Source organism: Antechinus flavipes, chromosome 5, assembly GCF_016432865.1.
Source record: "Antechinus flavipes isolate AdamAnt ecotype Samford, QLD, Australia chromosome 5, AdamAnt_v2, whole genome shotgun sequence".
NCBI lineage: Eukaryota > Metazoa > Chordata > Mammalia > Dasyuromorphia > Dasyuridae > Antechinus > Antechinus flavipes.
Window position 1 is genome coordinate 254,109,066 of NC_067402.1, and position 144,179 is coordinate 254,253,244.

Here is a 144,179-nt window from a genome sequence, read left to right on the forward strand (position 1 = left end):
CTTAGGTTGGTTTGTTTGTTTGTTTGTGTTCCAGACATGTCCAACAGAGGGTGAGTCAATGTCAAGGTAAAAAGAAGGCACATCAATATGACACTCCAGGACACATAATCAATAATTAAGCTTTTGACATTTGTCTTGAGTATCTCCAACAAGTCTCATGCATGGGGAGTTTCTAAAGGTTGGCCCTGAGTTATCGGTAAACAGTGGAAATGACAGAAATCCATTGTTAAATATTTTCAAGGGCATAGGCCACAGAATAGTTGATAAATTACAGAATTCTGTAAGCTTGCAGAAAAATAAAAAATATATATACATATACACAATACATATGTATATATATATATGCATGTGTGTATGTACACATACATACACACCTGCACACACACACACACACACACACACAATCTGTCAGAAATACTTTCCCTCTGTATAATTTCAAAGAGGCCTAAATGAAATAATGGAACTCTAGGAGGATCAGGATCTTTCTCTCTCTCTCTCTCTCTCTCTCTCTCTCTCTCTCTCTCTCTCTCTCTCTTTCTCTCTTTTTTTCTTTATGCATCTCTTCACTTAAAAAAAATATATGGAGCCTTCCAGCAGTTTTTGATGTCACAGGGAAACTGAAAATGACATTTAACTTCCCCCAATTGTGCCCCTATTCGTGGAAAAAAAAAAAAAGTAAAAGAGATGACCCATTACTGTTGAAAGAGAGCCATCATGAACCTAGGTTTTTATCCCAATATTTCCACTTGCTATCTGGGTGACTTTGGACAAATCCTTTAATCTCTTTGTCTCATTTTCTCATCTGTAAAATGAAGGGGTTGGGCCATATGACCTCTATGTTTCCTTCCAAGTCTAAGCCTATGAGCTTATGAAATAACCAGCTGTGTTGGGTGGTTCATTTGAGTTATTCAAATTAGTGATCAAGCTCACAGGCCTCTTATTATTTTAATTTATGTAGAAGCACCTTTGTTGATATATTTATAAAGTTTTCATCCAGTTGCTTGTGTTGGTCCCATCACTTTTATTTTAAATCTTTTTAGCTAATTTTGTATCCAAAACACTCTAGTATTTGAATAAAATTATATAACACTGTTAGTAAATAATAGGTTCTTACTTTTTCCCCTGACTTTCATTAGCAAAATTCTGGCTAGCTTTTGCTTACAGGATTGTTTAAAAAAAAAAAAAAAAAAGATTCTTTCATTTTGATTTCTGAAAGCACTTGATTGTCTCTCATTTAACACTACTGCATTATTGATGACATATAGATTCTTCAAAGTGGATGATTCCCTCCAAGCAAAGCCTAATTTCATCCAGAACTAGCAGTAATAATGATCAGAATAATAGCTAGAATTTACACGCCTTGTTAACAATTGCAAAGCACTTTACATATGTTCTCTCCTTTGATCATTTCACATTTGCAAAGCAGGTGATATTATTATCTCAATTTTTAAAATGAGGAAACTGAGTTTAAGTGACTTTCCCATTGTCACAAAGCTAGTAAATGTCTTAGTCATTTTATTCAGGTCTATCTCATTTCAGGTGCATAGTACTATAACCATGTCATCCAACTTCTACTGGCAAACCAAACTCCTTACAGACACTCTCATTTCATTATATGAGCCAACTTGGTATAATTGAAAGAGTAGTGGACCTGATTTGGAATCTTATTAATATTTACTAGCTGTATCACTGTGGGCAAATTATTTCACCTCCCTAGATCTCAGTTCCCTCATCTGTAAAATGTAAAAAAAAAAAAAATCTGTAAAAATCTCTCTCTTATATGTGTGCATCACATATAGATATAAATGAAATTATGTTATATTAAATATTTAATTAGTTAAGAGTATATAAATATTATTTGTGTAAATTTAAATGTCATTATGAGTCACCCAAAAACTGCTGGAAGTTTCCATAATCTTTTTGGCCAAGGAACACTTTTTTTTAGCAAAGAGATGCATGAAAGAAAAGAGGAAAAAATGTATAAAGATACTTACTTCCCCATCCATCCACAGGTCCATTGCCTCATTTAGGCTTCTTTGGAACTATGAATGGGATAAGTTCTTCTGTCAGGTTTTGTGTGTGTGTGTGTGTGTGTGTGTGTGTGTGTGTGTGTGTGTGTGTGTATTTATCATCTACACAGATGATAAATAGATATGAGAAAGGGAGAGACAGGAAAACATATACACACAGAGAGAGATGATTAGCAAATCTTTATCTGTCCAATTTATCTATCTTTCATGTACCCATTTATATAGTTTATCCCATTGATCACATCCATTGTCATGTTGGTTCTCCCAATATCAGCTAACCAATGAACATCAATTAACTTGAACAAAGTGATATTGAAAACACATACATATAAAAGAGACATATATACATATGGCTCTATGCAAAAACACACATGCATATATATGTGTATAAAGTCTGGAGTTCCCCAATCAAAGGAATTCTGAGCCCTCCATCCCCAATGAAAGAATAAGCTTGACACTGAAGAAAGAGGCAAGAAGCTCCATTATGATTTATAGATATCTATACATAAGGCAGCTAGGTGACACACTGGAGAGAGTTCAAATTCAGCCAGACAAGTCACTTAACTCTACCTTTGTACCTCATTTGTAAAATTAGAGAAAAAAATGGCAAATCACTTTAATATCCTTTTCAAGAAAATTCCAAATGGCATCATGACTGAAATGACTGAACAATGTACATGCTTGAGTGTGTATCTATAAACATGTATGTGTATACAATACATACAGCTGTGCGTATATGTGTATGTGTCTATGCACATGTATGTGCACACACGTGTGTGTATGTGCTTGTATACACAGAAAGAGAGAGAAAGACAGAGAGGCAGAGAGAGAGTAGAAACAGTCCCTCAACTGGAGGGAGAGAGAGGACTGAAATTTTATGCAACTGCTATCATGCATCCACCCTACTAAATTTCCTTATTGATATAGCATTGCTATGAACTGAATTTATTTCCTGCTTTCAGGACATAGTGACTTAGTTTCTAGGTCACTTCTCTGCTGGGCTGGGTCAAGTTCATCAATTTTCAGAGCTACAAGTTCTGATGAGTTTTTCTACTCTTTGAAGCTTACAAGGTTATTTTACGAGGAGACTAATATTTCTTAACCTGAAGCAATAAAAAATAAACACTACAACAGAAGTAACAAGAAGTCCATTTTTTTCATGAGCCACTTGGTGAGTTGGATACCCAATTGGGGAGAATACCAGGGTCTTACACCCAAGAGGCCCATAGCAGTTGTTGCTTCAATTTGTATCAAGTCAGAGATGGTTCAAATTGTCCTATTAGTGTTTTTGATATCCATACTCAGTTCTGACTCAGAAACCAATGAAAATGCTTTTTAAAAATCATCCTGTGGGAAATAGAAAGAAACAAAGCCACAGAACAGCTGAGTAATAAGAAGAATAAAAAAATCAATAAAAATAACTAATACTTATATAGTACCTATATGAGCTAGATTCTATACTAAGGTCTCACATATATTTCATTTGAGCATATTTTAAAATAGAAGGTGAAACCCCTAATTCCTTATCATACAGAAGTAGATATAAAATATCCTGGGGATCCTTTCTCTATAGTCACTGTTTCCAGGGATAGACTCTCTTTGGTAATCCTCATAGTACATATATACAAAGCACTTTACTAATGTCAAAGTAAAAGGAAGGAAGAAAGCCAGAGGTCGTCAATCTTGAAACAGTACTAAAATAGGACATAGAACAAAACTGTTTATTGTTATTGTATTTTTAGTTCTTTTTTTAATCTCTGAACATATTTTATATCTTTTTTTTTAACATTACATTCATTTTGAAATGTGTCCCTCCTCCTCTCCTATAAAGTGACACATACTTGTAACAAAGATTTTAAAAAGGGGAAAAAAGCATTGGGGAGGTGTTTGATCAAAATTAACCAATATATTCACCAATAAATGTGTGAATTTGCCTCCTTTTAAATAATTAATCATGTCTGAGTTATGACTACATTTGAGGCTTTCTTGGCAAAGGTAGTATAGTAATTTGCCTTTTCCTTCTCCAGCTCATTTTACAGAGGAAGAAAGTGAGGCAAATGTAAAGTGACTTGCTCAGAGTCACACAGATATTAAGAGTCTGAGGCCAGATTTGAACTCAGAAAGAAGAGGTCAGAAACTCTATTGCACCACTTATCAGCCCTATCATATAATGAGATAACATAGAAATTGTTTTGTAAAATTTAAAGTTCTATGTAAAGACTATTATCATTAATATTTCTAATGATTGCTCAAAGTTTTTTATCCCAATCTCTTATCCATCTACTGAATTTTTTTTTCTTTTTTAAACCCCTCTCTCCCTCCCCAGGAAGGATTCTGCTAACTGCAAATTGACTCAACTATCTTTTTGATCATTTTTCACTGTGACTGAGCTGTTAGTATTAGTTTATTATATGTGTTATCAAATGTCATACAGGGGTTTATAATCCTACTCCTAAATTTAAAGATTTGAACATTTTTCTCCCAAATCCCCTTTTCTCTATAATAATATGTGACATCCCGTCCCCCCCACCCCGCTTTATTTTGAATATCAAAGGCCAATTTTTAACTATTTTGTGAAACTCCACCAAGATGTTGAGTATAAATACTTTGCCATTTAAATAATGACTTCAAAAGAAAATCACACATTACTCCTTTCTGGGAGGTATAGGAAGGAAACCTGAATACTACAAATCATAGAACCACGATCCCACATATTTAGAGTAGAAAGATGCAAGGCCAAAGTTACCTTAAAGGGAAACATACTAGCTTGTAGATGGTAAAACAGTGACAGAATGCCCTCAAGCTTCCATTCTTTTGTTACTGGCCTTGTTAGCTACCAACTTTCCACTGCTACCCAAGATCTCAGAAGACTTCATGGAAAAATATGAGAGATTAAATCATAGAAAGCTGTGTTATTGGATAAATCATTTCCGTCTTCAGGAGATAGCAAGGAAAACAGAGCAATTCCAAAAACATTTTCCCCTTTCAGGTATACATGGAAGAAAAAGAGAAACTACTTTGAATAATTAGTGCATTGCCCTTTTCTGAATGGGGAAATGTATTCAAGTGGCATAATTAAATGTTTACTGTAAAAGAGCCTAAAGTATCACCTCATTAAACTTCAGTTAGGCAACTGTTATGTTCCATTTTTCAGTTGTCTTAATAATCTGGTAAATTTTTGCAGATGTGTACAGCCTAGAGTCTAATTATATACTTTAATTAAAACCTAGCTCAAACCATGAATTACCTAGTGTTGACATTCCTTAATACCCAAAGGAAATAAAAGGAATGAGAGTAACAAAAAAAGTCTTCTTGGAATCTTTCTACCCATCTCATCTTTATCCTTCCATGACCTCCAATCTAGTTATTACGATAATTCAAGTCCATTATAATCACCTGATGGACAGTTTACTCTAGGTTTCCATTGATCTTTTTAACTGTTTTTTTCCCCCACTTAATACTAATTCTGTTTAGTGCTTTAACTATGCAAAGTGCTAGATATACATTTTGTACACCTGTAATACAACAATTCATACAATTTCCTTCTTCCTCTTCTCCTCTTCCTTTTCCCCTCCCTTGTAATCCTACTCCTATCCTACACAGAAAGACCTTCACCCTGTAGTATTCTCTGATTAATGCCTGACAACATAGACCGTTTTTTTTCAGTAAAGATCCTACTTATGCTTCACTCTTCTCTGGACTCCACTCTGTGGATTTATTTTCTCCTCCTCCTTGGTAGCCACTTTGCCTCTTCCTCTTCTTTCTAATACCTCCTTACATATTGTCTTCCCTATTAGATTGTTAATTCCTTGATGAATAAAACACTGGTTTTGTTGCCAGGAGGGCCAGAGTTCAAATCCGAACTCAAATGTTTATTATATGATATTAGGCAACTTGGTTAACCCCTATTCACTTCAATTTCCTAAACTGTAAAATGGGGATAATAATAGTACCTACCTTATTTAGAATTGAAGAAAGAATGAAATAAAATGATATTTGTAAAATTCTTAGCACAGTACCTGGCACACAGTAGGAGCTTATAAATACTATAATTATCCTCTTTATCATTGTTGTTATTATCTTACTAGTTTGTTTTTGTATCCTCATCACTTAACATAATGCTTGATACATATTAAGCATTTATTAAATGTTTTTGTAGCTAAGATACTGTCTATCCATTTGAGTCTCACAAATGAGTTACTTTGATTATTATTATTTATATTCATCATTCATCATATAAATGAGGAAATTGAGGCTTACAAAAGTTAAGGTCTTACCCAATGTCACTTTAATTTTGTAAATAGGATTCAAATTCAGATCTCTCAGGATTTTTGAGTATGACACTACATAACCTACCCTATTTCTATTTTATTTAAATGAAGTAATTATATACATATATATACATATATATACATATATATACATATATATATACACACACACATATACATATATATATTATCCACATTTCCAATTTCATTTTAGGATATATTGAACTATCTGACAATATGGCCTTGGATTCAAAAAGCTTGGGTATAAATCATGTGTTTACCACTATTGCAATCACTTTGACCATATATTTGAATCCTTTCAGCTTCTGTTTCACTAATAACACTGGGAAAATAGAGCCATAGAATGTTTGAATCAGAAGAGCTTTCTTTTAATAGCTCAATCAATTTACAAGCTTTTATAAATAGTTGCTATGTGCCAGACAATGTACATTATAATCACTACTTTCACGGATCTCACATTTTTTTTTCTGTGATGACAGCATGTACGTATGTATACGTGTATATATGAAATATATGTAAAGAAAGTGAGAAGTAATTTGTTGAGAGGGCATTAGTTTTGGAGTAAATTAGGAGCAACCTCATGTGGGTGACATTTTGATTTGAGCTTTGAAAGGATCTTCGAATTCTAAGAGGTGAAAGTGAGGAAGAAAGAGTGGACATGATATGTAAGTATCCCTAGAGGACCAGCTTGGCTGGAATAAGCAGTATATGGATTGTGTATGATCACAATGGGGAGGGAGGGACTAGGGGGGTGGGGGGAGGAACAGTCAGATTGTGAAATAGGACTTTGCATTTAATCCTGGAGGCAACTGGGAGCCATCCGAATTTTTGTGGAGATGAGAAGTGACATATTATGAATCTCTCATTTTGACAGCTGACAATAGTGAATCCAAAAAGTAAAAGTGTCTTGACCAAAATCAAACCATCAATTAACCTAAAAATAATCCCTATTTTGGTAGTACTTAAGGATTACAAAGTATTTTCCTCAAAGCCTTGAGAAAAAGGCAGTACAAATATTTCTACTCTATCTTATGGATGGGGAAACTGAAATATTTTAAAGCAGAGAATCACTTATACTATGTTAAATGTAAGTTTCTTGAGGGCAAGAATATTTTTGCCTTTATTTGTACAATATACTCAGTGTATATCACAATGCCTGTCCACAACTAAGCACTTAATTAATATTTGTTGATTGATAAATTGGCTAATTAACTAATATAGCAACATGGCAAGTTTGAAATGAAAATAACTTTATGTAAATTAGACAATTAGGGACTAGAAATACACCAAAGAAGAATAAGAGAACAGGTTGAGAACTAGAAAATAGATCATGTGATTTCTAATCAAGTATTCTTTGTCAGGATTCTATATTATCCCATTAATCTTTATACTAGCTCTCTCACAGAGTAAACAATCAGATAAGAGAGCTTTGTATTCATAAAACACCCTATAAATAAGTTATTATCTTCACTATTATTACTAAGACTAAATATAATAACCCAGAATGGCAGCTTGATTGCTAGGGGGGTGGGGAAAGAGAATGGATTTGGACTTATAAAATCTGAGTTCAAATAGTAGAACCATTGTTTCAGAAACAGAAGAGGCAGGATTCCAAACTAAACCCCTATTTTAACAGTTTCCTCATTAAAGAAACTGATGTTTAAAGACTTGCCCAAGATCTCAGGGGTAGTTTTAGGTATTTAAGAAGAACTAGGATTTGAATACATGTCTTTGACTCCAAATTCAGCACTTTTTCTGCTTCCTCATCTGGAAACCAACTGGAGTAGGACATTTTTGTTAGAGATTTACCCAGGCTATTATCTAATCAGGTGGTAAAAGTAATTCTAATTTTGGGCTAATAGGTATATTTTTGCTCTTTATGTTTGTTCAGATGGGTCTGTGAAAATATTGATTCTATTAGTAATTGTATATCAATGGAAACTGTTGTTTATTTGATAAAGATTTTTTTGACCTAAGTCACCTTATCCCAAGGTGCTTATCAAGTAGTCAACTACTTGATTGAACACCCATTGGTAACACCTACTCTTCAAAAACTATGAGCCCACCATCATGAGGTTTCTTTAGTGTAGTAGTGAAATGACCATAATTTTATTTTAAATTATCTTATTAACAAAATGATCAAATTAACCCCAAAATAATGCTTATTGAATCTTTTTTTAAAATCATTAAGTGGGGAATAACTCATATTTTTTATAAATCTAAGTTTTATATTTAGGATATATTTGAAAAATTGGGCTATACATGTACAAATACACATATACTTAGTGTTCCAAAAATTCTTAATGCAATTTTAGGGTATTAAAGCTTAAAAAGTTAGAAAATATACATATCTTTCCATGTCCATATGGGTGCACATATGTATTTATGAATGCCAGGTAAGAACCATTGCTCTGTAAGTTGAAGAATCGAAGTTGACCTGTGTTAGTAGAATGAGTTTCCTCTTCTGGGAGTTCTCTATGCCAAAGCAATCATAGGTTCACTGGCTATCATTATTTTGTATGTGCTTGTCTTTCTACAACTTTTAGGAAGGCCTGAGCTCAAATCCTTCCACAGACATTTTGTAGCTGTGTAACCCCTAGTTACACTTAACCTCTAATCACTTAACCTCTGTCTCAATTTGTTCATCTGTAAATGGGGTTAATGATAGCATTCATTTCACAAGGTTGTTGGGAGGCTCAAGTGAGTTATCACATGTAAAATGATTTGCAAACTTTAAAGTATTATATAATGCTAGCTAGCATTATTTTCATGTACAAATGTATATGTGCATATCCATATATAAGCACACACACATATACATACATGTATAAATATGCCCAAATATACACATACATGCACATCTAAATATGCCCATATGTACTTATATGCCCACACATGTATTATATAGTGTCTATGCATATAAGCACGTATGTATATACATGGCCATATACATGCCTACACATGTATGCACATGTGTGTTCATAAACATATTTTACATATTGTATTCATATATAAACATACATTCATTGAATCTCCTTGGTAAAATGTTAAGTTCTGAGGATAAAAGTTATTTTATTTCAGTCTTTCATCCTCAGCATTTAGTACAGAATAGAAGACCTACTAGCCAATGATTTACCTATGTTTATCACTTAGAGGCAGCTAGGGAATTCAGAGAATAGGGGGCTAGATCTGGAGTCAGTAAGATACTCTCAAGCTATGTAACTCCAGGTAAATCACTTAACCTCTGTCTGCCTCAATTTCTTCATCTGTAAAATAGAGACATTTAATTAGCCCCTGTTTTCCGGAGTTGTTATACAGGATAAAAATAGGTATTTGTAAAACACTTTGAAAATTCTTAAAGCACTGTATAAATGCTATTATTAGTTCTTATGTCAAATGTGGGTTTCCTGAGAGTTTAATTCCTGTAAATAAGCCCCTCCTCTTGGATGAAATGTGGTGACCTGTGGGAATAGATTGCTGCATGTAATTTGTTTTTATGTATAATTAGAAAATTAACAAAAATATATTTTCCCCTTCCTTCTCTCTTTTTTTCCTTTCTTTTTTTCTTCTTTCTTCTCTTTATTTCATATTCTTTGCTTTTGTTCCCTTCATTCAGTCCCATGTAGTCTGGTGAATAAATCAATAACAGAGAATCTGGGAGTCTCAATTGTGAGCCCAACTCTGGCAGAAATGCAATTTGCCACTCAGTAAATCATTTCACTTCTCTATATGTACCTTACTCTCCCTCTCGCTATAATGGAGATAATAATGTTTGACTTACCTATCCTGTAGCAAGATTACCAAAATTATATATATGTGTGTGTGTGTGTGTGTGTGTGTGTGTGTGTGTGTGTGTACACTAAGCCTTAGCAGTAATATAATACAGGTGTTATTAAGTACAACATAGGGTACTCACTTTTGGGCTCCTGGTAAATATTGTGTAGGCATGATGCTTCTGAGATTTAAAACATGCAAAGTAAGCTTCTAATTCTTGCTTATTAGTCTTGTCTCCATGTGCAGAATTCATATGGTCCATATCATTTAAGAGTGATATCATCCATTATGGCCAGCTTATCTAAAATTCAGGAGTGATGAATCATGAACTGACTTCCCCACCTCTCCCCAAGGTTGTATACATTGTCTCAAGATTCTTGTTCAAGATTCCTTTATTATAATTAATGTACTGTCAACTTGCAATTATTTGTGATGATAGGTTTCAGTGTTAATATAGATGAATTCAAAGACAGTATTAGGACAGTTCTCACTTCTAAGAATTTCCATCCCATCATTTAGGACGGAAGTGATAGATGAGGTTTGCAGGAGGCTGCCAGGCTGACTTGGTATAATGAAACCATGTCAAAATGTTAGTATATTTGTTCATGTAAGTGTATCTTCTGTCCTACTTATGTGTCAATATTGCATTCTTAAAAGCAAAATAATTTGTAATAGACAACTTCCAAACAGTTTAGATTATAATTCAGAAAAGTGAAATGATTTACCTGAGATTATGTAGCTGTTAACAGAAAAATAGATTTGAATTAAGGTATACTCCCTCCAATTCTAGAAGAAGTAAATGAATGAATGAATAAAAACAAATATATAAATAAATGGATAGCTAGATATGTGAATGGATAGACAGATGTCTAGCTGTTAATGGATAATTAGTTCCATGTCAAGTACAAGACATTCTGGGTGACTATTCACTGCAATATTCACAAAACTTCCTAGATCTAAGTGATATGCTTAAAAATATTTCAAACATATTTTAAAGGATAATATGGAGATTATAAAGGAGATTTTAATAAAGGAGAAACTTTTACCACGATACTGGCAAGAGTGGGTTGAAGCTTCTGGGCGAGAAATGCTAGCCTGAATATAATATCAACAGAAATGGAGAGGCAAGAGGTTCTGAGAGTTCCTTTATCAAGTGGAAGAGTTTCTAAAACAAGCAGGGACAATGAAATGAAGATCCAGCTTGGGGAGGCATCATGGTCCAGTGGAAAGGATATTATTTCTTCCTGTGTGTTTTGTCTATCTGTCTGTCTATCTCCCCTTTCTCTCTTTGTTTCTATCTCTCTGTCTCTCTTTGTGTCTCTCTCTCTGTCTCTTTCTCTCATCTCTGTCTTCTGTCTGTCTCTTTCTCCCTCTCTCGTTTACATTAGAGTTATACATCCTTTAAGCAACGAATGCTTATTCACTCCCCACAAACAGCCCTCTATCCACTAAATCTTGGAGCTTGTTCACAGGCAATTCTCTTTACAACCATCCCAAATTCATTGTGTGTTTATCCCTTAGGCTTCCCTAATGTGCCTCCTTCTTTCTCTAAGTTTCTGTAAAGGGAGTTCCTTACTTTGACTAAAGCACAGATATGGATCACCACCATCAACAATAACAACAATAGCTGAGCCTTTCTGAGAAAATGCTCTGGAGAAAGAATGTACACAGGCTGCATATATAATATTAAGTCTAACGCAAAATGACTTTTAAATAAAACATACCAAGGGAATTACTTGGGGATGTGATTCATTATTTCTGAGAATAACAATAACTAACATTTATTTAATGTTTACTATGTATCAAGAACTGTGCTAAGAGTTTTATAAGCATTATCTGATTATTGATTACAAATCTTCAAAACAAGCCTGGGAAGTAGATGATTTATTATCTCATTTTATAGTTGTGGAAACCAAGGCAAACCAAGGTTAAAGTGAATTGTTTATATGCTAGAAGGTATCTGAAATGGGATTTGAACTTAGATCTTCCTGATTCCAGACTTATTACATTATCCAGTAAGCCATTTAGCTGCCCCCTAGTTTACTATTTCAAATACTGATACAAAATCCTCAGATACATTCTAGAATTTTCTTTAAGGAAATGCCTGCAGAGCCAATTTAGCATTCATATGAACAAGTTCTATCTAATTATTTTAGATACCACATAGGTGTCTTGGCTGAGAGGCAATCCCTCAAAGCAATTTTATAAAATTGAGTTAACCTTTTAGCTCAGTAGAAAAAAATCATGGAACCAGGATTTCAGAGACTCCCTCATCAAATTCCAGCTCTGTTGCCCACCACTGGGATATCTATTGATAAAGTTCTCTGAGACTTAGTTTCATAATATATAAAATGAAAAAGTTGAACAGGATGATCCCTATAGTTTCTTCTAGTTCCATGATCCTTTTTTCTTTGAAAGTAAAATTTATAAACTGCCTAATGAAGCTGATATTGAGATCCTATCATTTTTCATCCATGCCCATCTAACTAGAGAGATATCAGAAATCACAAAAATGCAAAAGCAGCAGGCAGAAAGGAGAGGAAGCAAAATAAATTTAAGGGCATAAATGATTGAGAGCAGCTTGTTTATAAAAACTACACTCCTTCTTGCTCTGATTTTTTAAGAGGCTTTTATATTCTTGTAATTTAGCATTTAAATTGATCAGTGATCTTATCATGTTGATACTCTCTCCTATATACAGTGTGTATTAATGAAGTAAGTACTCATCCTATGTCATGTTTACTTAAGAAGCTTCTTTTTATTTAATGCTATGCTCTGATTTTTTACAAAGTCAGCATGAGGTTTATTTAAGGATATCTTTGGATATTAGATTTATTCCATCATATATACATGCAAAAATACTGAATTTACAGTCCCCTATTATTTACAATTTAGGACTACACAGTGATCGTTTTTAATAGAATGGTTTCATCAAATGGAGTGGGATATATTGATTTCTATTATGTTTTCAATTTAGTTAACATTTTTTTTAAATCCTTATTTTTCATCAGTCACTTACAGTCTACCTGAAAACTATTCCAGGTTCATTTTTGCCCTATAAATTCATTTGGAAGAAAGTGGTCAAGGGATTATAAATAGTTTTTAATGGATACTTAGAGATCATAGAATCATAGTTTTGGAGCTGAAAGAAACCTTAATGTCCATAGAGTTAATCTTCATACACAAAGGGATACAATGATTTGATCAGTATCACACAATATCTGAGACAGGATTAGAATTTAGGGCTTCCTAAGTCCAAGTTAGCTGACTGACTTTACTACCCCAGACTCTGATCATCTAGCCTATAACTCTTATTTTATAGAAGACCAAAGCCAAAGGCCTAAGGGATACAGTCATGATTACATAGGTAGTAAGTGTCCAAACCAAGATTAAGAATCTCTACCTTTAATCCTAATACTTTTTCCATTTCAGCAATTTCTGTCTCTTCCATGATGGGTAATATGTAGATAGCTCTTTGATCTCTATCTCCAACAAATTTTATTGAGGGCCAATGACTGACTAAGATTACTGCTACTCAGTCCTTTATACCCCACTCACCAGTTTCAGAATAGTAATTAATGTCCTGTGTAGTATTAATTATTCCTCACCAATACAAATTGAATGAGGCTCAAAGGGAACCTGTGTACCCTGTATTTTTACCCTAGTCATAATTACATATTACCTAGATTGAGTCAGCTGTTTCAACAGCTGCCAATTTGGTTTAAACTCTGAAAAGCCACAACACCTGTGGAAGCATGATAGCAGGGCAGAAATATCCTGGAAATGAGGTAAAGCTGGCTGAGTTCCTTACATATGGGAATGGGATGGGTGTTGACTAAAATTAAAGCACTAACGGCCCTTCCTTTTCTCCTCTTGTTTATTTCTCTGATATGCCAATTGGCTTTATTCCTATTCCCTGTTTAGGGGAGTTGCCATATATTCAAAGCAGAATGAAGTGGAAGGTTTTAATATGTCAGGGTAGCATTTTTAAGCTTTACTTTTTAGCATTTATTGAGTAAAGAAGGAAGTGTGGCATAGTGGAAAGTCTTCAAATTCTGCAACCAGACTAGTTAGAGGATTTAATTTCAACTCCTGCCTTTGAAGGATACCAATGTAATCTTTGATAAGTCCCTTAATAATAGTCTGCCTTAGTTTTTTTTGTAAAATTGGTGTGTTGTGTTATATCACTTCCATCATACTTTTCAATTTTAGATCTGTACAATGTAAGAAATAATCTTTTGACTAAGTTCCAATTCTAATTCTGACATTTATGGGATATGTGACATTGGACAGATCACTACATCAAACCAATAAGCATTTATTAAGCACCCACTGTTTGCCAGCCAATGTATTTTGTATTGGGGATACAATTATTCTTCCCTGATTTGCGGAGGGCTTCCAGAGCTTCCTCAAGGAGCTCCATCTTTTTGAAACTGTTTCTTCTTTATGATAGGAAGGACAATATTCATACAGTGTATCCCAAGATTTCAGTGCAGCTTTCATCCATTAAAACTTTCAAGATATCCTAGTATGTACTTCATTGTGTCTGGGGATTTAATGAGATGTCTTCAAGGTGCTTTGTAAATGTGAAACTGTTAGATCAATACCAGTTATGACCATCACTGTCACCATCAACTCATTCCTATCATTTGTTCAACAGAATTCTTCTTTCATTTTTTACAGACTTCTGCCTTGGTGGATAATGTGACTTTTTTGGTAAATGAGATATAAGCTCATTTTCTGTAGATTCATTTTATGTATCTCAAGGACAACTTAATATTATCACTGCATGGGTACTTATTCTGAAGTCTTGAGGTTTTATCAATCATCCTATTCATGACATTTTGAAAGACAGCTTGATGTGTTAAATAGAAGTAGTCTCTGAATTAGGAAAAACTGGGATGTAGTCTGAAATTTATTAGCACTATTACCCGGAACAAGTCTCTTAACCTCTGAGTAGTCTAGACAACTTTGTCAGGCTATAAGTATCAGAGAAGGAAATCTCATGTTTTATGTGCACACACACATTATATATAAATATATTTGTGTGTTTCTATGTATCTACCATCTAACTATCTTTATATCTAGTTCTCTATCTATTTATATATAATATGTATAAATTTCCACACCTAGAGATATGGAAATCTGTAAATATAGAAAGATCGATCTTTATAGATAATTAGGCATAGATTTACACACATAGGTATTTATAGATATAAAATATATCTATATGCTATTTATTTATTGATTTTTCATTTTCAAAGAAGACCAATGACATCATGATGTTTGTATAAAATAGTGGATCATTGATGATGTCTTGAATTGAATAGAATTGGATTTAAATGAGGCAGAGTTGCATAAATCCATTAGCTTCACTCTCTCTTCCCAAGTTATTGAAATTCAATGGCAGACGAAAGTCAAAATGGCCAGAGATGGTCTGGGATTCAGTGTATGACCTTGTCATCTTTGATGTCTGACTATAGGGATAATAATATAATAATAACCTGCCTCTCAGAGTTGTTGGAAGCATTAAATGAGAATAACTGTAAAACATTTAGCACAGTGCCTTTCAAGTAGTAAGTGCTATATAAATGATAGCTATTGTGATTATTATTATTGATCTGATTTGATGAAAGGGAGTTCTACACTAGGATTCTTCTACATTAATTAAATATTTATGTCTAACCTGTAGATATCAATTTTCTTTTCCCTTCACTTGAATAAATCAGAAATTTTAATTTAGGAAAATATTTACTAAATCTCTGTAATTCCAATTTAGAACTATAGGGGGAAATGGGAAGATTTTGAGATACTGGAAAGTACTTCCTTTGTTTTTTCCCTCACTAGATTCACAAGTTAAGAACAATCAATACTTTCAGTAGATGTTTAGCAAGAATTAGACTTCTCAGGATACTCTCCTCCCCATTCCCCTTCTTCATCTTCCCCCCCTCCAAAAAACCCAAACTAGTACATCACCATCTACATGAAAACTTTCCTGATCCCCCAGGCTGCTATTAACAAACACCAAAACAAACTTACACTTATTTAAAATATGTGTACTTATTCCTCCTGATAGAATATAAGCTTCTTGAGGGCAAGGCTTATTTATTTTTCATATTTGTACTTCTTTGTACCATCTTTTACAGAGTACAATTTGAATGATTGTCCTTGAAAGAATAAAAAAAGACTTGTAGCTTAAAATGACATAGAAATTCATTTCAGAATGTGAAGGAAATTTGGTAGATCATGGTAAAGGAGTTCTACCCATATTAGAATTCTTTATTCATTCATTCCTTCTTTTAACATGTATTTATTAAGTGATAGCTTTTTCTTGGTGATACTTTAAAGGAAAATTTTCTAAATTCTAATAATGAAAAATTATTTCTACTTATTTTTGCTTGATATATTTTTATAAAGGCATGTAATGCATATAATGTAATATATATTATTTATATCAGCAGGAAGAATATTCAGAAAGTTAATGAATATTAAAAATAATTTGTTTGACAGCACAGAAATGATATGTCAACTAAAATAAACTGGTCCAAATGTAGTTACATATGATATACAAAAACCACAGTCAAAGAAAATAGAATTAGTTCTTTAATATTACATATCAATTATAATTTGAGGAAATCATAGATGGTTAAAATTTGTCCCATTGAGTTAATTAATTGGCAGGAGAAAAAAGAAATATATTCCCTTTGTCTGAAATACGTATACACACATACATATAATGTAAAAATAAAATAAGATCTGTAAATTATAGAAAAGAAAGTGTTTATTCTGTATAGAATGTTTTCCAACTCTAATAACCACTGAAAATATTTTTCATTTAAATAGCAGAGATATTATTTATATAATTATAAATATATGTGTTGTTTTGTTTTGGGAGGGCAGGATTAAATTTCTTTGATTGTATTCTTGCTTTGGAATTGAAGAATTGATAATCAAGGCATTGCCCTGTGCTTTAAAAAAAAAAAAAAAAAGGACAGAAATATTGGATACTCTTCTTTAAAGAAATGTCCAATTAATTTTTAAAATGTCTTTCCTGGCAATCTGGAATTATGCCCAAAAAGTTGTCAAACTAAGCAACCCTTTGATTCAGCAGTGCTACTACTGGGCTTATATCCCAAAGAGATACTAAAGAAGGGGAAGGGACCTGTATGTGCCAAAATGTTTGTGGTGGCCCTGTCTGTAGTGGCTAGAAACTAGAAAATGAATGGATGCCCATCAATTGGAGAATGGTTGGGTAAATTGTGGTATATGAATGTTATGGAATATTATTGTTCTGTAAGAAATGACCAGCAGGATGAATAGAGAGAGGCTTGGAGAGACTTACATGAACTGATGCTAAGTAAAATGAGCAGAACCAGGAGATCATTATATATTTCAACAACGATACTATATGAGGATGTATTCTGATGGAAGTGGATTTCTTTGACAAAGAGAAGATCTAACTCAGTTTCAATTGATCAGTGATGGACAGAAGCAACTACACCCAAAGAAACAACACTGGGAAATGAATGTAAACTATTTGCATTTTTGTTTTTCTTCCCAGGTTATTTTTACCTTCTGAATCCAATTCTTCCTGTGCAACAAGCGAACTGTTCATTTCTGCACACATATGTTGTATCTAGGATATACTATGACATATTTAACATGTATAGGACTGCTTGCCATCTGGGGTGGGCATGGAGGGAGGAAGGGGAAAAGTCAGAACAGAAGTGAGTGCAAGGGATAATGTTGTAAAAAAAAAAATTACCCAGGCATGGGTTCTGTCATAAAAAGTTATAATTATTTTTAAAAAATGTCTTTCCTGACTGAGCAATCTGTAATGAAAAGACACATTCATACCTACTCTATAATAGATTACATCCTAATGTAACTTTGTTGGTGATTGTCTTTTTTCATCAATCACAGTGAAATTTGATGAAAGGAAGAAATTATGCTCAAATATATTTTTGGAAGCACTATGACATAACATGGTACTTTTTACTTATCTCACATATTTATCATAAGATTTTCACCTGCCAATGGCTGCTGGAGGTCTAACTCAGACCTGTGGAATGGATCTCTTCATGTGAGACGAGGAGGAGAAGGAGGAGGAGGAGAAAGACGAGGAAGAGGAAGAAGAGGAAGAGGAAGAGGAGGAGGAGGAAGAGGAGGATGATGATACAAGGAGACTGAGAGGCAGTTGCTTTATCTGATCTCTTCCCTCTTGCCTCCAATTTATTTCATTCCCAATCCACAAGGAACATCTGCGAAGGCTGCTTTGCAACTCCTTCAAATGTTATGATTCACAGCTGTGGAGGTTCTAGTAGAATTGACCTGCACCTTCACCTAGGTTTGGTCCTTAACATTTACATATTATAGCTATCCTTTATCTATTTATATGATAGCGTTTTTGTATATTAGTATTATTCTTCCTACTATTCTATATATCCATGAGGACAAGGATCATGTCTTTTCTTAAATGTGTTATTTCTTCTTCCCCCAGTTTGTACACAATAAGCACTTCATAAGTTTTTGTTGAATTAATAGAGACCTTACTAAACAAGTAGAAGACTTGGTTCCTACAAGTGCTTTCCTTTCAACCATTTTTGTTGTTATTCTTTAGTCATTTTTTAATTGTCTCCAACTCTTCATGACCCCATTTGGGTTTTTCTTAGCAAAGATACTGAAGTGGTTTTCCATTTCCTTCTCCAACTTATTTTACAGATAAGGAAACTGAAGCAAAAAGGTATGAGTGATTTGTCCTGGACCACACAGCTACTTAGTGTCTAAGGCCAGATTTGAACTCATAAACATGAGTGTTCTATTCAACCTGTCACTTAGCTGTCCTATCAGATGTAAACAAATAGTTTAAAGGGTTACTAGACTATTATGAAGTCTAGTAGGATTTCAGATTTTATATATAAGTATAAGGAATGTTCCTTTATAAATTTATAAGATACAGATATCTTGAATCAGAGGTATGGAGCACAAGATAGAGCCCCCTAAAAAATATAATAAATTACACAATTGTAGGTTTTTCTTCTTAAATGTTGAGGCATTTAAAAACCCCACAGTTAACTTTACTGCATTAATTAAGGGTATTATAAAATGTATCATTAACATGTTTTTAGACCAAATTTTCATTCAACATATAACTTCACTAGTGTGAAGTTATCATCTTCTATTTTGTTCAAAAAATGCAAATTCATGAATCTTTTGCATGTATGTCATAATATCTAACACATGAACTATATTTAATTTACCAGGTAGAAAAAAATATATGGAACCTTAGTTCTATATATCAGTAATGTGTATTATCGGACATTATTTATGTTAAGTATTTAGAATAGTATAGGATTATAAGTGTTAGTTTTGGATTCAGAAGGACTTGCCATCTAATCCCAGATCAGATATTCCCTTTCTTTATTAAATTTGTTATGTCATCTAAGTTCATAAAGTAGATTTAATGAAATTTATGTTATCTACCTCATAAGATTCAAAGTCGTATGTTTCATTGCTAGATTTAGAGCTGAAAAGGCTCCTTTCTAATCCCTTCATTTTATAACTGAGAAAGTTCAGGTTCAGAAACATTAGGCTACTTATCCAGGGTCATACAACTACTACATAGTAAAGCTAATACTTAAATTTCTGATTCCAAATCTAAATCCAAATGTTCTACAAACATGTAAGTGATCATCATTATTATCTTTAAAGTCACAAATGAAATGACTTTGTGAAGTGGGTACAACGGTGTTGGGCTACAAAAAAAAAAGTGTTGTCTTCCTTCAAAATCAAACACCAAATCTTTTTGAGGGGGATTATTTTTCATGAGTAAAGAATTTCCCCTTTGAGCCTTTTCTTTACTCTAAGTAATAGTTAAACTAAATAGTCTAAGTAATAGACAAGAAAATCATCATCTCATCTACTTCTTTAAAGAGCAATATTCCAGAGATATATCTTTTCTCCCTTGAGAGACTAAAAACTACTAATGGATTGCATTTTTATTATCACAATTAATAAACAGAAGCTTCCACATTATACAACAATATATAATCACATAGTCTATCAAAATCCTCATCAGTCATACGTCCCTTCCAGCTATGAAATAAGTTGATATTTTAACTCAAATAAATATCTGATTTTCCCTTTCTATGTTTTATCATTCATAACATTTGCCTTATAATAATAGCTTTTGAATATACATCTCAATTTATTTTTGCCCAGATACTTTTCTTTCTTTCCTCCTTTCCTTCTTCCTTTCTTTTTTTCTTTCTTCTTTCATATATATAACACACACTACACACGTGTGTGTACATATATTTCATTGGTTTATTTACTTTAAATTCAGAAAGCTTTGCATGTCTAGTAGAAAAATTCAGGTAAAGAAGTGATAATACAAAAGCTCCCCCAAAAAATAAGCCTCCAAGAAATTAATTCATATTTTAGAGAGTAAAGAGATGGCTTAAAAGAAGAAAGAAGGAATAAAATGGAAAAAGAATTTCTCTTTTAAAAAATCACTTTAAATGGGTTGAGAAGGAATAAGATAACACTGGGGATCATCTAATAACATGGTATTAAAATAATTTAAAATCAGCACATCTGTATTTACATATGCATTGACATATAGAAAAGGAATTCAACACTTAAAATAATGAAAATAAAAAATAAAACACTTAAAATACATGATGGTGAAATTTACTGTTTTCAATATGAAAAAAAAAATAATGCACTCTATCTTATATCACTGTAAAGATAAAACTATACTAGTGAAAAATTAGCCACATTATGTGGTCTGATAAAGGCTGTAGCCAACAAATCCTGAGCTGAAAGGAGTTGGTTAAACCAGTTCTTTGGGGACTATTTTCAAGAGCAGCATATAGTTCTTGGGGCAGTACTTTTCAGTTCTCACTTACAAAATATCCAGATCATTAGTTAATAGGAAATTGATGATTTGGTTTAATAAGTTCAAGTCACCCTTAAAGCTTTGATTTTATCTGACTCATACTGACATATATGAATCTAATTAATAAAATGACATCATTGATTTAGAGCTAGGAATTAGAGCTTATGTCTTATCTGGTCCAATCTTCTTATTCTCTCTTCCTCATAGGTAAGGAAAATGAGTCTAGAAATCTATTTTTAGTTTTTTCTTTGTTTTTGGTACCCCAGAAGGTTTAAAATATGCAACTATCACCATTTATAGACATGTAGTGGATGTGGAGATGAGAGAGTATAATAGAAAATGGACTCTGGAGTTAGAGGACCTAGGCAAAAACATAGTTCTGAAGTCAACTCCCATGGTAGTCTTTTTTTTTTTTTCTCTCTGGGTCTCCATTTTTTCTACCTTAAAATGAAAGTATTAGACCAAATCACCCTCAAGGTCCCTTCCAATTCTAGAGCAATAATCCAATATCAAATTTTCTGTTTGGTGATTCTTTCTGAAATTCTATTCTGTGTTTCAGTGAAATAAAGAATTTCTATATCCCATTGATTTTATCCTAGGTGCTGCCCAAGGCAACAAAAGCGAGCCAAATGATTCTTCTCTCTGTGGTTCTGAATTGCTCAGATTGCTTTTGTGTAGCTGACTATTCCAATCCTGTGCTCTCAAATTACCCCATGGTTTAGCTTCCATCACTATAGCCCCAAGTTCTCTCAGCAGCCTTTCTCAACATTTTCCTACATAGGCCTTTCTCCACAGGTCAGGAAGAGTATAACTGAATGTGTTAAACATCCTAAATAGAAATTAACAAAACAAAGATTAAGAAGTTGAGTAAAAGGAAGCTAACCTGTATCACCTTTTGAGAGATAAAATTCCAACCATTTAGCACTAAAGAAAGCTTTTACAGATGACATTTATTATTCTTATTATACAATTTCAATTCTTTTGATCCTTTCAAAATCAGTTTTAAGTTTTTGCAAGACATGAACTACAAACTAAAAAAAAAGCATCTCTATAAGCTCAAGCTACAATTGTTATCATTTTGTATGTATCTTCATACTTGAAGTATTTTTTTGTTTTAACATTCCTTATAAACAGTATTTTTGATAGAATTTAAGTTGGCTGTTTTTTTTTTTTAAGTCAGCTCATTTGTCATCCTACTATATAAGTACTTTAATCAAGTATCCATGTGATTTGATACCTCTGGGACAGTCATTGAAACCAAGACATCCTGGGTGATCTAGCTATCACCATCAAACGTTCTTTTAACAGTCTTTGAGAACATGATAATAGTTCATGAAATAATCATTCTATTTATGTTGACAATAGCACCAGATCCCCTAAAGTAGTCTCTGAGTCCTGACTATGAGTAGAGCTTATTCCGGTATCTGAATCTGTGTCATTGGTATAAGAATGAAATATTTTTTGAGTAAAATGAGAGCCAGCCACACAACTACTGGTCCCCTCCAGTCCTTTCTCTCTATCTTCGTTAGATTGGCACCCATCCTTGTTGCTGAAATGAAGTGCATTCAGTTCTTCTGACAGGAGGTCATATTCTATTGTTTTTCTCTGAAGCAAAGAGTCATTGTATTTAATCTCTTTCTGGATGCCACTTAAGTGAGAATGGATTTTTAAGCCAGCTTTCATACTTTTCTCCAAATCATACTTAATACTTTCCAAGTTTTTCTTTTCTAATTCTTCTGTAGCTGCCCCTTCTGTTTCTTCATTCACATCTATGCAAATACTTTCTACTTCTTGCTCTATTTCAGCAGATAGCTTGTCAATAAGTAGTCTATAATATTTCAATCGTTCTTCCAGTTGTAAAATTCCTTCACTCTCACTCAGATAGTCAGTTATCTGATTTTCTTCTTCCTTCATATCTTTATGTTGTTTGACCTCACCAGGACTGGGCATTAGATAAGCATCCTGAACATAATTTTCTCCCTCATATTCTATCCGATCCAGATGAAATTTTGCTTCACATTTCTCAATTTCCAGATCTAGTTCTTTCATTCTTTTGACCTGCTGATGAATTGTGTGGTCCTGAGAAATGATCAAATGTACTAAGGTCTCCATGCTGTCTCGGTCTTGTATAACAGAGTCCTGTTTAAGTTTTGCTAATTTCCTGAATGTTTTCCTAACTATTCTTTTCTGCTTATCTAGTGGCAACATTTTCATATAGTTGGCTGGACTGAGGTCCCATTGTTTTTCTGTATTTTGAACTAGTTTTGCTTCTGCTGTCCTCCATAATGGAACTGGAACCAAAGCATCTGTTTTAACCAGGACAAAGTGCATGTTTGGCTGTTCTTCTCCCCAGGCCTTCCAAAGTCTCAGGATTTTTGTGAGTGGAGGAAGAACCCTCTCTGAACCTCTCCATTTTTCAATAATACAGTAATCACTGGGTTGTCCAAAAAGAAATCGTTTCTCTCCCAAGGTAGCTTCATGTTCTTCAAGCAAAGCCTGGATTACATCAGCTGCTGTGGTACGTTTGGTCAGTCCACAGACAATCTTTTCTTCTTGGCAAACCCAAACGACAATTTCTTTCTCTTCTATATCCATATCCTTGGGTGGTGATCTAAAATGAAAATAACAAAGAATATCATCCTTCTGTAATCCCATATGGAAATTCAGAAAGGGGCTGAACAATGCTGCTTTTTCCAGTTTTTAGAAAATTTTCATCAAAATATCATTTCCCAGGTTATGTATGATAAATAGCCTTTGGTTATAAAGTGAAAAAAAATGAGAAAATGCATAATTGACCACCAATTGAGACATCATAATTTTTCCATTAAATTAAACCTTTAGAAACAGAAAGAATCTTAAGTACCATCTAATCCAATTAATTTTTCAGATGAGGAATCTGAGAATCATAGAATTTAAAATAAGCTGCTCATGCTAACATAATCAGAGGCAGGGTTTGAACTTAGGTCCTATTACCCCACAACCTGTCCTTTATCTCACTGTCTTCCATCATATTGTCTGCCATTGAATATCACAGAATTTAAACCTAAAAGTGACCAGATTGATCTCCACCAGAACAATATGATTATTGATTTAGAGTGGGAAGGGCAAAAAAGGTTCTGTCCAAAGTCATGCCAAGAGTAAGTAGTTCAGGCTACTAGCAGGGTATTGATCCAGGCTACAGTATCATAGAATTAAAGAACCATGCTTGGAGATCTCAGAGGCCATTTAATATAACTCCTTCATTTAATAGATGAAAAATCTGACATTTAAAGAGATTAAATAATTTGACGTCACATAGTAAGCATTTGAAGCAAGATATGAAAACAGGTCCTATTATTCCAGAATCAGTATTTTCATTTTTTTGTTTTGCTTTTTCTACTGTTCTATACTATAAGTCTTCTGCTTTCAAATTCAGGAGATTTTCTATTATTTTATGCTTTATCCAAGCTCTATTTTTCATAAAGGTCAACTGAAGTCCTTTTAAAAAAGAAAACAAAAACAAACAAACAAACAAACAAACAACAACAACAACAACAACAACAAAAGCATGGCACAGGAGTAGATCCTTAGATTAGATTTTCTAGGTGAAAATCTGTCTACTATTATATTTGTGGTTTTAGGCAATTCTTTCTCCCTATGTATCTAAGCATTCAACAAATGGTAAAACCATGGAATGATACATTTAGAGATAGAAAGGATTTTTGAAGTCATTAAGGAAACTGAGTCCTAAGAAGCTTTAGGCCATAAGTGGAAGAGCCAAGATTTGAAATTAGTTCCCCTGATTCTAAATCTAATGTTCCCGATTGTATTAAATGATCTCCAAGAACTATTCTAATTCTAATTCCCTCCCTGAGGCTCAGTTTCTTTATCTTTAATATAAGGGATTTGGAGTAGGGGGAAAGATCCCTCCATACTAATCTCTATGAAGAGAAATGTTCATCAGGCCTTTTAATAATTTACTATGTTGATAGAAATAGGAAAATTGGAAAAAATCAAAGGTTAAGTGACTCTATGGGAGTCCCAATCAAAAATGAGGGAAGAATGCTCATATACTTCTCTTTTCCCAGGACTACAAATAAAATTTATAAAGGAGATTTATTGCAGATCTTCCACCAAAGTTTAACTGCTACTCTTGTCTATTATTATCATTATTGTTGTTATCATACCTGAGAATGTGGAGTCACTAAAGGTCAGAAAAGGTAAAAGGAGAGATCAAGGAAGATGATCAAAATCATGGCATATATAGCATTTTATAGAAGTGTAATAGTGAGGCCCTGGAGGAGAGAAGTAATTATGACAATATTACCAAGGCACTGGCTCTGTTTTACACTAGTAGTATAAAACTTAAATAGAAGCAGAGGTCATTAAACAATACATAAAAATTTCTGTGAGCTACATATTGATTAGAAGAAAAAAAAGATTTGTTCTATTATATATTTTTAAAATTTTTTAAATTATTTCCCATTGCGTTTTAATCTGGTGCAAAATACTCTAGTGTTGCCAATAACATGTGATCCATAGGCTGAGTATTTAATGATCTCTAAGTTACACTATAAATAGATGGGTTTGGATAGTTGGAAAGGAAATATGGGGAAGGAAACTGATAGATTTTGAAGTGAAAACATCATTCATTGACCTTCATTTCCCGAACTATAAAATAGAAACGGATTAGGTGGCTTCCAACATCCATTATAATTCCAGATCTATGATCTTTTGATGGCAAAAAGATTAGCAGAAGTCATAGATGTCTTAAGAGTTTCATAATTCATATTAATAAATTATTAACATATATGACTACACATAGCAGATATGTATATATTGTGTTAATATTTGATATGTATATATTTTGTATTAATATATTACATTTGCATATATATGAGTATATAACTAATATATATTATTAAATACATATATATACATATAACAATGTAGGCATCATTAATATTCATCAGCCTAACAAGTCACAGATTTTTGATTATGTAAGTTGCATTTTTAATATAAATCAAACTAATTCTTTAGTCATATCTATTTGAGTGATAAATTAAAAAGATATAAAGAAAACACATGATGATATTATTTCTAATTATGTAGAGGCAGCATCCTCCACAGAGAAAAAAAAGCATATTGGATTTTAACTCATAAGACCTGGGTTCGAAACCCATCTCTGATTACCTGTATATTTTGGGTATTTCAGTTAATCTCCTAAGAATTCAGTTACTTTAGATATAAAAGTCATGTACCTGAAACTCTTGATCTGTAACCCTATGTGGGAATTTTCAGTAACAATTGATCTATTTTTAATATTATATAAAAGTCCTTATTGCAAAATATTATAAAATATTTACTCAATTTATGTGAATTCTAGAGGAAATAAAGTTGATATGCCTTAAAATTTAGATTTTGAAATGTTTGTGATAAAATAGCAATAGAGAAACATTTTTCTTTTTCAACTTTATTTTAAAAACCTATTGTTAAAATGAATGAACTAATGCCTTTTCTCTGCATACAAAGTTGCATTAACTCTCCTAAATCAAAATTTCAGATAAGGTACACAAAACTACCTGGTGGATTTCAGTCTAGTACTCTAGACTGAAAAGGAGTATTCTGTTCTAAGGAAAAAGTATACAAATAACTAATTTTTTACAAATGATGATCCAAAAGACTAGTTGGTTTGCTCCCGTTTTGTTTTGTGGATGATGAAATTGTAATAGAATTATTTCCAAATTCAGATCAAGGAGAAATTTCTAAAATTATACTCAGTATTTTAACTTAAGAAAATCATTTCCAAAACTAGGTAAAATTAAAAAAATAAAAAGCCCATTACTGATATCTATTATGTAACTGACCTAAGAATCAATTTGTAAGGCTTAAAGCATGCAGAATTTTTTCATTTATTTTCTATACAATGGTCATGCATTTATGTCCCAGATATGGCTATTCAGCTGATATTTCTGTTTTCCAGAAATCACAATCTCTCAGTTCTAGATTTTACCAAATCTAGATCTACTCCAAACCTAGTATCTTCCTCCCCACTTTGATCCCCTTTTGGAGAGATCTTATAAGAGGTAAAGCCCACAACCAGATTCATGGGTTCATCTATATTATTCCACCCCGTGGGAGCTTAGCCTCTGTAGAGGAAAAAAAAAAAGGCAAAAAAAACCTGTTCTGTCACTATTATTCCAAGCATGATCAAAAGATTATTCTTTTAGGTTTATACCTTTCATCCTTGTTTTGTGTCAAAGAAGGGAACTTTGAGTCACTCTGGGATTGGAGTAGTGCTCTTATCTGTGAACATGCATTCACTTGGTCTTGCTGCATCCACAGTAAATTGAAATCTCACATAAGAAATAGTGTGCAGCTATTTGGGTTTTTGGTCCAGAAATTGCAGTGAACTGCCTGGCAACTATTTTTGCTGCATATCTCCTTTCTCTCTATAAGCCTACAACTCTCCCTTCCTTTCTGACACTTTTTAATTAAAAACCATTAGGTTAACTTAAACTCCTAATCTTAGTGTGCTGTAATTAATAATATAAGGCTAATGATAACAATTCAAATTTACATCCTGCTCTGTGGACTTTAGAACACTTTACATATATTATCTCATTTTATCCTTGAGGCAACCCTGGGAGGTAGATACTACTGCTATTCCCCTTTTATAGTTGAAGAAACTGAGGTTAAATATATTGGATTGCCTGCCATCTGGGGGAGGGGGTGAGGGAAGGAGGGAAAATTTGGAATACAAGGTTTTACAAGTATCATTGTTGAAAAATTACCCATGCATATGTTTTGTAAATAAAAAGCTTTAATTTTAAAAAGGGGGAGGGGAGGGGAAGAAACTGAAGTTATGTCATACAATTAATACTATTGATGTTGTTTGAGCCCAAGTTTTCTGGTCTTCCAGTCCAATACTTTCTTTGAACATTACAACATGCATGCTCTTTAAATACTTAAGTAAATGCTATACTCAAAACTCTAAGGATGATTCAATAAATCATATGGCATCTTGATAGTTATTTTCATCCTTCCAAAAACAGATAACAGAGAAGTTAAAGGACCATAGATGTATTTTGAAAAACTCAAAGAGGAATTTTATATTTCTGGTAATTACAAATGTACTTTAAATCATCATAGAAGACATAGTAGTGTTCATCGCAATAATTATTAATAAAAAATACATGAAGCCTGAAAAAAAAAACACCACTGTTAAAGAAATCAGTGAGACTAAATTGAGGACAATTTCTCATTAAGTACATGATTTTAAAAATTTTGTTTTGAGAACTAAAAATCATGTCTTTAAAAACACAAAGACAGAAAAAAGTAAAACAATACATTAATTTTATAATTAAATTGTAAAATAGTCCTTTCTTCTTTTTTGAAATTTGATATTCTATTTGCAGTGTCTGGCATATAGTAGGATCTTAATAAACATTTTCTGACTGACTGACAGGTCCATAGGAAGATGTCCTTTATCTATGTTCTACACCAAAGTCAAGGACTTGGTAACCCTGAAGAAAGCTCCTGGCCTTATCATGCCACATCTTGGCAGTTCAGAAAAAAGGAATAGAAGACAATTCCAAATAACTATAAGGGATACTAAAAATACAACCTTACCTTTTTATCCTCCTGTCCCTGTCCCTGGGTGTTGATGCACTTATTCCAAAACAGTAATGACAATTTTTCCAATGAGCTGATTGAACTTATTTCCTCAGCAAGCCTGAATCTAACTAACTGACGCAGAATTGAACACATTCAATGAGACAATTCATTGGTCAACTTCAATTAGGAAAGTCTCTGTTTCTTGTCTCCTCTTTAGCCCCCGGGGTAATTAGCAGGACCTTCACAATGAAGCCTGGGTCAGTTATCCCCATGCTCTTCTGAAACTAGGACTTTGCTATCAGGTTTCACTGCAGGACAGGACAAGGACTATGAAGAAAGGATGATTATTTTTGAGGGGCAATTCTGCCAGTTGGAAAGCTGCCATAGGAATTCTGGACTAAACAGTCCTGAGGAAGCAAGAGACATATGGCAATACAGATGTGCTCCACATAAATGATATAAAATAAAAAATTTGACCCTTTCAAAAAGACTAATTAGGGAGGGATCACTTATACTCCAAAATGAACATGACTTCACCAAAAAAAAAAAAAAAATCCTCTTCAGCATTTCTTTGAAAATACTTTCCATACTACAATTTAAATAAGACTTAATTCATACATATATCTGGAATACATATGAATTTATTAATCACCAAATGTTTCCAGGCACTATTCTAGACACTGAGGAAGCAAAAAGAAATAGTAAATAATCTCTTTTTTCAAGGATTCTGGCATGAGAGGTAATAACAATAACTTTAACACTGATAATGGTAATAGTCAACATTTGTATTATATTTAAATGTTGGTAAGAATATAGATACATTTTCATAAATATGACACAATTGTATTATGTTATACAATATAATATATAATCATTATTTATAAAAATTTCATCCTCACAAGAACTTTTTGAGATGGGTGCTTAAAGTTTCTATTCTTTAGATGAGAAAAAAGAATCAAAATATTTAAGTGACTTTTCCAGTATTACAGAGCTAGTATCTTAGACAGGATTAAAAATCACATCTTCCTACTTCCAAGTTCAATGTGTTTGCATTTTTTTGTTGTTGTTGTTTTGTTTTGTTTTCCCCAGCACAGTAGACAACATGGACATGTATACATTTATAGGGTACTCCAAAAGTCTTAGTGAAAATTTTTAACTCTAAGACCTTTAAAATTTTAATAGCTTTGAAGTTTCTTTTTAAAAATTAATTTATTTTTAAATTTTTAAAAAATTTTATTTTTATGATTTTACATTATTTTATGAATCATGTTGAGAGAGAAAAAGCAGAACAAAAGGGAAAAACCATAGGAGAGAAAAAAACAGGAAAAAAAAGTGAACATAGCATGCGTTGATTTATGTTCAATCTCTATATTCTTATTCTAGATTCAGATGGCATCTTCTATCCAAAGTCTATTGGCATTGTCTTGGTTAACTTTCAAATTTCAATAGTTAAAAATTAACTAAAACTTCTAGAAGCTCCTGTATATAAAATATACACAAAATGAATATAAGGAAGTTTGTATAGGAGAGAGAGTACCAGTATATGATCTGCAAAGCAAAGCAGACTTTCATGCTATCGGTCTTTCTACTCTTCTTTGGAAGATAGTGTGGCAGAATACATAGAACAATACTAGAATAGGAACCAAATATATCAAAATTCAAATCTTGCCTTCAACTTCTACTGTCTGGGTGACCAGAGGCAAGACATTTAACACTTTTTGAATGTGTTTCCCCTCCATATCATTGGGATAATGCTATAGAAATGTGTTAATGATATAGATTAAAGGATAATCTCAATTTGAGAAAAATTCAAAAACTTAAAGAATTATGTTTATATGTTATAAATTGCATCCCAAACACATTCATGGACATGGAATGTTGTGCTTATGAGAGGATTTGCTTTTAGAATATAACACAATCATGGAAACTCAGAGTTAGAAGAAATCTCACATATCACTTGGGTATGTGACATCTCCCTTTCTTTTTTGTACAGCACTAATTGTTAGGAATTTATGTCCCCTCCTCTATTAATCCAAAATTTATCTTCTAATAATTTTCATCTGTTCTTATTTTGGCCTTTAGAATCACATAAAATAAATCTAATCTTTCTTCCATATAATAACTTTGTAGATATTTTTGATAAGTATTATTTCCACTAAATCCTCTATTTACCATGCTTAAAAATTATACTTTCTTCAAACAAGAATTCTGTGGGTGGAATTTCTGCCCTCCTCTGGGCACATAATCTATTATTAAGTTAGATTGAATCAACAACATTTTTAAAATGCTTACTATGTGCTGAATACTATGTTAACCACTGGGAACAAAAATAAATGAAAAGAAGTAGATCTCTTAAGAAATTTTCATACAAATATTGGGGCGATCCAGGATTTTCCCCTTCCTTATCTGAAGATTAGATCAAAGCTTAGTTCTCTGAAGGGCAGGGCAGATAATAAAATTAATTCTTGGAATTCTTACTCCATCCAACTAGATAATTTTACAAAGAATTTGATATAAGGTGAATTTTGGCCCATTGTGTTCCACTCATTCAGATCTTAGCAGATTCACTCTCCTTTTTCCCCCTTTTTTGTCCAGATTGTCCTAGGCAGGGGCAATCCCGGTAAGAGATAAATCTTTTTGTCTAAGAATGAATGATCAGATTCACATCTCCCAACACCTCATCACAATAAGCACACCTCTCATTATAATATTCATTCTTTTCATCTTGTTAAACATCAGAATTGACTGCCTTCCTCAGGAGCACTCATTCTTCCAAGGGTGTGTAGGCATTGAGTGGATTCCATAAGGGGTCTTTGGCATTGGAGAATTTCATTTATTCCTTTTATTAGCACAATTAATAAAATGATGTCTCAAGCTTTTTATATATCACAATTATAATAGGAAAAATCCAATTGAACAAGATAATAAACACTTGTTAAGCATTTACTGACCAGCACAGAGTAGGTACTTAATAAATGCTTATTGATTAATAATGCTAACCTCTGGGAATAAAAAGAAAGGGAAAGTACTCCTACTCTCCCCTAAACAAAAATCAATCTATGGGGGAGACAACATGCAAAAAACCATGTAGAAACAGAATATATTTTATACACATATGTGATAAATTAATATTAGCATTAAAGATCACCTTCTTTTAGAAGGTGAGATGTTAGTTAAAATTTGAAAGAAATGAGGGAAGTCATTAGATAAAGATGGAATAAGGACATGTTAAGAATAGAGGGCACTCAGTGAAAGTTCAGTCAGAAGATAGAACATTAAGTATACAAAGAATAGCCAAAAATCTACTGCCACCCCTCCAATGCAATTAGATATATGAAAACAGGAAATAAAAGAATTGTCAATCTCCTTTCTAAAACATGGAATCTAGAACAATATCTTATTCTAGTTTGGGAAGACAGAAGTGAGGCTATAAGTTTTCTTTTCTGGGTGTTATGCTTCCTCCACCTTTGGAGTCTACATCTGACATTTAAAAAGCTTTAGAACTTGGGAAAGTAACAATCTCTTAGTGTTATAGGCAGTTTTATAAGACAAGTGCTCTAAAGCTGAAGTTAAGGTAAATTTCAGATCTTTGAACTTGGAGGGGAAAACTGCATCCTTGTTTTAATATAATTTTTCCTTTAAATCCTATTTATTTTATTTTGTGTATTTAAAAACATGATTCTGAAGTGAGATCCATAAATTTCAACACATAGCCAAAAAAGTACATGACAAAAAGATGTTGGCAAACACTTACTTTATCACTCAAACACTTAGTTGCCAGACTATTTCAATGAAGGTAGTTTCCCAGTTACTTTATCACTCAGACACTTAGTTGCCAGAATATTTCAGTGAAGGTAGTTTCCACACTGACAACTTATGGGAACCAGAAAATTAATAGAAAATTACTCTACAATAGAGTAATATACTTTACACTCAATTTCCAATCATTATCTTCTTTTGAGGTTATGACAGTGATTTAGCAGAACAAAAAAAATTAAACTTTGAAATGAAGATGACTAATAATAGAAATAATAATAGTTAAAATTTACTTATTGCTATAAAGTACTTTACAGACAAAAGATGATAAATTTTAAAAGAAATCTTATTTTTTTTTAATGTTAGCATATTATGAACCAAAAGCCTACCACAAGTCATCTTTCATTTGTATGGTCAGCATGATTTAAACACTGGTAATTTTTATAGTCTGACATATAATCTACAAAAATCGAGCCACTAGACTGAACAAGTTCAAAAGTAATGACCATTCATTACTAAATTTTGGCAAGAAACTTTCCACACCTAGTATGTGCTTCATCATGTCTAAAATCTCCTTTATGGTATTGTTTGGGTTTTGAAAGTTGTATTTATTTCATAATCCTACTCTGATTGGGTTATTCATTAATTCTTTAATTCATTCAGCAAACATTTGTTTAACTCTATGTGTAAGGTCTGGGCAAGTCACTAAACTTCTTTAGTGCCTTAGGCAACCCTCTAAGACCTAAATTGCAGAGAAGATTCTCATCTGCTTTGGTAGTATACTCACCTGGGAGTTTCCTATAAAATGAAATCACATATCCAGGCATAGATATCGTATCTGGTAGTGATATGAAGATATCTATAGGTATGTATGTACATATAGTGTGTATCTGTGTATATAATATTATCTACATAAGTATAATTTTATCCCTCCTTTCAAAACTTCTGAATTTAATGTTAACAATTCCAGGATCACAGAATGTCAGAATAAGAAGGAACCTCAGTAAGCAACTAGCCTGGTGATGATGATTATGATGATAATTCTTTCTATAACATGCCTGAGAAATGGTCTTTTAGACTTTGCTTGGAAACTTCTCATCATATTCAAAATTAGAGCATAATACTTTTTGGATACCCAAAATCTTTAGGAAGTTTTTCCTGACCTTGATTTGTCTTTTGTAAACTTTTGCTTATTGCTATTAGTTGTGTCCTTTGGGATCAAGCAATACAAATTTAAACCCCTTCTATTTAACAATCTGTGAAATATTTAAGGATAGCTATCTCATAATTTCCAGGCCAAATATCTCTAAATTTTTCAATGAATATTTCTTCAGGAGAAAAGTGAGACATTCCATCATCCTAATTATTCTAACCTGATCAAACTCAGCTATAAAAATTTTCCAAAATGGTATCATTTGAACTTGAATTAATTTTTTTTTGGCTGTGTTCTAATGACAACCTAATGATAGTTCTTTTGCTTCCTATTACTTGATTCCATGGCCATCTTAAGATCTAATTGTCTTAAATATGAAAGTATGTTTAAAAGGATGGCACATATTTAACTTATATCAGATTGCTTACTGTCTTGGAGAGGAAGGGGAAAAGGACAGAGAGAAAAATTTGGAACACAAAATCTTACAAAAATGAATGTTGAAAACTATCTTTATAGGTATTTGGAGAAATGAAATACTGTTGAAGGAAAAAAGAGTCTAATTGTCTTTCTTGGCTCCTACAGAAGTTATAGGATGTTGTTGTAATCACTTTGAGTTCAATGAATAATAATAATTACATTGTTGATAATAGCTCATATTTGCATATTACTTTGTAGTTTCCAAAGCACTTTGTATTTCCCTAATCAACTTCATATTTTATCACATTGAGGGGCAATTATTTGCCTCAGTATGTTCAATTGTAAAATGAAAGAAATAATATCTACCTCACAGAGTTGTTATGAGGATTGAAATAATATTTGTAAAGCATTTAGTATCATTTAGACTATCATATTATTGTTACTCAAGCATTTCTGACTTTTTAAGATCCCTTTGGAGTCTCTCTTGGCAAAGATACTAAAATAGTTTTCCATGTCCTTCTCCAGCTCATTTTATAGATAAGAAACTGAGGCATATAAGGTTCACACAATTAATGTCCAATCACGGATCTGAATTCAGGTCTTCCTGACTGCAAGCCCAGTACGGTATCCACTGAGCCACTTAGCTTCTCCATGGTACATAGTAAACACTAGATAAATCTCTGTTCCCCTTTCCATTGTCTAAGATAGTGGTTCTCAAATTTTTGTTTTCAGTATCTTTATCCTATTAAAAATTATTGAGGATCTCTCCAAAGAGATTTTGTTTATCTGGATTATATTTATAGACATTTACCATATTGGAAATAAAAACTGTTTTTGAATTTGTAGACCCTCTGAAAGGGTTTCAGAGATCCCCAGGATTCTCTAGACCATACTTTGAAAACCACTGAGAGAATAAAAGCCCTAGAAGAAAGATTTGTTTCCTTGTCTGTAATACATAGTCCCAATTATATGATCTTCAAGATGTCTTACAGTTCTAAGTATCATTAGATACAGTATCTAAAGTTATCTAAGTATCCAAATAACATTAGAGATTTTGTATTTTCATAGTTAAATAATACAAACAATATTTTCAACTCATAACAGCTGTAAAGTTGGTGTTGGGAAGATCTGTTTTATTTTTCCAGCTACATGTGAATAATTTAAGAAAACTTTGATAACTAAAGAGAAAAAGAATATATCTTTGTCTTTAAAACAAAGTAAATCACTGAATTTAGGTTAGTATAAAGAATAGGGTATGTGACTTCATTAGCATAGGCAATACCCTGGTGAGGAAACTTTGTAAGGCAGGTCAGCACCTTCTCTGCAATTTATAGTCTTAGAAGGTTGCCTAAAAATCACGGAGGTTAAGTAATTTGGTCAAAATAACAAATCCAGTGGGTATCAGAGACAGGAGTTGGATAGATCCTAATGCTAGGATCACCTCTTTAATTCCTCTACCATACAATTTTTTGAGAGTATCTTTAAAAATTAATAGATTGATCAGGGAAAGAGATGTGAGATGGGGAGGAAGGAAAAAAAAATAAATTGATGTGATACTATTTTTTTTTTGTTTATTTGAAAGGAGTAGCAAATAGTGCAGAGTAGATTTGCAGTTTCATGTGCAATGATCTTTTTTAAAAATTGTACTGTAATAGAAATAATTTATTTATTCCATAAAATTAAAAATAAAATAAAATTTAAAAATTTTAGTCCTATAATATTATTTCTTTTCTATTGTTGTTTCTTTTGGGGGATAAAGCAATTGGTGTTAAGTGACTTGCCCAGGGTCATACAACTAGTGTTAAGTATCTGAGGCCAGATTTGAACTTAGGTTCTTTTGACTGCAAGGCAGTGCTCTATTTAATGTGCCTTATAGCTGCCCCTGTACTATTGTTTCTTGCTTGGTTTTTAGATACTGGGTTTAAAATTCATTATTAAATTCTTAAAATAAATTTGAAATTGTTCCACAATTTAAATTCAATCGATTTTTTGATTTTTTGATAAATTATTAAATTACATTTTCAAAATCCATGGAAATCATTGTACTATAGCAGAAACAATACTGTATTTGAAACAGGAGGATCTGGGATCAAATTTTAGCTCACATCCTTATTGTCTACATAACTTCTGTTGTTTCTGTTCTTCAATCATTTTTCACTTGTGTCCAACTTTTCATGACCCTACTTGAGGTTTTCTTGGAAAAGATACTGGAGTGATTTTCTACTTCTTTCTCTAGTTCATTTTCCAAATGAGGAAACTGAGGCAAACAAGGTTAAGTAACTGATCCAAGATCACATTACCTGCTAAGTGTCTGAGATTAAATTTGCATTCAGGAAGATTCCTGATAATAGCTACATCCCATGACTTTACAAGTGACCTAATCTCTCTAAGCCTTAATTACTTTGCCTGTATAATAAGAAATTGGTTGAGTTAATCTCTGATGTGCTTTCCAAATCTAAATACTATGATTTTAATTAAAATAAAGCCAAGCTTCAAAAAAGTGTGTGCATATGTGTGTGTGTGTGTGTGTGTACATTAAAATTTATAATTAACAAAGATTTTAAAATCCAATATCTAAAAAGCAATTGGTTTTACATAATCTGCATCCTTAAAAAATATGAAAGAAATTCTAGACTATAGATATAGCTAGATATACAGATGTGTTTATATACATCATCTCTCTTCCTCTCTCAATTCCCCTTCTCTCCCTCTCTCCCTTTCCTTCCTCTCTCTGTATCTTTCTGATTCTGTCTCTTTTTTTCTTTCTTGTCTTCTCTTTTCCTTCTTTTTAATATGTCTAGTATACATACACTTACACACACATACATATACTATATATTAGAGGAAATTTCTATATACATATAGAGAGAAAAAGGCAAACAGTTGGAGATTTTCTCTTTGTGTGTGTGTCTCCAAAGAAAAGGTCCTATCTAGAAGTGGGTGGGACAAGTTCTCAGACACTACTTACTCTAATCTCTTTATTTTTTTAGATAAGGCTTCTGAATCCTAGATATGGTAAATCATTGCCTAGGATTATCCAGATAATAAATAGCTGAACCTAGTCTTTAACTTAGATCCTCAGAATCCCTATTAAGTGATCTTTCCCTTAGATCATATTTCCAAGAGAGTAGTAAGCAATAGCTTTGTATTGCTACTCTACAGGTAGTGATCTAGGTCACTTGGCTAAGGAAGCCTCATATTTCAGATGACCTTAACTCAATTAAGTTTCCAGGCTTTTGCTTCATGGCATTTGTTGGAAATGAAACCTTCCAACAGGTGCTGAGCTTCCCCAAAGCTCATTAGTCTTATCCTTGGACTAAACTATTGAGTCTATTATCAGACCTTTGCCATAAATTATTTTTCTTTTTATATTTACCCTCTGATTACATTGGTATAGAATTCTCTCAGTGGGAAATTCCCTTTACTAACATATATTGATATCCTCTCTGAAACCTATAGTTCTGCATCTTAGAATCTCAACTCTCCTGAACCCAGAATTGAAAAGGCAAAGCTGACAGCTAGATCATGACATTGACCCTGCCAAATCACCCTCAGCTGTTTACAAAACTCCATGGCAGAGCTCAGGCAGATAGATGAAGTGAACAATCCTGAGACCCAGAGGCCTTGGAATGCTGTTTCTGTGTCTGAAAAGAACACAAACCTCCCATGATAGCCAGCTTAACTTTGTTTTTAAACTGACCCAATACTTTAGCAAAAAAAAAAAACTATTAAAATAGCTATAGATGAGTAGATGAATTGGTAGATTGATACCGCCCTTCCCTAATGAATTAGAAAGTTTTCAAAAGTACATAAAACTTGGGTTATTTGTTCCACACTGAATGTCATGAGTGGAAATTGGATACTAACATAACTCATAAAGACTATTATTTGTTTAATACCTTTCTCCCAGAAGAATTCTAAGTACTCAGTAAACACCAATGAACCAATTGGCTTGGTATAATATGGCCTATGTAACACATCAAGTAAGTTTGCTTTTTTTCTTTTCCTATCACACCCACATTTTATTTGCTAGCTAAGAGTAGGATTAAAAAGAATGTCATGCAAATAGTACTATTATTAGTAATGTGCTAACATTGTAGGATATGAGGAAAAGTTTAGAAGGGAATTAGAAGAGTAAATATGGCAGTGGAGACTTCTTGGGCCTTCTGGAAGAGTATGTGTCTACGAAGGAGAAAGCTCCAGCAATAGTACCTTCCAAAGGACTTCTGGGACTCAGATTTTGTTGTTTGTTCTTTGTTTTGGAAGAGTTTGCCATAGTAGAAAGACAGCTTTACTAGAAATCTAAATACCAGATTAATATTCTCAGTAATGAGATGTATTGTCATGGGAAAGTCACATACTTGTACAAGCCTTGGACATCTCATCTGATCTATGAGGGAAATAGCATTGGTCAATTCCACTTCACTATTGTTTATTTGTTCTAAAGCCAGTCTGAGTATTGCAACAGCATGGGGAAACTCCCAGAGTGGACATTCTGTCTGCTCATGCAGATCAAGGATATCTTCTTAAATTATAATTTTAAAGAGTGACCGGATGTGGGAAGAGATTGGTCTGAACTATCTAAGTAACCAAGGAAGGATTTGATCCCAGCCAACGTTGGCATTTTCCCACTACTAAAACTGTTTCTTATGTGGCTATTATAAGAGAATGTAAGATTGTGGATATGTAAGCACTGTTTCAAATGTTGTAAACATGCAATATTAGCATGAATGAAGTTACTATTGTTATTGTAGGGAAAGTGTGTAATGGCTCAAAGACTATCTCCTTTTGAAGAAAACCATTGATAATAAGAAAGTCATCTTTATTCAAATTGTGCCTAATCTGTGCAGGGTCTAGTAGCTCCCAGATTCCCTTAAAGCTAGTCATTTTATATTTAGATTGAGAAATTCAGTTTGATTTGGAAAAAATACTACTTTTTTTCCATTGGAAAACAGCTAGATAATTCTTAAACTGAATATATTTCAGATAATGTTAACTTTAATTGGTTTTATTTGTGTCGCAATTCATTTATTAATTTTTCTAGTTAATGGATTCTGTAGGACAAATAATTAGCAAGCTGTTTACTTTGTTAATTGATTTATAGGATAAAAGATTAAGAACAGAAAGGGATTTTAAATGATATCTAGTCAAATATCTTCATTTATGAGGAAATTGGGGTTCAGGAAGGTTTGGTTTCTAATTGTCCACTTAGATGGAAGAAAAGTATCCTTGGATTCTCTTATGCATGGGACTTCTAAAACAGATTATTTAGTCTTTTCAGTCATTTCTAGCTCTTCATGACATCATTTGGAGTCTTTTTGGCAAATATATTACAGTAGTTTTCCATTTCCTTCTATAGTTCTTTTTACAGATAAAAAAAAAAAAAAAAAAAAACCACTGAGGAAAACAAGGATAAGTCACTTGCCCAGCTTGCACAGCTAGTTAGTGTCTGAATCCAGATTTAAACTCATGAAGATACCTTCTTGATTTCAAGCTCAGGGCTCTATCCCCTGTACCATCTAACTAGTAGGTTTGGCTATAAAAAGGAGTAGGAAGTCTGATATCATGGCAAGAGTACTGTTTTTACAATCAAATGATCTGTGTGTTAATTCCATTTTGTTTCTTTGCTACCAGTGAGTTTGGGCAAAAGACTTTCTCTGAGTCTTCATTTGTAAAAGGAAAGGGTAGATAAGACATCCTTCCAACTATACATCTATAAGACAACTGGATGGCCTAGTGAATAGATTATAGGATAAAGAATCTGGAAGGCCCAGGCTGGAATTTTGTCTCAGATACTTATGAGCTGTGTAACCTGAGCAAGTTATTTACACTTTTTGTACTCCAATTTCTTCATCTGTAAATTGAACTACTTGGACTCAATAAATGGTTTCCAAGATTTCTTTCAGCTCTAAACATATGCCCCTGTGATATGACCCTGTCAACAATAATAAACTGAATCAAACTAAAAGAAAGATCTTTAAATAAATATGTTGCTTGAGAGAGTAGACTTTTTTTGAAAACTTAAGTTGAATTGGTTTGTCTATTTGTAATATGTGTCTCATAACTGAACTAAAGGACATCTTAGTAACTGAAAAAAATAGGAAACTCCAGTATACATTATAGTCTTCCAAAAATCTTTTTTTTATTACATCTTAGTAACAACTGAAACCTCAATTACATTTAATGGGAAATCTTATTTCACCAAAATTATTCTCTTTTAATGACCATTCTAAATATATAAGTGTCTGCATTTATATGTAAAAACACTGCTTCTGTAATTACATAGTACGCATTTACGACATTCTTACAGACATATGTTATATGTGCCTATGAATGTCTTTTTGCCATTTTTATTACAGAGTCTATCATGCAATCCTTTAAAGTTAAAATTCCCACAGAAATCTTAATGGGGATTCACTTGTGAGTACATGCTGGGGGAAAAAAAAAAATCTTGCGCTGCTTGGTCAGTTAAGTAAGCTTTGATGCTCTATTTTGATAATATTTTTGTTGCAAATATTTTCATGCTCTTATGCAATGTTTTTTCACCTGCATGAACTACAGTCAATATTTTCTACACTTAGGCTATTGAAGTAGTACCTAACTGTTTTGCTAACCACAGACATTTCAAAAGTTATTATCTCTCAAGATCATAGGCAATCCTAGGATACTTATAGTACTACAAAATCTAATTTCTACTGTTTGCCTTTATAGATTTCATTTCGGGCAGTGAGCTTTTGAGATTTCTGGACAATCCCTTACATTAAATGTCCATGTTTATGATCATTCTTCCATAAGACTCCTCATTAAATATCTTTGACTTTTCAGAATATTTCTACGAGGAAATCAAGAACTTTCCAAAAAGTCCAGTTCACATTTGAGGAAGCAGTGAAAGACATCAGAGTTTGTTCATTTGCAAAATGGGAGTATTAATAATTGTAGCACCTAACAGGGGAGGTAGTCCAATATAGTGAAGATCTGATCTGAGAGTCTCAGAGACCTGAGTTCTCTTAGATTTTGTAATCTTAGAATGATGCTGGGGACACTGAGAAATGATGAGATTTAAACATTATCACATAATTAGAATGCCAGAAACTGCACTTAGGGAGAAAAATTCTGGAATTTTAGAGACCATGGATCTTATAGCCAGAGCTAGAAGAAAAACTCAGGGTCCATCAAATACAGTCCCTTAATTTCCAGAAAGGAAATTGAGATCCAATGACTTATTTAGGGTTACATGTGTAAGGGTCAATGTGTCAGTTTCTCTGATTCCAAATCTAATCCTCTTTTCCGCTACAAAATTTTCTTCTTAATGGACTACCAACTATTACAACAATTAATGTTAATTGACCTACATGGAAGTAGTATGCTTTTTTGATCTTTTGTTGAGTATTTATAAAAATCTTTCAAATGAGAAGACTTAGACTGGTTGTGACCTTTGCTAAAGAAAGCAGGCAATAGAAGTTCTACCAAAGTCCATTTTTCCCTTAAAGATAATCATCAAATTTTAAATGCTCTCTATTTTAATTTTTAATAGTATTTTATTTTTTCTGAATGCATGTAAAGATAGTTATCACTTTTGCTAATCCTTCTGTTCCAGATTTTTCTTCCTCCTTTCCCCCACCCCAAGACAGTCATCTATACAGTATAGGTTAAACATAATCATCTATTTTTGGTATTATCTTCACCTCTGCCCAAGACTCAGCCTAGTCTGGTGGCCCAGATCTAATAAAATCACATGATGATGAAACTATAGCATATGGAATTTTGACTGAAGGGCATGTTGACTTGCCCTTGACATATACATACACTTGACATATACAGATTTGTATATAAAAAGAAATATGCTTAATCCCATAATTAAACTGAACCTATGTCAATCTTACTGTGATTGTTCAGAAGGCACCGGAATTACTCAGAATTTTTTTTTAATCATATACAACAATAAATTTATAATAGGCTAGGGTTTGGCAACAAATCTGTGATTTCAGTGGTATAGGGAATTCCTGGGCAAGGAAATACTCTCTGACCGGAAAGGCTGGCAGCTCTCTGCAATTTTTAGATGGATGTCTAGTGTACTAGGGCATTAAATTATATGCGTAGGGTCATACAGCTAGAAAGTGTCAGAGGCCAGAGTTTTAACCCATACTTTCTTGGCATAGGGCAATTTGGCATAAGGAAGACCTGAATTCAAATTCAGATTCAGATATTTATTAATATTGTAACCCTGGGCAGGTCATTAACCTTACTTATTTTAGTTTCTTCATCTGTAAAATGAGCTGGAGAAGAAAATGGAAAACTACTATACTTTCTTTGCCAAGAAAACGTCAAATGCAGTCATGAAGAATTGGACATAACTGAAACAACTGAACAACTTTTTGACTTAAAAGCTGGCTCTGTATTAACTATATTTTCTCTCATAATCTTGTGTTACTATGAACAATTCAAATCAGTTGAACTTTCTGATTGCTTTTAGGATAAGTAGTAATTTATTATGTAGTACTCTAGATCTGGCAATAAATCAATAGACCAATTGGTCAATAAATATTATTAAGGGCTTGTTATTTAGCCAGGTACTGTGCCTTAGAATTGAGTTATGAAAAAAGGCAAAAAGACAATCTGATTTAAAAAAGCTCACAATCTATTAAGGAAGACAAAGTGAAAAAAAAAAAAGAAAGAAAACATTATTTACAGGATAAGTAGGAAATAAGAGAGGAAAAACATAAACAATGGATTGGGAAAGGCTTCCTAAAGAGGATGAGATTTTAGTTGGGACTAGATGTTCTTGAGGCAACGAGGATGTGGACAGAGTACCAGACCTGGAGTTAGGAAAACTCATCTTCCTGAGTTAAATTCTCACCTTAGACATGTACTAGTAATACCTGGGCAAGTGAGTTATCCCTATTTGCTAGAGGTTCCTCAATTGTAAAAGGAGCTGGAGAAGGAAAGGGAATACCATTTCAGTATCTTTGTCAAGAAAATGCCAAATGGGGTCACGAAGAGTCAGACATGATTGACATGACTAATGACAAAATGTTCCTGAACTGCCAACTACATAGGACAATCAAAATCTAATTTATAAATTTTTTTTGGTACATAGTGCTTTCAATTTTTGTTTAGACTTCCCTTCAAGCCAATGGCTAAAGAATCTGGCTTTTAAATTAAAATTTAAATATATCTTGAAAAGTTAAAGATATAAAAACTTATTTTTTTATGTCATGAACAACCCAAGGCATAGCTAAGAGAAATCTGAGAATTAGAACAAAGATTAAGTTCCTATTTATGAATGGTACTAGGTAAAGTATAATATGTATTTTTAAAAGCCAAAAGTTAGTCACTGACCATAATTTCCAGAAATAAGAAATAATTAAGAGAGCAAAGTCATTAAAAATTAAGAGGGATTGGCAAAGGTTTTTAGTTGGGACTAGATGCTCCTGAACTAAAATTGCTAAACTACATAAGAAAATCAGAAACTAATTTCTAAATATTTTCTTGGCACATAATGCTTTCAGTTTTGTTCAGATCATCCCTCAAGTCATGGACTAAAGAATGTGATTTCTAAATTAAGTACAAAAGAAGACTTGAGGAAATAAAAGCTTTAACTCTTGAATGTCATAAAGACAAACAAAGGCATATGTCCACACCTGTGAATGGCACCAAGCTAAGTATAGTGTTAATAATAATAATAATAATAATAATAATAATAGTAAGTCAGAAGTTATTACCTAGAATTTCTGTTTCACTAGACAACCCAGCCCTTTAATGATTCATTAAATAATTGCCAGGCTTTTAAAATAAAAACAAAAAAGTCAAGACAACTAGAGATGGGCCAGGATGCAGTGAATGACTTTGGTCTTTCTAAATTAAGGTTTCTCCCAGGCTACCGTTTGTCTGAGGCAACACTTATTCAATAACTAAGAAGTAGGTATAAACTGACACAAAAGATAGTTTAATTTACCATCACAAAAATATCACTTTCAATTGGGAAGACCATTAAAGTATCTTGCCAAATTAAAAAACAATTGTTACTTACATTGATGCTAAACCCTCAAAACCTAAGCAATTAACCATAGAGATTTGGATAGGGGGATATTTTTGGCCATTCAATAGCATAGCAGCTATTACTATTATGATCATAATGATAATACTTTTGGGTATAAGCAAGAACATAAGGCTTAAGAAACAGCAACTAAGAAAAGTACAAATGTGTTACTATGAGTTATTTTTTAAATCATTTCAAATTATACAGGAAAAGCAAAATGACATAGTTGAAAGACATCTAGCATTGAGTTCAGAAAGAGTGAGGATTGAAAATCTACCTCTGAAATGTAGAGTCTTTAGACTGTGATCAAGTCATCTAACCTTAATCTTTAGGCAGCTTTTCAAAGCAACGAATTGCAGAAAAAATATTAAGATGTATTGTTAGGGAAATTTCCTTAAATTGCAAAATCACCATTCCTCTCCCTGTGCACAAATTAAAAATAAAAGAAATGAAACAAGTTTTCTTTCATTTGAGTTCTAATTTGAATTATTCTTTGCAGAATTTCAGAAACCACCTCCTAAGATTAACAATTTGCTAAATATCACTTTGATAGTAAAATCAGAGGTGGACATAGGTAAACATAGGTCCTCCAGTTCCAGAGTCAGTAGTCTTTTCATTTAATTTTCTCATCTGTAAGATGAGGAAGATAACCTATGTGACTATTTTAAAATCTATTATCCTATGATTGCTGTTGGTGAAACTAAGTGAGACAATGTCAGTTCTCATAAAACCTGAGTTTAAAGTTGGTCTCAGGCTTGCTGGCTATGTGATACTAGGCAACTCACTTAACCCTGTTAAGTCTAGAAAGTACAAAATATCTGGGAATAGACCTACCAAAACAAACCCAGATCTACAGGAGCAAAACCAAAAAAACCAACCAAACAAACAAAAAAACCACTTTGTACACAAATAAAATTAGATTTAAATAAATGGAGAAATATTAATTGTTCATGGGTAGGCACGACTGATATAACAATGATAATTTTACTAAAATAAATCCATATATTTTATACCATCCCAATTAAATCACCAAGAAATTATTTTATGGAAGTATTGGAAGAATTAAAGGTCAAAGATATCAAAGAAACTAAATTGAAAATGTAGTTAGATAAATAGATATAGATACAGACACAGACACACACAGACACACACACACACACACACACACACACACACACGTTTAGAGTACCACATCTTAAGCTATATTATTAGCTTTCTGGAACTGTTTAGTGCTGGCTCCAGCACATCTTTGTCCTCAGATAAATTGAATAGCTTATCAACCGTCACCTGGCACAATGTACTTTGAGTCTATTTCCATCATTTAAAAATACCAAATGATTCTTCTACAAGTTCTTAGAGATAATAGGGAACCACTGGAAATTACTAAAAAGGAGGCAGTGACATACTGAAATTGAGTTGTGCTAAAAAAAAAATTATGCTTGAGTTAACTAGATGACAGGCACAGTGGGAATTGACCTGAAATTAAGAAGACCTGAGTTCAAATCTAGAAAATTCCCACCCTTCTCTAAATTCTAGCTCACAAAAAGTGAAGATTTCCTGTGTCCCCTTTCAAAAAACAAGATACTGATTGTAATACATCAAAATTTCCATCAGAAGTGGATTTTAAAAGGGGGAGGGAGTACTTGTTCAATCCTTTGAGTTATATCCAACTCTTTATTACTGCATTTTGAGGGTTTTTTTTTTTTTTTTTTTTTTTTTGGTAAAGATGCTGGAGTAGTTTGCCATTTCCTTCTAGAACTCTTTTTACAGATGAGAAAACTGAGGCAAACAAGGTTAAATGATTTACCCAAAATCACACAGGTATTAAGTGTCTGAGATTGGATTTGAACTCACAAAGATTAATCTTCTATATTCCAAGGTCTTTATCTATAACTAGATACCTTGTGGGGAACAGGAGATGGAGTGAGGAAGGGGTAAGGAGAGAAAGAAGGTTCCTTTTCAGAGTTTAAAAGGATAGACTTTTATTATTGGAAAAATCCATGAATTTGTGACATTGCAGTCCCTGGTGATGATAAAATGATTGCTACCAGTGTTGCAGTACTTTCTGCACAGATGGGCAAACTGCTGAATTTTCCAGAGGAAAAACAAAACAAAACAAAAAATAAAAACTAAGTGGCTTCAAACAAAAGCCAACAAACTCCTTCCCAATTTAGAAAGACCTATTGTAAATATCTAGAAAGTTCAATAGAATTTCTGAGGAAAGGGATAGGGCTGATAACTTACTTTGAGGCCTGCTGGCCAAGTGAAAAGCAGGATGTGATAAAAATGGTTTATCATTGAATAACACATTCTCCTACTTACTTACAATGCCCAGATCTATCTCTGTCCCTCTAGTTTCCACCCTCCTTTGTGTATCATTTTGGCTCTGATTCTCTCCCCTTTTTCTTTTCTCCCCTAAGTGCAATCATTTTCCCACTATTCCGTAGTTTTTCAATCTTTTTACTCTATCTCTCACTGTCCTTCCCTCGGCTTTTGTATCAATAAGCACTTATTAAAGTACCTAATGTAAAGCTAAAGTACCTGTAGCTGATTTTTTTAAATCCTCTTTCTCCATCATTTTCCTTCCTGATACTCTCCATTTTTCTGTTTCTGCCTCCTTTCCTGTCCATTCACTTCTCTATGCTTCTTTCTCATTCTCCTTTCTACTTTTTTTTTGCTTAATTTTTCTTTATATGAAACAAAAATATACAATGTATTATTTACTAAATATTGAAACATTTTTGGATTCTCTGATCTTAAGTTTTAAAGTGGATAAATAGAAAACAATTATCTTATTTATTTTTAAAATATTTGTATGGTTCACAACTTCACATTTACTTTCTGATAATCAGACTGAAAATGAGAAAGGAGCATGAAGTCCTTAGAAATGTCATGAAAAGCCCAAGATTTGAATTCAGAAAAGAAAATGTCCTACCAGTTTTTTGTCTTGGTGGCCTGAGCAATTCATTGATCTAGCTCCATAATTTTATTCTTCTGTACAATAAAGGGACTAAACTAGATGATCTAAAATCCTAAAACTGATGATTAGATAAATCAATTTGGTGAATTTCATTTGGCTAGTGAATTGCTAAAAAGGTGTCAAATAATTTACTATTTAATAGAAAGGCAACCCAAGTAGTGGATTTCAGATCTGAGTTCAAATTTCATTGTAGGGACTTACTAGTTATATGTCTGAGGGTAAGTCACTATACTGCTCAAATCCTCAGTTTCCTTAACTGTAAAATGGGAATAATAATTCATGGATTAGCTTATCTTTATATAATTTCTGTGAGGAAAACTTATGCTAATTTGTTATTGTTAATCATATGAAATATAGCATTAAATGTTATTTCAAAAAATTAGAATCAAATTTCATTTCAGTAGAAGAAACTTCACATTTTTTTTTCAAATATATTAACTTGTATTTAACTGCCAAAAATATAAAATAGTAAGGGTTGTAATTGGGTAGAAACTTCCTCACTATCCCATGATGAACTTCTGAGAAAATAGGGATAAGAGTTGTACAGGATAAACAGGCATTAATGCAATCTGCATTAAGGGAACAAATTGCTACAAGATCACAAATCCATATGGAGTACCAGAGAACCATTAAATATCATCTTTTGTTCAGATTAGTTCTCAGTGTTTAGGAAATGTTATTGTCTGTGCTACAGGTAATAACTACAAATGATAAGTTTCAGTTCAATCTTTCATCTCAGAAACAAAAAAAAATGTTTAGAAAATAAAAAAAAAAAAACTTGACCCTTTAGTCATAATTATAGATATTTTCTTTTGTCACTGAGAAAAATCAGTGGTCTTACTTTTTTTGGGGGAAGATAAGGATCCAGGGAACGTACGGTCAAAATGTAATTTATAATGGATACAAAGCCAGAAACATTTTATATGAGTATTTGTGTATATAGAATGTGTGGACATATATGTATATATACTCACTCATGCATATATATATGTGTGTGTGTGTATATACATATGTATATTTTCAACTTGAAATTCATTAGATATTTTACATTTTCAAATAATTTCTTTTTCTCTGCTTCCTACTCCCCACTGGAAAAAAAATCATAAAGTATGCATGGAATCTTACAGAACAGAGAAAAAAAGAAAAAAATCCTTGAATAAAAATATTAATCAATTAATATCTGTCACAGAGCTGGAAAAAAAACCCAATATGGGTAATGAACCTATCAACAATAGTACAACTAGTACTACATAAAACCAGATAAATATTACTTATTTTCTACTTATGACTGTCCTCTAATGGCATTTTCATTTTCTGGAAAGTTGATAGCATCAATCATTCATACATATCAAGGAAAAACTTTTCTTTCCATAAATGCATGAATTTAGTAGCTCAGAATGGTCATAGAGTGATGTGTTTGTATGTGTGAGTGCATGTGCACATGTGTGTATACATGGATTCTGCCTCTAAATGAAGGTTAAATAAACTGAGCTTTTAGCTTAGATTCTAGAAATATATTATGATTAAAATCTAAATGCTTATACTATAATGCACTTAACAAAAGATATGCTGCCATAACAATTATTCAATTATTTCCAAGTTAATGCATATACAGTACTTGGCAAATATCCAAATTCATTCATTAATATTGATTCTTTGAGGAGAAAATATAGAAATAGCAATACATTCTTTTTATCTAAAGCTATCCAGTTGGATGACTAGCTTAGTCATTTCAACATTTAGTTCTAGTTTCTTTTTTGGCCAAAAAAAATTCAAGTATATAAATTAATTTTTTAAATTCCCACTTCTAATAATTCTAAGGTTGTATTTATGAGTGATCATTAAATATTTTTTGTAGGTGCTTCAGATTTGTTTGTTTAAAAATTCATGAAATCAATCAAATGTTCTAAAATCTGAAAATATCAAAAGAACTATTTTTTTACAATTCAAGGAATTTCATCTTGTGTGAACATGGCTCACCATAATCCACATTATAATTTTATTAGGGTCAGCTGAGACCTAATCATACCTTTTGACTATACCATTCAGTCTTTGAAAATAGTAATTGAATGCTTAGACACATATTAATATCAAAGATAAAATGTCACTTAAACATGAACCTATCAATTGGAAATAGAATATTGTAGAAAGGATATTGGGATTGGAATTTGATTCTTAGCTTTGCTACTATGTTCACCTTAGACAAGTTACTTCATCTCTCTCTGGGCCTCAGTTTCCTTATTTGTAAAACATGACATCAAATAAGCTAGCCTCTTCAGTTCCTCCTTGGTTATAAACTCTATGATTTAAATACTTTAAAAACTTGGGACATTCAACAATGTTACTTTAGAATAAATTAGTAAATATTGAAAAAGAATTAAAATTATGGTCTACTTAAAGTTAGCACATTTTGACAGAAAGGAAAGGACAAAGGGAATAAGCACATACTAAGCATCTACTATTTTTCAAACACTGTGCTTCCTAGTTTTCTTTATTCCTTCTCTCTTTCCCTTACTTTCTTTATTCATTCATCCTTCCTTTCTTCCTTCTTAATTTAAGTCATAGGACTTTTTATGAATTTTTTTTAAAAATGGATATTGGGAAACTGATCATTTTTAATCAACTATTTTGCCATCATTTCACATTTTCTAAACATCAACCAACCAGTCAATTAGTCAACAAGCAATTATTTAAAAAGTACCTACTATATGCTGGTACTTTATCAAGTCCTGAAAATATTAAGAAAGATAAAAGCAGTTCCTATTCTCAATGAAATCTTAGGATGATAAAAGCAACATGAAAACAACTATGTTAAAACAAGATATATACCGGGTAAATTGGAAATATTCTTAGGGGCCTAACAAAACAATTATGAAGAGGGGTCTTGGAAGGGTTCTTACAAAAGGTGGTTTAAATTGAAATAAAAAGGAAGGTGGGAAAGCTGGGAGATATAGATGGGGAGGGAAAGAATTCCAGGCTTGGGAATCAACCAATGAAAATGCATCAAAATTGGAAACTGAGTGACTTGTTATTTATGTGTCACTGGATTGTAAAATATATGGGAGGAAGTAAGCTTGAAAAAGACTGGAAAGATATATAAGCATTAGTTTATGTTTGTCCTTTAAAAGATCCATAGAGCTTATATATTTGATTATAGAAGTCATTTGATCATGGAGTAATTGAATTGAAGGGAAATACATGGGGAAGATCAGTGTGTCAGTTTAGTGAAGAATAGATTGAAGTGGCAAGAGACTTTGAGGCAGGGACACCAATAAATATGACTACTCAATTTAAGAGAATAAGAAATGACAATAGTAATTGATTATTTGATACTGATCTCTAACTTCAATATATGGTAAAAGGATTTCCCTAAAAGGAGATGAGAGAGAAAAAATATATTTGCTGATTGAAAAAATACCTATGGTTTCTTAAATGTAGGTATCTCCTCTACCAGTAAAGACTTAACTATTTTACAATTTGATGGCCAATCTTTGGGAGATGATCTTCAATCACAAAAAATTGCACCTTGTGGCCAAATTGGTGATGGTCCTTTATGAATGGTTCTTGAGTACAATACATCCCCAGTATGTGACTCAAAGACTTTTCATTTTAATAAGATGTGTGTAACATGTCTCTGACATAATACTGAGATCCCCCACACCATGATGAAGTACCGTGGAAGGAATTTGATGGAGTATGCTAACCTACATGAAAACAAATGACTAGGTGTGTGGGAACATATACATTCTTGCTTGGCTCTCCCAATAAATTATCTCAATTAGTTATTTCCTCCAGGAGATAATTCTGTTCTCCTCATTGAGATTCAATCCATCAAAAATCACCATCAAGGAAGAATAAAGCTGATTCTATACATTCTGTGTGTCTTTTTTAAAAAAGTTCAGGAAGGGTTTCCTTGGTTGTAAACATAAGGACAAGAGAAAAAAGCTCCTTGAGGAATTAAAATAGACATTTAGAAATCTTCTGACATAGTTGGCAATTTTTTGTGCATTAAAAAAACTAACATTGGACTTTTAACATTTCCATGAGTTTTTTTTTTTTTTTTTTTTTTTTTTTTTTTTTTTTTTTTTTTTTTTTTTTTTGGTTTGCCTCCTAGTAGGCCATTATTTTCAGCAGAGAAAGCTATCATCTCAATGGATAGACATGAATACTTGAACTATTGTATTGGTCTACCATTTGGTCTCCTTGCCTCAGTCTCTCTTTCTTCTAATCTAATTTTGACACAACTTCCAGAATAACTCTCTTCAATGGATGAGCATATCACTCTACTCAATAACATGGCTCCTTAGATAAAATGTAAATGCCTAGCAATAATAGTAGCAATAATAATGATATTAATGACTTACATTTATACATTGCTTTAATATTTGCAAAGTTCTTTCCAGATATTTCATTTCTCTCCCCTGCCCCCACTCACAACACTGGGATTTGGGTGTTGTTATTATTCCCATTCTACAGACGAAGAACATGAAGCAGATAGAAATCATGTGCCTTGCTCAAGATCACAGTTAGCAAGTTTCTTAAGTTGGTTTGGATTCTTTTTCCTGACTTTAGATTGAGTACTTTCTTGTATCATTTAGCTTCCTAGACACTATCTCCAAGTTGCAACTAATTTGCCTTTTATTGTTTATTCAATGTTTTTCTCTATGATATTGATTGCTTTCCTATAATCAAATTGGTTTCCTTTATGTTCTTCTTATATGATATATCACATTTCCTTTTTCTGACTTTGCATTGGCTATGGTATCTGGAATGCATTCTCTACTCTCCTTTGTCTCTTATTCTCTAGTTTTGTTTTCTTGTTTTTTTTTAAAGACTTGACTTAAGTATCACCTTTCATAAGAATGTTCTCCTACCTACTCTCTAAACAGACATTGTATCTTATCCAAATACCATGTATTGATTTTATATATGGTTTGCATATGCTTTTATATGTTCATTGTCTCTCCCTTCACCCAAACTCCCATAGATTGCAAAATCCCTGAAGCCAGCGATAGTTTCAATTTTGTACCAGTATCCCAGAGCCTTTGTACAGTACCTATCTAATAGTAAGGATCAGCTAGGTGACACAATGAATAGAGTGCTGTCTCTGGAGTAGGAAAGACTGATCTTTCTGATTTCAAATTTGACCTCAAAAGCTGTCTGATCCTAAGCAAGTCATTTAATCTTATATGCCTCAGTTTCCCCATCTGTAAAATTAGCTGAAGAAAGAAATGGCAAGCCACTCTATCATCTTTGCCAAGAAAAGTTCAAAAGGAGTCTTGGAAAGTCAGACATGATTGAAATGACTTTACAACAAGAGAGCTTGAAATGTCTTCTCATATCCTTAGACACTTCTCTGTCAAATTATTTTGAAGTCACAATTCAAAGAATTCTTGAACAAAGATTAATTCACAAAGTTCAGATGAAAGTTTGGTTCATTAAGCAAAACAATGGCCATTAAACTGTAAGCACACCCTTACATAGTCATTTTTCCTGAAATTATTCAATCAATCTGACTACACCCTTTAAAAATTCTCCTTTATAGCTAGGTAATAAATGACACTATCTTCCAATTACTGAAATGCCCAAATAAATTTATTCCTACTGTTAGATGGATCTTAAACTTCCTTAATGCCCCTGAGGATAAGAACAAGAAGGATATTACACTTAGGAAGACCGTTTAGGAAACCCTTTCCCTAGTTGGACCATTGCCCTAATTGTTTTAGGGAGGAGTACTTTTCTTGGCTGATTAAGAAAGAATTAATTAGGATGTTATTTTGAAATTGATATAGAAAGGCTGACAAGGGTTTCTCTTTCAGATTGGTCTAAAAACTTCAGATTAAGTTTTAAGTAAATGCTTTTCTAATATCTCCCAAAGGAAAAGTAGAGGAGAAATGGAGAAGGGAAGGGAGTTTTCTCTGCTTCCACAGTGGAGGAAAAGAGCTTAACTTTCTGATGTGATCATCATTGCAGAGAGCTCCAAGAATATATGTAGGACACTGTATTAATGAAATACTACGGGTAAGTACAAGAAGCATTAGCTAGTTTAGAACATGTTTAGCAAGTGATACCTCAATGACTTTCATTCACATGTTCCAGTCAATAAATTCCAAATATGGGGTCATTCATTCAGGTCTTCCCTATCAGATTGTAAATTGTACAAAGGTAAACACCATGTCTTCATTTAGTATTCTGTCCATTCTAGTAGAGTTCTTTGTATATGGAAGATTTTTTTAAAATGGGCATCAGATGAATTATTTAATCAGATAGTACATTTAGTGATTGTTTTTATTTCTTCAGTTACCCTTTTAATAACTATGTAAAATTAGTTAGAAATTACATCTTGGGGAAAAAAAAGAAAAAAGTAGATAATTTAAGTGTTATGGCAAGAACACAGACTTCAAATTAGCAGAAATTTTGATATACATTTCATGTCTTGATATTTATTAGTTGTGTGATAATTATTTTTTCTGAATTTTAGTATCTTCATCTGTAAAATAGGAATAATAATATCTTTAGTATCTCTATCTCAGGCTTTATTATAAGGTCAAATGATATAGCAAATATAGGGTTTCATAAATCTTAAAAGTACATGTAAAAGCCAGTGAATATACATTTTTATCAATATTATCAATACACTTTGAGCAATAAATTTATGATGGCAACCAAGTGCTGAGATGGGAAATCAGGATGGTTAGACTTGGAACTTTGTATAGGAACAAGTTGAGTTGTAAGTCTAATCTCTCTCCCTCAGATACTGAAGAATTGTAAAGGAGGATATGTCCAACAATTGCTGTCAGGAAATGTTTGTCTCTTTTTACTGTACCTTTAAAGTAAATACTCCTTTGTAAAAAACTATTTAATGGTTAAATAAAATTGGAGTTTACAGATCTCCTAAATTGGGGGACATAATTTATGGGAACTTAACCAATGACAAAGAGACTAGACATCCCAAATCCTTGTAAGGGTACTACAGAGCCCTAGAGAAATGATAAAATATGCCTGAATTTCAGAATATGAGGTCCAGAATAGTCATCAAGCTCTGTTTGTGCTAAGCCCCAAGCTAATCACAGGGATACAAAAGAGGCAAAAGACAGTTCCTGCAATAAAGCAAGCCTTCTTAAACTTTTTCCACTTGTGACTTTTTTTCATCTAAGAAGTTTTTTTTTTTAATTGAACTCAGGTATATAGGTATATAAAATAGGTATGCAAATTAAACATTTACTGATAATAAATCATAACTTTGGTACCCCTATATTCAGTTAAGTGACCCCTTAAGGGATCATGAACCACAGTTTAAGAAACTTTGCCCTAAAAGAGCTGACAAATTTTATTATTTGCTCTTCTATTTTGGAGGACCAATGACCCAATGACGTTAGGAGATGTCTTGACTTTGGCATGAATTATATTTAAGTGAAGCAGAATTGCACAACTTTGTCAGCTTCATTTCTCTCTTACAGAATCCTACAAGTATAGTAGAAAGACAGAAGTCGAGATGACTGAAGATGGGTCAGAATGAAGGATGTGCTTTGTTGTTTTTGATGTCTAACCAAGATCTATGAACTCAATAGTTGTCTTCATGGCTGTTGGAATAATTTATTCTCATCTATTCATTCTGCCAGAGAAGTCCACATATTGGGAGTAGACTTCCCCCTAATTCATCTACATTTGAGACACTTTAGTGGAGCCATAAGATGAGAGTTGAGGAGACACCAAAGATGGATGAATAGCACTGAAAAAGGCTCAGCAAGTTCTCATAGCAGAGGTATTAGTCCTCCATGAACATCCCCTGCAATCTAATGAAAGAGACAACAAACAAATATATAAATATACCAGATATATAGGAAATAATTAACAGAAAGTAGGTTACCTTCCAGGACTGTTGTGAGGATGAAATGAGAAAAAATACTTATAAAGTACTTTAAAAACCTTAAGGTACTTTAAAAACTATAAATGTTTATTATTATAAATGTTAATATTAATTGCTGAGATACAAATTGTCTCTTCCTTTTTTGCTGTGTGTGTGTGTGTGTGTGTGTGTGTGTGTGTGTGTGTGTGTGTTTGGTGAGGCAATTGAAATTAAGTGATTTGCTCAGGATCATGCGGTAGCAAGTGCTAAGTGTCTGAGGCCAGATTTGAACTCAGATCCTTTTGAATTCAGGGTCAGTATTCTATCCAGTGTACCATCTAGCTGTCCTCTTTTTGCTTATTTCACTGTTATTGAGACACAATGTCTGCCTTATTTTTAAAAATTCTCTTTACTTCATAACTTTTATTTAAAAGTTTTTTTTTTTTTTTTTTCTGCGAGCTTAATCCCAGTGTCACTGATATATTATTGACTTCTTATTGACTTTAGTTGATGTTGTTGCCCAGATGTTTGTCCCCTTTGGCTACCATCTTATTACAGCTCCTCTCACTTCATTTTCCCATCTAAGCCTTTCTTCAAACTGTAAAAGCTGAATCAATATTGTCAGATAATGAATTTGTTTTTTTTTTAGTTCCCCCTCACCCACACTCACGGCTTCCTTCTCTTCTTTCCATTTAGATCAATAAATTATCCACTCAATCTCATTGACTCTGCAAGCCTATATACTCATAGGCCAGTGGCATTCTCAAGATTACATTTTTAAGCTTTTCATACACTTATAAGATTAGTTTCCCATGGAAAGATGACTTAACTCAAAAAGGAAATCCACATGTAACAGATTTCACCACAACCCTGGTCTTACAATTGAGAATCTAAATTCCTTGCCATGAGGTTATGGTTTTGCCCATTTAATCCTGCACCATATAGGAAGTTAACCTGTGATAAAATAACTAAAATAGATTTGTCTATTCTTAAAACTCACCAATAAATGTTGCTAAACACATTAAAAAAATGTGCAAATTGAGCTACCTATTAAAAAATGTTGCCAAATATGTCACTCAGTCTAGAATGTCTTCAGGATCTGTATCATGCAATTTAATCATAAGCGAACCTATATTAAAATAAGATTCTTTGGAGATTTATTAAACATGAGACATAAAAGCCATCTTGACAAAAAACTCTAGTCTACAATGTTTGATGTCCAATTAGCACCTGTGTTACTTCAGACAAGTGACATAAGATCTCTGGCCTCCAGTTTCCTCATCTGTAAAGAACAGATATTTGATGAGATTTCTGAAATCTCTTCCAACTCTACATCAATGAGCATATGAAGTTGTTCTCACTAGTGAGAAACATAACAGCTAAAACCAAAGTTGAGTATGTGAATTTCTTTTTCTGTATTTAAGTTTATATATTTTTTCCAAATTTGTATTTTATATTTCATGATCCATTGAAGTAGAAGGCTTACTACAGCTTGTCACCTTTTAAAAAGGATTTTTATTAGAACAAAATTACTTTGTTTTCCATTCCTCACTTACATGTCTCTAAAATATGGGACTATATTCTGCTTCCTGTCATTTTTTTTAATCAACAAGTATTTATTTAAGCTCCTACCATGTGCCAAGTATTTTCCTGAATAACAAAGACAAGAAAACCAACTCTATATATCAATCCAAACCATTTAAAAATATTTGTTAAGAGCATGCAGAACTTGGGATCACCAGGACTTGAGTTCAAATTTCAGTTCAAAAAATTTTGGGAGTTTGAGAAAGTTGCTTTGATTGTCCATAAAATGAAGAGATTGGATTATATGACTTCTAAGTTTCATTCCAGCTCTAGTTCTATGATCCTATAGCATCCTAAAATATCTTGGCATCCTAAGTGTGATATAGAACACATCATTGTAGGCACTAAAAAGACAAAGACAAGATAGAGCAACAGCAGCAACAGCAGCAGTCACAACAACAAAAAGTATCCCCACCCACAAGGACATTACATTTAATGAGATATAAAGTATAAACAAAATAAATGTGTATGTATTTATATGTACATATACATATATATGTATATGTAAAACATGTACACACAAAACATATAATACTGTATATATATGTACACATTTGCACATATATGCAATGTAATATATACAGTGCATATATATATATAACTGTGTGTATATGTAGGAAACACATATACACATTTATATACACATATACATGCACACACCTATTTATACAATATGTATGTATACATATATACATAAGATAACACTGAAAATAAATAGTATCAGAAAATTTTTTCCACCAGGAATGGCACATGAAATGAGTTTTGAAGCTACATATGGACTTTAATAAGTGGTGATGAAGAGTGAGTTCAGATATTGGGATAATCTATGCAAAAACAAATTGGCAGAAAATTGAGCAGCCAGTCCTAGGACTGTCAATTAGGCCAATTTGCCTAAAATGTAGAGAGAGAGACAGTGTATGTGTATATATGTATGTGTGGTAGGGGAGGGAATACAGGTTGAAATCAGAAGATGAAGGGCCCCAAATAACAAGCTGAGGAATTTGTCCTTCTTCCAGAAGAAACCAGGAGCCATGAAAGTCTTCTGAGCATGTGACATGATCTGCACAAATGAATTATGCTCGGCTGTAACATTTTAAAATAGTCATCAATTAATTCACTGAAAAGAGGCCTAGGTTTGAGTTTCCATTCATGTGCAAAAATGGCCATACTTGATTAAATTCCATAGGTAGTCCTTCACATTACTTGCTAGTCATTTCTAATTCTACTCAATGACTCATAGGTTATCATGTTATTGAATCAATACCTCCTAACCTCCAAGAATAAGAAAAAAAAATAGAGAAAAGCAAGATCTGTGAGGATGTGGAACTTTCTAAGCAGTCAATGAAAACTGGGATAACTAAAGTCAGTAAAAATCAATCAGATATGAGGCTTAAAATTGTTAAGTGAGCTTTTGCTTCCTGAATCCAACTGTCGAGTCAATGTTGTGTTTCCTTAAGATTATTAGCATTTTTATTATGCTTCAAAAATCAGAGGAACGTTAGATATCCAGCATGTAATTTCTTTCATATGAGCTTACTACTTTAGTCACAAAATCTCAAAATTTAAGAGCTAACAGCTATGTAGTTCAACATATATGAAAAAGGAATATTAATAAAAATAATAGCATTTATCTGGAACTTTAAAATTTCTAAAGTACCTTAAATATTACATAAATCCTTGGAGATAAGTACTATTATTATTCTCGTTACAGTTAAAGAAACTGAAGCAGAGAGAGTTTAAGTGACCTGTCCAGTCACCAAAGCTAGTATCTGAAATTAGATTTAAATTCAGGTTTTCCTAACATCATGTCTGGTATTATTGCCCTCTATGCCACCTAGCAGCCTCTAACATACTCAGTGAATGATCATCCAGCCTTTACTAGAATATGTCCATAGAAATGAGACCCATCACTTCTTGAGGCAGCAAAATCCACTCTTGTACTATCCTTATTGTTAGGACTGGGTTTTGTTGGCTACCCTATCACATGTCATGTCAAACTTGTATCTACTAATAAACACTAAAATAGTGATCATTTTTTAATTAAATAAATAATAAAATATATTTTATTTTTAAAAATCAGAAGAGCTATCTATTCCTGTCTATTTTGTATTTATGAAGCTGTGGTAAAATTTTGGTCAAAACATATATTATTTATCTCTATTGAATCTCATCTTAAATAGATTCAGCCCAAAATTCAAGTCTCTTATGATCCTTTTGGATCCTATCATTCAGTTTAAAAGCTACTCAACTGCCCATACATATACTTTGAATCATCCATAAATCTGATGAAAATCTCATAGATGCCTTTATAGAAATCATTGATAATAATGTTCAACAGGACAAAGTCAAGCTCAGATCCTTGGGTTCTTCCACTAGAGACACCTTGCCATTCCAACAGTCTTCTCTCTCCTTTCCTTAGAGGAAAGAAAGGACATAATCCATAGGATCATTGGGAGTCATCTCATTTTCTCCCCCCATTATTTTCCTTCTCTTTAAAAAAACAACCTTGAACTAGATGATCTCTGAAATCCTCACCTCTAGAGCAAATATCCTTTCCTGGAAATTTGTGAACTCTACTTAAACTCTACTTAAATCTTGCCAAAAAAGGAAATGAGATTGGTCAGGTGTGACCTAACCCTACTGAATCCTTGGCTCTTTGTAATTAGTACTTCTCAATCTTGATATTCATCAATCATCTCCTTAGTCATCTTTCTAGAATTTTCCCAAGAATCAAAATAACACTCATTGGTTATAGTTTGAAGACTCTGCTTTCTTCCCTTTTGTGAAACTTAGGAGAACATCAGCCCTTCTCCAATCTTGTTGTTCCATCTCCTATTTTCATGATCAAACTGACAGTAGCTCATAAATCACACCTGCTAGTTCTTTCAGCATGTGTGGATATAGTTCATGTGGGCCAGATGACATGAATTTATCAAGGGCAGTTAAATGCTTTTATATTATCTTCTTAGTTATCTTGATTTATCAAGTATGAGTAATTTTTATTCTGACATACCAGTGCATTACTTGGCAGAGAAAACAGAAGCAAAATAAACCTGAGCAGGCTCTCAGTTGTCATCATCCCATCTATCCCAATGAAAGGTTCCATCTTTTCTTTTCTTTTCCTTTTTTTCTTAATAAGGATAGGGCCTTCCTCTATGATTTCATTGCTATGGAAGCTCCCAGATAAAGAATTTCCCTCTCTAATTAGAGGTCTGTAATATCTCTTTAAGTTGTTGTCTTAAAGAATTACTGAGATTACTGAGAAGGGGTCCTCCTTAAGGTCAAATATCTTATAGGATCAAATGTAAGATTTGAATCCAGATCTTCCTGGATTGATTTTAAATTAGATTTTTATTCACTATGGCACTCTGTGATTCACAGGATGGCAAAATAAACAAACAAACAAAAACCAACACTAATAAGCCTTAGCATTATGACAATCCTGATGCAATTATTTAAAATACTAAACCATGTACTTATCTCCATTCTCCATTGTTTGACACTGATTACATCTTTATATTTCTTTTTAAAATCTAGGTTTGTTGGTAAGTTCTCCATGACTGTTAAAAGCTTTATAATCATTGGCAACATTTTTTAAAGCTTTCATCTGAAAATGTTATTTACATTCATCTTAGTCTACAGAAGTAGATACATTTTGCTAAATCATGGAAGGTGCTTTGTTCTCTTTAAATAGGAAATACAATAGGACTCTCTTTTCAGGTCAACAAGTTACTGCCTCAATACCCCCTAGCACCAATAGCACAGCAGAGAATCACCATTTCTTTTTCTTCCTTTGACCCTTATTGGCTGAACTCTTACCTGAGAGCTTCTCTGGATCTATTACTTTTACCTTCTAATTATTCCACTAATATTTTCTTCACTAACTACCATTTTCTTGACTATTACTTTCTAAGTTTTCTTTTTGAATATACTTTTTTGAGTTCTATACTTAATCCTTCACTATTTTTATATCTATAATTTCTTTTAATCATCTTTTATTTTGATGTTGAAATAAAATCTTAATCAGATTTAAGATGAGATTATTCTCCTTCAGATCTTCTTAATTTCTCCAAAAATGTTTCCATATTACTTCTCCTCAGTTTCAATCTCTGAATTATTTCATCAGTTCAAACCCCTTCACATCACCTAGATAATTTCCTTTCCTCTTTTGACTCATCTTCCCTCTTTTCCCATTTTTTCTATAATCCTCTAGAATCCAGATTGACAGATTGACAAAGGATGATCTATATCATTGAGATTATAACTACATCAGGGAGATCAAATGTCAATCTGAGTATTTTTGGTTCTTTCTTCTGTTACCCACTGTTATTTGAATAGTATTAAAAGTGCCAACATCACCTCACACACATCTTTACAATATTTAGGGAAATATAGTGCTCTAACTTGTAAACCTCAGTTTTTCTAAAATTAAAAAAAATCCTGTTTTAATCTATATAAACATAAACTAATGTTTATATTGCTTTTATTGGTAGCAAAAAAAAAAAAAATCTCAACACCTGCTCTTAATGAGACTCTATTGTCTAATTACAAAGGAATAAATTAATGGATACTGTGGGGAAAGAAATAGGTGGAATACAGTGTGGGATTAGGGTGGAGATTCCTATAATTTACTGCTTAGAGGCATATATGTATTAAAAATCAACTCTAACTTGGGAGAAGTTGTTTGATTTTTAAGTCATTATTAAAAGACCAATGTATACACACTAAATTAGGATAATTGACAATGTTTTTGGTAACCAAGTGTGTTGATCAGAGAGTGACAAGATTGCCATTAACTTCTGCCACCCCTTATCACAATACCTTCATTCTTCTCTCTACTAAGGGAGTCATATTAAGTAAGCCCTGATTATTCTATCTGGCTGCCAGGCAATGGAAAGAATTAAACTGACTTTAAGGTTCCCTGGGCCATGGTGCAGTAGGGGAAAAAAAATAAAATAAAACATGGTACCAAGAGTCAGAGAACTTTTGTTCAAATCCCAACCATATGACTTACTACTTACTATCCTTAGACAAATCTTTTAACCTTATCGAGCCTCATTAACCACATCTACAAAATGAAAGCATTGGGATAGGAATAGATTACTTCTGAATCAATGATTCATAATTATTTTTGTCTAGGCGTGCATATAAAGTAGATATCACCACCACTACTACTAACACATATACATGCATGCACACACAGGGAAGGAGAAGAGGGCACATAAGGGAAGCTTTGTGGAAATATTTTTGGCCTTGTACTTGCGGGAAATTGGACCTAATATATTATAGTATGGTTCTTGCCATATATTATAGTTTGCTTTCCCAAAAGTTATGTCAGTAGAGTGCAGGCTTAGACAGGTCCTACCAAGCTGGAAAATCCTTCAGTATAGTCCCTGAGATGAATGAGTGGGCTGTCAGTCTAACTAACATCATAGAGGTTCCTTGCTAGCAAGTTGGCCCCTAGCCAATGAATTCTTTGGCCTTGGCCATAGAAGTAAAGTTTTAATCTCCAGCACCTAATCAAATAGGAGGAATTTTGTGCCATTGTTAAGATTAAAATGGTCTTCAAAATACTATGATTTATTAATTATCATTTAAAAGAATGATTTATTATCTATAGAATATTTGGCAATAAAACTGTTATATTTATTAAATGCTACAAATACATCTAATCCATTTTTATATAATAAGTATTCTGTGCAGTTAAATGCAAGGTAAACACAAGAATTGATGGTTAAAAATCTTAGGACAAATAGTTATTTTTTATAATAATCATGACTTTAATGTTTTTTATTAATTATAGTATCACCATATTTACAGTTGTAAGGAGAATTAAAAATTAAATAACATCACACTCATTTTACAAATTAAGAAACAACAATCAAAATAAAACCATACAGAGAAACAAACAACAAGAAGAAACAAAACTGAGATGTAGGCAGATGAAATAATTATCCAAGATCAATGAGGAACTAAAAAACAGAACCAGGATTTGAACATTTTCCATCATTCTAGTACTACTTATTTATTTCCATTGCTTCTAAAAATGCATTTAAATTAAATGTCACCATTTTATACCTACATTTATTATCATATACACTGAATTCTGCATTATTCCCAGTGTCTAGTATGAGATTTATATAACTCACATTCAATTTTTGGTTTGATTTCTAGGAAGATGTGCAATTTTTTTTTGAAAACCAAAGTGCTATGTCAATCATTATTAATATAATAGATTTGTAAAATCATTTAAATGTATACTAAAGTAGGATAAGAGTATAACCATACATATAAAGCTGGATATAATCCTCTAAGACCATCTAGCTCAAAACCTTGTTTATAAAGTGAAGGAATGAAGACCCAGTGGAGTTAAGTAATTTGCCAAAACTCATAAAGTATTCTCAAATATTTAGATCAGTCTATGATGTTATTACCTAGGTTTTCCCTCCATTGATGAAGATCATAGTCTATCTATGTCTGCCTAGCCTTGAGAGTCTTATCCATGTTATTTTAAGAGTTTGGCCACAGGGAGTCCACCTTAAATGGGAGAAGAGTCTTCCTAACTTTTACCTTATATTGTAAGGATAGAATAATTGTAAGAATAGTAATACATACTTTAAGTGGTATGTCAACAGTCATTATTAAAGTGTCAGAGGAACCCACTTAATGAACTGACCATTGACTAGCTTTTCAGCAAGTACCTCATAATTGATTTTATAGTGATAATCCAATATTCTAGATAAGTAGAGAGATGCATATAAACATAGATGTAAATATAGACATTTTATTAAAAAATATTTAATAATAGCCTTTTATTTTCAAAATACATGGAAAGATAATTCTTAACACTCAACCTTGCAAAACCTTGTGTTCCAAATTTTTTTCCCTCTTTCTTCCCCATCTCGTCCCTTAGATGGCAAGTAATTTAGTAAATGTTAAACATGTACAATTCTTCTAAACATATTTCCATATTTATCATGCTGTACAACACATATAAGAGATATGATATATTTTAAGTAATAAATTGGATTTTAAGTCAGGACCATATTTTGCTTTTTTTTTTTTTTTTTGTAACCTGAGAGGAGCTTAATAAATGCTTAATGATCTATTGACAAGATACAAAAATAAAGACTTAGACTTTGACATAGACATATATAGGCTATAGACATGCAGACAGAGGCACAGACACAGAGATATAAATATAGATAAGAATATAAAGATGTATATTTACATATATATTTTAAAGAGTTAATGAATGATACTAAGAATCATTTTTTAAAAAATAATATTTTGTTAAAAAATTCTTATCTAAATGAACAAATGCCTTTTACAGATGCCATTTGAAAGTCTGTTAGCTAAGAAGACTAAAATGTTCATTGGCATGGTGTGCAATCCTATTCTTTTTCCAATTATGTGTCTAGTTATTGAATGGCTGCATGTCAACAGCTTTCTGTTGCTCCTCTACTTTCTGTGAGTTGTAGAAGCTACCCAATTACCTCAAACAAAGGGGAAAAAAAAGGTAGGGATTTGAATAATTTACTGGAAAAGAGAGCTCTAACTTTCTCCCTTTTTCATTCTTTTCATTCTTGACTGTGATCTAAAATCTACTTATAGAGATATATGTCAGTTTAAGTATTCAGTCACAGAACATTTTATTGTTTCATAGTCAAAGCAAAGAATACATCTCACTGGACTAAAGAGATCTTGAAATTCACTCTCATGCTCTTGGGGAAGATTTTTGTTCACAGAAGTACAAAGTGGAAATCTCTCTCTCTCTCTCTTTCTCTCTCTCTCTCTTTACCTCTCTCTCTCTGTTTCTTTGTCTCTGTCTCTGTCTCTCTTAAAAACTTAGTGTGAAGGGGGAAAATGAATTTTCCACTGCTCTCCCACTTTTTTTTTTCATATGCTGCCTTGTTTGAAATACCATTCAATTGTAATTACAATAACTTTTCAGTTTATACATTACATTCTTAAATTATTTTGAGATTGAAAGATTCAAAAATTAGTAGATTTTTATAAAAGCAATTTAAAGACTTTTCAATTAAAACAAAAGTTATGAATTTACTATTAAGTAATTTTAAAGAATTAGTTGTATTTAATTTTTAAGAATAGATAATCTAAAGAATTTAATCAATGCAATGATATTTCAAAGAACTAAGAATATCTTTATAATTCCCCCCTTCATACTCTTGACCTAATATGACTGAAAAAGGAGGGGAGGGGGAAGAGTCTTGGCTGCTTGAATTAAATGGTAGCTCTGTTTCTAAATCTATTGAATTCTTTGTCTCCTTTTAGGCTTTGGATGATATTAAATATCAAACCTCACTGATAGTTTATGAAACATTAGCTTCTTTGTGTTAAGAACTAAGCTCACCTTGCACATGGCTAATAAAATGCCTTTATGTTCTTACCATATTCTAGAAAGTACCAGCCTTTCTGGTTTTGTGTTAATTATGATTTGCTTCCAAAAATCCAGTCCTTCATTCCTAAATTTGGAAGGCTCACTTACTTTACTATGTTTTTTTCAATAAACTTATTTCTCATGTATTCTATTCAGAATATTTAGGGTTTTTTTTTTTTTGATACTAAGTGAAATGTATTTCAAACTCTTCTAAAGAAAACAAAAGTGAAAAAAAGTTAGAAAATGAAAAAGTCTAAAATGTGTGGATTGAAATCTCTAATACCACATGTACTATTCTTATCCCTCTCCTTCTTCCTCTTCTTCTCACTATCCCCTCTCCTTCCTTCCCTCTTCTTCTTCATTGCCCCTCTTTTCTTCTCTCCTGCTAATAATGAAACAATTATGTCTGAGCTCTCCTTTCAGTTTACTTTTTTAACATAGATATCTTGGTGCACATATACTTATTTGATGTCATCTAAAAACTTAATACAATAATATATGGCCCAGTGGTTCTCAAACCTTTGTTCTCGGTATCTTCATGTTATTTAAAAAAAAAACTATCGAGGATCTGTTCAAAGAGTTTTTGTTCACATGGATTATATTTATAGCTATTTACTATATTAGAAATAAAAAATAATTTTGAATTTGTAGACTCTCTGAAAGGGTTTCAGAAACCCCAACAATTCTTTGGACTACACTTTGAGGACCACTGATGTATGCAATACATCTGCTAGTCACATCTAATTATATATGATAATTATATATAATAATATATATTATATATATTTTGTTTTTGGGATAGTTGTTGTTGTTTTTGTTTTGGCAAAAATACTAGAATGGTTTGTCATTTCCTTCTGCAATTCATTTTACAGAAGAGGAAATGGTGGCAAACAGAGTTGAATAACTTGACCAGAGTTAAAAACTAGTAAGTGTCTGAGGCCATATTTGAACTCAGGAAAATGAGTCTTCCTGATTCCAGACCTGGCACTAGATCCATTGCGCCACCTAGCTTCTGTGAAGAAAATTTAGACTCAGTAAAAATAGAAAAAAACTATCTTAAATATGGTATGCACTCATTAGTATTTAGAATAGGGAACAGAGTCCATCATTTGCTATTGTTATTCAGTAAATTATGCTATTATTAATTGGTTAACCCAAATCAGTTATTATATAACTAATCTATTTTTGGTTCAAATTTATATATCATAAGAAAGGGGATGTTTACTTTTTTTCCCTCCCCATGCAATCTCCTTTTTAGATAGTCTTTGCTTTCTATCTGCACAACAAAATTGTTCACAAAACCAAAAAAACCACAGAAACCTAGGAAAAATCAACAGATGAACTCAATCAGGTCCATCTCACCAGCAGTTTCCCCTCTACAGGTTATAAAAGTAATTTATTATAATTCTAACTGTTCAGGAAAGAGAAAGGTCATTAATGGTAGATAACTGCACTGTGCCTATGTGGTCTATTCACCATTTTCAGTTAGAAATATTATAATATTCATTTCTTCAAAATACCACCAGACATGCTTTGGTTCCACTACTTTAAAATAAATCATACATAAAAAGTCTTCAAAGGAAAACAATCCTTCGCATTAGTATAGCAAATATTTTTACATTGCTAATGTCCCACCTTTGCCAGTAATGTTATATTCCTGACAAAGCATCTCTGTCAGGAGGGGCATTCCAGTTTCTCAAAGAAACATTCCAAAATGAAATCCTCCTTTTCTGAAGTAGACTTTTAAAACCTTTTCATTTGCTATGCATTGGAAAGTTCATATTTAAAGAGCTTTGAGGAGTTTCTTCAAAGTCTTCAAAGACTTCCATATGCCTACAAAGTAGTTGGTCTAGTATTAGCACTGACATAATAAGAATGGAGAATGAACCTCAGTGAATAAGTCTTATTGAGGGATAGATAGAAATACTTTCTAAACTACTAAGTTTGAAATTAGTAAACTATTCTACAAATAACTACAATATAATTTAATGGCACAATATAAATTCTAAAAGTTTCAAATTCCTGCTGACCAATATTACTTTGTAAAACCAATGGTGATTTTTCTTTATATGAATTCTTTTTATACATTACCATGATTAACACATTAATTAAGAGAATAACCATTAATAAGATTAAAACATGTTCAAAGGACTTTATTGCTTTGGTTAATGAATAGATAAAGATTTGTTTAAGTACTAGGAAACTCACATTCAAGTTAAACTATGGTGGAGACACTTTAAAAGCTTAAGATTTTTTTTTCCTTTTTTTTTGGAGGGATATGTTTTGTTTAAAAGCATTTTGGTTAACTAAAAGAGCAGTAGAGTTAGAATCAGAGGGCAGAATTATTCAAAGAACCACATTTTCCAGTTTGGAAATCAAAGGCTGGAAATCTGCATTAACATTTTATCAGTCTATAATTCCATAGAGACACTTAAAAATAATTACACTATTTCCTATCATGTAATTGTATGCTTTCTAAATTTACACTAAGTAAATGGTGACATGTAGAAGCAGGTAAGATTGGAAGAAAGGTAGTGGAAAAGTGCCCATGCCAAAATAAATACTTTCAAAAAATAAAACCTATATCTAAAATTATCCTGAGATCTTTTTCTAGCTTAAAAAAGTGAACATCTAAAGAGAAAACCCTTTAATAGATACTGATACAAGCATTCCAGCTCAAAATATACACACACCCATTTTTTAAACTTGATTTCCACCTTTTGCATAATGGACTGGAAATAGAGCAAATCAAAGGTAAAGGAAAGAACAAGATATTCAGACAACTGGTTCTCATTATTCACATAGAGAGTTCTAAAGACTTAAAGATTCAGTCCATACAAGTAAAACCTGTCTCAATCTACATATTCCATTAGGAACCCCTCTTACCCCCCAGTTTTAGGACAGTGTCATTAGGTCCTTTAAAAAGTTTTATAATAATTTAGAAAACAATAGGATATATAAGGATCTTTATACAAATTTTGTACTGTATTTGCATCAAAATTCCAACAGGAGAAAGACCTAATTTAGATTTTTGTCTGGACAAAATTTATCTCAGCATATTTGGGAACATAAATAAGTAGATTTCAGGTTTCCTCATTAAAAATTCCTGTTGGGATGTAGGTGAAAGGATGAGAGAAGGAAGACAAAGCATGCTGAATAGGCAAATGGGTAAGGAGGAAAGAAGGGCAAAGTGGGAAATAATATTTCTTTCTCTGCTGTTTCTTACACTAATGTCTAGTCTCCCTTGATCAAAATATGCTAACAACAACCTCTCCAGGTTGTAAGTGTTGAGTAAGCCCTTATTGGCTAAAGGTTTTTTGATTCTCCAGAAGCTTTTCGGTGAAGAAAGCCAAACTGGGCGAAGTGGGGGGCGGGCGGCAGTGGAAAGGGGGATGTAGAGATAGAGACACACAGAGAGACAGAAACATAGAGACAGAGACAGAGAGAGAGACACAGACACAAAAAGAGTTGAAGTAGGATGTTAAAAAAAAAATAGCACATACACACAAATGCTTTACCTGTTTTTATGCCGAGTCTTTAACAAGTTTCTTCCAAAAGGAGCCATGGTTTCTGGAGCAGTTTAATAACATCAACAATTCCAAGGGAAACTGTGGTTCTGTCTGTCTGTCTAGAGGTTTTAGTGTGTGTGTGTGTGTGTGTGTGTGTGTGTGTGTGTGTGTGTGTGTCTGGGAGGATATAGAGATCTCCTTCTTCTCCCCTCCTTCTCAAATCTTCCTGGGTTGATTCAGCTCCTTAATAGCCCAGCCAGAAGAGTTGCTCAAAGTTGTGCAATTGGCAGCTTAACTTTGATCAGCTAGTTGCTTGTTGTTGCTGTTGCTCCTTTGGAGTCCTGCCCAGCTTCAGTCTCGAGGAAGGCATTTATAAGCAGGAAAAGAAAAAAAAAAAAATGGGATGGGGAGTGGGGGTGGAGGGAAGCCCTTCTATTGTGTTTTTAAGTTATTTGCAGACTTACTCAACATCAAGACCTGCCAACCTCATGGGAACAGTAATGGGCAAGGAATGGAGACTTCCCTGAAGACAGAAACTTTCTCTTTTCTCCCTTTATTCCCAATTGTACCCTCCCCTTCTCCCCCCACCAATTGAACTGAACACACATAAAAGGATTAAAAAGAATTCCCCCTGTTATGACTCCCCTTCCCCCCCTCTACCATCTTAGCCCAAGCCTATGAAAAGTAATTTGATCTTGTTCAGCAGATCTGATGAGTCCTGGGAAAAACACCCTTTGCCTACTGTTTCTGGTTTCTAACAGTAATCTTCCTGCCAGGGGGTAGGGGCTTTTTAAAGATGTTGGCCAAATAGTAGTAGCAGGAGGGAAGGGGTAAAGGAAACTATGGGATTATATTTAGCTGGAGTCAAGGTTCCCTTTTCCTTTTAGAAGGAAATATCTTTGAGTGGATCTTGTGTTCCAAAGCCATTAGTGTCTGTCTGACCTGTTTTTAGGTATTTATAGAGAGATTGTGGTTGGAAGGTCAGAATGAAAGAGTTCAGTGGAGTGGAAGAAAGAAGATACTTGGGGGTAATGGACAACTGGGTACAAGCCATCAAGGGCTCACAACTGGGGTATCTGCAATCTGGGGTTTAGGGTTGGCTTTAAGACTTGGGTAGCCAAGCAAAGCTTATCCTCAGGATTGTTTTAACTTGGCAAGGAGGTAGTAATGTGTCTTCAGTTTCTGTTGGACACCTGACTTAAAATTTTCTCCCCGATCAGTTCCTGTTCTCCCCCATTTTCTGCATGCCTCCACCCAGCTCATATACCAACAAGAAATGGGGGTAAAAAAATACTGACTCTCAACACAGCTATGGATTCAAATTTTTCATCCACTACTTCCTGAGTAATTTGTAATAAGTCCCTTAATTGTTCTAAGACTTAGTTTTCCCTTATTCTAAAAGAGAATTTAGCTCAGCAGGCCTACAGGTACTTTCTAATTCTGGGTCTATGATTTTCTAAATTGAAATGGGAAGTAGGAAAGAAAATACTTTGGATGTATTTGAAGTGATTGAGGAAATGAGATAGATATTGGAAGGAGGGGCTTTCATGTCATTTCTTGTAAAGCCTGGGGCTAGAATACTGTAAAAATAATGATTGGATAGTAGCATCTGTTGGATAGGCGTGAAATGGGTATGCAGGGAATAGGGAACTGGAGCTAATCTGGAAATAAAATTATCTAAATTAGGTATCCAACTGAATTTTCTTAATTAGGGTCTTTTTTTTTTAAAACTCCATCCAGGAATATATCCTGCCTCCCCTTCACTTTTTCCTGGTCCCCCACTTCTGATTTCCAAGCATCCATTTCAAACAGGCAGGATTTTGAAGTGAGTAATCAGATATGAATCATCCCAATGCTGGGGGCTTTAGGAATCCCAGTTTACTCTCCTGGCCCTTCTTTTCCCTTGGAATAGTGACAAAGAAATTGCTTTAACTGCAATCTCACATTTCTCCTTTGCTCTGTATATGCTGAGCTTTGCATGATGCTGCAGCGGCATAAGGAAAAACATTTTCTCCCGTTTCACTTGAAAATGCTAAATAGTCAAGATTTCATAGGGTTCCTTTATGAAGAACTTTTTTTCCCCCTTCCAGCTAATGAAAGCTTTTCATGGAAATAAAATTAATTGTATTTTTTCTTCCCTCTTTTGACTAAGGTAATTGGAAGTTGGTCCAGATGCAGAATATTGTTATGCTATGCCCTGTATTATAATAACTTTCACATATCTCTCTTACTTAAAGACCCTGAAGAGATGCTAATTGCCTAACTACTTTACATTTTAAATGTGTCAGTTGCCATATGTACTACAAAAAGAATAAGAACATTAAAGTTGCAAAGGCTAATGATTTTGTTAAAATAATATTGTGTATTATATATGCCAAATTTATAATTTGCTTACATACAACCATCTTGGGATTTAGCAATATATATTGTTATCCCTATTATATCATATGAAAGTTTAAGGGTTATTTCCAGGTATACAGAATTAAAGTTGGCAGCAGAATTTGAACCCAGATTTCCTAACTGCAGGTTTAGCACAACCTTTACTAAGCCACAGTGTTTCTACATTTTGTGTGTACATGTATACATTAATATTATGACTAGATATATAAAGTATTACAAATATGCTTACATGAATAGACAGAGAGAGACAGGGGACTCTACTTTGAATCCTACCTGGAATAATTCACTAGCTATATAATGTTAAAGATGTCAGTTTTCCCTGAATCTCAGTTTATCTATCAAAATAGGTAGGGATAGTGAGCGGAATAGATTCTGAGGCCTTGAAATTCTTTCTTAGTCCTGAAGTCATGATGCTATGTTTCTATAATTTTTTTTTGTTTTTTGTTTTTTGTTTTTTTTACCACCTAGATTAGACTGTATGAGATTTCAGTTTCAGTTTTCAATTTTACTTGCAAGCCTATCACAATAAATTAAAAATATGGAAAGCTGTCAGGCAATGTATAAATTACATAACACCTCTCTATAGGTATATTTTTTAGATGGTCATCATCTATTTATAAAGAATTTTAGAGTTCAGCATTTCTTCTCTGTGCTCACTTTGTCAGCTTGTATTAATGGTTCTGGGTGCCTCATTTTTGCCTTGGAAGAGATAGCATTACAAAAAAAAGAAACAACCTTCCATCTTGATTAGCAGGATTTTATGTTGGTTTTTTCAAGTTAGTACACATGGGAAACTCAGTTATTATGTTATTCCTCATATAAAACATCCCAATAGGATTACTCCTGACAAGCTTCATGATAAATAAACATCATTGTATACTATTAAGTGGTACTCTTCCTTTTAATTTAATTTATGCAGATAGATATTCACTCTCTATATCTAATGGAATTCAGGGGAGAAAACTATTAGTTCTATTATTCATCATTTCCAGGTGTTAACACAAACAAACAAACAAACAACAACAACAACAACAACAAAACCCTGCTAAAACCATTCACCATGACTTGAACATGCTAATATTTTCCTTCAGTTTTTTGAATTATATCTTCCTTTTCTGGTTTTCCCACTCCTATCTCATCTCCTGGCTCAAAATATATTTTATTTACTTATCTGTGTCAGTGCTGTAAAACCCTTCTTGACAGAAGAATGGGTTTCATTTTGCATCTCCAGTATCTAACAGAGTACTGTGTATATTATAGATGTTTAATAAATGTGTGTTCAATTGAATCTTGACCAACCCCTGATTTTACAGTTCAAGAAATGGAGGAATTCTACCTTCTTTTTTCTCTAACCTTTTCTCACTGCAAATCATATAACACTATCAATATCAGATTCCCTATACATAACTTGGATCATATACTACTATGACTATCAAAGTTTTCCATGAAAGGATAAAAACCAAAACCAAAATGATTTATCATAAAAAAATTTCCATTTTCTGCCTTTAAGGTAATACTACTCTTTACTCTACCCCCATTAACCTTCTCCTCCAAGGGGGGGGGGGGGAAAGTAAGCAAACATAGATCTACTTTCCATCTACTTAATATGTTTTAAAGCTCCTAACTTCATGCTTTGGCTCATGCTGTTTGTTTGTTTGTTTTTGTGTTTTTTTTTTTCCCTCCACAAGATAGAGGCTATTTCCCTGAAGCAATCAGGGAATTTTTCCTACAAATGTTGATTTAACTAAAACAACAGTAAGGACTGATTAGAGTGCTGAAAAAGGAAAGGTTGGAGAAAACATCAGCCCAATGTGTTGTTCTTTATGTTGGTTTGGATCTGAGAAGATCCACCTGAGGTAATAGTAAGTATCACTAGCATTTATGCATTTATATAATTCTTCAATGCAAAATTTGCAAAATACTTTATATATATCATTACATTTAATCTCCACAATTATGTGATAAATCAAGTACTTAATTTTAAAGGTTTAGTATAAGAAAGATTAAATGAATTTCCCAGAGAACTGTAGTATCACAATAGTGTTAGGGAAAAGTTTTGAAAATACATCTTCTATAACCCAATATGTACATATTCTCACATTATTTAATATTGTCATCAATGACATAAAGTGAAAGATGTTATGCCTGTCAAATTTATAGATGCTATTAATCTAGGATGACTAACTAATACAAAGAATGATACAATGATAAGAACAAAAGAAAACTGAAGACTACAAAATATTTGGCACAATAGTACATAGTTGTTTATCTGCTAAGTCAATTGGGATTTCACAGTGAATCTAGTACTATTGATGAGCTGTTGGGAAAGATTCAGAGGTCAGTAGGATTCCTCAGGAGTGGAAAACTGGCCCAAATGGAAAAAAAGTTGCTAATCAAAGTTTTCATGCTGATGAAACTTTAACTTTAACATCCTGAGTTAAAGAGGGAGATGAAGTTTTAAATAATGACAATACTGTATTGGTCAACCTGCCATCTGGGGGAAGGGGTAGGAGGAAGGAGGGGAAAAATTGGATCAAAAGGTTTGGTAATTGTCAATGCTGTAAAATTACCCATTCATATAACTTGTAAATAAAAAGATATAATAAAATAAATAAATAATGACAACAACCATCACAACACCATCCCCTGAACTTAACAATTTTTTTTTTGGATGCCAGAGTCAACTTTAGACTGTCCCCCTGCTCTTCGCATTCTCACTACATGACTGACCTACTTCATTTCTGATTCAATCACTTTGAAACTTGTGAAGTGCTAAGAATTCCCCAGATTTCACAATCTGTTTTTTAGACTAAAGGGATTTTTAAAAAAGTATTAGATGAGTACATAAATGTGAAAAGCCATGGGCCCTTTTATTTAGCACGTTTCAAGTGAAGCACCAAAGGGAAGGACACATGATTTTCATTGTAAACACTCATAGGAATAGGAAAGAAAAAAAAAAAAAAAACTGCAAGAGGAAGGAATTCAGGATGTTGTGGTCTAGTGGTTGGACCTGGCATCAGGAGATCATGAATTCAAACCTGACTTCAAATTCTCACTAAGTTACCCCTAGCAAGTCCCTTAGCCATTATTTGCCTAAGTTTCCTCAACTGTAGCATGAGAATTAAACAACCAAGTGAGATAATTATGTATAAAAGCACTTAGCACAATACCTGTCACTGAGTTGGTACTTTATAAATATTTATTCCTTTCCCTCTAAAAAACTCATAACAATGGGATTATTACTGATGACTCTAAACTAGGACTTCTCCCAAGGTCCTAGAACCTAGTATTGTACAAATATACATAGAATCTAGGGGAAAGAGATTTAAAATTAGAGTACAATGATTGTGAGATACATTCAGAAAACACATGTAGATAAATGGTTAATAAAAGATTATTGGTTAACTCAAATACTGATTTTTGGAAGTTCTTTCTTAATATAATATCAACCATTTGGTTCAAGGAGTCATGAAAAGATGCTGCTTCCTCCATTTTTTACTACCTTGTCTCTGAAGTTGTACTTAATGGGTCTCTCTCCACTTCCCCTACTGTGTTGTCTTTTACTAGACTTAAGTCTTTATAATCATGTGTTTAATAAAGAATAAGAAGGATACCACAGTTTCTTTGGAGTCACTCCTATATTTCCTTACTTCCCCAGCCCTCCAACAACAACCCTTCCTACCCTTTGGTATTGGCAAAAGAGCCTGTTTTCTCAAGATATTTATGAACCTTGCCTTCTGTGCTTCTGATGTGGCACTACTAAATCGACTTTTTGTATTATATATACATACAGAACCAAAGGTGGATGTGATTATTTCAGCAAACACAGGATAATTTCTATGTATTGGCATCTGTGTTTATCCTATGATTAAAACAGTTCAGTTCTCCCAAATGGTAGGGCTTATTTCTAACTAATTAATGTCTTTGATTGATTGATTCAATCTAGAAGTTTGGGCTTTCTATGTTTATGGTAATTGGTAAGATGCCCAGAAACAATGTAAAGATTTCCAGTTATGAAGGAATTCCAGAGCAGGGGCAAGGCAAAAGAGCCAGGATATCTGGCAAGAAGAAGAGATATGACTAAGGAATAGACAACCTGTTAAACATAGAAAAACTAGGCCAGAAAAAAACAGAGGTTTTTTTTCTCTAATGATGCAGTGGGTGGGGTAGAGATGGCTTTTGTCATTTCTTCTGGGACCTAATTATGTCTCTGTATCACCTGACAATTGAATGTCAGGCCTGGAAAGCTGATCAGCTCTTTATCTCTCTTAATAAATACAATATTTAAATAATATTTAAAAGATCTGTCATTTTCTTTCATGGAAACTAACTTTTTAAGAACTTCCTCCACTAAAGAACAGAAAAAAAAAATCTATAACTTAGCAGTTAAGTCTTAGAGAGCTGTTTAAAGCAGACTAGAATTTATGACTTACTCAAGTTCAAATAGCTTGCAAGTGTCAGAAACAGGACCTGAACCTAAAACTTATTTGATTAATATTAATATAGTTGACTATAGTTCCCTCTTGGGGTGATGAAAAATATTTTATAAAGTATTATATCAATGCAGGTTATGCTTATTACTTCTCCATTAATGTAGATCTAGTCCTGAAACAATTTGTAATTAATTTCTGGCATAAAAATCAACATCATGAATTCTCACTATCAATAAATCAATTATCAAAAATTAATTCTCATGATGTCTATATTTGAACAGAGATCTTTTCTAAAGTTCAGTATGATCATAATAATTTCAAAAAAAAAAACCTTTTAGACACTTAAATCCACCTAGCATAAAGAATGTTTCATAAAATATGTTTTGCAAGCAATTTCAAGTGGGGATAAATAACCATTTATCCTGGATGATTAAAGTATAGGCCATTTATTCTCTGCCAGCTTCACAGTTCTGTAATAATGATATCCCCTTTTCCCTCTTAGACTGTACAGAATGAGAGGCATTCCTCACCATTAGCAATGTCATGATCTAATCTGAGGAGGCTGATACATCCTTATACCCAATTTAGCCTATTCATCTTCCACCAGCTTCATTAGGCGTTTTCAAACTTTCAACTAATTGAAAGTCAGTACCTGAATAGCTGACTGGTCGGGTGTTGGCCAGATTTGTGTGTCCTAAATAAGATGCCAGGTTTCTTCATTTAGTTACTGTGGCTTCTATTAAATTTAATTAGGTGAAGTGACACATCTAAACAAGGGTGGCTGCTACTAGAAATTATGAAACTACAAAGAAAGGCATATGAGACACTGACAGGTACTTCAAACACATCACACTTGTGCTTATATGCATACAGATACTTACCAAAGTTCATTCCCCTATTGAAGCAGCAACTCTTAAGATGCTAAAACTTTTTTTGTTTGTTTTAATAGTGTATTGTTTTCAAAGAACATTCACATTAATTTTCTCATTTGATCCTCAGAACAAAGCCATGAAGTAGAAGGAATAACTACAGTAATACCCTTCTGAATACTATTCAATGATTCCAACAAAAGGATGCTGGGTAAAACAATGACAAAAAGAATCAGAGGGTTTTGGAGCTTTTGAAAGTGCCTTAGGCAAATTAAATAAATGGCTCCAGGTCTCTAATCCTGTTTTTCACTAGCTATCAGTTCGGGAATGGTATCTGGGAATCATAGCATGACATATTTTGGCTTGGAAGGGATTTTAAAGATTATCTAATAATAGATAGACTATAAACTCCTTGGGTATATTAATTATTCCATTCTTTGTATCTTTATCCTCAGAACTTAGTACAGAGTCTAGAATTTTATAGATGTTTATTAAATGCTTGCAGATTGTTTGCTTTTGTCTAACCCCCTCACCTTATTGTTGTTGTTTTTTTCAAAGAGGACCCCAATATTAGGGAGGTGAAGCTGTGAAATGCAAGTGATTTAAGTGATGGAGGGCTGGGTCAAGCCACCAGACTTATTTTCTCCTCCAGAGCCACCTTGATTCAGTGGCAAGATATGGTTGAGTACAATGGAAATAGAGATAGATGCAGTGAGAGACCTTGGCTTTTTTAACAACAGATGAGGAAACTGAAGTTCAAAGACTCTTGCTCAAGGTCAACAGGATATAAATGATAAGGGGAAAGGACTTGAAGCTTGTTGTTCAGAGTCTAGATCAAGTATCATTTCTGTTGCCCCTTACTGTCCTCTAGGCTACTATATGACTTTTTGACTACCATTTGCACCCAAAACAGAACCCTCAAAGTTGAAGGTGTGCTCAACTCCTTAATACACACACATATACACATACATATGGTGCACACACTCACACATGTAGTACCATAGACAACCACTGGGTAGTATCTCTGCCTGAAATAAATAAGGGTGAATTTTTGTGTAGTCCATGGTTGATGAGAGGAGAATGAATGGAAGAAATTGGGGATGTTTAACTTGTAGAGGAAAATATTAAGGGAGATTGATAGCTACATTTGATTATGTGAAAAATTAGCATGTAGATGAGACATTAGATCTCCAAAAATGAGTTAAAGCAATGAATAAAAATTGAAAAAGAAAATATCTTCTCACTATATAAAAGAAACACACACACACATATACACTCTAAACATACACAAATATAAAACTGTCCAAAAGTACAATGGCCTGGCTAATAAGGCAATGAGTTCTCCATTAACTCAAGGTGTTCAACCAAATGGCTTTTATTTGTTTATTTATTTTTAATACACTTTTTAAAAAATTAAAACTTTTTATTTTCAAAATATATACATGGATAATTTTCGACATTCACCCTTGCCAAACTTTGTGTTCCAGATTTTTCCCCTCTCTTCCTCCCACCTCCTCCCCTAGATGACAAGTAATCCAATATATGTTAAACATGTGCAATTCTTCTATATATATTTCCACAATTATCATAGTGCACGAGAAAAATCAGCTCAAAAAGGAAAAAAAATGAGAAAGAAAACAACAACAAAACAACTAGCAAACAACAACAAAAAGTCAAAACACTATGTTGTGATCCAAACTCAATTCCCACAGTTCTCTCTCTGGCTGCAGATAACTATCTTCATCATAAGACTATGGGAACTGGCCTGAATCACCTCATTGTTGAAGAGAGCCAAAAACATCAGAATTGATTATTGTATAATCTTCTTGTTGCTGTGTTTAATGATCTCCTGGTTCTGCTCATTTTACTTAGCATCAGTTCATGTAAGCCTCTCCAGGCCTCCCTGAAATCATCCTGCTGATCATTTCTTATAGATCAATAATATTCCATAACATTCATATAACTTAACTTATTCAATGATTCTCCAACTGATGGACATCCATTCAATTTCCAGTTTCTTGTTACTACAAAAAGGGTTGCCACAAATATTTTTGCCCATGTGGGTTCCTTTCCCTCCTTTATGAACTCTTTGGGATACAAGCCAAACACTTTCGGGAACACTGTTGGATCAAAGAATATGCACAGTTTGAGAGCCCTTTGGGCTCTCCATAATAATTGGATCACTTCATAACTCCATCAACAATGTATTAGTGTCCAGTTTTCTTGCATCCCCTTCAACATTCATCATTATTTTTTCCTGTCATCTTAGCCAATCCGAGAGATGTGTAATAGTACCTCAGAATTGTCTTAATTTGCATTTCCCTGATTTAGAGTACCTTCTCATATGACTAGAAATGCTTTCAATTTCTTCATCTGAAAATTGTCTGCTCATATCCTCTGGCCATTTATCAATTGGAGAATGACTTGAATTCTTAAAAACTTGAGTCAGTTTTCTATATATTTTAGAAATGAGGCCTTTATCAGAACCTTTAAATGTACAATTCCCCCTCTTCCTTCCCCTCCCCCCCAATTTATTGCTTCCCTTCTATTCTAGTCAGTATTGGTTTTGCTCGTACAAAAACTTTTTAACTTAATATAATTAAAATTATCTATTTGGTGTTCAATTATGAGTTCCAGTTCTTTTTTGATCATAAACTCCTACCTTCTCCACAGATCAGAGAGATAAATGATCCTATGGTCTTCTAATTTGTTTATAATATCACTCTTTACATGGAAATCATGAGCCTCTTTTGACCTTATCTTGGTATAAGGTCTTAGGTGTGGGTCAATGCCCAGTTTCCAATTTTCCCAGCAGTTTTTGCCAAATAATGAGTTCATATTCCTAAAGGTGGGATCTTTGGGTTTGTCAAACATTAGATTACTATAGTCATTGATGAATTTGTCCTGTGAACCTAACCTATTCCACTGATCAACTACTCTATTTCTTAGCTAATAGAAAATAGTTTTAATGACCACTGTTTTATAATATAATTTTAGGTCTGGTATAGCTAGGTCGTCTTCATTTGCATTTTTTAAAATTAATTCCTTTGAAATTCTTGACCTTTTGTTCTTCCAGATGAACTTTATTATTATTTTTTCTAGCTCTGTAAAGTAATTTCTTGAGAGTTTGATTGGCATGGCACTTAATAAGTAGATTAATTTAGGTAGTATTGTCGTTTTTATTATATTTCCTTGACATATCCAAGGGCACTTCATATTTTTCCAACTGATTAGATGTGTCTTTATTTGTGTGTAAAATGTTTTGTAATTGTGTTTATATAATTCCTAACTTTAGGCCTCAGCAGGCCTAAATTTAGGTCCCAAATCTTTTATATTATCGACAATTATTTTAAGTGTAATTTCTCTTTGTATTCTTGCTGCTGGACTTTGTTGGTAATATATAAAAATGCTGATGATTTGTATGGATTTCTTTTGTATCCTGCAACTTTACTAAGATTGTGAATTGTTTCTAGTAGTTTTTTTTTAGTTGATTCTCTAGGATTCTATTAGTATACCATCATATCATCTGCAAAGAGTGATAATTTGGTTTCCTCATTACCTACTCTAGTTTCTTTAATTTCTTTTCTTCCCTTATTACCAAAGCTAACATTTCTAATACAATATTAAATAGTAATGGGCAACCTTGTCTCACCTCTGATTTATTGGGAATAATTCTAATTTATTCTCATGACATATGATGCTTGCTGATGGTTTTAAATAGATGCTACTGATTATTTTAAGGAAAACTCTATTATTTCTATACTCTCTAGTGTTTTTATAGGAATGAGTATTGGATTTTGTCAAATGTTTTTTCTGCATCTATTGAGATAATAATATGATTTTTATTAGTTTGGTTATTGATTTAGTCAATTATATTAATGATTTTCCTAATATTAAACCATGGTTCAATGTGTATTATCCTGGAGATAAGTGCTGTAATCTCTTTGCTGATATTTTATTTAAGATTTTTGCATCAATATTCATTAGGGAAATTGGTCTATAAATTTCTTTCTCTGTTTTTACATGGTTTAGGCATCAGCACTAGATCTGCGTCATACAAAAAATTTGTTAGGACTCCTTCTTTCCCTATTTTCCCAAATAGTTTGCATAGTATTAGAATTAATTGTTCTTTAAAATTTTGGTAGAATTCACATGTAATATACTTTAACATATTTAACATGTATTGGTCTACCTGCCATCTGGTGGAGGGAGTGAAAGGAAGAAGGGAAAAAGTTTGAACAGAAGGTTTTGCAGGATCAATGCTGAAAAATTACCCATGCATATATCTTGTAAATAAAAAGCTATAACAATAATAAATAAATAAAATAATTCACATGTAAATCTATCTGGCCCTGGAGAGTTTTTCTTAAGGAATGAAGTAATAACTTGTTCAATTTCTTTTTCTGAAAGGAACTATTTAAATAATTTATTTCCTCTTCTGTTAATCTGGACAATCTATATTTTTTTGGTAAGTATTCTTCCATTTCGCTTCCATTATCAGATTTATTAACATATAGTTGGGCAAAATAATTCCTAATTATTGTTTTAATTTCCTTTTCATTTTTCTCCCTTTTCATATTTGAGACTAATAATTTGATTTTCTTTTTTCTAATCAAATTAACTAAAGGTTTATCTGTTTTGTTGATTTTTTCATAAAATCAACTCTTATTTTTGTTTATTAATTCAATTTTTTTTACTTTGATTTTATTAATCTCCCCTTTTATTTTCAGAATTTCAAAGTTGTATTCAATTGGGGTTTTTTAATGTGTTCTTTTTCTAACTTTTTTAGTTGCATTCCCAATTCATTGATCTTCTCTTTCTCTATTTTATGCAAGTAAGCATCTAGAGATATAAAACATTCCCTACGAATTGCTTTGGCTGCATCCCATAAATTTTGGCATGTTATCTTATAATTGTCATTTTATTAGATGAAATTATCAATTGTGTCTATGATTTGTTGTTTTACCAGCTCATTCTTTAGGTTTAAATTAATTTAGTTTCCAATTAATTTTTGGTCTATTTTTTCTGATCCTTTATTGCATGTAATTTTTATTGCATCATGATCTGAAAAAATGCATTTACTATTTCTGCCTTTTTGCATTTGATTTTAAAGTTTTTATGCCTTAATACATAGTCAATTTTTGTATAGATTTCATGTCCTGCAGAGAAAAAAAATATATATTCCTTTCTGTCTCCATTCAATTTTATCCAAAGGTGTATAATACCTAGAACTTTTCTAGAATTCTATTTATCCCCTTAATTTCTTTCTTATTTATATTGTGGTTTGATTCATCTAGTTCTGAGAGAACAAGGTTGAGACCCCGCTAGTACAGTGTTGTTGTCTAATTATCATTTTTCCAATCAGTTATTTTATATTTTCCTCTAATTTTTTTTTTCATTTCTGTGTAATGTTCTCTTTGGTTTGGTTTTCTGGAGGACTTGGGGAGCAGCCTTCATTTTAGTTTAGTAATCACCATAAGAAGAGCCAGGTGTTAAAGTCCAAATCCTTTATTGTCTCCTTGCCTGGGGCTGGACATTTTTCTTAGAGGCTTTCCAGAGTCTTGGTTTCAGTGGAGGAAGTGCAGGAGGCCAGGTCAGCTACCAAAAGCCTGACTGAAGGTGAAATGAATTTCTGTCTCCTTGGCTCTGAGAGCTTCTAGGGTGCTTGTCCTCTGTGGCTCTCAGTCCACTCATATGCTCCACACTGAGTTTAAACCAATCATTATATCACTAGGAAACCATTATTTGTTGTAAGATCAATCATACTGAACCATGCTAAACTAAATAACCATAGTCTCATTAATTCCACTTAGTACCTTGTGAGCATCTTTTTTTTCAGAGTTCTGGCCCATAACATTTTTGGGGTTTTGTTTGACTGATTCTTGAAGTATCCTTGAATCATTCACTTCCATTTGTTCAATTCTAATTTTTAGTTATTTTCTTCAGTTAGTTTTTTAATATCTTTTTGCATTTGGCCATTTGAGCTTTCAAATTAGGTGTTTTGTTCATTGGATTTTTTTTTTCATTTCACAAATTGTTTTTTTCAATAAATGGTTTCTTTTTCAAATCTGATTGTAAGGAGTTATGTTTTTTTTTTTTTTTCCATTTCATCATGTCTACTTTGTAAGGAATTATTTGTTTTTTCCATTTTATCAAATCTATTTTTTACAAAAGTTATATGATTTTTCCATTTCACTAGATCTAATTTAAAAGAGTTTTCTTCAGATAATTTATGTGTTTATTTTTCCAAACCCTCTTGCAAAGTTCACATTTCCTTTCCCCATTTTTCTTCTAACTCTCTTTTATAATCCTTTTTGAATTCTTCCAAGAGAGCCTTGTGAGATGGGGACCAACTCATATCACCCTCTGGGTACTTTATCTGGAAATGATTTGCCTTTAGGATCCTCAGGGTTTGAGATCTGTTCTTTTCTTCCTCCATAAAAGCTGTCTATGGTCAGATTTCTTTTCCCTTTTTTTGCTCATTTTTTAAAAGGTTGAGATCTGCTCTTAGGGCAAAGGGGATATTATTCCAAACTTCTTCTCTAGGCACAGTGGGTTTAGGTTGTCTTGGGCTAGAGCTAGATGGGCATGGCCAGGTCCCCTGTTTTCTGGGGTTCAGAGATTCACTATTTGCCTTTTGTATTTGTCTTGGATATCTCACAGCTTATCTACTGATCCATTGGCTTGTAACTAGGACAGAGTAGCCAATACTGCTGTATTTTGTTAAGAGCATCCTGGTGGATTCTCTGGCTTGCAGATGCCACACTGCCCTGAGTCCCTGCACTGCACTTGCATTTGGCTGCCATCTTCCCCACACACACATACACCTCTCCACCTCCTATCTGAATGAGACAGACCTTTTATGAAGTTCTTCCAGAATATCTTCTGCTGGAAATTTGTTACACTCCAAATATTTAGAGATTTGATCTGGTGTCGATCTGAGGGATGCCAGAAGGAGACCTGTCTACTCTCTACCATCTTTTCTCTGCCCCATTAATACACATTTCTTTATAAGCATATTGAGAGAAAAAAATTAGAACAAAAGGGAAAAACAATGACAGAAGAGAGAGAGAACAAAAAGTGAACATAGAATACAGGGTTTGTTTATTTCAATATCCAAAATTTTTTTTCTGGATGCAGATGGTATTTTCTGTCCAAAGTTTATTGGGATTGTTTTGGAAAGTAAATGATTTTTGACCACTTTCCAAAAAGAATTTCTCTCATATAAAATCACTCCTATGATCCTCTCTAGTTTATTGAGAGAATTTCCCAATTTTGTGTTAGGTGCTTATACTTTTCTATGTAATTTCCTTGAAAGAATTAGAGTTATAAAAACCTGTCCTGAATTTTCTCTTCTTTCAAAGTAAGAATGAGAACATTTCTTGCTGCAGAAGGTCATTCCCAGATTTAGAACTTTATTCTTTAATTTTTCCTGGGTTGTAGGTACTAAAACCAGTGCCAATGTCTGTAAGAGAGAAGAGCATTTAAAGGAACCACAAATCTAGAGCTCGTGGAATCATAGGACCTCAGAGATGGAGTTAAACTCAGAGGTAAGCAGGAACTGTAATTTTTTGGAAGTTCTTTTTTTGTATCATCTAAATTTTCCATCAATTGATACTAGTGTGTGGGATAGCGACCCATACCCAAATTAAAATCACTCTCTGGGCAAAATCATTTATTATGATCTCACAAGAAAGAGCAGCTCCTAATGACAGCAGTGTCAGTATAGGAGTGCAAAGCACAAGCTGCAAACACAGAATTATATAGACCCTAATGGGAAGTCCCCACCCCTTTCTGACCAAAAAGTCCCCTTTTGGCTGGGGGAGTCCAAACTTACATCCTAATGTGGAAATCTACTCAGAGACTAAAATCTATCCAGATACAAAGAATACTAGTCAATGACACTCTTTATCATATTAGAAACTTAATGATAATTGTGGTGAAAAGGACAGAAGGAACAGGAGGGAAATGTAAGGGAAAATCTGCAGCTTTTGTCTATAGCACAAATAGCAAATTATAATTAGGGTATAGGTCAAGGCCGTATTTTTATGAGAGATCTTCACTCAGTTTATCCCATTCACTAGTTTCCCCTTTAGAGCCTTGTAGAATGAATTCTGATCCATTTGGCACTATTTAAAATATTTCCCTTTATCTTTCTGTCACCAGATTAACTATTTCCTATTCCTTGAATTGATTCTAATATGACACAGCTTTTAGTTTTCTCACTATGCTAATTCACCTCATTGGGGCTGGCTCCATTTTTTCCCTAAATTTTGAGGAGCCCAGAGAACCACAAAACTCCCATAACGCCTTCTGCTTTACCAAGCAGTAAGCATTATCATAGGGATTAAGAATGCCAGAGAAGGAAATACCTGTGACAACAAGTGGATTTTTAATCAGAACCCACAGAATGAGTGATGTTTGAACTTGGAGATAAAAACACTACATGTTTTGGTAAGGAATTCTACTCCCCTAATTGATATAGAAGACATAAACTAAATATATATAATAAAATCTACATTTTTGTACATGGTCAACCTGGGAATTTATTTTGCTTGAGTATGCAATATTTGTTGAAAAATGTTTCTGCCCCTGTATTTTTTTTCCATCTCTGTCTCTAGTCTGTATCTCTCTCAATGGGAAAGATAAAGATGGGAAGAAGAGAAAATAAATTAAATAGGGAAAATTAAAGTTATATTTAAAAAAAAAAAAGAAAGGAAGGAAGGAAGCTTTCATTTAGAGCAGGGAGCTCAGGAAAGGACTGGAATGATAGAAAGATTAGTGCTTTTTGCATTGGGCACCTTTTACCCTACTGTGGTCAGTGCATACCTGGACCTTTCTAAGATTTTTAGTTGAGAAATAGAGGGAGGGGGAAGAGGCATCTATGGAAGGGGAAAGAGAGGGAAAAGGAAATAACAGTAGAGAGAGGGAGTAGCATGATTTAAATAGTGATCAATTGAATTAAAGAGCAGAAGAGGCTCCTGGGAAATGAGGGCCGGGGTTTTGGGGACATTTAGAATGGTAATGTTTTACCATTTACCATTTACTGTTGTTTTACCCTATTCTTCTATTCTATTCTTGTTATTAGCATAGAAATCTCTGAGTGTCCTGTGACTACGTGGTTTTGACTTTGCAGAGGCACTATTTTTGGGATTGTCCCATTAGTTTTGGGTTTGTGAATGGTGTACTCTTTGAGGTTATGGTCTACCTAGTGTTAGAGGATTTCCAGCATCAAATAGAGACCCCATTGAGTCTTACAAGTGAGACTACATACATTATAATACCCTAGAAGGACTAGCATATTTACATTTTTACTTTTTATATTACATTTATTTAGTAGTTCTCTAACTTTTCACTCAAAATGTGATTTAAATAGGGAAAGGGATAGTGAATATTTGCTCTGGAAAGTATACTTCCTCTATTGATAGATTCTCATGGAATTTCTAACTAATAGAAAGAATAACAAAATAGTATATTTTAAAAAGTACCTCAACAGGCTGGAATTTCAGATTAATTTTTTTTAATTAGCAACAAATACAAAATTCTAGACATGGGTTAGGGGAAAAAATAGTTACCAAACATAAAATGCAATTAATCAAAGAACACAACTTCAGTAAAGGGAACAGTTTCCCTCCCATTTCATCTTCATAGTCTAGAACTATGATGTTATGATCTATGAACATATTTGTCATGCCTTGCAATATCTACCTCATTCTCACCTGTATTCTATGTAATTTCTTACAAAAGAAAGCAAAAATGTCTTACCATCAGTCTTTTGAAGTCAACATTAGCCAGCTTACTTTTAAATTTTTTTCCTTCTTTATTATGTTTAATTGTTCCTCCTTGCTTTATTCTGCAATAGAGATAAAAGTCTTCTCAATTTTCTCTGAGTTCTTTTTATTTCTTTATATCATGATGATGTTATATAACATTTATAAATCATAAAATGCTCTACTATTCCAATGAAATAGGCATTCACTACAGCAGTCTATTTTTTGTTCCTCAAATACAATCCATCTTTCATTTTCTGCTTTTGCATTGGCTCTCTCCATGCCTGAAATACATTCCTTTAGATTTCCTGGCTTCCTTCAAGACCCAGCTAAAATTACTCCCTTTATAGAACTTTTCTGTTTTCCCTAGCTACCAGTGCCTTTGACAGAAATAACTTTCTATCTATTCTATTTTTGTATTATATGCATCTAGCTATCTATATGTTGTCTTTTCCATTAAATGTAAGTTCTTTCAATTAGTAGATTGATTTTTTAAAAAATTGATTCAAAAAATAAATCTCTGAAGAGATTTAAATGAGTGATGCTAAGTGAAGTGAGTAGAACCACGAGAATATTGTGCATAGCAACAAAATTATACAATGATCAATTCTGATGAACATGGCTCTTTTCAACAATGAGATGATTCAGATCAATTCCAATAGACTTGTGATGGAGGGAGACATCTACATCCAGAAAGGACTGAATGTGGATCACAACATAGCATTTTCACCTTTTGTTGTTGTTTGCTTGCTTTTTTTTCCATTTTTTCCCTTTATGATCTGATTTTTCTCATGCAGCATGATAAATGTACAAACATGTTTAAAAGAATTGTACATGTTTAACCTATATTGGATTTTTTTGCTGTCTAGGGGAAGAAGATGGGGGCAAGGAAGAGAAAAAAAAATTGAACACAAAGTTTTGCAAGGGTGAACATTGAAAACTATTTTTGCATGTATTTTGAAAATAAAAAGCTATGATTAAAACAACATATGGGTTTTTGAAGGCAAGAGCAGCTTTTACTTTTATTTGGTATCCTTAGTTTCTGTAGTGCAGCCATTGTCAGGAATGATGTAAATTATAACTTAAGCCTACCTTGTTTTCATTGTCAACTTTATCCCACACAAATAAAGGCCACATTCCTGGGACTATTTTATCTTATCAGCATAGCCAAGACTTGCTCAAACCCACCAAATCAATAAGGACTCTGCTTGAGCAGGTACACTAGTGATACTCTTGTTCTACAATTAAACTTTGTGACTAAAGCACCTTCATTATCTTGTATCAGCATATCCCACTTCCTGTGTTCCCATCAAGCAATTGTTGATGTAGACATAATGGTATGCAAGTTTGTATTCAATTAGAAACTTCCCTAGCTACTTCCTAACTCTCTACACCCTGCCCTTACTTTCTCTATTCCTCTTCTCCTCTGACTTTTAAATGGTCCTCTTCATTTACAGTAGACTCTAGGTCGTCTTAATCTTCCCTTTTTGTCTTCTGATGAAACAAAGAATTCCTTGTGATTATGATTATGCCTTTGTGAATTTTTCATATTCTGAACCGCTCCCTTAGAACCTGGTCCTTCATCACCTGGAACTAAGTAAATGCTTAAGTAGATACATGCTAATTGATTGATAACAGTTCTTTCCATTTCTAACACCATCCTTTCAGATTCATACCACCATTTTATATACATCCTCTGTCAGTTGACTTTTTTTCCCCAAGTCTTTTAAGATCTCAGTTTATCAATGATCAATTCCTGTTACCATATGAGCACTTTTAGATAACATCCCCTTTCTTCCTAATACTAACAATTTCCAACAGCAGCCATTAGCATTTTGTTTTTGAGAACTTCTCACTACTCTTTGGCCTTTTCAGAATCTCAGTGATACCATTTAGCTTTTGTTTTTCCTGTTTCTGAAGCCACTGAAACGTCTGAGAGAAATTATTATTTTACTATTATAATTAATAACCAGTTATTAATTTGCAATCCAGGCTTTTCTCCTTTATTTCATCAATTCAGGCCCAGCCCCAGTAAAAAGTCAATCTCTGAAAGACATGGTTGGTTGATTATATTGTTCTAGTCTTCAAGAAATATACTTTTCAATCTTGGGTGGTATCCCACCCAACTAGGAGACCTTATATCTATTTAGAGCATAAACAGAATCCAGTCTGGACTATTTCTTCCCCCAGGGAAATGAACACTTGCCCGTATTCTATTCCCCTCTTTCCCTCCCCAATGCCCAATTAGCCTTTAAGGAACCCAGCTCATGAAGGAAAAAATAAATCATAGTTTAAATGGAGATAATATCTTCTTTATAGATTGCTACAGGTGATTGAGTGTCATGATCAAGCCATGTTCTTAAGAGGAGAGACTAAAGACTTCTAGCCCACCACATTAAATATCCACTAATAAGGGCTGACTTTCAGTTGTTAAAGGAATTCCATTTCAGGGATTAATTTGGGATCTTGATTTCTTTGGTTGTCTAAAGAAATCACTAACCCTTTATTTATCATTGACTATCTCATTTAAATAAGTGTTTATTAATTACCCAGATTTGTTATTTTTATTTATCACATCACCTTTCCTAACTCTTTTGCAAATTATGTTTGATGATCCCCTCCCTATTTATTATTAATTTTAAGATGGCATAGTTGCTTCCTACCAAATTTTCCATCATTGTTGGTTTTGAAACTTTATTAGATAGATCCAACAACAAGATATTACTTGGCATCATTGCTTCTTGCATGTTCTGAAAGATAAATTATTGGTAAGGTAAGTCAAGATTTGATCAGCTATTTTGCTTTTAATAGAGAAAGAAATATCTTGATCATTGAAGTACCACATTGCAATTTCCTTTCCTTATATCAGCTTTGCAATCTGCATCAAGATCTTGGTCTCCATTTCCTTTAACTGTCTAGGAAATATATATTACCATCAAAGTATTGCTTCTCTTTCCCTCTATTTTTATTCTCATATATTTGTACCAAGATTCTTTCTCTTTAGCTCAGGAATTTCCACTAGGTTTTTAGTGTACAATTGCACTTTGCTATTCTTTCTAAGAAATGTTTTCTTTTGAACATGATGTACTTTCATTATTAGACTACAGTCATTTCCACCAAGATTTGGGGATTCATATTAGGGTATCATTATTCTTCCATGAAAAATAATCATTTGGTAGTATTACTAAGAACCTGGGATTTGAATACATATGTCATTTTGTAAAAGAATTGATCAAGTTGAGACTTTCCTATGAAATAGAAGTTTATTTCAAATCCTAATTTATTTATGAAAATTTAAAAGATGCCATATGATGGCAGGTATATGATTATTTTAATTGAAGTATAATTCATTTCATTTATCTTGTATCTTTCTCAGTGCATTGTATATAATTAATGCTTAATTTTTGTTTGTCAAATAAATTAGAGTTGAAATAACACATAATCAGTGATATACATAAAAATAAGACTAATTGATGCTTTTGATCATTGTTATTTCTTTTGTGGACATTAGCCCAGTTTTATTTGAGACATATTAAAGTAGCAGAAATATTCAGCAGTTCATCATTTGATTATATGGTACTTGGTAATAATGGGGAACATTTATTTATAATTACCATTTATGTAACATTTTATGATTTGCAATACACTTTACATAACTTATTTGATCCTCACAGCAGCTTTTCAATGTAGGAATTTATATTATTTTCACTTTACAAATAAAGAAATTAAGACAGAGAGAGATTAACTGATTTGTTCAAGATGACAGCTAGTCCATGTGAGAGGCAGGATTCATTCAGTTCTTCCTAACTCCAAATCTTATGTTCTATCTTACAGATCATTTAATTTTCTTATATATTATACCAATAAATATCTTATTTCTTTGAGAATCCCTTTCAAGATTAGAGTGGCTTTTTGGCATATTATTCATATTTTATAATTGCCAGAGTTTTTCCCATTTCTGACCTCTTGCTTTATAATCACAGTCTATGAAAACCATCATTAAGTATCTTGATGTTATATTCACATATATGTCTATACATACATATACATATATACATATATTTGGGGATTAACATCAAGTTACTTGCTGATAATTTATAAAAATTGTGGAAAATATACATATATCTTTATCTATATTACACACAAATACACATATAAATACACATATGCATATGTGTATATATGTATGTATATCTATATCTATCTGTTTACATCTACAAATAAAACTACTCAGTGCTTCAATACACGAGTACTGAATACAGCACAGATTCAAGAATAAGTCCTTTCAAACCAAGTAACTTTTACTTTTTCTTATTATACTGAATGATTAAGAGAACAATATAGACAATATTCATTTTAATAACAATTTCAAAAATGACATTTAAAAAAGTCACTCACAGTTTCCTTGTGGACAAAATGGAGATATAAAAGAGAGTATGAGTCTCTGAAACAGGTTAAAAAACCATCCTCAAGAATATAAATCTATGGAACTATCAAAAGATATGGCTGCTTATTGTGATATAATGATCAAAGAACTGGTACTTAAAGAAAAGGGAGAACTGAGTTTGAATCCTGTTTCGATAATTATAAATACTATGTTTCTATAAATACTATGTTACCAAGTTAGTTAAACTCCCTGGACATTAGTATCTTCATCTATGAAAAAGAATATAATTATAGTTTCACTATCTAATTCAAAAGACTTGTGTGTGTGTGTAAAGACACTTTGTGAAACTTGAGCTCAATATAGAAATGTTTTACCAGCATCATCCTTTTATCCTCTTTTGATTAAAGGAAAAGAAAAAAAAATCTCAGTGACTGAGTATGTTTATTAAACTTGAAATTGAGAGGAATACCTTAATTTATGAGGTAAATGAGTAAAGAACTAAAAGGATTATGTGGGAATATAAGTTTGTATCTGGGAAGATTGATTTTGATAGCAGTAAATATAAAATCTTGAACTCAGGCTAAATAAATCAATAATAGAAGTAAAGGATGGGAGAAATATGGCTAGACAGCAGCTGAGGTATCTATCTAATCTATCTAATCTATATCTATAAATATGTATGTGTGTGTATATGTATAAATATGTAATAAAAACAGCATGTGTGTGAAAATATACACACATAAGTATATACTTCTATATAAATACGTATATTTTAAAATAAAATATTTCTAAATAAATTTCTTTAAAAAGGAGGAAAAACAGAGGAAGCAGAAGTAGAAAAAGCAGAAACAGAAGAAGAAGCAGAAGAAGCAGAAGAAGAAGAAGAAGAAGAAGAAGAAGAAGAAGAAGAAGAAGAAGAAGAAGAAGAAGAAGAAGAAGAAGAAGCAGAAGAAGAAGAAGAAGAAGAAGAAGAAGAAAAAGAAGAAGCAGAAGAAGAAGAGAAGAAGCAGAAGAAGAAGAAGAAGAAGAAAAGAAGAAGAAGAAGAAGAAGAAGAAGAAGAAGAAGAAGAAAAAGAAGAAGAAGAAGAAGAAGAAGAAGAAGAAGAAGAAGAAGCAGAAGAAGAAGGAAAGGAGGGAAGGAGGGAAGGAGGGAAAGAAGAAAGGAAGGAAGCAAGGAAGAAAGAAAGGAAGGAAAGAAATGGATATGTATACACACATATGTTCACAACACACTTTTAAGTTTAATCTTTATTATTAACATTTTCTCTACCACTTTCCCTAGTCTAGAAAACAATAAAACAATAAATTAAGATCTGATTTGTAGTATGTGCTCATTTCCTAGGTTTAAATGCTGGCACTGAAAATTTAAATCAATGAATTCTGCTGAGCTACTAGTAGTGACTCCAGGATACCCCTGCCTTGAGGACATCATGTAATCTCCATGGGTCTCAGTTTCCTCATCTGAATAGTGAAGTGGTAGAACTAGATGGCCTCTGTAACTTTTGTCCAGTTTTATATTTATATTTCCATGTTCTTGTGAATTATTCAACGTTGTCAAACAGGGGGTGGGGACTGTTGGAAAATGCCCTATAGACTTTCTATGACAACTGTTTCCTCTGAATTGCTACAAAGTTCATAACATGAACTATAATTTCCTTTTACAAATAAGGAAACTGAGGATAGGATCAGGATTTAAGAGAGAGGTCAGATTTTAGTAAAGATTGGAGTCAGTCTTCTAGGTCTGATCCAAGGTTCATTATTATTATTATTATGCTGTTATTTACAGAATTTCATAGTATAGAACTTAATGGTAGAAGTAGAGGTTTTTAACCTCAGGTTTCATAAGACTCTTTGGCTAGCTTTCATGTGATTCATGAAGCTGAATGAGAAATAATTATATCTTCATTTTGACTATCTTTCTTCAATTTCTAGTTACACAAATGCCATCAAAAGAATTGAATAATAAACACATCTATTTATCCAAGCCTATATGAGAGAGCTAATATGCTTCTTAGTGAATTATGATCCCAAAATGAGTCACAATAAATGAATGGACAAAACATATTATTCATCAATTATTAGTTGTCATGGATAATAAACTGGGAGTAAAGGACAGGATGAAGAAAGCAGATATACGAATAAGACTGAAGAACAGGTTCAGGAAGAATGAAGTCATGAAAAGTAGAAGGAAAGAAAATTATAAATGAAGAGGGGAATTTCATAGTTCAGGCTCATGGAGGTAAAATTTATTCTAATCATGAGTGACATGTAAGTTGTGACTATTGCTGTAGGTGGCAGAGGAAATGTGGAGTGGGATATCATGGGAGGTGAGGAAGTTGAGGAACTGAGAAGCCAATGTGTGACAAGGCATCACACCTCTGTTGAACCCACATCTCTGTGGTTCTTGCCTAGACTAGGAAGACAATTTAAAAGTAAATCTCAAATTTTCTCTCAAGAAGTAAGTGCTAATAATTTTCTTTTTTCAGGAGTCCTGGAACTGAAGTGGCGCAAAAGAAACATCATTTTAAAAAAGTAAATAAGACCTCATCTTCCTTTGAGAACATTTGAAAATAGCAATAACTGGATAGCAAAAACAGGAAAAAATAAAACATTAAAATTGCTACTTTAAAAAAAATTCAACAAAGAATGAGGCAATTTTGTACACAAATGATTTCTGAACATTTCTCTCAAGTACTTGACAGGCAATAGTACAATTATAATGTGGGAAGAATGTAAAATATTCTGGAAGAATTCCACTTAAAGGTTAGGCTTGAGATTTTTTAATATAAAATTCTGTACTGTCTAAACATATGATTGAATAAAGTAGTTTTCTAAAGAAAATGATACTATGATTATATGAATGATGAAGACCAGAAGAAAATGAAACAGTAAAGAAGAATATGAAATTTCATGGCTTAAAATACAAGTTTTTCTCTGACAATGATTTAACTCTCAGGTACTGGACGTTTACCATAAGAAACTTATTTCAATCCAAGGTAAATCAAGGAACACAGTCATCTTTTCTATTAAATGAAAAAAAAAGAGAGATTCATTCATTTGAATAAATTAATAGTCATTTTGTTCTCTGGGAAGTCAGTTACTCAACAAGTATTTATTAAGTATCCATCATATGCCAAGTACTGTGCTAAGCTCTGGAACCTGATAGAATGAATGAAAGATTAACCATTCCTCAAGTTAATCAAGGTTTACGTGGTAAACAAATACACAAAAAACATTTAATGGGTAGAAATCTGCCAACATTGAATGCCAAACATTTTGGCTAAAGCAATATGCACAACTTCCACAAATAAATACCATATATAATTAAATAAGCACTTATATAACATTTTACTATAACATGGGCTTTTTTTGAAAGCTTTTTATTTTCAAAATATATGCATGGATAATTTTTCAACATTGACCCTTTCATAGCCTTGTGTTCCAAATTTTCCCTTTATTGCCCCCATCCCCTCTCCTAGATTTCAATCAATCCAATATATATTATACATGTTAAAATATATATTAAAACCAATATATGTTAACATATATAATTACTTTGCTGCATAAGGAAAATCAGATCAAAAAGGAAAGAAAATGAGTAAGAAAACAAAATGCAAGTCAACCAACAACAAAAAGAGTTAGGATGCCATGTTGTAATCTACATTCAATTCTCTGGGTGTAGATGGCTTTCTTCCTCACAAGATCATTGGAACTGGTCTGAATCATCTCATTATTGAAAAGATCCTTGTCCATCAGAATTGATTGTCTTATAATCTTGTTGTTTCCATGTACAATGATCTCCTGGTTATGCTCATTTCACTTAGCATCAGTTCAAGTAAGTCTCTCCAGGACTCCCTGAAATCATCCTGTTGATAATTTCTTACAGAACAATAATATTCCATAATTCCTATACCATAACTTACTCAGCCATTCTCCAACTGATGGACATTTACTCAGTTTTCAGTTTCTTGCCACTACAAAAAGGCTGCCACAAACATTTTTGCACATGTGGATCCCTTTCCTTCCTTTAAGATCTCTTTGGGATATAGGCCCAATAGAAACACTGCTGGGTCAAAGGGTAGGCACCTTGCTAGCTCTTTGAACATAGTTCCAAATTGCTCTCCAGAATGGTTAGATCAGTTCACAATTCCATCAATAATGTATTAGGGTCTGTTTTCTCACATCCCCTCTAACATTGTCATTATCCTTTCCTATCTTCTTATCCAATCTGAGAGATATGTAGTAGTACCTCAGAGTTGTCTTAATTTATATTTCTCTCATCATTAGTAATTTAGAACATCTTTTCATATGACTAGAAATGGTTTCAATTTCTTCATCTGAAAATTGTCTCTTCATATCTTTTGACCATTTATCAATTGGAGAATGGCTTGAATTCTTATAAATTTGAGTCAATTCTCTATATATTTTAGAAATGAGGCCTTTATCAGGACCTTTAAATGTAAAAATGTATTAAATCTTATTTTGATAATTTGAGATCTTTTGATGCCATGGTCATGATTCTGAACACCAATTCTCATGGCATATTACTTTAGAGACAAAAATTTTCTTTTTTTAAAATTATAACTTTTTATTGATAGAACATATGCAATGGTAATTTTTACAACATTGTCCCTTGCACTCTGTTCCAACTTTTCCCTTCCCTTTCTCCACTCCCTCCCCAGATGGCAGGCAGTCTTATACATGTTAAACATGTTAAAGTATATCTTAGATACAATATATGTGTACAGATCCGTACAGTTCTCTAGTTGTACAAGAAGAATTGGATTCGGAAGGTAAAAATAACCTGAAAAGAAAAACAAAAATGCAAACAGTTTACACTCATTTCCAGTGTTCTTTCTTTGGGTATAGCTGCTTCTGTCCATCACTGATCAACTGGATCTGAATTAGATCTTTTCTTTGTCGAAGATATCCACTTGCATCAGAATACATCCTCATACAGTATTGTTGTTGAAGTGTATAATGATCTCCTGGTTCTGCTCATTTTACTCAGTATCAGTTCATGTAAGTCTCTCCAAGCCTCTCTCTATTTATTCTGCTGGTCATTTCTTACAGAACAATAATATTCCATAACATTCATATACCACAATTTACCCAGCCATTCTCCAAATGATGGACATTCATTCATTTTCCAGTTTCTAGCCACTACAAAAAGGGCTGCCACAAACATTCTTGCACATACAGGCCCCTTTCCCCTCTTTAAAATCTCTTTGGGATATAAGCCCAGTGGGAGCACTGCAGGATCCAAGGATATGCACAGTTTGATAAATTTTTTGGGCATAATTCCAGATTGCTCTCCAGAATGGCTGGATTCATTCACAACTCCACCAACAATGCATCAGTGTCCCAGTTTTCTCCCATCCCCTCCAATATTCATTATCTTTTCCTGTCATCTTAGCCAATCTGACAGGTGTGTAGTGGTATCTCAGAGTTGTCTTAATTTGCATTTCTCCGATCAACAGTGATTTGGAACATCCTTTCATATGAGTAGAAATAGTTTCAATTTCATCATCTGAAAATTGTCTGTTCATATCCTTTGACCATTTATCAATTGGCAAATGGTTGATTTCTTATAAATTAGAGTCAATTCTCTATGTATTTTGGAAATGAGGCCTTTATTTAGAACTTTTAACTATAAAAATGTTTTCCCAGTGTATTGCTTCCCTTCTAATCTCATTTGCATTAGTTTTGTTTGCACAAAAGCTTTTTAATTTGATATAATCAAATTTTTCTATTTTGTGATCAATAATGATCTCTAGTTTTTCTTTGGTCACAAATTCCTTCCTCCACAAGTCGGAGAGGTAAACTATCCTATGTTCTTCTAATTTATTTATAATCTCATTCTTTATGCCTAAATCATGAACTCATTTTGATCTTATCATGGTGTATGGCTTTTACTAATTTTCAGTACTAGTCTTGGGAATTGCTTTTTAAAAAAATCACTGGTAGATGTTTTTCCCCCTTCTTTTGCTGCTGCTATTGTTTATTCTTTCTAATTAAAGTTGGGAAGAAGTAAAAATTATGATTAGATGAAGGCCCTAGTTACTTCTGTTCCATGAAATAATAGATTGCATTAGCATAAATAGCATTTATATAGCACTTTAAGGATTGCACAGAACTTTACAAATACTATTTCCTTTTATTCTCCCAGTAGCTCTAGGAGATAGTAAATACCTGTTTATTAAATAGCTATTATGATTCAGAAATTGTACTAAGGTCTAGGAACATAAAACAGACTCTGACAAGAGGATCTCAGAATCTAACACAAATAATTATGTTCAAACAAATTATATATAAGATAAAATGGAAATGGCCAATAAAAGGAGGAGTTGTGAAAGGATTCCTGTAGAAGATGGAATTTTAACTGAATCTTTAAGGAAGTTGGGGGAGTTAGGAGATGGAAATGGGAAAGGGAGAGCATTCTAGACTTCTGGGGCCAGCCAGAGGTAATGACCAGGGTAAAAAGAGAGTATCTTGTTCAAAGAACATTGTGACTGGTTCAGAAAGTATGTTAGTTGGGGATGGAGTATAAGGTTTAAGTTTAGAAAAGTGGAGGCAGCGGGTTATGAAGTATTCAAATGAAAGACCTTTTAAACCTAGTGATGTCTTCCTTCTGATTGGTCTGAGAGTGCATCTTTTGGTCTGCCCCTGGTAAAGGCTAAGCAATCCTGCTTGAGGACATTTTAATAGGAGGCAGGTTAATAGTTCTCACCTCCTTCCTATTAATTCATTGGGTTAGGAAGGGGAAACTGGATAGGACTCATCCTCAGGTGAAAGGATGAGTTGTAGGTAAGGAAAGTGGACTGGCTTATAAATGTAACTGATTCTACCCCTCTCTGACACTGAAACAATGTTAGGTTTTTTTTGTTTTTTGTTTTTTGTTTTTTTAGATCCAGCTGTCTCTAACAAACTTGGCTAGAATAATAAAATCACCCCAATAAGGATCCCTGTCTTGTTAGACCAGGGGAATACTAACTTTGATGAAGGAAAAGCCAGGACAAGAGATAAGGATATTTTCTCTGAGGAGAGTCTAGCTCAAGCTGGCTAGTTTTTGCAAGGTAACCAAACAGAAGGAGGAGACTCACCAGGAGAAGGGGTGGGGAGGGGGAGATTGGGGGCAATCTAAGTTGATTACCAAGCAGTTGTCTTGGGGGCTGGGAGTGATTACATTGCTCTATCACACTTTATCACACACACACACACACACACACACACCCCACACACAAAACTTCCTGTCCTTCAAAGATTGATCACAGAGTGATAATGGTTATTAAATAATAGAGCATAATATCAATTTTCCTCAGAAAAGTAAAATTTTAAATTGAAGTAGAGTGGGGAGCCATAGAATATAAACAAAAGAATACAGATTCTTTAGTTCCAAGAGATTGCATATATATATATACATATATATATACACATATTGTATCTGATAAGAGTATTAAAATTAAATTCATCTGAATACAAAATTGTATACAATTCCTCCCTTTATTGGCCATTTCCAATTTATCCTCAACAACTTTTTATTTTCTCATATGCCATACACTGTGTGATGCAGTTGGGGTAGGGAGTAGAGAAAAGAAAAAAAATACAAATATAAATAAGATTACAGGCATTCTCCTCAAAAATTACAAATCTTTTAGGAGAGACAAGTTCACAAATAACTAGAACAAAACAGATTAAAGATGGTATTGGTCCTCTTAAAGAATAAAGAATGCACAACAACCATAAGGAATATAATAGATGTGCTCATACTCTGCAATTTATTATAATTATATATGTATAATTATGATATAATTCTTTACATGCTTGCAGATTGTTTGAAAAAAAATGAATAAAATAAAATAATGTTACTCTTAATCAACATTTTAACCTTACAAAAAAGGCAACCAGGCAAGTCTTGAGCATTCTCATTGCTCTGTGCCAGTGGGGAAAGTTCAAATAGAACTGGGGAGACTAATCTATATATAAATATCTCTGCAAGGTGCATAGTAACTTAATTTTAAGATATAATATTATCTGTTTAAGTATATTTTTATTTATTTTGTTAAATATTTCCCAATTACATTTTAATCTTGGTCAGCTATACTGAGTAATTGTGGACTATGTGTTACATATTTAAAGTTTTGATCTAAGTAATTTTCTGAGATACGTTTAAGAGAAGATATAGACCTGGATAGGTAGAGGGAGAATTCTCATCCTGGAATTTGCATTACCTTTGAATCATCTGCTTAATCGCTGTACCTATGGCATGAATTATTATATATTTTTTAAAATAATAGATTGTGCAATCTGATATCTCATAAAAATCAAGACATCATTCAGACAAATCAGAATTCTAGCTTCAAAACCAAATGATCAATTATGAAAAAAATATAGAGTAACTCTATAAATAAAGACTAGTAAAGGAACACATAATTTCATGAAGATTTTTTTTTAAAAAGAGATTTTCTTTCTTTTTAAATTTTGTAATTAAGCAGGGACGAAAAGAACGATCAGAAAACAAAACAAAAAAAGAGGTGAGAAACAGTTTTAAAGACTGTTATGAAAGTTATGAAAGAATTGGCTAGAGGAAAATAAACACTTTACTCAAAGAAAAGGTTTGAAATTATACATGTGAGAAAACAGTAATGCAAATGGGAAAATTGGTAGCATATGTTTTGCAGAAATAGTAATCACAGATTGCTTCAGGTGGTAAATCAATGGAATTTTACCTAAGTGGACCTGTAAATGAAATATAAATAGTTAGAACATATGTTGAAGGAATAAATTGTTTTAAATGGTAGTTAACACTCAATTTGGTGCTAGTAATGAGAATAAAATTTGGAGAACAGTCTTTCCATGCTAATGTCTTTTTAAAGGTTATTTTTTTTCCTTATGCTAATCTTAAATTGCTGTTTTAATTTCTGAGAACTGAAAAATCTAGACATTCCCACAGTGTATTTGAGGCAAGATAGATAGGGGCAAATACCTTGGAAATGTTCTGCAATTCTCAGTTACAGCATCAGGAAAATCAAGTCCTCACAGCTTGTTAGTTTTCAAGGATAAAACTAGGTATCTTTGCTTTACATAGAAGCCTTCTCCCCCTTCCCTGTTACATTATTTCTATTATCTCCATCATATTTTAATTATTTTAGAAACTATATTATTTGCCTTTTATTGACAACAGAACTCAAATCAGGCTTCAGGTGAAAAGGAAAAGATTATTTCAAGTGCAGGTGCAAAAAAGAATTGAAGAGTACTTGACTTGAGAATCTAAAGGAGCTTTTGTTTCTTCTGGAAGAGGTGCCATTTCAGTAAATGATGATTGTTGGATAGTGAAGGGAGTAAAGAACCTTATGCATCTTTGGAATTCTAGTGTACCGACAAAGAGATGGTAAACTCCTTGAGACTATAGACTATCTTTTGCTTCTTTTGTGTCCCTAGCTATTAGTACAGTGACACAGTGAAGGAGGGAAAGGAGGAAAGAAGAGAAAAGGATAAGAAAAAGAGAAAGGAAGAAATAGAAAAAGAGAGAGAGAGAGAAAGAGAAAGAGAGACAGAAAGAAAAAGACAGAGAGAGAGAGAGAGAGAGAGAAAGAGAGAGAGAGAATAATATATCCCTTTATGGTCTGCAAGATTTCAGGTATCTATAAATCCACCGATTTATTTTTGACATATATTATTTCATTTCAACCTCACAACAACCTTGTGAAGTAGGTGCTGTAACAAACCTAGGAAAAGAGAAAACACAAAATAGACACCATCTGGAGAATCTAGAAGGAACTCAGGAAGGAGAGCTATACCATTCTCCATCAAAAACATGAGTACTTAATTTGTGCAAGAACGGAAGGAAAAGAAGCAATTATATGCCTTATTATATGCCAGATATTGTGCTAATGTTTTAGAAGTATTATCTAATATGATCTTTATGATTTTTGATGTTGTATACTATTATTTGCCCTATTTTAGAGTTGAGGAAAAAAAATAAGTGATTTGTCCAGGATCACAAAATGAATAAAGTGTCTAAGGTCATGTTTTAATTCAGGTCTTCTTGACTCCAACCCCAGTGCTCTATCCACCCAACTAGCTAACTGCCTCTATGTCATTGTTGATATTAGTAGGGATAGTCCTAGTTTCTAATCTTCCCCCAGACCTTATGTAACAAATGCCAGGAAGGTTCAAGTGATAAAAATAATCAAATTTATTCTGTCTTATACAACATATCTAAGTAAAAGTGACTCAAAATTCCTTTTGGGTTTCTGTTCTGGAAATAACTATTGAAGTAGGATAGGTTTTAAAAGAACACATGGGACATCATAACCAATGATAACTTCTGATCATATAGAATAGTATTTCTATTAGTATTGATATTCAGGATTTAATAATATTTGATATTCATTCAGTCAACAACTATTTTCTAAATCTACTCTTTTCAGTAAGGTAACCAAGAAAACTCCCAATGGGCCATAAAGAATCAGGAATGAATGAAATGATTCAACATCAATAAAGATAAAAATATGTAAAGACATTTCTTAGTTGTTGAGAAAATAGGGTTACAACCGTACACCAAGATAAGGTCAAAATGGGTTCATGACCTAGGCATAAAGAATGAGATGATAAATAAATTGGAAGAGCATAGGATAGTTTACCTCTCAGACCTGTGTAAGAGGGAGGAATTTATGACCAAAGAAGAACTAGAGATCACTATTGACCACAAAATAGAAAATTTTGATTATATCAAATTGAAAAGTTTTTGTACAAACAAAACAAATGCAGACAAGATTAGAAGGGAAACAATAAACTGGGAAAACATTTTTACAATCAAAGGTTCTGATAAAGGCCTCATTTCCAAAATATATAGAGAATTGACTCTAATTTATAAGAAATCAAACCATTCTCCAATTGATAAATGGTCAAAGGATATGAACAGACAATTCTCAGATGAAGAAATTGAAATTATTTGTAGACATATGAAAATATGCTCCAAATCATTATTAATCAGAGAAATGCAAATTAAGACAACTCTGAGATACCACTACATACCTGTCAGATTGGCTAGAGTGACAGGGAAAGATAATGAGGAATGTTGGAGGGGATGTGGGAAAACAGGAACACTGATATATTGTTGGTGGAATTGTGAACACATCCAGCCATTCTGGAGAGCAATTTGGAACTATGCTCAAAAAGTTATCAAACTGTGCATACCCTTTGATCCAGCAGTGTTTCTACTGGGCTTATACCCCAAAGAGATACTAAAGAAGGGAAAGGGACCTGTATGTGACAAAATGTTTGTGGCAGCCCTGTTTGTAGTGGCTAGAAGCTGGAAAATGAAAGGATGTCCATCAATTGGAGAATGATTGAATAAATTGTGGTATATGAACATTATGGAATATTATTGTTCTGTAAGAAATAACAAGCAGGTTGAATACAGAGAGGACTGGCGAGACTTACATGAACTGATGCTAAGTAAAATGAGCAGAACCAGGAGATCATTATATACCTCAACAATGATACTGTTTGAGGATGTATTCTGATGGAAGTGGATCTCTTCGATAAAGAGAGCTAATTCAGTCTCAATTGATCAAAGATGGACAGAAGTAGCTACACTCAAAGAAAGAACACTGGGAAATGAATATAAACTGCTTGCATTTTTATTTTTCTTCCCGGGTTTTTTATACCTTCTGAATTCAATTCTCCCTGTGCAACAAGAAAACTGTTCGGTTCTGCACACATATATTGTATCTAGGATATACTGTAACCTATTCAACATGTAAAGGACTGCTTGCCATCTGGGGGAGGGGGTGGAGAGAGGGAGGGGAAAAATCGGAACAGAAGTGAATGCAAGGGATAATGCTGTAACAAATTACCCTGGCATGGGTTCTATCAATAAAAAGTTATTTAAAAAAAAAAAAAAACACTCAAAAGATAAAAAAAAAAAAAAAGAAATTGAGAAAAGGAAAAGTTCAGGGTGAACTGGAGATGTTGAAAAATGTTACATATTAGGGATTGGATGAAATATATAGAATTTAAGCAAATGAACATAGAGAAGAATGGGGAACATGCCAGGCAATGCTAAAGTATGTCAATTGAATTCAGATGATCTCTGTGACTCATTCCAGATCTGAACAGATCTATGATCCTTTGAGCCCAGTAATATGATCAAATGTTGGAAACGATTTTTTTCTATGGGTCAGGCAGTGAGTAGGCAGAACTAAATGGATCAATTTCATATTGGCAATACTATGAAATAAAGTTGAATAAGGCAATTTAAGGTGAGATTATTAAGTCCAAATAAAAGAATTTGTGATGGAATAGGGCACTGTAGATTCTTGAGCAGGTAAGTGACATTATTTGAAATGATTTTGCTAAGTTTTTCCTTGAATACTGTAAATATAAGCAATATCTCAGAATACTGCCAAGACAAAAAAAAAATCAATCTAGTCTTCTTCTTCTAATCTGATTTACTAAGGCTAGCCTCCCAATTCTATCTATTCACAAAGAAAAAAGCATACAAAATAGGTTCTGAACTAGTACTCCAGGATTCTGGGAGCACAAAAACAAGACAGTGACTTGATGACTGAGATTTAAGTGGGCAGGTTCCATGGGAATGAGAGTGATTCACAGGAGATGGTAGGAGTTAGAAGACTACCAGTAAGCTATAAATTGGATCACATGGGGTTCCTCATTTACACTGATCAGATTTCTTTTCCAGATGATTCAATTACTTTTTTATCATACTAATTTGCCTGACAAAAATGGAGACAAGTAGCCAGATTAGGAATTACTAGCCCAGTGTGATGGTGAATACTCTAATCTATAGTATTGGAAAGGCTGAGATGAAGAGTTCTGAGCTGCAGTAGGAATAAATCCAATGGATTATTATCAATAAAGCTGGCATCAGTATGGTGAGCCCTAGGGAATGGATGCCCCTGCCTAAGCAGGGGGAAACTAACACAAATCAGATCAAAACTTCCATGCCCGATATCAGTAATGGTTCAGGACCTTGAGTAACTGCTATATACTAGCATAGCCTGCATGAGATAGGCAGATACAGTTGAGATAGATAGCAAGAGTGAAGGAGGGAAGAAGAGAGGAAAAAAGGGATGGAGGAGAAAAGAGGTAAAGAGAGAGACAGAGAAACAGACAGACCGACTGATAGAGACAGAAAGATAAAAAGAGACAGAGACAATGAGATGACAGAGACAGACACAGAGACAGAAATAGAGAAAAAACAGCTAAAAAAAGACAAATACAGAGATACAGAGAGATATAGAGAGACAGTGAGACAAAGAGACAGATGCAGAGAAAGAGAAAGAAAGATAGAAACACAGTGAAATGACAAAAAGGAAGAGAGACACAGATACTGAGATGGGGAAAGAAAGAGAGACAAACAGACAGAGACAGATACACACAGAGAAACAAGGACAGAGACACACAGAGAGAGATAGAAAGGGACAGAGACAGAAAAAAACAGAGAGGCAGAGAGAAAAAGAGAAAGACAGAGAAATACATTCTGAGACAGAAAGAAACAGAGACACAAAGTTAGGGACACAGAGAATAGAGAGAGAAAGGCAAAGAAAGAAAGAGACAGAGAGACAGATAAAATGAATCAGCAGGATTAAAGGCTGGTACTGAGCTTTAGCTTCTCCCTGTAATCATAACGCAAGGAAGAATTCACTGAGAAAGCAGTCTGAGCTTCATGATGATAGCTGTTTCCTTTCCCCTTAATAGTGGCAGAGAGTTAACTTTCCCTTTATGTTGCTGACTTGACAACTAGTTTCCACCTGTGTGATGAAGTGTTCCCAGTCCAATCATTGCTAGGACTAGGCTCAAGTCCAAGTCCAGATGGAAAGTTCAATCAAAGGAGCAGGATACCAGGGAAAATGAGGGAGAGATACCGAGGAAGAAACCATGAGGATATTACCAATCCCTTGTCAATCTTTCCCAGAGATTCCTTGAGTGGTGCAGGAGGGGAAGATCACTGTGACATGATGAGAGGAACAGAGTAGTCCTTGTTGAGAATCTCTCTCTCCCTCTCCTGCTAATATCAGCGGGGCGACAAAGATGATCAAAAAGACTGCACGAAAAGAGTAAGGATTAACCTGTGCTAGGGGTCTAATACTCAGCTTCAAACTATGTGAGGGGCAAAGGCTCTCTAAGACCATGAGGGTTTGTTGTGACAACTTGTCTTAAGTGAGAGTGGCTTGCTTTTAGCCACATCACAACGATCTAGTGATATTAAAGGAATATGATGGGCATGTGGTAATGTTTTTGGATGGACTGAAGAGGGTTAGTCTTGAAAGTCATTTACATTAATTTTGGTGCTACTAAGATGGAAATAGAGAGGGACAGGTAGAAAGAAGATAATTGCTAGCTGTTGGGTTCATCTCTGAAAATCTAAACAGATCTGAGGACAAGAAGACAATTCTAAGTGGATGATAAGAGGAACAAATGTTTAAAGATCTTATAATTTTATAGTCAGGAAGTTTCTGATGATCTCCTACTTAAATTCCCTCTCCTATAAACTAGCTATATTTTCAAGGCAATTATCAGAAAAAAACAAAGAATAGGAACTTATTAATTCCTTCCTTCACTTTTCATCTGCAAACAAATTTACCTTCCAGAGACCACCAAGATGGCAAAGATATGGAGGAAGCAGTATGAGTGTGAGCACATTTAAGAGGTTGGTTCTTGATATGGTCGTAGAATATTAGATTTGGGAATGTAAGTGGCCTCAAATGTCATCTAGACCAAAGCTTCTTAAACTATGGTTCATGACCTCATTTGGGGTCACATAGCTGAATGTTGGGTCATGAAATTATGATTCATGATTTATATACTTATTTTATACACCTATATAACCAGAGTTGTGTAAACATTTCTTGGGTAAAAATGGGTCATGTAGAAAGTGTTTAAGAAGCTCTGATCTAGACCATTTTCCTTCTTTAATAATTGGGGAAAACTTAAGCTTAAGGAGGTCAATTACCTTGCCCAAGATCATACAAGCTCTAACTCCAGAACCAGAATTCTTTCTTTTCTGCCATGAAGAAATGAGAACTTGGATTTGGGAGATAACAATGAGAATGGAGCAGAAGAGGTAATTCCTTAGAGATAAATAGATTGAAAAAAGACTTCAGTATAAAGAATCTGAGTAGACCTGATGCTTTTTAGTCTGTGGGATTGTAGGAAAAATTAAAAGAGTGAAATCAGTGACCAAAATGGGACACTTAGGAAAAGAGTCACACAGGCTACGTAGTCATTTCTACGATCCCATGTCTCCAGCACAAGCCCAGTCAAGAAGTTCATATAAAGATCAATAGGGCAGAGAAAGCAAGGAAGCAATATCAAGGCAGTCTATATCAGTCAATCAATCAACAAGCATTTATTTGTTATTGTTGAGCTACTCAGTTGCATGTCTGATTTTTCAAGACACCATGGATCATACTGTTTTGGGATTTTCTTGGCAAAGATACAGAAGTTTATATTTCCTTCTCCAGTGGATTAAGTTTAAACAGATATTAAATGACTTGCTTGGTGTCACACAGTCAGGTATGAGGCTAGATTTAAATTCAGGTCAAGACTCTAAGCAAAGTGCTCTATCTGCTGTGCCAACCAGTTGCCAAGTATTTATTAAGCACTTGTCATGTTTTAGGCACTGTGCAAAGTGTGGATTGGTTGGTTCTTTTGCTTTATTTTCAAAGAAAACCAAAATGATATCAGTATGAAGTAGTACTGTGTCCAACTGTGATTGATCAGACCAATTAAAGCTCAAAAGGTTTTACCAGAGCATCAGGCACAAATAATACATATGAACATTTGAAGTGGAGTAAAGTTCTAGGAATGTAAAGAATAGAGCAAAAACTGTCTCTGATCTCTAAAAGCTTAAATTCTAATGAGACAGGGTGATATAACATATATGTGTATATACCTTTGTATATATGTATATATGTGTGTGTACATATAGATACATATACATATATTTTGTGACATACATGACATAATTATATCAATATTTTCTCTCTTTTTAGTCATATATTTATACATTTATTAAATATAGATACAAATCATTACATACAAGATCAATACAGAATAGATGGAATCTTAATGGAGAAGCACTAATAGATGACATGAGATCCCTCCCAAGATCCCTTAGATCACTTAAAGAAGGTGGCACTTAAGTATTAAAGAAAATCAAGGCTTCTAATGCAGAGATAAGGATAAACATTTCAGACAGAATTGTACTATTGCTAAGATAGAATCTTTACTCCAACACTAATAATTCGGTACAGGTATAATATGGGTATAATATGCTGAGAGGAACGACTAGTGCTGTCAACTTGGCTTCCAAGTTAGCATCAAGAAACCATAGGAAATATGACAACAGTATTGGGAGGTAGCATTTCAAGTGGCAGCGACCGCAGGGAACTTTTTGCTTTTAAAGCTCACTGATGAATTTCAACTGGCACTAACAGTGGGGGAATGAATTCATTTTTTCTGTATATTGAGTGTGGAGCAACAGTGGAGAATACACAAGATTACATTCCTTTAGTGAATGAAAATATATACTAAGCCTAAGGTGAGAGTTGGGGTGCAGTATTGTGTCAAAGAAAGAATTCCTGGAATTGATGTCAGGAAGACCTGAGTTTGAATGTGACCTAAGATACCTACTTGCTATGTGACTCTGTACAAGTCCATTTTTCCTTTTAGGTGCCCAAGTTTTATCATATGCAAATTGAGTGAGCTGGACTTTCTGGTATCTTAGATCCCTTCCAATTCTAAATTGTTGATTGTTATGATTCTATGTCACTTTGTAAGTGCCCAACAAAGAGGTGAAAGCCAAAGTTATAGAAGTGAGAAAATGAGTTCCCTAAAGGAATCCTTGTAAAGAGAGAAAAGCAGAGGAAGAGCAGAGAATGTAAAAGGACATACAAATTATAGGGTAGGGAGAAAGCATAAGTCAAGAAAAGGGAAAGAGAATGAACTGCCAGAAATAAAATTGTTTAAACTAAAGGGAAAGAGTAAGATTAAAATTTAATGAGAATTGAACAGAAAGAAGTCAAATAATGAAAACAGAGAAAAAAGATCCTTAGACTTGAGAAGAAGCAAAGATTCAGTTAACTCTGATTCAATTTTAATTGTAGCAACAAAGGCAAAAACCTTATTGCTGGAAACTATGGGAGATCAAAAAAAGATGTAAAGCCATTAAAACTCACATGCTAGAGCCAGGCAGTGGGCTAACAGTAGCTGGAAGATGAAGTGCTTTGCATATGGAGCAGTAAGGAGCCATATATATTTTCTCTCTCTTTAGTCATATATTTATACATTTATTAAATATAGACATAAATCAGTACATACAAGATCAATACAGAATAGATGGAATCTTAATGGAGAAGCACAGACAACATAGAGTTGAGAGGTAGTTAGATAGCATAGTGGATAGATCACCAGTTCTGGAGGACCTGAATTCAAATCCAGCCTCAGACATTTATTAGCTATGTGATCCTGGATAAGTCACTTAAGCTCAATTGCCTTCCTTGCCCACCCCCCCCCCAAAAAAAATGAGCAAGGTGCAACAAGACTGAAAAGGTTGGAGGAGATCATGTTATGAAGGGCTTTGACTGGAGTCACTGAAGTGGATGGAGAATGGAGAAGGAGTCAGATCTATCCTTTAGGAAGATTAATTTAACAGCTGAGTGCAGAATGGACCAGAGTAGGGAGAAATTTGAGCAGGAGTATATTCACACACTGTTGGGGGCAGATGTAACTGACTTGTTAAATTTTCATTGTGAGCATTTGCACTTTAGGAATTGGCCATTGCTATAAATCAGAGCGTGATTTATTGTTTTTTTGATTGTTTAGATGTAAGAAAAGGTTAATAAGGAAGATTAAAATGAAAAGCATGAAAGTATATATGTGTTGTATTGGTCAACCTGCCATCTGGGGGAAGGAGGGAAAAAGTTGGAACAAAAGGATTTGCAACTGTCAATGCTGAAAAATTACCTATGCATATAGCTTGTAAATAAAAAGCTATAATAATAAAAAAAGAAAAAATTTATTCCACAGAAAAAAAGAAAGTATATATGTGTGTATGTCTATTATTATATCTAACTCTATCTTTATTCCCATCTCTACCATTTCTCTCTCTGTCTCTCTTTTTCTCTCATTCTCTCTCTCTCTCTCTCTCTCTCTCTCTCTCTCTCTCACTCTCTCACTCTTAAACTTCCCCCATTCCTCTCTCTATCTCTATTTTCATCTCCCTACTTCTCTTTTCCCCTGGAAAGCCCAGTTGTCCAGCACAGCACACCCCTATGTTTCTCTATTTCCATTTCTTGGACTCAGAAAAGTAAAAAGGCTCAGGGAATCAAGTCATTACCATGCTGGAGACCTGGAAGTGAACAATAACAATAATGACATTTACAAAGTGCTCTATATTTATTTTTGCATTTAAAACTGACTGTACCCTTGTACTTGAGTCAGGTAGAACAGACAAGATATTTCAATATACTTTCAATATACTTCAATAATGAGGACCTGTTACCACAGTGATGACAGTGTTAGAGAAAGAGGTATATTCAAGAGATATTATAAAGCTATAAATGACAGAAGTTGACAACAGATTGCATGTGGGGAGGGTAAGGAAGCAAGACGTTTGAAGATGACATCAAGGTTCCCATCTTAGGGGATTGGGGAGATGGTGATGCTCTTGGTGGCAAAAGGAATGTTTAGAAGAGAGGAGAGTCTGATGGGGAACATAATTCAAATGTGAAAAAATGAGGTTTAGGAGGTTGAATGATTTACAAAAGATCATAAATGTAGTAAGCATCAGAAGCCAATATTTGAATCAAGGTCCTTTAATTGTAGAACAGCTACTCTTTCCTTTGTACTGTGCTGCCTCCTATAGAAATGGATTGCGAGGAAGTGGATTCAACAGGAAAAAATGTTCTTAGTGAAAAAAAAAAAACAGGGAAAGAGTTAGGACTGTAGCTAGAAGGAGCAGTTAGGGCATATGAAAGTTTTTTAAACATTTAGTAACAACATATTTGCAGATAGAAAAGAAATAATTTGGGAAGAGAAGGGAACTATTAGAGAGTGTTGTAGAAATAGGAATTTTAGAGGAGATGGGAAAGAGATACAGATAAATGTTAACCCAAGGCAGAAGAAAAACTACTTTCTCAAAAGGGATAATGAGAGGAAGATATAGATATTTTGAGATAAAGATGAAAATACACAAATGCCAGATGATCTCAATATTATCCATCATGTACAGAGTGAAGTAATCTGATGATTGTGAAGGTGGGTGGCAGAAGAATTGAAGATGACAAGGGAAGCTCTAGGATTAGCTCTGTGGATTAGGGAGGTAATAAGGGATGAACAAAAGGATTGACAAGTTACAGCTAGAGTCAGGTTGAGGTTGGCTAACATTATTTTTTTAATGGGCCAGGTGCATCTTCCTCCATTAACCTTCTGGAGCTTAGGAAGAAGATTGTAGGAAAAAAATTGGATACTGTGGGTGACTCAGATGTTGGTGTAATAAAACATCAAGAGGTCAAGAAAGTAAGAAAATCTAGTGTGCTGAAGAAAGTAGCAGTGAGATAGTGGATCAATTGACTATGTCCTCCAGAAAGGGGCTGATGAATTGGGGAAGGTATGTGAAATTGAGTGATTCAAAAATGCTGGACAAAGAAAAAGAAGGCAAATCTCTTGATTCTGGTGATTTACTAGGAGAGATACTACTGGCTCCCCATTGTTTGTAGGGATAAAACATCACTGGATCTGGAATCAGAGGATGTGGGTTTAAATGAAACTTCTGTCACTTTGTGCTTTGGAATGATTTCCTCATCTGTAACATGAGTAAATGACCACAAATGTCCCTTCACCTCATGACTCCATGGGAAGTGCTAGCTGCATCCAGAGAGAGAACCATGAAAACCAAATGTTGACCAAAGATAATATTTTCAACCTTTTTGTTATTGTTTGTTTGTTTGCTTGCTTGTTATTTTTTCTTGTGTTTTTTTCCTTTTGATCTGATTTTCCTTGTGCAGCATGATGAATAGGGAAATATGTTTAGAAGAAATGCATATGTTTAACCTATTGATGAACAACTCAGATAATCATAGGATCATGAATCTAGAAGTGAAGAGGACTTCAAAGACCATCTACTTCAATCTTCTGATTTTACATTTGGGATAATAAAAGCCCAAAGAGATTAATTAGGTTGCCCAAGGCTCATGGGGTAATACTAAGGCATAAAAAAGAAGATTTGAAGTATGGGTCTCCAATTCCAGAGGCAGGGTTCTTTTCTCTGTATCATGAAAGAATGAGGAATAGAACTATGTTTTGGGATGACACTAAGAATGGAAAAGGAAGACTAAAAACAATTAAAATGAAATTGTAGGATTTGAAAGGAAAGACTGACTTGAAGCTATCTAGTCTGTGAAATTGGAGGGATGACAATGACCAAAATAGGATAGCTTCTATCCAGTAAATCTGGGAGGCAATTAAATGGTTCAGTGGATAAAGTGCTGGACTTTGGAATCAGGCAGCCCTGAGTTCAAGTTTTATCTCAGACCATTATTAGTTGTGTTTTTCTTGGTAAACCTTGCCTCAGTTTCCCCAATTGTATGGCTAATAATACTTAGCTCCCAACATTGTTATAAAGATCAAATGAGACAATCATTGTAAAGTACATTCTGGCACATAGTGGTACTATCTAAATGTTTATTATTATACTCAAGTACTTATTTTCTAATCCTCTATGTACTTTGATAAATTTCCTCTGTATTTTAGGTTACTCAAAACTTACTTGGAGTATAGGATCTATAACTGGACATAATTATCACACAATTCTTGCTATAAAGACATAATAGAATATCCGCTTATACATATGCATACATACACATATGATTCTACAAAGTCACATATATACATACATACCTTGTCATTGTAAAATATATTGGGTTATCATATGCAAAGAAAAGTGATGAGTTCAAGTAAAGTGTTCCTGGGGAAAGTAGGACCCAGAATACCTAAGGCTAAGGGTAAAGATAAATGATAATTTTCTCAAGCCTGGTGGCATGAGATTGGGAAGGGAAAAACTCTGAGAAGCTGTTTTGAAAGACTTCAGGTATACAATTTACAGGTGGGATGGACTTTTAATGTTGTCTAGACCAAACTTCCCATTTTACAGAGAAGGAAATTGAGGTCTATAGAAACTAAATAATATATTTAAGATTGTACAGATAGTAACATCTTGTCTCAACTTAGGTGAACCCTTACAAAAAATATAACAGACTGCCTTGAATTCAAAATTGTTGTCGGTTTCTCAGTATTCCTTCATTCGAATACTATTTGGAGAAATGTGCACACCTGCAGTCCTGGCACATTATAGTCAATGAATATATGCTTGTTCATTGAGTAAGGCAGCTAAATGGCATAGTGGAGTGAAAACTGGGCTGGGAGTCAGGAAGATCTCACTTTATTTGCTGTCTCCAAAGCTTAATAGCTGGGAAAGTCACATAATCTATTTCATCTTCAGTTTTCCCTTCTATAAAACAAAGAAGTTGATGATCATTTAAAGTCCTTTCCATCTCTAAATAAATAATCATATGATTAGTTGATCTCCCTAAGAACACCATTGAATAGTATTGCTTAGCTGAGATATAACCTTGTAGTATTTTCTTTCAGCTTCTCTAAAGTTGAGGTTATTTTTGTGGCTGAAAATAAACAAGCGTTTTAAAAGAAGGGGTTCTAACTATTTTTAGCTTTCATATGCACTCAGATGGTTGAATAGTAGGGCATTGAAGCCACCACTATGAGTTAAAAAAAAAATCTAAGTAGAAACACTTTATACTTGGTCCTATTATTGTCTAATATTTTAGTGGTTCATTTTTTTCCCATTGAAATTGCTAAAGATGTTTCCTCTCTCTCTCTCTCTCTCTCTCTCTCTCTCTCTCTCTCTCTCTCTCTCTCTCTCTCGCTCTCTCTCTCGCTCTCTCGCTACTTTAGCAATCTCAGAGATGTATATATATATATATATATATATATATATATATATGAACTATATTGCTCATTTTTAAAAATCAGTTTCTTTTTTTATTTCTGTAATTTTCTTTGAGAAAGCTTTTCAGAAACATCTGATTATATATTAGAATAATTAGTGGGATTCTATCAACATAGCATGTGAAATTTTCATTGAAAGAGTTTGCACTAAAGACATGCTAGGTACTCTTCCTTTTTTTTTTTAATATTACTAGCTTTATAGCAGCTATGCATATTTATCTGAGTAGTATTTGAATGAAGGAACACAAAGAAACTGACAACAATTAAAAATTTAAAAAAAAAAAATGTCTAAGCTTCTAGCTCTTCCTGGCAAATTTGTGCAATGGGAAATTTTATGATACTTCCATGGCGCCCCCTAATGGAAGAAAAGAGCTACTTATACATTTCCACAAAATTAAATTCACTCACTTCTCACATCTGACTTGCCCCTTGCTTCCTATTTTTTGGTCCTTATTTCTTGACAGTTTCCTATATAAATCAGTGATATCACACATTTGAGCAGGCAGTGTATTTCTTAAATATGTCCAATATAAAGATGCTTATTGAAGTAATCATGAAGCATGTAATGTTCATCTTTTTTTCTTCAAATGCAGGGAAAGAAAAAGAAATTCATAGCAATTTTCTTGTGTGTCACTGAAGGAAAATCAATTTTCACTCTCTCAAAAATTAAATATTTTGTTTGCAGTAAAAATTTAGGTACTAAGATGTTGCATTTTCTATTTAGCTCCCTAAGATACTCTAAGGATGAACAATGAATTTTCTCTTATCTAATGTATGCACACACAGAATATTCTCCTTCTTCTCATCTCTCTCCCCACTCTTATGAAATACTCAAAGAAAAAAAAAACAGGCTCTTATAAAAAGACATTTTGAGCAATTTTCTTCTGAGAACTGAATGTGATTGTTATTGTGCTAGTAAAAAAAAAAAAGTAAAGGATTTTTGTTAGAAAAGTGACTCTTGGGGATGGTGTGTATAATGGATTGTCACCTTTGCAGAGGTAAAGACCCATTTTCTATAGGTACAAAATAGGATGATGGTAAGTAGATTCTCGATCCAAGAAAGGATGGGACAGAGGATGAAGTATACCCATTGTTATCCAAGGTAAGAATTACTTAAAATTGGTTAACAGTAGGAGAGATGTAGAAGAAAGGATATATATGTGTGTGTGTGTGTGTGTGTGTGTGTGTGTGTGTGTGTGTAAATTACTTTAAAAAGAAGGAGGGACCAATATTAATTAAAACTTATTGGGTTCATAAGCATAATATAGTCTTTCACACTGCCAAATCTGGGAGAAATGTGCTATATTTGGGAGACTTTCTCTCTGCAGATAAAATCTAATTTCCAAGACATTCAACTAGTACTCAGAGCAGTATTATTGAGCAGTATTCAAGCACAGAGCAGCTTGCCATTCTTCCAGGGAAATAACTATTGACCTGATTATATAAATCAAACAAATTAAAGAAGAAAATCTGTTTATTATTGAGACTATATTGAATATATCTTTGGACTTGTTTACTTTTGCTGAGTTGATGTGCATTATATGTTATTAAGTTATCTGGGTGGGAAAGTGAGAAAAAATATAAGGGGAAAAAGGTGAATTAAAAACAAGAGATATTTATAAAAATCAAGGCAAAAAAAACCATGACATTTTTTTCTCTCATCACTTTCTCCTAATATATTTCCATTTTTATCCTATCTGAGCTCAGTCCATACATTAAATCTCATGCTCTGCCTGTCTTACACCTTCAACTCTCTTTCTTCTGATTTTTCCAAAACCTGTGCCATTGAAAATACAAAAATCCAGAGAACAGTTGATTGCAAGTTCTATTTTTTAAATGAGTTCTTATTATTTCTGGTGCTGTTTACATTAGAAAATAAAGTCATTGACTTCCCTAATGTCTCTACTTGGAGATTAAAATGGAAAACTAGGGATTTCAGGAATAGTGCTCTCCCATGGGAAAAAAAAAAAGAAAACTTATTGGAGAGAAAAGCAATAGGTAGTAGAGAGATGCCAAATTGCTGGCAGGTTTCATGCCTGGGGGTCTAGTTTGCCCTACATGGTAATAGTTTTGGATGGCTCTTGAGTGCGTCAGAAATGTAAAGCAATACAATCAGGGAATAGCATCAGTCTCACTCAAGGTTCATCTGTGTAGGAGGAAAGGGGAGACAGAGGAGGAGGGGAAGGAGGAAGTGTAAAGGGAAGGGGGGAGGAATCAAAGGAGGGCATTTCACAAAGAGATAATCCCTGTATATTTGTGACATCATCCCACTGCTTATGTATATATAGGGAATCATCCAGAGCTCCCCTCATGGTTCAGTCACTTTCAAAGTCAGCTGAAGGCAATAGGAAAGGAGAGAAAGACTCATTTCCAGCTTCAATTGCTTTCTCTAATATTTATGGACTTTACTTACTAGAAGGCTAAAGGATGATGGCAAGAATGAGAATTCCACTGGTCTGCATGATGTTTCTGGCTTTTACTTCCCAGAGTCTGTGCTCAGGTAAGCTTAGCTGCTCTTTGCTAAGTGAGAAATAATCTTTTTGTTTTTTAGATTATTATTTTCTATAATCTATGCTAACATACCCATAGTGAAGAATTTTTAACTTGTTCCTTTTTTGCTCTATATGCATATATAGTACAAATGCCTGATTAATTTATTTGTGAAGACAGAGGAAGACATAAGTATTCCCTTTAAATATCTGTAAAGCTGGTGCCAGTGTGAAAGATGAAAATATTGTTCGACACTTTTTGAAACTCCAACACTGAAATAATAAGGCTAAATCAGGCTATTTCTTTCCATTTGAAAATGCAGAGGCAATTTCTGTCAAGCCAAATGGTAACCCATCATTAAATTAAGATGCTTAACTACTATCCTCATCTGTGTTTTCAGCTATTCTCTCCTTTATTATTAACATTAAGCAAAAATGTTTAACACACACTAGTGGATAATAGTGAAAGTTGACTTGTGATTACCAAAAATTATTATTGCATCTGATATAAGACTTATACATTTTTTATCTCTTTGACACATAACTACTACCTTAAAGATACTGAGCAATATCAGAGAATTTTTTAAAAAGTGTTTTTCTAATTATCTTGGAACATACTAAAAACACATCAGGGAAGAATCAGTATACATATTTGTCTATGTGCATCTATATTTATATTATATACTGATATTATATATAACATTATATGACACATTATATTTATATACCCACATATTCTTATGTATCTGGTATTTGTGAATATAAGCAACAGGATAGATATTGTTGGTTGCATGTACTTTAGAACCTTCTCATGAAAGGTGAATTTGCAAATAGAGAATGGCCCTTTATAATTTTGCCCAGTCAAAGGTGTTTGCAGAGATAAACTTGAAAAAGAACTGAGAAAGTGTATGTCAATTTCAGGTATTCTTAGCAGTAGGATATCAAGATATCGCAATGTAGGATGAAAGACATAGCTAAATTACATTTGAGTTGTCCATTAAATCTAAAACAGTACTCTGAGATGAACCATAATTTATTGGTTTCAAGCATAGACCATTTGAAGATAGTTTATGGCATTAAACATCACATATTTTTAGATATTAGCTTTTTTTCTGCACAGCTTATAGGTAAAGAGCTTATGAAATCTAACTTCATCTTTATGTTAACCTTCTACTTGAATTTTTAAAATTACTATAATAGAAGAATATATAAAGGTGTTTTCAAAAAATTATCTCTACTACTTTTGAGAATGTTACTTTAACATTTATAGGAAAAAATGAATCTAATTTAATAAAGATTCAATTTGCAATACGATGCACTCATTTTACTTATATGTAGAAAGATGTAGTAAAACTATCTTTGAAAGGGATTGCTGTTGCTTGGTTCAAAACAACTTTCTACAATGATTCCTGATTTATGGGTTTCAGTGATTGATTATTTAAAGCTGGCTCGTGATATTTGTCTTTATTTTCTTTAGGAGAAAAAAAAATAAAATAAGGTCCCTAAAGGAAAACATTAGAAAAAAATCACACCTCTTAGTAAAGTCTATTAACAAATTGTTTATCCAAATTTAATGCATCTGTTCAGCCCTTTTGTGTAAGTATATGTGATAAGATAAAAGGTCTCAGTCATTTAACTGAATCTAACTTGTCTTAAAACGAGAACCTAACACAGTGTGGATGAATTAGTATAGTAGTTTTTTTTTTTTTTTTTAATAGATCTGTTAGTTTATTCAACAGAGACCTGTTCAAATGTTCTTTATTTAAAAAAAAAAATCCAAGAGAATAGAGTACTTATTATAAGGACTATAGAAATTAGTTTTCAAGTTTACCAGTAAGAAATATTCAGCCAAATTTTTTCTTAATTTCATATGAAACTAGACCTTCATTTTCTGAATGAATATGCCCATTGTCACTTCCTTGTAGGATAAAACCAATTGCTTCAAAATGTATATTCAAATCTAAAATGATTTCTGAATTCAGAAAAGTTTCAGAACCTTTTGCTCAAAGGTCAAATGAAGAGTGGTTGACTGTTGTCAATAACCTATTGATTGGACTGTGTTCTAATTGTAAGAATTTCTCTTGAACTCATACATCATACCTTTTCAAATTGTATAATTTAGAAGTAAGGCAACATATGTGGTTAATCCAAATGCAATAGAAATGCATTTGGAATTAGACAACCTGGTTTCAAAATCTAACATTGCTCCTACAATACTTGTGTGACCTTGGACTGGACATTTGACATTATTAGTCTCTGTTTCCTTTTTTTTTTTTTTTTTTTAAATAGGAGACTTGGACTAGCCAATCACTATGACCCTTCATTCCAATCCAAGATCTCTGATTTTATAACATCTTTAAAATGAATAATGACAGTGTTCAGATGTAGATTACATGGCTGGTAAGGATCAAATAAAGTGCTAAATTTCCAGGAAAACTGAAATATATAGCATCTATGGCCTGAGTACTATATAGAAAATATAAAAATGATTTAGTTTCAACACAATACCTTATAACAACTTTAATGAAGATTTTTTAAAATAAGTTTTTATTCATTTGGATAACTATTATTTTAAAATACTATTTTAATTTTTTTTTCTTTCTGTCTCTATCTCTGTCTCTGTGTCTATTTCTCTGGCTCTGTATATTTTTATCTCTCTCTGTGACTGTGAATCTCTCTCTCTCTCTATCTCTGACTCTGTTTTTCTCTTTTTCTATCTTTCCATTTCTCTGACTCTGTCACTCTATGTCTTTCTCTCTGTTTTCTTTCCTCTCTTTCTTTTTTATATTTAGAGAAGAAATTTAGTTCCTGCTTAAGTCTTGACCTTTTACTATTAAGCCAAACTAAAACTTTAAAAAAGTGATCATGGAATGATTTAATTAATTAATATTTGATAACAAACAGTTTTTTTTTTTTTAATTTTTCCCCCCTTCAGATTCAGAAGAGGAAATGAAGGCACTGGAAGCAGATTTATTGACCAATATGTACACATCAAAGGTAATCTTTTTTTCTTTCCTCCAATCAATGGTTGCTGAACATAGGTCCTTTTCATTATGAACATGGTCACCCTTTCAGATGGTAATCGGTTCCAGGCTCAATCTAAAAGTTCTTTTTGAAGCATTTCCTTTTTCTGAAAGATTTTCCTCTGAGTTCAAAGGAAAAATAAAAGTGTTGACATTGACACAGAGAAGGCTACCCTGACTCTCACTCATCAAAGTGTTGTTTTAATTAAATGGTCACATTTGATTTCATGAGAAAGAAGTAAAGTTACTGAAGGAAAAATGTGTTTCTACCCTTATTAGATTAGGTTTGATGAAAGGTTTATGGACCTCAATTTAAATGCTCAAATGGAAAACTAACTGGACAGTTTTTAGATTGTGTAAGGGAAACAGTAAATGGCTTATATATCTCTGGAATAAAAAAATGGTGACAAATGGGAGGAGATCCCATGGAGTAGTGAAATGACTACTGAATCAAGAGTAAGGAGATCTCTAATACCAACTCTGTATCTTCATCACTAATTGGTAATTCAACAACAGGTCAAATCATATATGCTTAGCTTTCTTGTTGAAAAATTAAAAGAATTCAACTAGAAATGTTTGTTCAGAGGTTTCTTAGGATCTTCTTGAATGAATCTTAGAGGTCCAATTTATTAAATTGATGACAGATGAGAAGGTGATATTTGACTAAAATCCAGAGAAGAAAGGGGGCTTGTCCCAGTTACACAGATAAGACAGTCAGAATTTGAGCCCAATGCATCATTCTTTTGGATATTTGAAGTTTTTTGGAGTTGAAAAGGAGCCGAGAAGTCATCTAGTACAAACTTAATCATTTGAAGTTGAGGAAATTGAGATATAGGACAGAACAAGTGACTTGTCCAAGGTCACACAGAGAGGAAGTAGCAGTCAATAATCCAAAACAGGTTTTAAAAATTTTATATACATTATTCTTTACACTGTCTTTTTTTAGCTCAATCAATCAATTGGCAATCATTTAAGTGCCTACTGAATACAAGTGTCTGGCACATAGTAAGCATTTAATAAATGCTTGTTGAATGATTAATGTAAGAGAAACTGTTACTTGTAGGTGCTAAATATTAATTATGCAAAATGTAATTCTACGTTATTTAGGGCAACCAGCTTACAAAGTGGTTAGTCTGCTGGGCTTAGAATCAGGAGGACCCGAGTTCAAATGTAATCTTAGACTGGTTGTGTAACATGGACAAAAATCACTTAATTTTTATTTACCTCAGTTTCCTCATCTGTAAGAAAACTTACAGATGTAAGGATCAAATGACATAGCATTTCTAGTACAGTATAGTAAATACTATACAAATGTTAGCTGTAAATCATTATTACTACCGCTAATTCTATTATATAAGGATATTTAGTGATGTATATAAAATATAAATTATGTATCATATATTTTACATATTATATACATAATTATATATCACAATAATTATTATTATATAAGAATAGTTAAGGATTTGAATAATTTGTTGTGCCAGTAGTGGGCCATCCAAAACTGAGTGTTGTTGTTCTTGAGCTTATTGCAACATGTAATCATAGAATTTAGGACCACTAATGTTTCGTGCTGGTCTGATGTATTTGGATAGGAAAGGCAATTCAATTCTAGCAAGTATTAAGTACCTTCTATATGTAGGAACATTTTCAAGCTCAGGAGAAATAGACACAAATGAAATAACCTCTGCTCTTGAAAGGCTTATTTTTTGAAGGGGAGAAGTACATAGTTTCACAAAGATGTAAAATTCCAGGCCAATTTAGGCCACAGAAAGAACTATTAAATGTAAGAAGGTAGAATCATGGAGATTTCCTGGAAAAGGTAGTGCTAATCAAAAAGCATTTTATTAAGCATCTACTATTATCAGGACTAAGTATACAAGTTCCAAAACAGTCCTTGCTCCCAATCAATACATGTTTGGTCTATGCGAATTTGAGCACAGCAATACTGGCTTATGGACCAAATACCTAATAACTAATATCCCTCCAAGGAGGTAAAAACCAACATTAATAGACAAATAATTCCCAATACTGTGCCACAAGATGGATTTAGCAATGGTAAGATAGTAAGATAGATTATGGTCAAAACAAAAGGGGGCAGATAGATAGTGCAGTGGATAGAACACTAGCCCTGAAGTCTGGAGGACCTGAGTTCAAATCTGATCTCAGACACTTAACAACACTTCCTAGCTGTGTGACCTTGGGCAAGTCACTTAACCCCAATGGCCTCAGGGGGGAAAAAAAAAAAAAAAAAAAAAAAGAATGATTTTGATACCTAAGACAGCTCTGACTGAATTCTGAGACCAAAGCGAGTGGGAATTTGGAATACTGACTGGACACTAATATTATTCTTTCTAGAGGAATTAGGGAGGAAGTACCTTCCATAAACTAGTAAATATAATCTCTCAGATCACTTGGTGCCAAAAGCACTCAGGATATGATCAGAATAGAAGTTGATCACAAATTTAACATTCCGTGTTTGAAAGGCTAGAGACTTCTTTTTAAACAAATAATAATTGTAAATAGTAAATAGTGGTGTGTAAATTATGTAAATAATAAATAGTGTATGAAGTTTTACAAAGCACTGTGCAATCTTATCTCATTTAATCTCACAATAATCCTGGAAGGTAGGGCACTGTTATTAACCCCATTTTATAGTTGAGGAAAAATAAGACAAATAAAAGTTAAATGGCTTGCCCAGGGTTGTAGAGTGAATAACAAGATTCACACACATGACTTGCCAAAATCCTAAGAACCACTTAAGTGAGTGTTTTGGCATCTTTTAGATCTTTTTCATTTGATCTGTAAATTCTAACTTCTCTCCAATTTATAGATGATCAATTATTTGTTCCTCTGAACCTTCTCAGAGAAACTGAATAGAAATGTATCAGAGATGACCAGTGTGTATATGTGTGTGTGTATACATATATATACATATATATATATATATATATATGTATACACACACACACATATATATATATACATATATATATATGTATACACACACACACACACACACACACACACATATATATATATATATATATATATATATATATAGGTTATATCTAATTAATATGACTAGATAAATTCAAAGGAATGTGTTTCCACTTAGCTCAATGTTCTCTTGTAGTAAATTCCTTACACTCTGTGATACTGATTCAACATCAGGTCTTTAACTAGGTAGTCTCTGAGGCAAGTAGGAGGTACCAGAATAGATAGAACTCTGGTTCTCATGTCAGGAAGATTGGATTCAAATATAATATCAAAAACTGACTAGATCCTCAGAAAATCACTGAACTTTTTGGGTTCAGTTTTCTCATCTATAAAATTGGAATGCTAATAATAGCATCTATTTTCCAGGGATGTTAGGAGAATAAAATATTAATTATAAAAATCTTTTAAATGTTAAAATGCTTTATAAGTATTAGATATTTATCTATTTATCATTATTATTAATTACCCTCTCCACTAATGTAAAGCACATTAATCTAGGATTCAAAGAATGAAGAATAAAGGCTTTCACCTCTCTGGGTCTCAGTTTACTCACTTGTAAAAAGAGAGGGTTGAAATATATAACTTTAAAAACCTATTACAAATAAGTTTTTTGAGGACAGGGACTTCTCCACCCTTCACTTTCCCACCCCTCATTCCTGGTCCTTTGTATTTGTAGAAACTAGCACAGTCACATAACAGGAACTTAAGAAATGAATTGAACTGAATGCTGACATCTAGATCTACAATACTGTGATGTTTTTTCTATTTCAAAGAATTTTAGAATATTAGGTATCTTAGAGATTGTATGATTGTATTCTTTCATTTTTTCTGATCAAAAATTCTTTACTTTTACCAATAGTACTTACATGGAACTATCTCTTGAGGAGATTGAACACTGGCTATGTTAGTTTTCATAATTGGTGATTTAATTTTGAATTTAATGTGTTATTTTGCTATTTTTGTGGTTGTTTATTAATTATTCTTACTCTTATTTGTTTTGTTGTTGGACTTCAGTCAAACTTGGGGCTGAAAAGATGTTTAATTCCTTATTTGTACAAATATAAAAAGCAGTGTTCAAACATATTCCTTCAGGAAATATCTTAATAGAAATAAACAAAATAACTTTTTTCTATCTTTCTTGCTAAACAAAATGATACCTCTAAATTGGCTCAATGAAAACCTTTTTTTGAGGAGGGGGGAAAAGTAGGTTTTCAATGTGCTTGACAGAAATTTGGAATTACAAAGGCATGTGAATATTATGAAGATGGAAGAGGAGGGAAATTAAAAAGAAACAAATACTTCAGGTAAAATAATAATGGTTAGTAGGAGATATTAAAATGAGAAAGGGAGGTAGGGGGGAGAAAACTATTTTATATCCCTTAAAATTCACCTAAACATATTTGTTGATTAGATTTTTGAAATGATAATTGAATTATTAGATTGATATTTTAAATGTAGAAAACTGCTTGACTTCCCTGCAAATTGATATATGTCAGAAATATTTAAAATCAAATGCCATTAAAATTATGTTTTGCTTATTTTCAGATAGCTGTTAGTGATTTGGCCATGTTTTAAAGGAATTAATTGAATTTTCAATATCTTCTTATCCTTTCAAATTTATGAACATCTTATTCATGTCATCTGGATGAAATACTTAATAAGGTCTCATTAGACTGAGGGATGAGGTGTTAGAATAGAGTGGTGATTAGAAAGGAATAACTGTTTGTTACTTAATAAGTAACAGAATAATAAGTATGAGAAGGTGACCTAAAAGTACCACAAAGGCTTGGAAAATGTATGAAGATGGCTAGAACACGAGTTTTTCAAATTATTGACAAGTAAATTCTTTATGACATGTTTTCTCTCCTCTCTTTCCTCTCCTCTCCCCTAAGAAATCATTTCCTCATGTACATAATATATACCTACTCTATAACTGGGGTACTGAGAAAGTGAATTATCTTCCCACATTTATTCATCCAGCATGTATCAAAGTCAGAAACTTCCCTAATCCAAGGCCAGCTTTCTAGTATCTATGACATTTTTATTGTTATTCAGTCCATTTCAGCAATGTCTGCCTCTTCATGATCCCATTCTAATTTTCTTGACAACGATACTGGAATGGTTTGTCAGTTTCATTTCCATTTTTTCCACTTAATAGCATCTTATTTTTTTCCAATTACATGTAAAGGTAGTTTTCAACATTAATTTTTATAATACTTTAAATTCCAAATTTTTCTTCCTCCCTCCCACTCTTCCTTCCCTCCTTTCCAAGACAGCAAGCAATCTGATAAAAATTATACTTGTACAATCATGTTATACATATTTCCATTTTAATCACGTTGTGAAAGAAGAATCAAAAAAAAAGAGAGAGAGAAACGCAAGAAAGAAAAAAACAAACAAACAAAAATAATTTAAGAAAGTGAAAATAGTATGCTTTGATCTGCATTCAGATGCCATAGTTCTTTCTCTGGATGCTGATGGCATTTTCCATCACAAATCTTTTGGAATTGTCTTGGAATACCGTATTGATGAGAAAAGAGAGTTAAGTCTATCACAGCTGATGCCATTACTGTGTACAGTATTCTTCTGTTCACCTCACTCAACATCAGTTCATGTATGTCTTTTCAAGTTTTTCTGAAATCTGCTTGCTCATTTCTTATAGAAGAATAATATTCCATTACAATTATATACCACAAATTGTTCAGTCGTTCCCCAGATGATGGGCATTCCCTCAATCCAATTCTTTGCCATCACAAAAAGAGCTGCTATAAAAAATGTATATGTAATTCATTTCCCCTTTTTTATTAGGATCTCTTTGGGATACAGACCTAGTAGTGGTATTGCTAAAACAAAGGGTATGCACAGTTTGATGCCCTTTGGGCATTATTCCAAATTGTTTTCCATGACTATCAGACTACTTCATAACTCTACCAACAGTGCATTAATATTCCAGTTTTCATAAACCCCCTTCAACATTTAGCATTTTCTTTTTCTGTCATATTAGACAATCTGATAGGTATGAGGTGGTTTTATTTTTTTCCAATTTATTTTTTTCCAATTACATGTAAAGGTAGTTTTCAACATTAATTTTTATAATACTTTAAATTCCAAAATTTTCAGAATTGTTTTAATTTGTATCTCTCTAACCAATAGTGATTTAGAGTATTTTTTTTTATGTTTTAATTTCTTCATCTGAAAACTCCTTGTTTATATTCATTCCCATTTTACAGAGAAATAAATAGAGGTTAAGGGACTTCCACAAGAGAACAGGCAGAGTAGATCATATAAAACCTAGGCCCTCTACTTCCGAGATTAAAGCACTTTGGGTTATACTATTTCAATAATTGAATTCAAGAAAAGTTTATCAAGTATCTGCAAAGCACTGGCACTGTTGTAAAGGAAAAGACAGATCAAAGTGAAGCATTGTGAGGTCTCAAATAGCTTTTATTCTATTAGAATGACAAAAATTTATCATCTCCCGCATTGGCGAGTTTTTAAGGTTCAAAGTATATCTTCCAAAATCAGGAATTATTTCAAAAGAGATGAAATTATTCTTGATATATATATATAATATATATGTATATACATATGTGTGTATATATGTATATGTATATATATATGTGTGTATATATGTATATATGTGTATATGTGTGTGTGTATATATATATATATTCTGGTCTTTCATAATATAACACATTTACCAAACTACTAATTTGTTGAAAAAAATTAGTTTGGAAAGGATAACTTTTTTATTTTTTTTCTGCTTTTGATACGGATTATAGAGAAAGGCTGATAACAAATCCAACAAAATCTATAAGTAAGGAATAATGATTATATATTATATTATATTATATTATAGCTATCATAATTATAATATATTATATATTAATATTATAATATTATAGCTAATATATAGCCAACCAGATATAAAGTTGAACCACTTCCTTAAATATTTTACTCGTAGTGATAGTTTTTAACAAAGATGATTTTTGTGGAATCTGATTGCTGAAAGAACTTAAAACAAATAAGTATTGATGCAAAAAAAAAAATGGTTGAAATCTCCTTTTATGGAGATAGTCCTTCGGTTTTTATTGCCATTATTCCGTTGTATCTGACGTTTTATGTTGTTGTAGTTGTTATTTGTTTTTGTTGTTGCCAAAGACACTAAGACTGGTTTGCTATTTCTGTAGCTCATTTTACAAATGAGGAAACTGAGGCAAACAGAATTAAGTGATTTGTCCAGATATCACACAGCTTGTACCTGAGACCTAATTCAAACTCAGGCCTGCCAGTTCTATCCTACAGTACCTAGCTGCCCACAATCCTTCTCTAACCAGGCTGTTATACTGCCTTTGGCCTTTATCTATCATTATCATGGCAATAAAGTAGAATGAAATCTAGTTGGGGGAATAGAAGGTTCTATTTTAAAATCTTGTATCCCTGAAATTGAGTATAGTGTTGTGCTCATTGCATGGGCTCAAGAAGTGTTTGTCAGGGGCAGTTAGCTTGGTGAATAGAGCACTAGCCCTTAAATGGGGAGAATCTGAATTCAAATCCAGCCTTAAATACTAATAGCTGTGTGACTGGGCAAGTCACCTAATTTCATTTGCCTTACCTAAAATAAAATTAAAAAGTGTTTGTTCAGTTGAATTGAGTTGGGATAATTCTTTAGATGTGAAACTAGAAATTTATAATGGATCCTTCCTGAATTTTCAATATTTCCTTAGTTCCAGAGTCTTTGAATTTTGCATTTCTTTTCTAAATACAAGCTTTTATTACCTACTGCAACGTACAGAAAAGGAGAGGCTGTCACTTTTTTTAAAAAATGATGCATGAATTTGTAGTGATTAAATAGTAATACAATAGCATCTATTTTTCTTTCTGTATCTCATCTATTTTGCAAGACTTGATTTCCTGAAGATCTACAGGGTGAAAATATTACTGTGTATTCTGAAGATAAATGCGGATTGAGGAGCATACATTGTACTCTGTTCATGTCTTTAATATCACATTATGTTAAAAAACAAAAACAGAATATTTAACATTGTTCTACATAGCATATCCTCTATACAAGGTAATGAGAATTAATTCTATCAATATTTGCAAAGTTTAATGAGTATAACTAATATCATTTATATGCACTTGTATACTAGTAGTCACAGAATCATAACATCAAGACGACTTAGAAAATCTTAGATCAGGAAACTCTTTCTACCAATTCAAGTTGCCATCTTCTATCTTCTCTTCAATGTCTAATCTTAGGAAGTTGCCTTGAACCCTGAAAGCATAAGAGACTTATTCATGATTACATAGACAAGAAGTGTCAAAAGCAGAGCTTGATGCAAGAGGTCTTACTTCCTCTCAGAATAAACAGTAATACTACAAACAAATTCTTATCCTGTGGATCTTCAGAAAATCAGATCTTTTCTATTTTTTTCTACTACTATGCTATGCTGCTCTTGTGTGCAGGTAACTTCTTACGGTCATAGGATTAGATTGCAATTCAAAAGCAAGGAATTACAACAGGGGCTCTTAATTTAAATCCCTTCCCTTTTTATGAATAGTACATAAAGTGCTGATTCAGAGTAGGAAAATCTGTGTTCTGATTTCAGCTCTTATGCCTTTTTCTTATATTTCCATAGTATGTAGATTGCATTTAAATAGTGATTTAAGGCTGGCAAAGTAATTTGTAAATATTATCACATTTTACTCTTAAACAACCTGGAAAGACAGGTTGTTATTATCGTTCACATTTCCCACCCCTTTTTACAGATGTTTAAACTTTGACAATCCGAAGTTAAATGACTTGCGTGCAAGTGTCTGAAACTGGATTTATTTATTTTTATTTATTTATTCCTGATTCCAGGCATAATGCTCCATGCATTATGGCGCCATCTAGCGGCTTCTCAAGTTATTTAACCTTTCTGAGCCCGGGGTTTCTTCATCTACAGAAAGAGAATGACAATATCTGTAGTATTTTACTTTTCAGGTTATAATGATGATTAAATGAGAATATATGTGAAGTCCAAGCTATTGCTCTTGCTATAATAATAATATTATTTATTTGTTGCTACTACTGTTTTCTGTTTAAAATATTCTAGGATCCTATAGGTCAAGTTCCTATTTTCCCCTATCTTTTCATATCTTACAACATAGTTGATTTTTTCACTTTCAGGGGATAATGATAATCATTGGAACTACACTTTTCCTTTCTTTTTATCTGAATATTAAAATGTAGCTGCTAAATAATTAATTGGAATTGTTTATAAAATTGAAAAATGGACAAAGTTCAAAACATTTTCATGAAATCATAATTCTAAAAAAATCTTTAAATAATATTTAATTAGAAAGACTGCAAAAGATAAAATAATTAACCATTTCCTTGTTTTTACTATTACTTTATATCAATATCCTCATTAGTAAAATGAGACTACAGGATTGAGAAGATAATTTTTAAGGTTCCTCCCCCAGCTCAGTAGATAGGATGGCCCAATGCTTGTGGTTTTTGTTTTTGTTTTTGTTTTTTGTTTTTTAATCTATAAATCACAGAATCTAACATTAAAAAATAATTATTTCTTTAAAATGTCAAGCTTGGCTCTATTACCAGTTTCCTCATTTTCTCATTGTAATACCAATTTGAAGATGGGATCTTCAGTTTTATATGTTCTTTTGCCTATCACAGATCAATAAAGCAAGATTTCCTCACTGGAAAATGACCCTGCTGAATGTGTGCAGCCTTGTCAATAACTTAAACAGCCAAGCTGAAGAAACAGGGGAGACTGGTGAAGATGAGCTTGCTATGAGAAGGCAGTTATCATCTTTGGAAGGCTTTAACTTGGAGGCGATGCTGACCATTTACCAGCTCCAGAAAATCTGTCGTAGCAGAGCTTTTCAGCACTGGGAGGTAAGACATGAAATGCAAACCTAATTTTTGTTACATGGATTTACTGCTGATTTCTCTTGATTTTCCCCCAATTCTGACAACTACAATAATAGCAAGATTATCAAAAATATTGGTGATGAATGATGTAGATTCCCAGTTCTGGCAAACATCAAAGTACTTTTCAAATATTTGAGGTTAAGTAAAATAGTTCAAATAGTTCACTCCAAATTTAGGAGGGTATATTTTAATGGAGATTTACTCATACACATTTATCTAATTCACACTCAAAGAAGAACTTGATTTTTTTTTTTTTTTGATGTCCATGGAATCTTAGGGAATTAAAAATATTTGTATTATTGTTAAGAACCATGAAGTCATTCTTGGTCAGTTATCAATAATTCCACACTGGGGGTGGTTTCTATTGCTATAAGAATTTTTTAGACTAGTACAATATTAATAGGAGTCAATGCATCTCAAAATAGGGTATTCCATTTCCATTGAATATGAATTTCCTTTGTTTTCAGCAACTAGTGTTAACCCCACTAAAACTCAATTATAGGATTTGTTTCATAAATCAAAACTTAAAGGAAATATCTAAATCAGGATGTTCTTAAACAAACAGAATGATGCCTTAATAAAACACATAATTTGTCCATCTCAGACTATTTCTGCCTTAGTAAGTAACAGATCTTGGTTCTTATGGTTCTGAGTATTTAAACTAGGAGCTCAAGATTAGGAAGGAAATCCCGAAGGAAATGGAATCATGGAGGTGTAAAAAGGGGAATCCATTTTTAAGTTTGTTGCTTATAATAAGAAAAGACATATAGGAGGAAAAACAAACTTTCAATAATTATAAAATATCAATCTGGATAATTGGGCTTAATTATTCATACATCAAATGCATCATTTGGAGATGTCAACCAGATTTTGATTATAAAGTTTATTTGCAAAGATGTAATTTAACTTGTAATACCATTCCCAGAACAAATCATTTGAAGGCTTGAATCCTACTTAGCATAGATAAAACAGCTTCCCTGCCTGCCTCACAGAATACAAAATATTGTCATAGCAGATAAAGCATTAGATTTTTAGTCAGCAAGATTTGAATGCAAATTCTGCCTCAGATACTTTGTTTTGATCCTGGAAAATTGACTTATCTCTGTGCCTCAGTTTCCACATATGTTATCACAAGGGTGATAATAGCATCTACCTTAAAGGATGATTGTGAGATATCTATTAATCAATTTATCTAAAATATACATACATATACACAGAACCTGTGTATATACGTGCATATGTGTCTTTCAAATAATAAAGTGCTGTATAAGTGTTTATTATTGGTATTATTAGTATTATTCTTTCTTTTCTGAGGATCCATTCTGTGAATTTTATTTCAAAGATGTTAATGAGAGATCTATCATGTAGGGCTGTTTGACGACCACTAAAGGAATGAAAGGATTACTCTTGACATTTTAGCTATCTAGATGGACTGATTTGGAACCAGCTTAATGTCTTGGAAAGGCATAGCATCAAAGTCCAATAGAATGTAAGCTACTTGGCAATAGGAGTTGGCTCCCTCCCCCAGTCTAGCATATAGTGTTTTTTGTACTCAGGGCTAGATGGACATACGACTTCAGTACTGAAGTAGGGAACTCCCAGTGAGGATTTCTCTCTGTCAATGTAGATTAGCACCTTCCCTGTAATGTCTAGTTTTAATTGCCTTAGACATTGAGAAGATTATCAGATTACTCAGGTTCACTGGGTCAGTATGTATCAGATGCAAATCTTGACCCAGTGTCTCCATGGCTCTGAGACAAGCTTCTCATATTCTAAATCATGTTGCCTCTCACTATTCACAAAGGAGTTGCCTAATAAATATTTATTGGATTTATTTTAAAGCTGTGGGGAAATAAAATACTGGCAAGCAAAATAACTCTTAAAAAATCTTTCTATATTGGGTTGAGGGAGGAGCAGAATTAAATACTTTTTAGATTGAGAGCTGTGACAATTGTCCATCTTTCATATTTGAGTTTTATGTTGATCAGTATTCACAATGGACTATCATTAGCAATTTTCCCAATTTTTCATAGCGTGAAAGAGAAAAGACATAGCTGTATTACTTCCAGTGTTCCTATTTAGGTACATAGAACAGAAATTCATTGGAAAAAAAATCTGTAAGCCTGATTAATTTTCATTCTGCCATTTCTTGATTCAAAATAATATTCAATTTCCCTACTCTCTAAAAAAATCTTGCTTTGCCAAATTATTTTTTGGGGGTCAGGGATAGGGGATCCAAAATTATATTTTTTGGAAGTGGGAAACATTCTCTTAATCAACAACTTCTTTATAGCTGTAGATCAACAACTTCTCTGAAATGTATTATCTTAGGCAGTCTCTAGGGCACTGAGAAATTAATTGACTTATTTCTAATTGAACAGCTAATATATGTCACAGAAAAGAAAAGAAGCCAGTAGATCTTCCTAATTCCATGATTCATCAGTTCCCTATTCTTTATTTTATGTCATATTATTGATGACAAAGGATAAGATACTTATGGCTACAATAGGTAAATAACAAAATAGAGTATTTTTTCTGACAGACTCTTCCATCCTGCCCCCAACTGCAAATGAAAAGAAAGACAATTTGTCATATCAAATATGCTCTAATATAGAATATATCTGACAGGAAAACATGCTATAAAGTAGTAACCTTTTGGGACAGTTAGGTGTTGCAATGGATAGAGCACCAGCCCTGAAGTCAGGAGGACCCAAGTTCAAATCTGGCCTCAGACATTTAACCCTTCCTGACTGTGTGATTGATCCAGGGCAAGTCACTTAATTCCAATTGCCTTAGTTAAAACAAACAAACAAAAAAAGAATGAAGGAAAACAATTCCATTCAAAAATAAAAGAAAGAAAAGTAATAACTTTTCCTAAAATTTGACACATTATTGAATGATTTAAAATAAAATAATAATATTATTAAAGCATGGAACTAAAGATTTGGAAATGTTATTTTGTCATAATATTTTTCCCCCTTCTCTTCCCCCAAGGGGATAATAGCAGATTGAAATCTATTATTTAAAGATTTTATCCAATTATTATCAATCACCTTTTGAAGTCTATCAAGACATTTACAGACAATATTAATGAACTCAAAATTTGTCAAACATACAAAAGTTTGACTAAGTATTTTATCCTAAGTTGGGCAAGCAACAGGAAATATATTTTCTAAAATACTTTTTAAAAAATCTGTCTGCAAAATATTGGAATATATTACCATCAAAATAAGCATTCAAAATGTCTTTAAGTATGAGCCATGCATGGTGTCCTTTTCCCATCAAGATTTTGTTGATGATTCCATAACTCTCTTAGATTGCCAATTAATCATTGTAAAGCTAGTGTAGTTCAACCTCAGCTCATTGCTTCCAAGATAGTGGCTAGTTAATAACCATGAATAGCATATGGGAAGAACAGCTTTTGGATGCTGAATTAATTTTCAGGTTTTTTGAGCTGGGATGTATGGTAGGGGCTTCTGAGATAGTACCACCAACTGAGCACAATAAAAAAAAAAAAAAGAAAGAAAGAAAGAAAGACCATTAAATGAAAGTTGTTTAGGTTATTTAAAAAGACTCCTGCATTAATACAAGGATTAGAATACTACAAGTAAAAGCTTAGAGAATTTTCATTTATTTAAACTTATTCATCTCTTACTAATGTAGAACAGGAGAAGGGAGAAATCATGTGCCCCTCAAATTACCACTGCTTACCAGAAGTTCCATATAATTATCAATGATAAATAGCTTAAAACTACTCTACATTCTTCCCCACCTTTTTTATAAACATCCATTTCTTCATTCTCTCACACTTATTTATTTATAAAGGCAGTTTTATGGTAGAGAAGTCAGAGTGGGACTTGGAAATGGAAAAATCTGAATTTAAATCTCCCCTCAGATACTTGCTAGCTGTAGAATCCTAGTCAAATCATTTGACAAACTCTGCTTCAGTTTCTTCATCAGAGAAATAGGGATTATAATAGCAACTACCTTACAGGGTTGTTGTGAAGATCAAATAAATTAATATATGTAAAGTTTTTTTGCAAATAAAGCACTTTAAAAATACTTATTACTACTATCACTACCATCACCTCTATCCCCACCCTCACCATCACCACTATCACCACCACTACCATTACTACTACAATTATCACTACTACCACTACTACCACTATCACTACCATGAGCAACACTACTATGCTTACTATCTGGCATAAGAATTAAATTATATGCTAGAATAATTAAGATAATATACAAAATTCTGTTTTAGAATTTATAATTTATTTTGGAGAATACTTAATAAGGGCTGGTAAGAACATATTTTCTTGAAATTTTGAAAAGCAGGCAAAAAAGAAAGAGGTAGAGAGATAATGCCATATAGATTTCCCAAATTTGATAAGCAGTTATAACATAGGAAAACTAGCAGGAAAAACAATGTAATTCACAAACAAAAAGAACCAGACACAAAAACTATAGAATGAAATGTTTCCATTTAAAACAAACAAAAAAACTCACAAACAAGAAAAAATGAACCTTAGTTACTAAGCAAAGTGATGAGAGTTCCTAAAATAATGATCCAAATTTGACCTCACAGGAATCACTGAGATGTGGTAAGATGTGACTAGCTACCAGAATAAAATTCCAAAAGGGTCTACATCTTATTCAAGTGAAATAGTTGATAAATTAGTTGGTTGGAATATCATTATATATTCAAAAGATACTGTTGTGTGAGAAAGTCTAGGAACCAGAAGAGAAAGTTAGGTTAAAAACATTTTGGTGAGGTTCTATGGAGAGAGAAATAGAAGTGATATTGTCATCAAAATATTTCTTGAGATTTTAGAGAGAAGGAGGAATTTTATGAATAGTTTATGGCATACCACAACACCTGATATGGAAGCATAATTCAGAAGCAATTAGGGACCTCAACTCTCTGGACATCTGCTGGAGGTTTACTTTTATCCTGTTATCAGCAGAAAAGCTAAAAAAGGAAAAATAACAATATGGTTTTATCTCTTCTTTCAAATAGATGTATATGGGGAAATTGTTATTCTGAACATATATCTCACCATTAAGAAGGGATTTTTCGGTTGTTATGGAACCAACAGCAACCTTGGGAGCAGATGACAAATTTTTCATGAATTTTGAGATAGAGAAGAATACAGATATAATTTGATGTTTATGTCAGATTTGGAGAGAGGTGATTTAAAATGGTTCAGAGAAAAGATATAGCATCTAATGGTCTAATATTTTAAAGATGTGTATATAAGATTCAAACAAAATGATATAAGTGAAAATGAATGCTAAAATATAGCACTAAAATATAGCCCTTATACTAATTATATCTAAAATACTAACATTCAGAATGGTGTTAAATTTGAGATCGAAAATTTGGGATCACAAAAAATGGATCATTATTTATGTTGGAGACAAAAGCAAAACCAAAGAGAAAGAATCTTGCTCAGGGTGAATGGAATGTTGATAATAGATAATAGTGATGAGGATATAATAACTCAAAACTTATTTTGCTTGTTTTCTTTCCAAGGAGGATGATCTTTGGACTGGGAATGATAAAACAAAAATGATTAACAGGGAGGTGAAACCGAAGATAAATGAGGAGATGGTAAGGGAGAACCTGGCTGCCCTCAATGAGTTAAAATCACCAGGACCAGACAAATAATATTTTAGGATATTATTAGGAAACTAGCAGGGATGATTATTGATTATAGTTATCAAGAAAAAATTTTTGATAAGTCTATAGGTTTCCAAAGTTTGAAAAAGGGGCTAGTAATTGGCCCTCAAACCAGGGTATTTAATTTTGATTCTTGACAAATTTCTCTAATATTCAAATAAAAGAATGAAAATAATGTATTCAAAAGCAAGCAATCTTAAAAAAACAAACTTAGCTTCATTAAGAATAGGCCATATTTGACTGGACTTGTTTCCTCATTTATTTTCCCTCTCTCCTCAGACTAGACATTCTCTTTCTGTTTTGTACTGGGTAAACAGAATGCTAAGAGTTATACCACAAATTTATGGAATTCTATTCCATCCAATTCACATAAAGTTGTCAAAATTATTAAACATTTGTTGGCTTTTAGGCATTGAGTTCAAACATGGGCGTACAAAGGTTAAATGACCCTGTTCTCAAAAAGTTTACATTCTTTTAGAGGGAACTAATACATACACGGAAAGATCCTGCTTGTTTGGAATGAATAGTACATATGAGATAACTGGAAGCTAAGGTAACATCAATTTTGACAGGAAAAACAAAAACAAAAAACAGCACCAAATTGATGTTCTGTTAGTGACATTAATTTGTGACATATATTTAATTCAATAAACATTTATTCAAGGCCTATAACACCTGTTTGTGATGCTATTTTAGATGTCCAGCATACCAATTAAGAAGAGAAAAAATCCTGCACTAAAAAAAGGATTTTTTAATTTCCTTATTCTTATTCTAATTCTCTTGAATTGTCATCTTCTCTTCTCCTTTTCTTTCTCCTCCTTCTCTTCTCTTCTCCTTCTCCTTCTCCTACTTCTGCTCTTCCCTCTCCTTGTTCTTTTTTCCTCCCTAGATCTATGTCAGATATATGAATCTAGAATGATCTGGAGTGATGATTGGAATCTGAGTTCTAGGATATCCCAAAAATGTGTAGCTACACTAATTTAAAAAAAAAAAAAACAAAAAAAAAAAAAAACAAAACCAACCTAGGTTCGCCAAAATTACATTGGGTAGACCTTTGAAGCAAAATAAACCCTCAGGTTACTTTCAGAATGATACATACAATGGAAGAGTATAGAAGTTCACTCCTTTCATTTTTTTATTCATGATTTTCTAGATTTGCCAGAAACTGACCAGGGCCAATGAATTGAAGAAAAGTCCTTGTGCTTAATTTTTTCTGTATCTCTTTTGTATTCAACTAGCCACATAAACTAAAAGAATATGAACAATACCCTAAAAGCCACTGGGATTCAATGGTACAAGTTGTGTAGAACTCACCATAAAGTAGAGGGGTAATGAATCTAGTAGGAAGAATATTGTATTAACAGTTAGGTGTCTTCTGTTCTATTCCTCACCTCCCCGTGTTATGTGACCTTGAATCAAAATTTTTAACTCATTAGTTTTCTTAGCTATAAAATTGTGGTTATTTTGAGGAGCACATGTGATAACATTAATAATGATAATAAAAGCTGACATTTGATTTAGCCCTTTAAAGTTTGAAAAATGCTTTACAATTATCTTATTTTTTCATTGCAAAAACCCTGAAAGGCAGGTGTTATCTTTATTCCCATTTTACCGATGAGGAAACTGAGGCAGGCAGTGGTTAAAGTGACAGGGTAGATAATATAAACAGTAAGTGGCTAAGGTCACATTTGATTTCAGATCCTTTTGATTCCAGGTCTACAACACTCTCCACTAAATGAAAAGAGTTTTTGAACTATTATGTGCTATATAGGTGTAAAGAATTATAATTATCCTATCCCCAATTCATTCAGATTTTGTTTTGTATTACAGTTACTCCAAGAAGATGTTCTTGAATCTGCAAATCTGAATCGTGAAAAAGAAGAAATCATGAAGAGGAAAACCCCTTATATCCTGAAGAGGCAACTCCATGTGAATAAAGCCAGAAGACCCTACATTCTCAAAAGGAGTTCTTCCTACTATTGAGGAGAAAAAAAATATCTAATTTAGTTTATGAATAATTGTGTTTCATGGTTGTTTTAATTAAAAATACAAGTATATCAGTGTGAAAATTATATGACAAAAGAATTGTTTTTGTCTCTTCTGCAATTATGGTTTCTTGAATGTGATTTTTTTAATCAAAAGAATTGGACAGAAAACATTCCAAATAAATCTCCTTTCTAAGCATGATATATTGTGTATGACAAAAACTATTCAATATTAGCGACATCATTCTATTTTGCAACTTTACATGAAAAACATTTGATTATTAAAATTCACCAGTGAAAATATTATATATGTTATACAAAATTTCATCCAGTGTCCTAGTGAAATCCTTTGGTTTATACTTGGGCCCTGAAGAAAAGCTTAGGTTATATAGGTTATTGATAGCCAAATACACCAGAAGAGTTGTAAAACATATTAAATGTACCTGTGAAGAGAAAAATTCATTTTTTTCCTATTTGTATCTGCAAAATGCATAGATAGAGTGATAGTTTTAGGAAAGTAAGACTCAGGAAAACTCCTGAATAGTTATTAATAATTATTTAAATTTTAATGACTGATCTTTTGATTAAAAAAAGTTTCTTGGAAAAGATACTTTATAGGTAATAAAGTGAATCATCAAGTCCACAAGTCTTAGAAAATTCACTTTCATTAAACTAATACTTTATCTGATTCCCTTCTCTTTCCAGTTCTATGGCATTGTCCAATCACTGGCACTTGAATTTTATTTGGGGGACTGTGTGTTGTTATATAGGTATCTTTAGGTTCGTTTTGATGGATTGAATTGTTTAGAAGTGATGAGATCAAAAGCACTAAGTGACAAAGTTATTCTGAGTTCCATTTGTTCTATAGAGTTCTTCATAAAACCTCTTGGAAGTATAATGCTAGAGAAACTGAGCAAGATAGAGACTAGAGAGTATTTAATAATTTATTAAATGGGAGAGATATGTTGGAACCAAATGAATCCATGGTTTGGTTCCAGGGCTGAATGAGACTATCGTCTCCAAGAATCCAGCCAACAATGAGAGTTCTTGATGACCTATATACACATGTGACTCAGATACAGGGATAAAGGGAGGCAGGGGCAGAATCAGGGTGCTGAGGATGGGAATAGGACTCTGACAGGGTGGGGAGAGCCTCCGGAGATGAGATGACATAATCGGGGGAGGCACCCCGGACTTGGGGAGAGGCGTCTTGATAAGATAGTATCTGACATTCTGATAGCTTGGGATGGGGAGAGGCATTCTGGTAGTCTGAACCATAATATATTTTATCCTCATCAAATATTCTGATAAAGAGGGAGGGGAGGTTTTGCAGGATTGAGAAGTGGGGAAACTGAGTCAGCACTGGGTCAGGATAATTAGGGAGACTGAGAATTGTGGCATAACAGGAGTTGAAGAATATTGTGGACTCATAATTTAGAACAATTCTTCCTCAACGAAATCCCTTTATAGCAGAGGAAATTTTTCTTTTTTGATTGATACTATCTGGCTTTGCCCTGCATGGGCAACAGCCTTACCTCAATATCCCTTCTGTTATGGAGTCAGTTATTACTGTTACTAGTTAGAGAAACACCCAAATCTCTACTTTGACTAGGTAATCTCAATAAGTTACAGGAATGCTTATCCCATTATATTGTTAAGTTCACATGAAATGAAGCTGTTTTTCTCTTGACTGCCATTTCGAAAGACAACATTAATTAGGGACAGAAAACTACTGTGACAATATTCTAAAACGGGACTTATCTGCAGTGCAATATAAAATCAGATTTTGATTTGTCTCTTCATTCTACCTGTCTCTGTTTCATTTATCTCTGTGTGTAATTCTCTCTGAATATCTTTCTGTCTCTCTGTCTCTGTCTGTATGTCTCTCTCTATTTGCTATTTATCTGTCTTCTCCTCTTGCCTCCCTCCTTCCCACTTTGTCTTTCTCCCTCCTTTTCTTTAGTTATTTTCTCCCTTCTCTCTCTCCTATTTTTGCTTATTTACTTGAATAGTCTCTGTCTTCCATACTCTACTTAAATAGCAGGTACTAGAATAAATTAAGAAAAATTTGTAGTCTTTTGTAGGTTACAGATACATTTTGTGTGTATCATCCTTACAAATACCTCGATAGATAGACCAGATAGACATTGTTATCTCCATTTTAGGAATTAGGTAATTGAAGTTCAGAGAGGATAAATTGGTGGTCACCCAATTCATAAAGAAAAGAACAAGGATTAAAACTCATGTTTATGCCTCCAGATCCAATCCAACAGGGGGAAGGATAGAGATTGGACCCTTATTTATTTATTTTTGCTGTGGGACTGTGGTTCTCAAACTTTTCCAAATTAGAAAAATCCCTTAAGTTTAAACAAACATTGGCAAATTCCTTGTAGTGAAATCCCCTAAAATGATTTTTCAAAGGTCTACTAACAAATGATACAGCATTATTTAAAAAAAAAAAAAATCCTTCGTATATGTCAGAGTTTTTTGATAGCAGTTTGGAAAATACTGTTTGAGGCAATTCACAGATGAAAAAACTCGACTAATGAAATACAAAGGAGTTACTTGGAACACCAAAGTGGTTAAATGACATCTCAGAATCAAGACCACCAATCTAAGGTAGTGGTGGTAACATCTGAACTCATGACTCTTGGTACTCAAGATCCAACTTTTATCCCTACACTCTACTTCTTTTTTCTACCTAATAATACTAAACTTCTTTGGCCTAGACCTACAATTTTATAGTTTTAGTATGCCCACAGTGAGCAATTTTTCTCTACAAAGCCAGAATGAAAATTTATTTGCTACTTAGATACAAAGAGTTGTTTAGAGGATGGAAGAATAAAGTTATTTGGCTGTAGTCTCATAGACTAGGGTATACTAAATCTCTCTATTGAAAATGCTTCTCAAAAAAAAAAATAGAAATAAAGAAGAATTTGTTTTCTTTTCCTCTAGCTCTTTGAAAATAAATCAGCCAATGAATAAACATTTATTTAGCATTTAACTACTAGGCCAGGAATTGTGGCAAACTCTGGGATTAAAGTCATTTCTTACCCTCAAGGAATTTATAATCTAATGGAAGACATAAAATGTATCTATGCAAATCCAATTTAACCAACTCCTGAATAAAATGGAAATAATTACTCAAAAAGAGGCATTAGAATTAACAGGGATTTTAGTAGGCTTCCTGTAGTGGAATTTTAATGGAGTTGTAAAGGAATCTGGGAAGATCAATTGTGTGGAGTGGAGTGGAGAAGAAGGAGGGAGACTATTCTAGTCTTAGAAAATAGCTAACATGAAACCTGGAACTGAGAAATAGAATGTCTTGCTCTTGGAACAACCAAGAACAACCAGCCAACAAGCCAGTGTCATGGATCAAAAAGTCAGGGTGTAAGATTTAAGAAGACCAAATGTTATGCCACAGTTCCCTTTTAAAGTCCTGATCCAGTTTCTCTAATTGTACTATTTAGTTACTCTGTTATAACTTTTCCCTCTTAATGTTTGATGAGATAAAGGTTTTATATCTTTAGGCTATAATCGATTGTTCTTTCTTAATGTTTGACAGGATAAAGGTCTATCCATTTTAGATATCATTAGAATAATGACGTACTGATGTAAACTCTCCAGTACCTCCCTCCATTGTGTCATCTCCCCCCATTAGGTTATCTTCAACCAGGTATCTCCCCCATTATGTCATTCTTGTTATCCTATAAAAGAGTCTTGCTGTCTGATATTCAGGGCTGAATTCTTTGAGAAGATAGTCTTGTTCAGTCCTAGAACCAAATATGGATCATTTGGTCCCAGTAAATCTCTCCATTTAATAAACTATTAAATTATTCTCTAATCTCTGTCTTGCTCAGTTTCCTCCGGCATTACACAAAAAGGTAAAAGGGAACTAAGTTATGAAAGATATATATTTTTTAAATGCAAACAGAACATTTTTCTATTTGATTTGTATTTGATTCTGAAAGCCAAAGGAAGTCATTGGAATTTATTGGGGAAAAGATAGTACTTTAGGAGAATAACTTTAATGTCTGAGCATAGGACGGATTGGAGTAGACAAGAATTTTGAGGCAGGTTAGTGAGATAATCCAGTTATGAGAAGAGAAGGGTTTACTTTAGAGTGGTGACAAGAAGGACAAAATCTTTGTAACAAACATACAAGATGTTAAAGGACCCTCTAAACTTGTATTCTTGAATGTGGTATTTGCTTTGGTTGTTGTTTGTTTTGTTTTGTTTTTATTAACAATATTCAAGCAAAACAAATCCCCACATTATCTGCATCCAAAAATGTGGGAAGTTAACAGTTTGCACAAAGGAAAAAAAAAAAGATCCTTTCTCCCAGTCCTTCAGATGGAGAAGCAGCATGGAATAGTGGCTTGAGAGCCAGGTTCTAAATTGGGAAGACCTGGAAACAAATCCCTTTCTGTTTGACCATATATTGCCTATGGAATCTTAAGCAAATCTCTGAGACTATAAATGGAATTTACATCGGTAGAATTTACTTTAGTAGAGTAAGTTCTTTAGTGGGTAACTTTCTGCTGACAAAAATATAGATTTTGACAAGACAAAAATACATATTATTAAAAAGCTTATATTTTAATGGGAGAAAACACTATATACACCTCTAGTATTGTAATGCCAGAAAAACTGAGCAAGATAGAGATTAGAGAGTATTTAATAATTTATTAAATGGAAGAGATTTATTGGGACCAAATGAATCCATGGTTTGGTCCCAGGGCTGAATGAGACTATCATCTCCAAGAATTCAGCCAGTAATGAGCATTCTCAATGACATATATATATATATACACGTGGCTCAGATTCAGAGGGAGGCAGGGGCAGAGTCAGGGTGCTGAGAGCAGAATGGGATTCTGACAGGGTGGGGTGAGCCTCCGGAGATGAGATGACATAATCAGGGGGAGGTACTCCAGACTTGGGGTTGAGTGATAAGACAGTATCTGACATTTTGATAGCTTGGGATGGGAAGAGGCATTCTGATAATCTAAAACATAAGATCTTTTATCCTAATCAAATATTCTGATAAAGAGGGAGGGGAGGTTTTGCAGGACTGAGAAGCAGGGAAACTGAGAAGCAGGGAGACTAGGTCAGGATAATTATGGAAACTGAGAACTGTGGCATAACAGTATCAAGCTCAAATAGAAGTAGAGGCTACTAAACCCTGGAAAGGATGCTTGTGAGCTACATATTGACACACATATTGTGGCTTTTTTGGGGGTTTTTTTGCATTTTCATTTATTTTATTCAGTATTTTCCAATTATGTTTTAATCTATTATGGGCTTCACTTGGGAATCTGAAGCAAAACTTGCTACTTCTTGTAATGTTCTCTTTTGGTTCGGTTTCCTTGGGGTCTCTGGGAGCAGCCTTCATTTCAATTCAGTAATCATCACAGCCAGGTGTTAAAGTCCAAATCCTTTATTGTCTCCTTCAAAGTCTTGTCTCCTTTCCAGGGACCCGATTAGCTTTCTTAGAGGCCTCTCCTCTTTCTCCTTGGTTCTGAGAGCTTGAGCTCCTGCTTCCTTTTCTGCCCTCTGAATCTCTCCAACTTCAAATGTTTGTGCTTCAGCCTCCAGCCACCACAAAAGTGGACAACGGAATAAATCTGTCTCAGCCTCTGAGAATTTCTAGGGCGCTTGTCTTTTCTGGCCCTGAGAGCTTCTTCCTTATATGCTCTACACTGAGTATAAATCAATTATTATATCATTAGGAAACCATTATTTGTTGTAGGATTAAATCAATGCTAAATAGATTTAACTCCATTGTCTCCTCAATTCCACTTAGTACCTTGTTTCAAGTTGTGGCCCATAACAACTTCTGATGTATACAAATAAATGAAAAACTTAACTGTAAGAAGATGGGAGAAAATACTAGTGAGTAGGAGATCAGGAAAGGGCTTCATATAATATATGGAACTTTAACTGAGACTTGAAGGGAGTCAGTAATGAGAAGAGAAACTATTTCAAATAAGCCGTGATTAATGGACATTTATTAAGCAACTTCTATGTGATAGACAATATGCTAGATGCTGGGAAAAGTAAGACAAAAACAGAACAGACCCCCCTCACCCCAGGTAAAGAGGAAGATAACCTTTGAAAAGGTATGTAGGCAAGAAGTGGAATGTTATATACAACTGAGAGAAGGGTCAAACACCTGACCCTAAACACTCTAGAATGTGCTCCAAATTAGATTAAAACATAACTGGGAAATATTTGACAAAATGAATAAAATATAAAATCAAGTTAATATATGACCCTTGCAGATGGTGGCTCAGTGGATAAAGTACTGAGTCTAAAGGCAGAGATTCATCTTCCTGAGTTCAAATCTGATCTCAGAAAGAGCTGTTTGTTAATCTTGTTTGCCTCAGTTTTTTCATCTGTAAAACGAACTGGAGAAGGAAATGGGAAACCACTACAACAACTTTGTCAAGAAAGCCCCAAATAGGGTCACGAAGAGTCAGATATAATTGAAATGACTGAAAAATAGCAACAACATATTTATTTGAGTTTGACACCATTGATAAAGAATAATTATTTTCCTAATCTGAGAAACCTGAGGACATCAGAAGTAGAATAAAGGAGAAAATGTCAAAGATATATTTGAATCATTTTTATTTGCAAGATAAGGATGCAATGGGAATCCATGTAGTGGCAGAATATATCCTGGGTTATGGATGGTAGTCTAGGACTTGGGTGAAGTAATTCTTAGATCATGGCAGAAGAAATAAAGGAATGAATGATTCAGAAAAAGACATCCTTTCTGGGCATTCACCTAGATTATGCCATATTTTTGTCATCCTTCCCAAGTTCAGTGCAGGTTCACTTGGGCCCTGTCCTCTACATCAGTCCTACTCAGAGAGACAAAGTCAGTTATTTTACTAGGAAGGTCTCATTTGAACATACCTGAATGGTGTCCCATCCCTAAGCATCAATTAGCAAGATTAATATTTTCCAGCATAGACTATTTCATATGGTGAGATTATGTGAAAAAGACCAAGATGAAAGTACTAGACAGAAGTAGAACATATCTCTAAAGCAGTATTTTCCAAATAGTTCTGTATCCTTAAGTGTTTTTTTAAAGGTCACACATTCCCAATATATTTACGTTTACTTGTTAATAAATGCATGTACTACTATACTAAGAGAAAAAAAGAGAAATGAAGAAGAATGAAATAAAGGTAAAATAATATTTTATCCTAGAGCCAATAAGGGGCCAACAGAGTTTGTTGAGAAGAGAGCAACATGATCAGACCTTCCCTTTAGGAAAATCATTTTAGCAGAGAAATTTGAAGCAGGAAAAGTAATTAGGAAGCTACTGAGTCTAAGTGAGATGTGATAAAGAACAAATTAAAGTGTTGTTTGTATGAGTAGAGGGAAGCAAATGGATTACAGAGATGTTATAGAAGAAGAAATGACAAGATGTCAGAACTGATTGGAAAGGTGGGGTAAGGGTAGATAAGAAGTCAAGGATAATATGATGGTTGTGATTTAGGAGGATGGTAGAAAGCAGAAATAGGGAAATTTTGAGAGAAAGGTAGGGGTTCTTTTTTCCAGGCGGAGGGAGGGCAGTAAGAAGTGCTACTGAAGATAATACAATCACAATTCACCCATGACTGCTCATTGTGTTATAGTGGTGCACTGAATATGGCGCTGGCCCTGGAGTTAGAAAGATCTCACTTCAAACATAGGCTCATTCTAGCCATATGACCCCAAGCAAGTCATTTCTCCTCTACATTATTTTCCATAATTTAAAAATGATCATAATAATAGCACCTATCTCTCAAGTCAGGGTCAAATGAAATAACATTTCTAAAAAGTATTTAGTGCAGTGCCTGACACACAGTAGGCACTATATAAAAGCCTTTGCCTTCCTATTTTTTCCTCTATGATACTTTTTCTCACTAAAAAAATGGGGAGGGAGGGAAGTGTGTACTGTAGCCACAGAGTGATGGGGGAAGGGGTGGGGAAACTTGGGGGACTTTCACTTATTGGTCTTTACATCATATCATTCCTAAAAAGTCAATAAAAGTTGGAAAAGTGGAGGAGTGGCTATATTGAAGACAAACCTATGATTTAACTATAATAGAAAGAATGAGATAGATCTATTGTACCACACTCCCTCCTCCTCCCATTGGTTGATCACACAGACCATAGGGGCAAGATATGCTTATTTTCTGGTTGTTTCATTAAACCCTTTTTGCTAATTACTAATTTGATTCTGAAAAGCTGTTCAGTCTTAAGACAAGTTAAGTCTCACAGAGTATTTTCTTTCAGAATATAATGGAATATAAGTGGTAACTAAGAAAGTACAGTATTTATTGATGATTTTGGACTGCTTCTTGAATGCTCCATTGTTCTAATTTAAACTATTTGACTTGCCTTTGGATTGCTAGTCTTGAAAATAACTGAGATTATAGATGATCTTCATTGTTGCTATAAGAAGCACAACCCATTCCCTGTTTTATCCATTTGGAGTTAAATTTAGTTATTGTCTCATTTCCCATATTCCCTCAGGAACAAGCTTTGGATTCTACCTCTAATTTTTTTTTTTCTGAGATATATTTCCTTCTTTTTCATTCCCCAAAAAACAACAACAACAAACATGTCCACAAATAATGACATTATACAAAGGAGGTATAGGGAACTAGAAAAGAAAAGTACAATGAAATATTTCTTGAGGAAATGGTTAAAGAAATCATGAAGGAAGGTGGCATATAACTTGGGCTTTAATTGGCATCACCATACTTAGATTGGATGGCACAACGGATAGAAGGTTGGTCCTTAAGTCAGAAAGATTTATCTTCATGAGTTCAATCCAGTCTTGGACACTTACTATCTGTGTA

The 144,179-nt window shown here is 33.2% G+C and overlaps 2 protein-coding genes across 3 annotated transcripts; one reads left to right on the forward strand and one right to left on the reverse strand.

The window, feature by feature from the left end:
* Positions 1-16,676: 16,676 nt before the first annotated feature.
* Positions 16,677-68,432, reverse strand: RASSF9 (Ras association domain family member 9). The gene is made up of 2 exons (XM_051963738.1): positions 68,290-68,432; positions 16,677-23,607 (listed from the first exon to the last, which is right to left on the reverse strand). The coding sequence occupies exons 1-2, from the start codon at positions 68,334-68,336 to the stop codon at positions 22,347-22,349; spliced, it is 1,308 nt and encodes a 435-aa protein (XP_051819698.1). The 5' UTR covers positions 68,337-68,432; the 3' UTR covers positions 16,677-22,346.
* Positions 68,433-114,485: 46,053 nt separating this feature from the next.
* NTS (neurotensin) lies at positions 114,486-135,520 on the forward strand. Of its 2 annotated transcripts, XM_051963739.1 has the most exons (5): positions 114,486-114,695; positions 117,620-117,681; positions 127,390-127,611; positions 133,187-133,264; positions 135,164-135,520. In XM_051963739.1, the coding sequence occupies exons 1-5, from the start codon at positions 114,623-114,625 to the stop codon at positions 135,314-135,316; spliced, it is 588 nt and encodes a 195-aa protein (XP_051819699.1). In that variant the 5' UTR covers positions 114,486-114,622; the 3' UTR covers positions 135,317-135,520. The 2 variants fall into 2 exon arrangements, with proteins under 2 accessions (XP_051819699.1, XP_051819700.1); XM_051963740.1 differs by lacking the exon at positions 133,187-133,264.
* Positions 135,521-144,179: the final 8,659 nt, after the last annotated feature.

Excerpts from the sequence above, each read along its gene's own strand:
- RASSF9 (XM_051963738.1), bottom strand. The coding sequence starts at position 68,336 with ATGGCTCCTTTTGGAAGAAACTTGTTAAAGACTCGGCATAAAAACAG. Across the intron at positions 23,608-68,289 it reads AAGACTCGGCATAAAAACAG|ATCACCACCCAAGGATATGG; the intron begins GTAAAGCATTTG and ends TTTTCATTTTAG.
- NTS (XM_051963739.1), top strand. The coding sequence starts at position 114,623 with ATGATGGCAAGAATGAGAATTCCACTGGTCTGCATGATGTTTCTGGCT. Across the intron at positions 117,682-127,389 it reads CCAATATGTACACATCAAAG|ATCAATAAAGCAAGATTTCC; the intron begins GTAATCTTTTTT and ends TGCCTATCACAG. Across the intron at positions 133,265-135,163 it reads CGAAGATAAATGAGGAGATG|TTACTCCAAGAAGATGTTCT; the intron begins GTAAGGGAGAAC and ends TTTGTATTACAG.